The sequence below is a fragment of the Anguilla rostrata genome, chromosome 16 (assembly GCF_018555375.3).
Source record: "Anguilla rostrata isolate EN2019 chromosome 16, ASM1855537v3, whole genome shotgun sequence".
NCBI lineage: Eukaryota > Metazoa > Chordata > Actinopteri > Anguilliformes > Anguillidae > Anguilla > Anguilla rostrata.
Genome location: NC_057948.1, coordinates 51,269 through 195,447, shown reverse-complemented (window position 1 = coordinate 195,447; position 144,179 = coordinate 51,269). Strand labels below are relative to the sequence as shown.

The 144,179-nt window shown below is 42.0% G+C and overlaps 1 protein-coding gene and 3 long non-coding RNA genes across 7 annotated transcripts; 2 read left to right on the top strand and 2 right to left on the bottom strand.

Moving 5' to 3' along the window:
• Nucleotides 1-29,339: 29,339 nt before the first annotated feature.
• On the bottom strand, nucleotides 29,340-82,684 carry LOC135242424 (protein kinase C and casein kinase II substrate protein 3-like). Of its 4 annotated transcripts, none has more exons than XM_064313507.1 (12): nucleotides 82,624-82,684; nucleotides 81,608-81,700; nucleotides 78,151-78,307; nucleotides 77,152-77,447; nucleotides 74,706-74,861; nucleotides 62,602-62,730; nucleotides 59,509-59,555; nucleotides 48,134-48,254; nucleotides 31,326-31,441; nucleotides 30,473-30,490; nucleotides 30,186-30,343; nucleotides 29,340-29,967 (listed from the first exon to the last, which is right to left on the bottom strand). In XM_064313507.1, the coding sequence occupies exons 2-12, from the start codon at nucleotides 81,659-81,661 to the stop codon at nucleotides 29,852-29,854; spliced, it is 1,368 nt and encodes a 455-aa protein (XP_064169577.1). In that variant the 5' UTR covers nucleotides 81,662-81,700; nucleotides 82,624-82,684; the 3' UTR covers nucleotides 29,340-29,851. The 4 variants fall into 4 exon arrangements, with proteins under 4 accessions (XP_064169577.1, XP_064169578.1, XP_064169579.1 ...); XM_064313508.1 differs by having other exon boundaries at nucleotides 81,608-81,696; nucleotides 82,624-82,663; XM_064313509.1 differs by having other exon boundaries at nucleotides 77,152-77,387; nucleotides 82,596-82,652.
• Nucleotides 82,685-98,648: 15,964 nt separating this feature from the next.
• On the bottom strand, nucleotides 98,649-100,377 carry LOC135242470 (uncharacterized). Its single transcript, XR_010326361.1, has 3 exons — nucleotides 99,663-100,377; nucleotides 99,490-99,551; nucleotides 98,649-99,289 (listed from the first exon to the last, which is right to left on the bottom strand). It is a non-coding gene; the product is annotated as an uncharacterized LOC135242470 (long non-coding RNA).
• A 17,463-nt stretch (nucleotides 100,378-117,840) lies between these two features.
• On the top strand, nucleotides 117,841-118,131 carry LOC135242473 (uncharacterized). Its single transcript, XR_010326364.1, has 2 exons — nucleotides 117,841-117,973; nucleotides 118,024-118,131. It is a non-coding gene; the product is annotated as an uncharacterized LOC135242473 (long non-coding RNA).
• Nucleotides 118,132-129,567: 11,436 nt separating this feature from the next.
• LOC135242460 (uncharacterized) lies at nucleotides 129,568-133,450 on the top strand. The gene is made up of 3 exons (XR_010326352.1): nucleotides 129,568-129,921; nucleotides 130,028-130,130; nucleotides 130,448-133,450. It is a non-coding gene; the product is annotated as an uncharacterized LOC135242460 (long non-coding RNA).
• The last annotated feature ends 10,729 nt before the right edge of the window (nucleotides 133,451-144,179 follow it).

The following is a 144,179-nucleotide window of genomic DNA, read 5'->3' as shown; positions in this document are numbered from 1 at the left end:
GGTTGCCTGGGCGGGTAAGGTATCACCACCCCGTCCCCTCACCACTGGAGTTCCCCAGGGCTCAGTCCTTGGTCCCCTTCTCTTCTCCATGTACACCAGATCCCTTGGCCCTGTAATATCTGCCCATGGCTTGTCCTATCATTCCTATGCCGACGACACGCAACTCTTTCTCTCCTTCTCCCCATCGGACACACAGGTCCCCGCCCGCATCTCCGCTTGCCTGAGGGACATACAGAGCTGGATGGACAATCACCACCTGAAGCTCAACCCGGGAAAGACGGAGCTAATCTTTATTCCTGCTCTATCCTCTCCCCTCCTCGACTTTTCCATTTCCTTAGGGGACACCGTAGTGACATCATCACCCTGCGCCAAGAATCTCGGAGTGATGATGGACAACAGGCTGTCCCTCTCCAACAACATTGCAGCAGTAACCCGGGCATGCAGATTTTTCCTATACAATATCCGCAGAATCCGCCCCTTTCTCACCACCTACTCAACCCAGCTCCTGGTCCAAGCAATGGTTCTATCCCGCCTGGACTACTGCAACTCTCTTCTGGCTGGACTACCGGCATCTGCCACCAGACCCCTGCAGCTCATCCAGAATGCTGCGGCTCGTCTGGTCTTCAACCTCCCCAGACACTCCCACGTAACTCCCCTGCTCACTACCCTCCACTGGCTGCCTGTTATAGCTCGCATCAAATTCAAAACATTGGTTCTAGCATACCAGGCAGTCAAGGGATCAGCCCCAGCATACCTTCACAAGATTTTCAAACCCTACATGCCAGCCAGATCCCTCCGTTCTGCTACCTCAGGACGCCTAGCACCTCCCCCTCTTCGCACCTGCACTTCCAGAACACGTCTCCTGTCTGTTCTGGTCCCACGATGGTGGAATGACCTCCCTGTGGAGGTCAGAACAGCTGAGACTGTGAACAATTTCACGACGACTGAAGACCCACCTCTTCAGGCTGCACCTCTCTCCATCCCTCCCTTCCCCCCTGTAAATGACTAAACTTAGGGTTGTAACTAGGCAGCTGTTTCATAGGTTAGTTAGTTGATGCGCCTGTCTTAACGACTACTTGTACTTTTATTTATTTTTATTTTTCCATAGATTGCGTTGTTGCCGTTCTCATTGTTAGTGTTAATCAGTTTAACCATCAGGGTCCAAGTTGAACTATGCGGTTGTTCCCTGTACTTGGACCGGTACTTCTCTCTAGGGGTTTCGTCATACTTGTTCCTGGTTATGGTTATACACTTTGTTGTACGTCGCTCTGGATAAGAGCGTCTGCCAAATGCCTGTAATGTAATGTAATGTTTGGCCTATTCTGGAGGATATGGTCTAGTTTGTAGTTCCTACTGCTCCTTTTCACACGTTGGCTGTTTTGTAAAGAAGTCACCTCGTCTAAGAAGGATTGCTGTTGGATGTAGGACACGAGTGATTCTTCAGCCTCGGCAAGATCCTCCACCGACAATTGTTGTCCAGCAAGGTCTGATTTAACAGATGTGTGCAGGGAGTGACTTATATATGACCACTCAGTCTCAAAAAGGACATCTCTACGCGTAAAACCAATGGTAAGGTTATGTAGCCTATTCAATATTTAGTCCCAGATATTGACATTCTCCCAGAGAATGAAATGGTATCATTTTTTTAAAAAAAACTTTGTCCCGTTTATTCCGTTATTCAGTGAGCAGCATTTTCACTGCTGTATATCTTAAGGCTATTGTCAGGTTTATCTTGTTGCTATGACGGAATACGATTTTTGATTGGCATTTTTATTTATATTAGCTTCTCCACTGACCTAGCTTACAGAAGAGGACGTGAAGAGACTGTATGCGGAGTCAAAAAACTGATGTGAAACGTAACATGAAACCAGTCAGTGAATACGTCATTAAGCCTGCCCACACGAACGGTTCTCCTGCACTGAGCACGGTTGTCTAACCATGCTGAAAATATTGTGCTGGGTACGGTTTGTAATCGTTCCGCACCAAACCATTTCCAGGTGGAAACACCATTGGAATGGTTCCTCTCCATGCTCAGAACCGTTCGGCCCTGCAGTGGAAAAGGGGCTTAGGAGCGGTCAGTAAATCAACGCGCATTCTCGTTTTCAATGTCACGATTTGGTCTTTTATTGAACAACGAACAGAAAATAAATAAATAAGTTCAACTTCAAACAAAAGGATTCGTACTCTGTATAACACATGATTCGTAGTTGTGCGGTTGAAAATTGTTTGCCCTTCCACTCCTGTGAACACCTGTTCACCTGTCCTAAATCTAAGGGCACACCACGCCTACAGATCACGTCACCTTATCAGACATCAGGTCATCAAAATGATCACAATAATAGCAACAATAAACAAAACAACAAAAGCTCAACACAGGACATTCCAACACATGATCAGTGTAATTCACAACAGAAAATGCATAATTTCTCAACATAATTATGAATCAATAAAGCAAATCTGAAAATTGGCTTCAAGAACACCCTATTTTAAAGGATTCCAGATTCGTATCAGACGCACGTTAGCTATGCTATTTCATTCGTAACGAATGTTTCCCCAAAGACGAATAGATGACCAGTGGATGACACAATATCATCTTGTGCTGAACTCACGGTTGCAGATAATGTTAATGTTGTACAAAATTACTGAAAAGCGTACCGATGTTGATTCTACCGAGCGTTTTAATTGCTAAATGGTGTAAATAATTAGTGGGCTGGTGCTGACTATGTTCATGACAAAATGGCTGCCATGAAAGTAAGAAACGCCATTTTATGTTCACCTTTGTATGGTTTTCTTTCACATAAAAAAACGGATGCTGCTGGTTAATTAATAGGTATAAGCAGGGGTTAAATTGGGATTTGGGAGGTGGGTGGACCCTGAGATCCAGTGGGAGGTGGGTGAAAAAAGGTACAAACCAATGAATGTCTCACCTCAAAATAGTTGTATCTTTAATGTATTGTGCACATAATTGTAATTAAGGAAAGAAAAGTTTTAATCAGTTTAATCAGTTTTAATAACTAAGCAGTGGCGGAATCTTCCCCTGATTTTACTTGAGTATCAATACAATTAATCCACAAAATAGGCTACTCAATACTATCATATATAGCCAGCTCTCCCCAAATAGGCAGTTTTAGCAAGTAGCCTAGACCTTATAGCCTACATTTATTTTAATTTGCAGTACGTGCACATTTTTGATCAACATAGGGAGATGCTAATATTTAAGGGGCAACCCAGACAGGAATTGAGGTCACAGAAACAGGAAGGGACTACACTGTACATTTCCCGATATTCAAAATAAATAATTAAATAAATGAATACAATAAATAAAAATATAGCTGCAAGCAGCAATGCGGGGCCCTACGAACATGTCCAAATCGGGTAAATATTAGGCGAAGGAGAAAAGAGTCCAAGAGGCATAGATTTAAGGATTTTGGACAGTCTACATACATGTTCGTGAGATGATCTAACTTCCGGTTCATGAGAAACATTACTTTGAAACATGAATGTGAATTAGCATAAAGTGCTAACTTTGTCACGCCACAAATCACACAATTTTTAACGAAAGACTTGTCCTTATCACCCTTGATGGAGAGAATACCCAAGAGTACACATGTGCGATGGTGACAGAATCAGGTAAAGCGTTCATGAGAAGATGAGTTTTAAAGCATTATATTAGCTTTAGCTTGCCGCCAAAATTTCAAATGCCTGTAACCTCCTTGTTTTTTGAGATATCTGCAACTGTGCCGACATTGTACAACATGGTAGTGTCCTCTTCATGCCCAGTCTGTTTCAAGTCCCTAGATTATGGTTGTAAAAAGTGATAAGCATTTGAAATTTGTGGCCAAATTTTGTTTTTTTAAATTTTGCTTCTCCGCCATCTTGGAATGGATCGCTTAGCTGTTAACACCCTATAGGGAGACATGCACCATACACGTACATGGGCAATTTCGGATCAATCGGACTTATGGTTTATTAGAAGAAACTTTTTATAGGTTTTGCCAAATTTTCAATCTGTAGAAAAATCCATCATGGCGGACTTTATGGGTTCTTGAGGCATATTTGTTCCACGTAAATGTCGTCATCTGCCCATGTCCGCGAGGGTCCGCGCGTAGCCCAAAATTTGTGACCGTGTGGATTGTATGCATAGCAAGTGCGCCGACTGCGCATGCTCCAGATAACAAAAATTTATTGATGCTTGTTTTGAAGAGTGTTGTGCGAGGAGATCCGCTGTTACCCACATTTATATTGTCTATATGGGCATTCATAAAATTATTCTTTCACCACTCAAAAATTGTATTCCTTCATAGCAACAAGATAAACCGGACAATAGCCCTAAGATATGCCAATACGCCAGTGAAAACGCTGCTGAATGAATAACAAAATAAACATGACAAAGTTTTTAAAAAATGATAGCATGTCATTCTACAGTCAATACCTGGGACTAAGTATTGAATAAATATACAACCTTCCCATTGGTTTTACGCGTAGAGATGGCCCTTTTGAGACTGAGTGGTCATATATTGTCTTGGACAATCCATTTGTGAAATACAGTCGCATTTGTGATGCCTGGGTACCTCCAAAAATAGCTGTGCGTAACACCACACCTGTTATTTACGGCATTGTCGGCCCTTTTTAGTACGGTCTGGCTTGATTAGCAATTCATTTATTCAGTAGGTGAGAGTATAAGCTTTTTAACGATGTATATCATGTCTAATTTTGCTTTTGGAATAACGTTTTATAGGTCAGCGTAACCGAAAATGTTCTTATCATCGCATTCACTTACGCATTTCATTCTGAGGTAATGGAACTAGAATGGAGTGTAGATCGGAAAATGTGCATGCGTGGAACACCAGACTGATGCGGACCCTCAATTGTAGTATGAATGGAACCGGGTGCGCGTCCGCTCGACTGGTACGAGTCCACAGCTGTCTGTGGACGCGGAACGCAGAAAGTATGGAGCAGCCATAAGGTTAGGAGGGTCACAGACTGGCCTGGTGCCAAACCAAATCTGACAATCACTCCATGAACAAAATGAGGTGCCGTTTACCCCCCACAGAAACGGGCATAAATGGCAGGCAACCCACAAAACAAAAACAATGAGGAAAAAAAGAAAAGGAAAAAATACAGAAAACCCAGAGCAAGTTAATTCTCCACATACATTACGCTATGTGTATCACACCTGGACTACAACAGAGACGGACTGTGGAGCAACACCAAAACATGGCGTAAAATGTGCTATGGCTCCAATGAACGTATGAACTGGTCTCACTACCCTACCATACCTAGAGCGAACAGTGTTCTCAGTGACCTGAGGTGTAATATCAGTGCAAGGAAGGGCATGGGACAAGGGAACGAGAGACGATGTGGGAAGGGGAGCAACAGCAGTGGACATCCACTGCCGGGGAGGGAGCGCGATCAACGGGTAAGTCATCAACATTCCCCATCTCTGCCCTGCAGGACTGGTCACAGACCCATGAAGCAGTGCATTCGCATTCACCCGCATTCAATCAATCACAGAGTGCTCAGCCGTACTATCCGGTTCTGACACTGCCACCTCAAAATCAGGTGCGGTGGCATAGAGGGGTCATGGGTCAGTGCCCTGGAGAAGATCATCCTCAGCAAGCAGCTTGTTGTCAAGAGGGAGGAAGTTGACTGAGAGTAACAGATTTCTGTAGACAGTCCACACATGACCATCACAGTCTCTGATTCTGTATGTGTGGAACTGAGGCTGGGAAGCAATGACAGTGTAAACAGCCGGTTCCCACTTGTCAGCTAACTTGTATTTCCCTCTTCCACCCTTATTTGCAACAAGAACCCGGTCGCCAACAGAAAGAGGTAAACCCTTAACTTTCTTGTTATATTGATCCGACTGATGTTTCTGTTCGACAGACGAGTGCTTTTGAGCCAGCAGCATAGCAGATTGGAGAGCGGTCGCCAGGGACTTCATGTATGCATCGTAGTCACAGACCGACTCATCACGCAGGACATTCTTAAACAACAGATCAACAGGAAGGCGTGGGACTCTCCCAAACATCAAGTAGAAAGGGGCGCAACAAGTCGTTTTGTGCTGCGTGCAGTTGTAGGTAAAGTTCATCGTCTGGATCATCTGAGGCCATTTGTGCTTCGACCTTGGCGGCAGGGAGCGCAACATGCTACCAAAAGTGCAGCTGACTCTTTCCGTGCTGCCGTTGCCCATAGGGTGCAAAGGGGAGGGTTGAGACTTCTCGACTCCTGCCAATTTCAAGAGTTCTGTGATCAGCTCACTTTGGAAGTTAGCCCCCTGGTCAGAATGGATGTGCTGCGGGAAACTATACACGCAGAAAAAGTTGTCCCGCAGCTTCTTGGCCACTTTTCTTGCAGTTTGGTCTTGACAGGGGAAAGCGTGTGCTAGCTTTGTAAAATGGTCAGTGATCACACGGACATCCACAGATTTGTTGTGATTGTCCTCGGCGGACCAGAAGTCAGTGCACACCAGTTCCAATGGAGCTGAGGTTATGACACTCTCCAGGGGGGCTCTGGCAGCTGGCTCCGGAGTCTTACTGAGGACACACCTGGGACAGTAACTGACACAATTCCACACTTCTTTCTTCATATCGTGCCAGAGAAAGCACTGGCGAACAAGGGATAATGTACCCTGGTGACCAGCCAGGTCGTGAACGCCAGTCAAAGCCTGTGATTTCAGGGAGTCCGGCAGAACAAACTGGAACCTCTTGTGCTTAGTTACTGGGTCCCTCGCGACCCTGTAAAGAATCATATTCAGCACTGTGAGTCTCTCCTATTGTCTCAGAATCTGCAGAATTTGGCTCTCCTTATCCCACTCACGCCTAGAAGGCCACCGCTTCCTTTCAACAAAGTGTAGAACTATATAGATGGTTGGATTCTGTTTCTGGTGGCTCTGCAATTCCACCAATGAGAGTGAGGAGAACATGTCCTGGCTCAGAGGAGCTAACTGGCTAAGGTCACTAGCCAAAGAAGCAGCCCTCTGAGCCGGGCCTGAGGCCCAGTTGCCACAATCTTTGACCGTCTGTGTGTGTGTGTGTGTATGTGCGCATGCGTGTAATTCCTTGTATGAGAGAGACAGAACAGGTACAGTAATCAAAACTAAGTACTAAAATGACACACCTCTGCAGACTACAATAGAACACCAGAGAAAAGAATGTGAGAGGACATCTAGCATACAAAAGGTATTGAGAAAAATAGGCAGTGAAATAATCGAAAAAACTCCTGCACACATACTGACCTCCAGAGGCCTCACCTACACACACTGAGCCCCAGAGGGAACACTTACACATACACTGACCTCGAGAGGGCCCTCCTGCACTCCTGCACACACACTTACGTCCAAAGGGAAAGTCTGCATGCACACTGACCTCCAGAGGGCAAACCTACACAGACTGGCCTCCAGAGGGTACACATGGACACACACTGACCACCAGAGGGCCCTCCTGCACTCCTGCACACACACTGAGTTCCAGAGGGAACGTCTGCACTCCTGCACACACTGACCTCCAGAGGGCACACCTATACACATGCTGACCTCCAGAGGACACACCTACACACACTGACCTCCAAAAAACAGTCCTGCACACACACTGACCTCTAGAAGGCACACCTACACACACACTGACCTCCAAATTGTACTGCTGTGCAGACACTGACCTCCAGAGGGCACACCTACACACACTGACCTCCAGAGGGCACACCTACACACACACTGACCTCCAGAGGGCACACCTACACACACTGACCTCCAGAGGGCACACCTACACACACTGACCTCCTGAGGGCACACCTACACACACACTGACCTCCAGAGGGCACACCTACACACACTGACCTTCAGAGGGCACACCTACACACACTGACCTTCAGAGGGCACACCTACACACACTGACCTCCAGAGGGCACATCTGCACACACACTGACCTCCAGAGGGCACATCTGCACACACACTGACCTCCAGAGGGCACACCTACACACACTGACCTCCAGAGGGCACATCTGCACACACACTGACCTCCAGAGGGCACATCTGCACACACACTGACCTCCAGAGGGCACACTTTCACACACACTGACCTCCAGAGGGCACATCTGCACACACACTGACCTCCAGAGGGCACATCTGCACACACACTGACCTCCAGAGGGCACACTTTCACACACACTGACCTCCAGAGGGCACACCTACACACCCTGACCTCCAGAGGGCCCACCTACACACCCTGACCTCCAGAGGGCACACCTACACACACACTGACCTCCATAGGGTACATCTGATCGATTGAGGAAGTACTATGCGCGGTACATTTTTATCGGTTAGTGCTGTCAGATTGTGCTTGCTACTTTACATGAACCTTGTGCAGCGATCAATAAAGGGTATCAGCACAGTAACAATTACTGCTTGTCACGTGTACCACCACTGTAATGAACAAAAGAAAGGCTACAAACTACCTTCACTATGAGAAATGTGTTGTCGAGCTGACGTGCATACACTGCTGGCGACATTCTAAAGCTCCATTTTGCCCTCCATACTATATAGGTAGCTAGCTATGGCACGACCTCCTCACCTTTGTAACGTTATTTGTTTTCCTCCATGTGTCCATATATCTGTATCGGCAGTTGTAGCTGTGTGTTCTTAGCTCCCTCTGATGCGTGCAGGATAGCATCCATATGCGCTAACTAGTTTAACTAAAGTATCTGTACATGCTAACTAGGCAAAATGCAAACATGTTAGGGTGGCTAAAGTAACGTTAGGCGATAAAGCTGTGCTTAAAAATGTCGTGCCGTACCACCTGAACGGCAGAACATTTTTAAGCACAGCTTTATCACCTAACGTTACTTTAGCTAACCCTAACATGTTCACGTTTTGCCTACTCTGACCATAGACCGTATAAAAATATGAACAAATTGCTTCATGACGTCACCCACTGATTTGCTCAGTGTTGCCAACTAATTTTCAGGGGAAGTTGCAACAGGCAGTTCGATTTGTTGCTAAAAGTTGCTAAATGACATTGTGATGTCATTGCGTGATGACGTAGAATACACAATGACCTTACTCAAATTTACTGGCCATCTCGGCAAAAAATATGATTCAAAATTTGTTAGTTTAGATTTGTTTGTTTAATATCACATATGTTTATTTGTAAAAGTAATAAACAAAAATAAAATGAAATTAAGTTTGTCTTGTTGAACGCATGCTACTTTTCAAATTGATTCTATTTCGATGTTACAATACATTGTATAGAAAAATATATATTACAGTTGATCACATTGAAAGATCAGTTGATCACGTTGAAAGATCTTTAATTCATACATGAAACAATATCAGACATATGACGAAAGAAGAAAACAAAAAACAAATATAGCTGCAAGCAGCAATGCGGGGCCCTACGAACATGTCCAAGCCAGGTGAATACTTGGCGAAGGAGAAAAGAGTCCTAGCTGCATAGATTTCAGGATTTTGGACAATCTACATACCTGTGCATGAGACGATCCAACTTCCGGTTCATGAGAAACATTACTTCGAAATATGAATGTGCATTAGCATGAAGTGCTAACTTTGTCACGCCACAAATCACGCAATTTTTAACTTGTCCTTATCCCCCATGATGGAGAGAATACCCAAGAGTGCACATGTGCGATGGTGAGGGAATCAGGTAAAGTGTTCCTGAGAAGATGAGTTTTAAACTTTAGATTAACATTAGCTTCCTGCCAAAATTTCAAATGCCTGTAATTTCCTTGTTTTTTTAGATATCTGGAACTGCACCGACGAGGTGCAACATGGTAGTGCCCTCTTCATGCCCAGTCCGTTTCAAGTCGACAGATTATTGTTGTAAAAAGTTATTAGCCTGTTTTTATTTTAAGACCAGTTTCTCAGCCTTCTTGGAATGGATCTCTTAGTTGTTAACACCCTATAGGGAGACATGTACCATACATGTACATGGGCAATTTCAGAGCAATCGGACTTACGGTTTATTAGAAGAAACTTTATAGGTTTTGCCAAATTTTCAATCTGCAGAACAATCCATCACTGTGGACTTTATGGGCTCATAATTGCTCCTCATGAGGAATGACACAAGTACGCCTGGTTTCATAAACTTTCATCAAACGGGGTGGAAATACCAGCATTTTGAAATTTGCGTTTTGAATCGGTTACTATAGCGCCACCTATGGACGAACCATGGTCATTCTTTCTGGCATAGTTACTCATGGTCTCCAGTTTCGACCTGGTAATTTATATCATTTTTGGTCAAGGACTTTTTGAGTTATTTGACCAAGTCCAGGAAAAGAATAATAATAATAATAATAATAATAATACCAACAAAAACAATAGGGTTCCAACTTTGTAAGACCCCTAATAAGGACAACATCAAACTGTACAAGGGAAATGTAGATTAAGCATTATCTAATTCATTAATTTTTTTACAGAGTATTTTTCCGATTATCTCAGAGGTCTTAATAGCTTTCTTGTTAGTTGTTATCTTAGAAACAGAGTCAAAGAGATATTGTAGTTCCACATAAAACAGACGGAGGAACGCATGCTACTGCTGCTGCAGTCAGCCAACAACGATTGCTGCTGCTGCCTGTGCCTGGCTATTGAGCTGAGCCGTCACTACTGCTGACGTCACTCACAATGCATTTTTGCAGCCAGGCAGACAGACCGTGAGTGTGTCACAAAGAAAATTGTTATGGTGTCATTTAGAGGGAAAATGTGTGCATTTTAGCATTTGAGTCACTTTTCAAAAGTTGCTAAAAGTTACAAATAAATTTTAAAAGTAGCTGAGTTTGTTGCTAGGTGCTTTTTGAAAAAAAGCTGCCAGGGTAGTCTGAAAAGTTGCTAGATCTAGCAACAAAATTGCTAAATTGGCATCACTAGATTTGCTATGGTTAGTGCTCACTGGCTCATGAAGCCCAAACTTGGGCTGTGTCACGACAAATGTCATCCCCCCTACAAATTTCATCCCCCTATTCTCTTCTGGGGTTACGTTTCCGGTTACATTCCCTTAATGCGTCAGTCAGCGGCTGCATCCGAATAGTCAAAAAAATTACGTCATGAGATCAAGGAAAGACGTGAAGGAGAATTCATAAGGATTTAAGAAAAGACAATTGCGGTGCTAAGAGAATCCAACTGCACTCACACTAGGCTGCATAATTATGTGACGGTGGATGTTATTAACGTGGGTCTGCCATGGCGAAACTACAATGTTCCGAAGATGGACTAAAAGCGCATCTTAGATACTTCGCCCTGTGCATTCTTACTGTGTTGTTTCATGCAGGCTATATAAACATGGACAACCTGGTGAAAAATATTACTTAATTACCAAGGTTGGAATTGAAATAAAAAAAGGAATAAGCTATAGGCTACCAGTCACAAAAGTAAAACAAAATGGTTGTCACATTGAGAATCGTTGTTCACGCTCATATTTATCGACATGAATCCCAATTAGTGTGATTGTATGAAAATAACTGTTAGATTTATCGGTCATGTCGATCGTTTGTTTTTGTGAGCGGCCAAATGGTTTAAATGTTGCTGCCGCAAGGAATTGTGGGACGGCATTATCTCCTTTCCTTTCGTAAAGCATGCTCCAGTGTACCCTATGCTAAAGGGGATAAGAAAATAAGCATTGAAGCACCTTTCCTTAGCATTTAGAGAATTTGACCAGCTCTTATCATGGCTGCCACTTAAAATACTTCCGGGTCATTTCACTCAGTTAGGAACTGTGGGGGAAGAAAACAGGCCCCGGCCTGGGCCAGAAACGCTGGGGTCGCTCTCTTCCACACTGTTGAATACTTTTTCAAAGTATGCACAATTCACAGAGTCTGATGTAACTGGGTTTATTGTTAGTGAATCAAAGATTACATACAAGAACCCAGGCTGACCTGCGCAGTTCAATACAAACAATAGTCATTCACAAAGTGAAGACAACACATCCAATCATTCCCCAAAACACTCTAAAATCCCCGGGGGCTAAACACTTCTTTTCATCCATGTTTGCTAGCCCCTCCTGTTGTGGAGCTTAAACTTGGTACTTCCCACTTATTTTCTTTGTTTCTCAGGTCTTATTCTTGACACCATTATCTCCCAATTCTCAGACACCATTATTTCAGAGCCCCCTCCTTCCTTTATTTTACAAAATAGGTACTCCCTTCTCCCATCTAAATCTCCCTCCCCTTTCTGTTGTAAAACAAGTATTCAGCTCCCCACCTTCCTGCTGGATTTGATCTCTTACAACACATTTGTGTGAAAGGCCTAGTTTGCATAGCAGAAGCTGTGTTTACATTACGTATAGGTTTTTACTGCATGTGTTTGGTATGTAGTGCTCACTGCTACAGATCATTAATATTTTGGCCAAGGTTCGGCCTTTGTTAGCTCTACACGCACTTCCTTTGTTAGTCGTATAATCCATCATGGTGGTGGTGGCTGGTGCCCTTAAATACATTTTTTTCCCCACATACATTGGGCTGGTGCTCTTGAATACATTTCTTTCCCACAGAACCTTCCTAAGCAAAAAAGACTATTCAGACGCAACCAGCGTCAGCTTGACTACCTTGCATGTGTGGTTTCCAAGCGTTCTCTGCTGGTTGCTAACGACAGAGAGCGATCGCTAGCTAGCTGGCTAGTTAGGAAGAGAAGCTTTTATAAAAATCTAAGAGAAACTCTTCCAGCTAGCTAGCTAGTGATCTGTCTCGCTGGCTATGTATTTATTTCTCTTGCTAGCTAGCTAGCGATCTATGAATCTTGCTAGAGAGAGATATTTTTTAAATATTAATTATTGTACTCACTGTTTCACCTAATTTACACATGCCATTACACAAGGTAAGATACAGAAATACCACACAAATACACACACATTTGTATTCTGTTCATATGTTTATTGTACTCGTTTTCCAATATGTATTTACATATATAGGTCATGCTAATAAAGCTTATTTGAATTTGAATCTTCGGACAGAGATATCTGACCAATCAGCACAATGTAATGGCACAGCGTAACCCCGGAAGTGGATAGGGGGGATGAAATTTGTTATGACAGCTGCGTCCAAATAGCCTTTTTTGGGTAGCACTTTACATTACAGCTCGGTAATAACTTGGTAATAGTAGGGTAATAGTTTGATAATAAATAATAATATTTAAGTAATACCATGTAATTACCAAAGTAATAATCAGGTAATAGTTTGGTATTAACAATGGGTATATCAGGGTAATATTAGACTTAAATTTATGTAACAGGATAATAAGGGGCCAAAAACAAAGGGTAACAATGGGGAAACACATTTAAAGATGGCAACGTGGCAAAACTATTTAGTAATAGTATAGTAATATTTTGGTAACAACATGGTAACCTGTTAGCAATAAAATGGTTATATCAGTGCAATATTTGGATTCAAAAATGGTAATATGGTGACATTAATGGGGTAATAACCTGATAATAATGAGGTAATATAGGTTGATGTTTTCACAATATATGCTACTATCAGTGTAATACCTTCACAATCACATGAAAATTCTTAGAAGCCAAAATTGGTAATTACCATATTATAATGCTGAAATTCATCCTCCCTTATGTTCAAAAAACTCTTTTGTTTCAAGATAATACTGTACAAATTATATGTTTAATGCTGTGACTTGTTACCTGGAAAGACTTGTGGTAGTTTCTGTGTAATAACCATGAATCAGGGCTGCTAGATGCTAAACTACATGTTTCTATTTAATTTCATGATGATATTAGATTAAACCAAACATCAAGAGGCATAATGATTACCTAGAAACACTTGTGGTAGTTTCTGTGTAATAACCATGAATCAGGGCTCCAAAATGCTAAACTACCTGTTTCTACTACATTCATTTCCTAAAATTGAAAACCAAGGGCCAGAGAAACATATATGGTAATTGTAAATTTAATAACCATGAAACAAGCATGGGTGTTATGGCTATTTTCCTGTACACTGACACCACTAGGAAATGGTACTTCATAAAATTGTCCACTGCATCTTCATCGAAGCATCTGCATCATTAGAATGTGAGGTCAGATTGTTCAAACAGCAAGCTGCTAAATGTGAACAATGTACACTACTCCCTGATGGCTAACAATATTTTTAAAAATGGCAAACTAAAAGATTATTTTTTGAAAAGATAAAGCAGGAGCAGGTGAGAGCTTTTGGGGGAGCATGCATGGCGTGAGAGGTCGGAAGGGGTAAGGGCTCCTGACGGCGTGTCAAACAATGGTCTAAAACTCATTAAAAAGTTCAAATTTATCAACTTATTTCTCTACATCCTAAAGTGAGAACAGCTATAGGTTGACTAGGTGAGATTATCTGGAGATAACGAACTTGTGTAACGGTGTGCAGTTACTTGACAAGGTGGGGTCTAAATTATTTTTTTTCAGGAGGGGCTGGGCCACTGCATGCTTGAAGTAGGTTGGAACGATACCTGTGGCTAAAGAGCTGTTGATTATAGATAGGATGCTGGGACCGGCTATGTCAAAGACCTCCTTCAGGAGAGCAGTGGGGACAATATCAAGGGAGCAGGTTGCAGAATTCATGGAAGAAACAATCTCTGTAAGGGAGGGTAGCGTAATGGGTTGGAACCAGTTCAATTCAGATGAACGGGCCAGAGAGACAGCTAGGTCACGGGTGGAGGGGGAAATGTTCATTTTGATGTCCTCAACTTTGCTAATGAAAAACTAAAAAAATTCTTCGCACTTAATTGGAGGCACATCTAAGCTGGTACTGGGGGCGGGACGGATGACAGAGTTAATGGTACTGAATAGGACTTTGGGATTATGAGAGTTATTAGAGATGAGGTCAGAAAAGTATTCTGTTCTTGCAGTCTTAACTACTTCCTGATATTTGAGAAGATTGTTCCTCAAAATGTCAAAGGAAATTTGAAGTTTATCACGCTTCCACTTCCGCTCTGCTTTTCTGCACTCCCTCCTTAGGGCTCTGGTGGTGTCATTAAGCCAAGGGAAACCTTTAGGCATGGGCTTTTTCAATTTAAGGGGGGCAACAGAATCCAGAATAGAAAAACAGGTGGTGTTAAATAAGGAAATAAGTTCCTCAGTGTCAGGAGGTCTGCCTGAGTTTCCGTTGTGTTCCTGTTTATTTTTATTTTTTATTTTATTCTTTTTATCCGTTTATTTTATTTTTTGTGTGTATGCTTTTTGTGTGTGTGTGTGAGTGCATGGGGTGTGCCTTGGTTTTTTTAGGTTCCTGGTTCCCGCAGACAGGCAGGACTGGGGGCGGAGCCTTGGTTTTTTTAGGTTCCTGGTTCCCGCCCCCAGTCCTGCCTGTCTGCCTCATTATTCTATCAAGCCTCGGCCGCCGTCTCCACCTGCAACTCCTCATCCACTCAGTTTCTGTTGCTATATATTTCTGTTAGCCCCATTAGCCTGTGCCAGATCGTGCCTCTGTTTTTTCTCAGTTGCCGTTCGAGCCTTAAACTCTGTAGCTCTGTGTTTCCCGGTTTTCAAATTTTGCCTGTTTGTCCGACTACGTCTTTAGCCTGCCTGCTCTGTTGCTTAGATTCTGATTTTTTTAACGGATTTTCGACCTGTGCCTGTATAGCGACTACGAGACTGTTGTTGTTCCTGTACCCTAATATAATCACCAAGAATCAGGATTCTATCAAAGTTAGGCATGGTATTTGAAAGAAAGTCAGCAAATTGTGGAATAAAGTCTTTATGTATTCCTGGCGGACGATACACAAGAGCAATTAAAAGGGGTTTGAGCAGGCCTACTTTAATTAATTGCACCTCGAAGCTGGAGAAATGATCAGAGTTTAAAAGGCGGAAATTAAAATGTTTCTTAAACACAACTGCTAGATCCCCACCGCGTCCGGAAGGTCTAGGCGTGCTCAAAAAGTTACAGTCATTAGGACAGAGTTCGACAAGTGGAGCAAACTCACCAGCGTTAAGCCAGGTTTCCGTCACCAGCAAGAAATCCAAATCATGGGCGGTGAAAAAATCATTAAGAATAAAAGTTTTATTGGATAGGGATCTCGCGTTTATCAGAGCCGGTTTGACTGGGGCAGCACCTGATTCATAATCCGACAACGGCATCCATGTCAGAGGGCGGAGATTCTGGACAACTACCCCACCGCGATTCGCAGATAGTCTAGCGGGGTACCTAGTTTTTTTTCTGCCAGTGATTCTGACAGGGATGTCCGCAGGTGTGGGAGTGGGCGGCTTAGACCTAGTAAAAACAGAGAGATGAGTGCGAACAGATAGGGGATTGAATGACAGGAGGCACCTGTGGGGGGAGCTCTCATGGGAAGGAGTATGCTGATGTTGTACCATAGAGGAAGAGGGAGGATCTGGGGCATGTGTGTGGGACATAAACAGTCAGTCGCATGGCAAAGACTGCACCACATGCCACATGTTCGCCGATAGCATTTGGCTACCCCGCTTGTTGGGATGGATCCCGTCTCTTTGGAAAAGAGAGGAACGATCCCAGAACAAATTAAAGTAATCAATAAAGCCCATGTTGTGAGTCCTGTTGGCAGACTGGAGCCAAATGTGAAGGCTAAGGATTCTACTAAAGCGGCCCGCTCCGCGACCGAGAGTGGGGATGGGGCCTGATATAAAAACAGACTTTCCACAGGTCTTTAAAACGTTAAAAAGGAGGTTAAAATAGTTTTTGGTGCGCTCAGACTCCTGATGGGTGGTGTCATTTGTCCCCACATAAACTATTATTTTTTTAATAGAGGACGGGAATGAGGGCAGTAGATCCTGGAGCGTATCCAGGATATCAGGGACCGTGGCTCCAGGGAGGCAGTGCGTGATTGCGTTTGAGAAGCAAATGTTCCTGGTTATGGAATCTCCAATAATTAAGTGGGGGGGAAGAGTGGACAAGGAGATGGTGCGAGTGGGCTTCCCGAACAGGACAGCGGACGCTTAGCCACCTCCGTCCGTGCCGAGCCCGGTGAGCTAGGGCAGAGGGTCCACGCAGGCAGACGGGCGTGAGGAGAAAATATTTCTTTCTCGTGGTGGAGTGACAAACCGCGGGTGACTGGTGGGGACGACGCAGCGGTGACAGGAGGCGCCATAGCCAGAGAGGGATCTGGGTCGGGCAGAGCCGGGACCGACCGGCAGACCGAGGGGCGACGTGAAAACCGCGACCAGGGATTCACAGCAGCAGCTAAATACGAGCTGCTCGGACTCCGTGCTGGCACGGCCGGCATCGCAGGTGGAGACGACGGGACGACCACAGCGGAAACACCCGTCTCATCCAGAACAAGAAATGTGTTGCTCAGCTGGACGAAGTTTGGTGGAGGGAAAATGGAGGAGCGCTTGCAACCACATTTTGACCCACGGGCTACAGTCCAGGGATCAAATGCTTGCGGCGTGGAACACGCCATTGACTTGGGCCTTGCACCTAGATGCAGCCAGGACTCTGTTTGGGATGGGGCAGTGCATGGGCCAGGGTCCAGTGTAGTGGACCTAATCCTCCGGTGGTCGTGGAAGCAGCAGCCGCCACCCAGGAGTCAAGCAGCTGTTTGTTGTCCCATATTTGATGGAGGACAGATACTCTACCCTCGAGCTCAGCGATCTTTTGGCTCAGCTTGGAACAGTTCGCACATTCCGGAGGAGAGGTAAGTGTTGGAATGGCCGATATGCTTCTTCCCGGCAGAAAAGAGTGTTTTATCTGATGCAATCCGGTCTCTGCGCTTGTCTCTCTCATCGCTCTTGAGCCTGAAACCCGATCCACAGGTTTATGGCAGTCCGCAAATTTGGGAGTCCGTAAAAAGTATGAAAAAGGACTAAAATGGTTAAAAAGACTGATAAAATAAAATGGAATAAAATGCTAATAAAATAGTCAAATAGAATAGATAAAATAGATAAAACTGCAGAAGCTTACTGAGACACGACTGCGCTCTCTGACACGTCTATACCTCTGACACGTCTGCGCTCTCTGAAGCTACATATTTCAGACTATTTCTATTACCCCACCACAATTCTTCATTTATATATATCTCGCATCAAATTTAAGACCTTGGTGCTTGCATACCAGGCAGCTAAGGGGTCAGCACCAGGGTACATTCAGAGGATCATCAGACCCTACACACCAGCCAGACCTCTCCGTTCTGCCACCTCTGGACGCTTGGCACCTCCCCCTCTTCGTGTCTGCACTTCCCGCTCCCGTCTGCTGTCTGTCCTGGCCCTTCGCTGGTGGAATGACCTCCCCGTGATGGTCAGAACAGCAGAGAATCTCACCACTTTCAAACGCAGACTGAAGACTCATCTCTTCAGGCTGCACCTCTCCCCACCCCTCCCTAGCCTATAGTTCAGCTCACTGTACCTAGCTAGGATAATTTGATTATGTTAGTGTATCTGGCAGGATTGTTTTTGTATGATTAGGTGTGATTCCAGTGCTAGTTTGTACTTGGTAGGATTCTACTCTACAGGGTTGGAGTCCTGATCGATGTGGTCACTTCTGGCACTACGATCCTTACTTCACTCTAGTGTTTCTTTTGCGCCTCTACATCATGAACCTATGCACTTGTTGTACGTCGCTCTGGATAAGAGCGTCTGCTAAATGCCTATAATGTAATGTAATATGTTCTAATAAAGCTCACAGATTAAGGAGAAAATTATTGCATTACTCCAGAGGGAAGCCTTAACCTTCCAAATCTGGAGCTTTATCACAATGCTGCTCAAATGTTTTATATTGACCATATAATTAACAATACAAATGAGGAACCGTGGATAGATATTGAAAATCATCAGTTACAGCCTAATAGTTTACTTCTAGTTCTTTTTTCCAAGCAAAAAATTAAAACAGAAATTTTGTAATTACTAGTACATTAAATGCTTGGAAAAAAAATACTGGGTCAAGACAGTAATCCCCAAACATATACAAATTTGGAATAACCCATCAATAACTATTCTAAACGCTCAGCTACACTGGGAGGCGTGGATAAACTGAAATCGGATATTATATATCATAACTCAGTACTTTAATTTCAGAACTAAAGAATAAATATAAACTAAAAGACATAGAATTTTAATATTGCAGAAAAATGAATAGCAGAAAACTTGACCTCAGAATAGAGTTAAACTGGACAGAATCAAAAAAGGATAAAAAGAGCGATTATTAGGTCGAAATACCTTAGCAAGCTGAGGGCAATGAAGAATTCTACAAACACATATATAGACAATGAATAAGATCTGGCAGGGAGATGCAAAAGAAATGGAAGAATGTTACAACTACACATAAAATTACCACTAATGAATTACGTCAATCACTATAAATTAATACAAATATATACTACAGTAAGACAAAATTTATAAGTTCGTACAGCTCCTCTGAAAATGTTAAATGTAAGCACGCAGTGACTCACCTACATGCCTTTTGGTATTGTGAGAAAATTTAAAAGAGGGAGAAACGAAAGATGTAAGTAATTGGTAACTGTAATTCTTAAAGTTGATTCAGCAATGATAAAATCTCTACATTCAAACATGGGTTTAAAAAAATAAGGTACCCAGCTGGATGGCAAATTCTCTTTTTGTCATTAGTTTATAAGAGTTTAATATTGCAAAACTGGAAAAATAAAGAAGCACCTACACTGCAATGGAAAACATTAATGAAATATTACTTGAGTAATGAAAGGACAATGTCGGAGGACAGTAACAAAGAGAAACAATTTCACAAGATATGGAGCTCAATTTACGAAGCTCTGTAGATTGAATGGAGCCGTAAAATCACCCAGCATCTATAGATTTTAAGGAACCCTGTGTTTCGTCTTTATTGTGTTTCATTTTGTTCTGTTTTGTTGTGTGTGTGTGTGGGAGTAATAAGGGTGTATATGTTTGTGTGGGTGGGGATACCTGTGATGACAACCGTATTTGATTGTATGGTACTTCTGGAGGAGCAATTCAAACAGGGTCAAACCATGTAACTTGATTTCTTCAAGAAATTATGATTATGTAACGTAAATTATTGTTTGTATTTGTAGACACCTCACAGCTAGACCAATGGGGGTTTGTAGGTGGAGGGGAAGGCACAGCGTGTTTCCCTTGGCTGGTGTGAGTCAAAATCAGAGATGTTATTTATTTTTCCTCTGTTCGTAAGAGCAGGGCACAATTATACTGCACTGGATCCATATCCCACTTAAGACTGGCCTGAAACGGACCAGTAACATTCTTGTTACTCTCCGATTGCACACAGGGATATGTTGTCAGCAGAGATATATCTGATCTGTCGCCGGACTGTTAATATTCCAATGGGAGCATCAGAATACTCACAAATGAGCAGAACAACACATCGTAAGCCGCGTTTCCACTACTTTACCAGGAACTAAAAGGTTCCTTCAGCCAATGGTTGTCTGCGTTTCCACCGGGGTCTAAAGTACCGCGAAGATTAGGCAAATTAGCCCACTGACGTTGTCGTCGGTCCATCTGTCATATGATTTCTTCTGTAACCCCATACTACCACCGAAGTAGCCTACATTATTTTCTAATAACCGGGACAGCCCGGAGGGGTTTATTCCACTTATATACAACGGGTTACCAACAATGACTATATATGGTTACTTTTGTATTTATTGATTTTCATATATCCTCTCAAACACATTTATTAACAGCAGAAAACATGCACACGTTGTAAACAATTTGCTGTTTTATTACTTTCTCGTCGTCAATTCCATATAGGCTAATCGCAAAATGACAAGAATAGAACGAAAACTCGGACTTGCGTGAAAATGTAAATTAGTAGTGGTACAGCCACCGTTTGCTTTCCTTCGAAGTTACTGCTAGCCGAGCAGCGAAGTGTGCCCTCCAGATGCGAACCATGCACCATAAATGAGTCCATAGTCTTCCTGGTCTTTTCGTGGAATTGAAAAATGGCAGTAAAATTGAGTAAAATTACGGCAGTCTGAAAAAGCTAAAGCGAAGATTACTAGAATTAACCTGTTATTTTACCCGGATAAAAAGTGCGGAAGGTGATTTCCAGTTTGCTTGTACTGTATCACCAATGTTAATTATGCAGAACTACCGCATACCTCACATAACTGTATCAAACGTTTTGAGTCAATTACAACGGGCTAACAAAGAAAATCCGGAAGAAAATATTCAGCAACCGAATTAATCCGTTTGAATGTTTTGGTAGCCTACGTAATATGCTGTCCCAGCACGAATGCTTAGCATTTTATAAAACGAATACTAAAGCAAGAAAAGAACAGAAGAGCACACGTTATAATTCCAAGACGTTGACAGGTTATAACCAAAAGTAGGCTACTGCGCCGCATAACATACAAGTTTGTTTTGAAGTTATTATGAAAATAAATTGGTTTGCCGCTGCATATTTTCAAACATGGCGGGTAATGGCGGGTAATGGCGGAAAATAAATACAACACAAATGCTACGAGTACTCGACCAATCAGAAATGTTCAACGCTGCAAGCTCCACCCAAAAGGTTCCTGTACTTTCGGAAAGTACTACCCCCCGAGCAGGAACGTTTTGGGGGGTAAAACAAAGCCCCCAGAACTAAATTTAGACCCTAGTTCCTGCGGTGGAAACGCACTGAGTTCCTCAAAAGGTTCCTAGTTCCGGGGTATAGTTCCTGCGGTGGAAACGCGGCTTATGTTAAAGATTTTCCCAGGTGTCCAGTCTTTCAGTCTGCCTTACAATTGCAAGCACAAGTCATTGCTTACAAGTACAAAATACTTTGTTTCAGTTTCAACTTGCAATGTACAAACCATAAGTTGCAAGCACAAGTCATTGCTTACAAATACAAAATACATTTGGCATTAATTTGAGCCCATAAAATTTGCCAATAATCAACCAAAACCGCTGTGACTAATAAAAGCGGTATTCATTCTATGAACTTGGAGGGTCTCGCAGGTGTATTTTGGACACGCAGCTTTGTAAATGCCCGGGGCGAATAACAGGGACGATTACGCTCCACGGTGACCTGCAATCGGCTGCAGGTGGGTGCGTCATCCGTTTTAAAAACAGTTCGTTACGTGTTTAGCTATGGCGTATTTCAGAATTCCTGACACAGAAATAATTAACCAGTCCTTCTAAAACGAACTTTGTGGAATTGGAAACAATTTACACGTGGGACACGTCCTCCGATTAGATCGCGTGGGCACCGGCCTGTGGCAGATGGCAGGGAGAGGTGAGGGGAGTGGTAATTGAGGGCAGATATGTTGCAGCCCGCTGGCTCCACCCCCGAGCCTTATATGGACTTCCTGCCCCAATGAGGCAAGCCTGGGCTTCATTAAGCCATTAAGTACATGGGGATAAAAGGGGACGCGGTTTGCACAAACAGCACAAAGTACCGAGAGGGAAATGCGTGTTGCGGAGAGTGAGAGAGAGCTGAGAAATATCTGTGTGATTACCTGTTGTGACCTGGACTGTTTGACTAACCCCGCTGTGTACCGAACTGTTTTGACTGAGGACCTGGTTTTTTGGATTACCCCTGGAATACGGAGAAAGGACAACGAGAACGGATTGTGGACTGTGAATTGTTTGCTGAATTTCCCCCTTTCCCTCCGTTTGTAAAATTCCCTAATAAATCCCCCAATTGCACTCTAGTTGTGTTTCGTGTGCGTGTTTAGTTATTGAATTGGTGACGTGGAAACCCCACACCGGTGAGCCTGCCACAGTATTAATAAGGTAGTGGTGCGTGGTTCAACACAGCCCTGTTCGGGACATGCAGTCGGCTTGCATGTCGCCAGTAAAGATGTTTAATACGCCAAATTTGTCAATAATCAATCATAACCGCTGTGACTAATAAAAATGACATTCATTCTATGAACTACGGTGCCGTCTTTAAAAACACTTCATTTTGTTACCAATCGCTAGCCTAATCATTGCATTAGAAGTCAGTATCCAAGACAGCAGCGCAGGTGGTCCCTGCAGCATACTATCACCTGTGCGATTAAAGGGATAGGTTTTTTAGATCCAGGTCCACTGAGTTTCTCACCACAATTACGTCATCATTTGGGGTACATAAAGGGCTCAAGCCTCTGAACTCGAGTACGCCTAGCTCACATTCTATTAGCCATTAGCTTTGTCAGCCAAATAATATTGATTTAAATGGGAGCTGAGAATCACCACCAGACAGCTATTTAACAAAGATACTACCAATAAAACAAAATTAAACACTTCATGTTTATTCGCTTGCATAAATACATATCTTGTAATCAAAACGTGCCAATATGTTTTTCGACTGCCGTCTTATCATGAATAATCAGTTGCCCCCGACTGCTGATTCAGGATCAGTTTTGCTTTTTTATTGGACAATGGTTACAATTGGTGTAGGGAAATAAGATCCTCGATCTGCACCCAATGGCAGCTTGGCGTTGTTCATGAAGGCGCACCCAAATTCTCCCATGTTACTCCTCTGCTGAGGTCACTCCACTCGCTACTGGTCGCTGCCAGGATCAGGTTCAAAGTCCTGATCCTCGCCTGCACAGCAGCCGACAGGACAGCCCCTGTCCACTTACAGGACACGATTCGATTCTATACGCCTGCTCGACCACTCCGCTCTGCAGCAGCAGGGTGCCTTACGCCCCCTCCCACCCATCTAAAGGGATCACAGAGCTTCTCCACCCTAGCTCCCCAGTGGTGGAACGAACTCCCTGTCCCTCTTTGAACCTCTCCCTCACTACCCATCTTCCGCTGCGGTCTGAAGACGCATTTCTTCAGACTATACCTGGACTAACTGCCACCACTCTGTAAATCCCCCCTTTCATGGCACTCATCTTACATGTACCCCCAATTATGTCGAACATTGAAAATTTTCAATAGGCAACATCTTTTGTGTTAGGCTTGTATTATCAATGATGTAAGTACATTGAGCACATTCAACATTAGTGTAAGCCATAAAGTTACCTGATTCTAGCTGTATATGGTGTGCAAAATGTTTTATTTCCCTGTGTGTGCTCCTAATATTCGTTCGCTGAGGAAGTAGGCATATATACATATATAGCACACAAAACTAGGTAAACTCCGATTTCGAAGACATGGGACCTTTAATATTACCCACATGGCAATGCTGGAATTACAGTGTTCTGACTATAGTGCATGTGGCCTGACAGTGCATACATTCTCTCAGTACATCCTGCAGCCAGAGCTTTGAACGCGTTAGGCACCAAAAAAAATGTTTTTAAACAAATTATATTCTATTTAAAGTCACTCAGTTTCAAAAATAACATATATAACCAAAATATTTTGAACAGTAATATTTACATATCGACAAAAAAGTCTTATCTGTGTTCAGTAGATATTGACAGAGAGAGAATCAGTGCTGTTGTCCTCCTCTTCTGACTTGGTCCAGAAAACAGTATCAGCTGAGTCTATCAGCAAACATATGCCTTAGCCATGCTCAGAAGTTCTCAAGAATAAGAATATTTTCCAAGAAGTTACAAAAATCATCAATAACTTAGCCAGAAGCAGTGTCTTTTACTGCTGCCTCAGAATGAATGCGTGAGGGGAGCAATGATGGCGACAACTTTCGGGTATGCTGGACTATAAAACGCTATTCCAAAAGTAAAATTAGACATATATTGTTAGAAAGCTTATATGGTCACCTACTGGATAAATTAATTCTCAATCAAGCCAGGTTGTACTAAAAAGGGCGAGAATACCGTAAACAAAATGTATGGTATCTATTTGTGAAAGTGGTTTACGATTTAAGGGGTGCCCATGAACATACTAAAATTTTTCCTCAATATATGTTTCCAGTTTCTACCCTTCAGCAGTTGCTGGGGCTGGAGAGACAACTCCAGCAGGATTATGATCTTAAGAAAGTCCTGGTAAGGATTATATTATATTGAGATGAACACATCATTCTATGCAAAGTAGTCTGGAAAACTAAGGGGCGATTATGTGGATGCATGTGAAAGTGTCCACCTTCTTTTCTTTATTTAGGTGGATACACAACTCTCTCCAAGGTGAAGCAACAGTCAAGAAAAGTATTTGGAGGATCATGAGAAGCCTTCTTAGTAATGGCCTTGCTAAACAGATTAATTGGAGAGACATCAATGAAAAAGCAGCATTCAAAGATCATACACTCAATGATATTGTCAATAGTGAGTGGCAAATGTTAAAATAAATAAATAAAATAAAAATGAAGATATATTTTTTTCATACTTATAGTGTGGATGAATCCGTCCTTTCTTTTGTGGAAAATGACAAAGACGACTTGTTTTGAGTGTGTATATTTATGTCTAGTTTTCTTAGTTTACAAGCTGCCCAACATATAGCTTGGGTATGTTGTCAAATATGTAACCTCCCATTTTTCCTTAGTTCCCTTAGAGTAAGATGTATTGTTGTTCCTTATCTTTGGAAGAACTATACGTCTCTCTAGACAGTTGAATAAACTGTATTCTTCAAAGAACTACACAGATCCACAGACAGTGTATTTCTCTCCATGATATGTATTAAATATGTATTAAACATGTATTAAAGCACTGGTTCCCAAATTTACCCTCTTTGGGTAACCAAAGATGGTAAGTAATCCCTCTAAACATAAAGAGCACCCAATTAAGAAAAATTTACAACTTGTTATAATTCTGGAATTGCACTTGTGGCTGGAACGAAAACCAGCATGTACAGGGGTACTCCAAGACCAAGTTTGGGAACCACTGTATTAAAGCTTCTCAACCTTGATTGAAGTCTCCATGTAGAGCTGAGTTATTCCTCGACATATAGTAATTGCTTACAAGTTTATGTATATTTCTGCCTTAAGGTGTTCTCCATGGAAAGCACCTCAGCTCACCTCCAGCACTGGGAACAGTGGGTAAAGCGATGACCCGCAGCAGCTTGCTGGTGACAGGGAGGGGGGCGTAGAGCAGGCATCACAGACCAGTGTAGAGCACGACATCACAGACCAGTGCAGAGCAGGCATCACAGACCAGTGCAGAGCAGGCATCACAGACCAGTGTAGAGCACGCCATCACAGACCAGTGTAGAGCACGGCATCACAGACCAGTGCAGAGCAGGCATCACAGACCAGTGTATAGCACGACATCACAGACCAGTGCAGAGCAGGCATCACAGACCAGTGTAGAGCAGGCATCACAGACCAGTGTAGAGTACGGCATCGCAGACCAGTGTAGAGCACGGCATCGCAGACCAGTGCAGAGTAGGCATCACAGACCAGTGCAGAGCAGGCATCACAAACCAGTGTAGAGCACGACATCACAGACCAGTGCAGAGCAGGCATCACAGACCAGTGTAGAGCACGACATCACAGACCAGTGTAGAGCACGGCATCACAGACCAGTGCAGAGTAGGCATCACAGACCAGTGCAGAGCAGGCATCACAGACCAGTGCAGAGCCATGCAGAGCAGGTATCACAGACCAGTGCAGAGTAGGCATCACAGACCAATGCAGAGCAGGCATCACAGACCAGTGCAGAGCAGGCATCACAGACCAGTGCAGAGTAGGCATCACAGACCAGTGCAGAGCAGGCATCACAGACTGACTAGTGCAGAGCAGGAATCACAGACCAGTGCAGAGTAGGCATCACAGACTAGTGCAGAGCAGGAATCACAGACCAGTGCAGAGTAGGCATCACAGACTAGTGCAGAGGGATATTTCACCCACTTAATTCTGTTGTTTCTAGTCTCTATCACAGGTGAAACTGATCCTTCCAGGTTTGTTTGGTTGTTCTTTTAGATATGGTTGTAATGATCTTTTAGATGTGGCTGTAATTTTTAGTTTGGGTGTGTGTTCATTTAGATATGGCTTTTTGTAAAGAATTTTGCTTATACTTGATTTTTGACACTGCCCAAGCAGCTGTATTATTTACAAGACTATTACAAAAATGCAGAGGCTGCACCACATTTTGTTCTAAATCCAAGTTCTGTGCAGAAGTCTCATCTCTAAACTAACACAATGGCGCTTTCTTTTCAGCATTGAATATTTATATTCATGCCATATTTTCAGGATGCATTCAGTATTTTCACCCATTTCTGGGATACCACCTCCACATCCTTTGTATTCTCCGTTCATACAATGTCAAATCATCCATCCATCCATTATCTATACCTGCTTATCCTGAGCAGGGTCGCGGGGGGTGCTGGAGCCTATCCCAGCGTGCATTGGACGAGAGGTAGAAATACACCCTGGACAGGCCACCAATCTATCGCAGGACACACACACCATTCACTCAGACACTCATTCCTATGGGCAATTCAGAGTCTCCAATTAGCCTACCTGCATGTCTTCGGACTGTGGGAGGAAACCGGAGTACTCAGAGGAAACCCACACGGACACAGGGAGAACTTGCAAACTGCACACAGAAAGGCCCCAAGCCGAGATTCAAACCCACAATCTTCTTGTTGTGATGCAACAGTGTTACCCACCACGCCGCCCCAATGTCGGACCGGTCTTTGAGAAATAAAATGGTGATTATCATGTTCTAATATTTGGAATAGCGCTTTGTTGCCGTTCTTGGGTAGGCTGTTTTTTTAATGAGAATGTTAATGTGGATAAAGATATAAAGGGGATAAAGGGGAATATTTCATGATGTTTTTTTTCTTTTCATGCCTGTAAAAAAAAAAGGCAAGTTGTGGTGCTTTGTTGCTCAATTTTAACCTGAGTTATGAGCTGTTTGGCTATCCTATTTCATGCCTGAGATATGAAAATAAGTATTGAGTTGTGGCCCAAATAATGCTTGAGACATGGTCTCATTAATGGTAAATGGTAAATGGACTGCATTTATATAGCGCTCTTATCCAAACAACTTTAAAATGGATGCCTCTGATTCAGATATTCACGCACACTCACACACCAACGATGAAAGGCTGCCATGCAAGGTATCAATCAGCTCATTGGGAGCAATTAGGGGTTAGGTGTCTTGCTCAGGGACACTTCAACACGCCCAGGGCGGGGGATCGAACCGACAACCCTCCGACTCCCAGACAACTACGCTTACCTCCTGGCTGGCTTCCTTTTACATTACACACTGTACATTACCAAACTATTCTGCCATTCCTCTACCCCAAGGTCACTGAGGTCCTCCAACCAGTGGCTTATGGCTGCTCCATGGTACCAGTTAAAAGCTCAAGGGTGACCATGCTCCGCGGGCTTTGCTCCAAGACTGTGGAACAGCTTAACACTCAACACGAGGGCTACCCCTTCAATCTCTCTTTTTAAATCAAGACTTAAGACACAAATCTATGCCCCAGCATTTTCAAATGTTTAAGGCTTTTCATTTTTTGTCCTGTGTATTTGTGTTTGCATATATTTATATATTTCACATGCACATATTTTTTACAGCACTAAAGCTTCAAAAGCACTTCGTATCTTGCACTTTTTCTATCTTGATATGCCCCATAGATCCCATTGTGCAGCTAGTGACATGGATTAAAAAAAACCTCTACATAAACTAAAACTATTTAAACTAAACCATTAATAAGACCATGTCTCAAGCATAAGTTAGTCCAGACCACAGCCACAACTAAAAAACTTTTCAGTGAAGCAGGCATGTAAAATACTGTCAGAAGCGACAGGAATGATGGAAAATACGATGAAAATGAGACCCAGGTTGAAAAAAACTGAATTATCCTTTAAGATTTTAAAAGTCCTATGCCCGAACGACCTTTGCTAGTTTAAAATGGAAACAAGCAAGTCAAACATACGTATTCAGTTTTAGATTGAGTGAAAGAGCTCAGTTGTGAAAATGTTCATGAAGATGTTGGAATTACTCTTTTGCACCAACTGTAACCTCTGTCTGGAGGACACACAGAAGGGAGTGTATTAAAACCTCACTTTGGTGAGAGGAAATGGACAAAGTGTGTGCAATAGGGAGAAGCTAGTTCCTGGTCTTTTTAGAAGGCGTCAGAAAGCAAGAACAGCTGCAATTTGGCTACTATGGGGTTAGTCAGGTCAATCTCATGTTCCAACAAACCCCTGAATAAACCAAACCCGCCAAAGTAGAGAAACTGCAGTGTGCTGACCTGGATTTGAAAGCATTTTAATAACTTGGCAAGATTCCCTTTACACAGGTATTACACCCCCCCCCCCCCCAATGTTCACCACAAAATTTAATATACAGATTGAGTTTTACTCTTTGTAATAGATGGGGACTGGATGGGTTCTGGGTGACACCCTCCCCCTAAACACACATATACCACACACACACACACATACACTTGACAACCAATTTGAACAGATACACAAATCAAAACAATTCAAAGTTTTCTCTCATAGCATGTCTGCAGTTCAAATTAATATTCCACCGCAACAAAATCACCTCTCCTCTAGGATATCAAACTATTTTATCCACTCTAACTCTTGAGTTCCATTTCTGATGACAGTTGTTTTTTGTAAAAACACAAATTAAAAGATGACAGTTCAATGTTATCTTGAACGAAAAAGGAATGTAAGAGAATATTTCTGTTTATTCCAAGACATTTCAGAAAAAGGTTGAATATCCTTGTTGTCATTGGAGGGACTGTATGGGCATGGCAGGTAACTTATACACAGAATAATACAAAAACCATTTTTTTTTACCAGTATGATTTGTAAATAATTATTATTAAAGACAATGAGCATTGAAGTTCAAGCTTCCAAGAAGGGCAAAGAGACAGGGCGAGCATGTAGACATCAGCCGTATCCAGGCTGTATCATATTGTGTCTGTTGATCTGTGCAGGTTGTGGCCAACATGATGTCACAGGGTCTATCTTCTGCCACCTAATGGTGGGTGGAGGAAGGGCATGTCATACTGTTAGGCTGGCAGTTTATCCGGTAATGACTCAGGATTAAAGCCTGGCTCGGGTTCCCATTACCCTCACACATCTGAACCATGCACTCACATCAGGGGCACAGCAGAACAACAATCTGATTGATGAGCCACTCCAGTGTTATTGGCTAAACTGCTCAGGAGCCAGCCCATCAGGATCCAACGACCTCCACGTAATTAGCAGGGTAGAGTCCGATCTGCCCATCGTCCAGCTGACCCTTGCACCAGCCCTGCTCGTCCTCCTCCCCGAGCTTCATCAGCAGGTCACCTGCGGAGTGGGTGGGTGGGTGGGGGGGCATGGGGTTAAAAAGGCTCACTGATCTGTGCATAAAGAAGTGTGCCATTAATGTGCAGGTGAGTAAATGAGTGGCATTAATGTGCAGGTGAGTAAATGAGTGGCATTAACGTGCAGGTGAGTAAATGAGTGGCATTAACGTGCAGGTGAGTAAATTAATGGCATTAATCTGCATTAGGAGAATCTCACACCTGCTTTGAAACTCAGCTCATCCTCCTCCTCTCCCTCGTAATCATACAACGCCTTAACAGGGACTCCTGTTATCTTTTCGTCCTCTTCAATCCCATTTGCTGTGATGTAATTCTTGCCACTCTCATCTGACCAGTCAGAGGCATTATCCTTGCCATCTCTATTTGTGAAGGGAGAGTGAGACAGCAAGCAAGAATAGTCCATTACATTGTGTTATAAAAAAATTGAGCAGACAAATCAATTTCCTTGTTATTAACACACAATATGTCAAAAACATGTATACACTCACTTGTCACTGATGTGCTTTCTGTAGAAATAAAATAAAAAAATAAAAAGTTTTGTACAAAGAGGATTCTAAGAACTCATTGGCTAAGAACTACTACTGATTGCTGCTGGCCACTTCAGCTGTTTCAAACATGAATACTTAACATTTGTATGGATGTTCAGTATTCATGTGTGTGTGGGATAGCTGAGGATTTAGGCAGTTTAAAGATGGCACAAATGAAACTTCATGAGTTCTAGGTTATCTGGTATCTGTTAAGGCATTGTTCCAGTGTGCAGATGGACCCCATGGTCTGGTATCTGTTAAGGCTCTCTTCCAGTCTGTGGATGTGTCCCATGGTCTGGTATCTGTTAAGGCTCTGTTCCAGTCCGTGGATGGGTCCCGTGGTCTGATATCTGTTAAGACTCTGTTCCATTGTGTAGATTGGCCCCATGGTCTGGTATCTGTTAAGGCTCTGTTCCAGTCTGTGGATGGGTCCCATGGTCTGATATCTGTTAAGACTCTGTTCCAGTGTGTAGATGGGCCCCCTGGTCTGATATCTGAGCATCTTGAATCTTGCAGATTCAAGGTTAGAACTTCAAAACTTAATTGTCTTTCAAAGGATGCATTTGCACAAAGAAACACTCCCACAATTCTGACGGCTGCTATTATAAAGCATCTTCTTACGGATAGCCGAAATCCACCCATGTTAAGCAACTTAAGACTAATCTTTAAATTTTCCTTTTTGCACAACATTATGGAAAACGTAGTTTTCAGACAATTGAATGAATATGTCGGCAGAAACAGTCTGGAGCAGTTTTGGCCAGGCTTGTGCAGGTTTTTAATGAGGGGGTTTGGGTGGATGCATGATCACTGTTACCTTGGAGACTCCGGGGGCATTTCAGGGGCCTCATCTCCTGCGGAGAAAGAGACATCCTCCACCTGACTGTCCGTCTCCTTGGGGCTGATAGAGCATGTGTCCTCTGGAGACCACGCCTAGTGCACACACGCACAAGTACACACATGCACGCGCACACACACGCACACATGCAAGCACACGGACGTGCACACATACACAAACACACACACGCACGCGCACGCACACGCACACATGCAAGCACACAGACGTGCACACATACACAAACACACACATGCACGCGCACGCACACGCACACATGCAAGCACACAGACGTGCACACATACACAAACACACACATGCACGCGCACGCACACGCACACATGCAAGCACACGGACGTGCACACATACACAAACACACACATGCACGCGCACGCACACGCATACATGCAAGCACACGGACGTGCACACATACACAAACACACACATGCAAGCACGCACGCACGCACGCACGCACGCACCCGCACGCACACATGCACACACACGTACGCACACACAGACGCACACACATACACACGCACACACGCAAACACACACACGCACACACACATGCAGATGCACACACACACACACACGCACACACACAGACACAAAAGAAACACACAAATGCATGAAGAACATCATCACTAAAAGAAATGAAACCCTGAATCAACTGAAACATAAGTTCAGTTCATAATTTTATTGAATCCTCACAAACATATTTGATTTTCATGGTCTCTTTGCAAGCATAAGATATTCCCACAGAATCAGATAATTTCTTGGCTGACACACCAGGGTCAATTACACATCTAAAGGATTAAAGGTACTGATGTTTGCATTACAACATTATTCTGATGATTGGCAATGGCTTGCACATGTTTCAGATTGAAAATCATTTCTCTAATCAGCATATCATCATTGCCATGCGTGCGTTGGGTCCAAGTGGTATTAACCAGGTACCTGGTGTATCTTGACTGTTGAATTATTACAGTCAGTCAAAAGTCACCAGTATTAATTATAGCAAGTCATGTGTGGATTATGTCGTCTTTTGCTATAATTATCAAATTCATTTAATGGATGACACCGAAGTTGGCTTTCGATTCGCAGTTCTTGATTCAAAATTTCCGGTCCACCTGAAGCTGGGGATGATTTTCAAGCCTGATTTGCCAGTGATTTTAGATCAGGTAGAGTATAAGTCATTCATTCAAATCTAGACCTGCCATTAAAAGTATTGATATCAAAATTGCTCCAAGTTACATGAAACAATATTGGCTATCTTGGCTTACACAAATTAAACAAGCTGTATTCCAAAGCAGTGCTATCCAGTGTTTCCTAAATTGTTTCCAGTAACATGGCCTTATATGTTTTCATAGGACCTACAATGAGGTTTACTTTGAGCTACTGTTCCTTATTACATATTGATTAGTGTCAGGCTCATGTTTGTACAGGTTGTAGCCTACTTGAACCTTAAAGCTATTTTGCAGCTTTAAATGGGTTGGCCATGTGTAAGATCTGTGATTGGCTATGGGACTATTCGACAGAGTGCTGCAAAATACAGCAGTTATGACAGAGCCATTTCTTCAATAGTCAACGTCGACATTAATGATGGAGAAGCAGATAAGCGGTCCCAATTGTCTTCACGCCTCCTTGTTTTCTCCTTTCCTTCACTCGTCTCCTCCTTTCTTTTCCTCCACATACTTTCAGGTAGGAGACGAGTGGTAGCGGGGGAGTGGAGGAGAAAAATGTTAACAGTATGCACCCCTATATGAGCAACCACGAGCGACAGAAAGAAGGCCGACTCAATTATAGCTTAATTCCAGTATGCTGAATGTAATAGTGGTTTTAAAACTGAATTTTAATTTTAATTTTAGACCCTTGCAAAAGTCCTTATTGTTGCCAGCTTCATACTGCCAGTAAGATTGTAAAATAAAATGTCTTCTTAATTATAAGGTAGAGTGCTGCCAAAGTGATTGACTATAAACTCCAGATAACGCAAAACAAGGTGCTCTTGAAGGGAGCGTGCTTATACAGATTTGCAGGGGAAGTAGCCAAAAAAAAATTCAGCTTACTTGAAACTTCAGGCACTCTTGCGCGGAGGAATTGGTATTTTTTAAAGAAGCCTTTATTGTTGCGGCATATCCAGGAACGGGAGAAATACCACCGACCAGTTTCGACCACGCAGGGCCTACATCAGGGCACCCTGAAGTTTCAAGTAAGCTGAATTTTTTTTTTATTTTGGCTACTTTCCCTGCAAATCTAAAATTTCTTCTTACCATGAAGAATGGCCAACTTGTTTACAGATGTGACTTAAGAAAATTTATCTCTGTTTCCATCGCAGCACTTTCGACACAAGCAATATCGCAAGCAAAGTCCTAAAATGTCACCTTACAATGAAGTGTCTGACCAGCAAGTGTAGAAATGTGTTACCATGGCAACACAATATATTTTGAGAAATACCATCTCTGGAGAAAAGAATATATGATGTCACTGCATTTAGATCCAACCTACCAAGCATAAATACACATAAATACACTAAATACACCAAAAAAAAAAAAAAAAACTGGAGGCTTCACGTGTACTTTAAATATAGACCCACTTGTTTGACTTTGACAACTTTGAGATGAAACTGGCTCACTTTTAGTAAATAAAACTCAAAAGTAACTTAAACATCCAGAGGGAACTTGGGGCTTCCTACTAGTTCAGTATTTTAGCATGCGGCCTACTTGAGTATACTTGCACTAAAAGTTGCAAAGAAGTTCAAGTATAAACTTAAGTATTTTTCCTACATTGCCAATGTGTACTAATTATCAGCTTGTAATTTACCTAAATTTATTTGGCAGGCACAAACACAGGTTGGTATATTCTCATACAATAACAAAACAATAGAGATTAGCTGAGAGAGTTGATTGAGTCCTAGTTTCTCGGAACAGGCGACGTCATTGCCTGGGCCATCCAGACCAAGCATCGAGATGCCTGTGCTATCATTTACTGCGGACATGGCGATTCAGGGTCTGGATTTAGGTTAACAATGTCCACAGTTGTCGCAATATTGTTTAGTTGCTAACGCAACGTCATATCAGTGTCTCGTCTCAGCTCCCACTCCTGCTAATTTTTAGCTCAGGTGAAATTCTATAACTGTTTGTTATTATAGCTGAAATATTATTTATAAGCGTTATTTTTATTGTGGAGGATAATCTTACCGTTGGGCCGCCACAGGAAAATACACATGGTAGCTGGGCTATGGGAAACACTGGCCGCTGATCATCATCTGGTATAAGAAAAAAAATATTAGCATTTTATTTATGTCTATTCCTGATATCGAGAATTGAATTTTAACTAGTTAAAACCAGAATTCTTGATATCAACAACTGAATTTTAACTATTTAAAATTAAAATATTCAATTTTAACTAGTCAAAATACAATTATTGATATCAAGAATTCAGATTTTAACGTTAAAATTCAATTCCTGATATCAAAAATGAAAGGTCCCTTTGAAATAAATGGGGAAAACGCTTGAATTATAACTAGTTAAAATTCAATTACTGATATCAAGAATTCCAATTATAACTAGTTCAAATGTAATTCCTGATATCAGAAATGATTATTTTAACTAGCTAAAATAGAATCAAATTAAGAATCTGAATCATAACTAGTTAAAAAATTTTTTTTTTGCCATTTTCTCCCCCATTTTAGTCGTTATACCAATTCCCCGTGTGTATCACACAGTCCTGGTCGATGTGCAAGGATACTCTGTCAGTCTGGGGAGAATGTAGAATACCACATGCCTCCTCCAATACATGTGGAGTTGCCAGATGCTTCTTTTCACCTGACAGCGAGGAGTTTCACTGGGAAACTCCAAGTCAGAAGTACCACTGCCGGGCAATGAACCCGGGTCGCTGCGGTGGTAGGCGAGTGTTTATACCTCTACACTACCCAGACGGCCCTGAATGCATTTTCAATGGTTTCTCAATCTTTGCCTGTGCAGTCAGTTTCAATAACCCGAAACACAGAGGAAACTCTTTTTTGGTATGTGCAATATATCACTCTGCGCTATGATGGCATTATTACCAGATTGAGCAGGTGATTTACAATTTTTTTAAAGCATAGTAGGTTTGATCTAAATGCAGTCACAGAATATAGGGTTTTTTTCTAAAGATGGTATTTCTCAATATAATTGTGCCACTTGGTAACACATTTCTACACTAGCGGGTCAGGCATTCTTCACGATAAAAAGATACTTTAGTTTAGTTTTAACGTAACAAAAGCATAATCTACAATGGTTATTTTTAACAAAACATGCACTTCAAGATCATTTCACATACAATATTTAACTTACTTTGCTGTGAATGTTCTCTATGTGTCAGTGCAGAGAATGAAGAGTACATGTGTCCATAATTTTACATGGTGATGAAATGTGTCCAAATTGTGATGCAAATAAAAAATCATTTATAGCCTAATTGAGGAGAACTGGCTATATCGGATGGTATTGAGCATTGCGTGAGTCTTTCGGATGAGACGTTAAACCGAGGTCCTGACTCACTGTGGTCATTAAAGATCCCATGACACTATTCGCAAAGAATAGGGGGTTCCCCGGTGTCCTGGCTAAAATCCAAGCTCTGGCTCTGACAAAAACTTGCCACCTAATCATCCCCTGACTTAATTGGCTAAAAAATGTTCTCTCTCTTCAGTGGAGCAGCTCAGTGGCCAACAATAGAGGACTGTGGTTGTACTGGGCAGCTCCAAGGTGTGAATGTGTATGAGTATGAAGCAGGGCGTTCCTGCAAAAGAGCATCCGTGCTCAGTGAACCTACCCTGGTTAAATAAATAAATAAATAAATAAATAAATAAATAAATAAATAAATAAAGTATAATGCGTTTATATAATGTGCTAATTTAATAACGTCAATGTTGAAGATGCACTTTTATTTATTTATTTACTTTTGCTTGAGTTTTAAATTGCAATTGCAAAATACCATTGGGGGTGAGAAAATAACTACAGGCTCATGCATCATATGCTACAGGGTTAAACAGAACACTGCGACAAGTCTACTTATTTTAACATTTTATTATAAACTTTTGAACTAATGCGATCAAAATCTGTGAAATTACGCTACAAAGAGCGTACACTCAGCTCATTAACTAACCATAACCCTATAGGGATGGTCATTATTTTTGTATAAAATATTAAAACAAATATATAAAATCTTCATCTAAACCCCTATTTGTAATAAAGACATTCCAGATAAAAGACAGAAACAAAAATGATATATTTTCATAGTGTATTTCACAAAAGTGGTTTGTTGAAATAACAAAAATACGTGAACCCCTTCAGTCAATAGCTTGTGGCACCTCCATTATCTTAGATAACTTGGAGTAATCGTCTCCTACTAATCAGTCTCTGACATCTGTTTTGAGGGATTTTTTTGTGCCCGGCTTTAGCTCCTTGACTGATGGCATGATGTTCTGTTCAAGAATCTCCTGGTCTGCCTCAGAACTCATGATTCCCTTAATGATGTGGAGTCATCCAGGTCCAGAGGAGAAAAAGCAACCCCAGAGTTTTGACGTTCTCACCACCATGCTTGACTTGGGATAAGGTAGGAGGTGCCAAAAACCTCAATTTTGGACCCATCTGTCCAGAGAATGGACTTCCAGAAACCTTCAGGTTTGTCCAGGTGGTCTCTGGTAAAGTTAAGATTTTGTTCTTTTTTTGACAGCTGAGGCTTCTTCCTAGCAACTCTCACACGAATGCCATTCTGATTCAGTGTTCTTTTTGTTGAAGCATGTCAGTTACCTGCTGCTGCAAGGGAGGTCTGCAAATCTGTAGATGTTATGTTTCGGTTGGCTTTGACCTGATCAATATTTTTCAAGGATGTCCAAGTTGCTCTCATGGTAAATGTTCTACATTTGTAAATTATTTGCCTCACAGTGGACTGATGGAGCTCAAATCTTTTAGAGATGATTTTATGGCCTTCCCCAGACTGATGTGCTCTCTCTACCCTCTTCCTGATCCTGACCTTCCTCTCGGAATGGTGTGTTTTGCATCCAGCCGAATGGGTAAGACCAAACTGACCAGGTTTATTATCTCTGTTTATCCCAGTTCCACCAAAACTCTGTCCTAAAGATCTCTCCTTTGACTGGATAATTTGGCACCCAGGTTTACCCTGATTCTACATATCTACTTGATTTAACCTGTGCAACTTGGGGTTCACTTAGTTGTACACTTGCAAGTTGCACCAATTCCTTTTTAATTTTGTTTTTCTTCTAAATGCATGATTTAATCTAAACCAACATATGGGATTGGTAAATATAAACCTATTATGCCAGAAAAAAGACTCTGATTGCGTACTGTACATTTAGGCAATGTTCTAATTCTGATGGAAGAAAATGTGAACAAATTCCAACAAATTTCTCTTATCTATGAGATTTGTTTTAATTGTTTCTGAAACAAAAGAGATAGCCCAACTCTGCACCTCCTACAGAAGAATGTTTTGTGAGAAACATCTGATTAGTATATCCTTATCCTGGTCTTCCATTGCAGCCATAGACTGTGGAAAAATTTGCAGCAAACTCAAACTCAATTTTTCACAACTCCACACATTTCATGTTACCATATATTTCCTGTGTCTCACCTCCTCAGAACAGACAAACCAGATGACACAAGACACCATATCGGGGGTCGGAGACCCGGCATGCATTTCCCATTACTTTAAGTTTGAATGCAATCTTTAGGTAGGACAGTCCTTGTCATAAATTAGTTTTACCCCCCTTCCCTTCTCTCTTTAACCGTAACCCGGCATCACCCAATCAGGCCAAACATTCTGAAACCATGCTGGGTACGGTATTTAAGATGACCACAGGAAAAAGTAGTGTGTTGCGTTTGGTTTCGGAGCCTGGAAGAAGAATTTTCCTCTTTTTATTTTGGTGGTGGTCCCTTGGTTGCATGTGTATTTAGCTGGTTTCCATTCATCCTGTGGCACTTATACTGGAACTGGGTGATACTCTGGTAAGGCCTGGCTTATCCGTCTCTCTCTCTTTTCTGGTATTTCTAGATTAATTGTTTAATGTTTTGTATTATGTCTTCTGTTGTGTAATTTAGAAGTAGTGTGCCTGCATTCGATAAAGAATGTATGTTTTCAATTCATTAATATAATTGACTGCTTCTTACTGAATTCAGTTATTAATCTTAAAACCTGGTATAGAGCTTGTTTTGACTTGTTGGTTGATTTGACCAGTGCACTGTAGACTAAATTAAATCACATAAAATATATTTTACTGTCATGGGTCTGGGGTGCAATGGCCTTGTGCTGCGTCTGGGAATTTCTTAATTTGTTTCAGTTGTTTGATTCCCTATTATTTTCACCTGGGGAGGTGCCTTTATAAGCGCTGACAGAACAGCAATCAGCGCTTCTGTGTTAAACCCCTTTTTCACTATCAGGTAAGGTATAGGTGCTCGGTGGACTCTGTACAGAATTGTGTTTGTGGGTGATTTTGTGTCCTCTTTTAAAGGCGTTCAGTCTCTTAGCGCAGTGTGCGCATTCTGACGCCGTAGGGTATTTATACTTTTATTTTGAACTTGTGTGAGCTGTTTGGTATTGGGACGTTGTCCCTGGTATTGTATTTTGTTTGTCTCTTTCTGAGCTGCGTCTCAGGTATTTTTTCTACTCAGTTGTCCTTTTCTTTTTTAAGACCAGTTTTGGGTTTGGTACCAGAGCATCGCCTCTGTACCACTGTACCCTTGCTTTTTGGCCCTGGTGTGTACACACGGCTGGACAAGGCTGTCCTTCGGAGTCGTTTTTTACTCAGTGTTTTCTTTTGGTTCATGATCCTGTGTGTGCGGGAGTTGCTCTCCCAAGGATCTTATTTTGTGTTTTAGTTTCTGGTGTTCCCTTTCCTTTGTCCTTCGGGACTTTGTGGTTAACGCTTCCTGTAGCGTTAGCTTTTCGTTCCCCTGTATTAGTCGCTTCTGGTTCTCCGACACCCCCCTCCATTATATTTACAGGTAGGTTAAGTGAGGGGTTCTAGCCCGCAGTATCACTTGAGTTCAGTATTCAGAGTGCTGAACATCTTAACAAGTAGGGGTGTGCAGAGACATCATTATCTGTATCTGTTCAACCAACAAAATTATGTGTATCTGTTACATTACATTACAGGCATTTGGCAGACGCTCTTATCCAGAGCGACGTACAACAAAGTATCTGTATCTGTATTCGGATAGAACACCAGAAGTGGGTGTGGTTTATACCGGGCAAATAAATTTATAAATCGGGCAAATGTTGTATTTTCTAACCAAATATTTATTGGCAATGCAATTGTTGTGCCTTCAAAGCATCAAATTGATTTAATATTGGCATATAATTAATTATGAAATATATTTCCACATCCTCATACTGTAGGCCTACTTTTCATCTCTCTTTTCTCTCAGTTTTATGAACTGTCTGAACCCCACCACCACCCCCCCTTTAACTGGGGGACATTGAACAATCAGAAACTGAAAAAAAGTTTTATAAATCAAAAGATTCTGCTTTGCATTGGAAATAGAAACTATTTACTGTAAAGATATATAGAAAAATATCTTCAATAAAAATTTTTTGCCTGTTTTATTTTAATTTTATTTTTCCCTACTGAACTAAATTTGGATAGACTGCAAACCACCTGAACCCCACCACCACCCCCGCCCCTAAACTAGCTGGGGGACACTGACCAGTCAGTTTGAACTAGGAAAATGAAGCTTTATAAATCAAAACAGTCTTTTAAACATTTTCTCACTGAGCTCTTTTTGTAAGGCTATACCTCCCTAACATGGGTCAATGAATAATCAGTTAGCCAAGACCTATGGCTGATACATACAGCATACATCTTAAACGGATGAATATCAACTGAAATACAAGGTAAAACATTTTTTTCTTCAATATTTCGGCTGGGTTTTTTTTTTAATGGAGAAAATCACTTTTCAATAAGGTGTAGTAAATGAAATGACGAGATAGTGAAATCAAAGTCCTATGTTGCAAACAGAATGGGCATTATCTTTTAATTAGCGGTCATCTAAATGAATCCGATCTCTTTAGCTAGCTAACTTTGTGCACATAGCTGCTGCAGTAGGCTAATAATGGTAGGCCTATAATATAGCCTACTGCAGCTGCTATGTGCCGGAGTTCAAGATTCCAGATACTGCTAGCAGCCGTGCGCAACTGGTGCCCGTGTAACGTTAGATAGAGGCTATGAGAACTTGACATGGAGCTGACTTTTTTTTTCCCCAAATCCGAATAATAACGAGCAAGAAGAAATATCCGTTTCCATCGCATTATTTGTGCTTTCCCATATACCGTATTCGGATTCGGATACATCCCTGTTTTACAAGGGCGCTGACTGTTGGAACAGCTGGATTCAGAAAATAAACATTCTTAATTAATCCTTGCTTGTCCGACACAGCGCACACCGAATGCTAGGCCAACTAATCACGACGAGCTCCAGGAAGAAGACCCTTTCCGACGACCGACCGGGGGGGGGGTAGAACAACATTGCGATCACCGGAGGACAGACAAGGTACGGACAGTAAGACTGGTTCCTTCTTAGGAGCAATTTCAATAAAACTGAAGGTACCATGAGCAAAATCTTGGGACCACACAGACACTGCATCGTTCAGGAAGGAGGCACAAATTAACTCCCAGGGCGGAGTGTAGCACAGTGGGTAAGGAACTGGGCTGGTAACCGAAAGGTCGCAGGTTCGATTCCCGGGTAGGACACTGCCGTTGTGCCCTTGAGCAAGGTACTTAACCGAAATTGCTTCAGTATATATCCAGCTGTATAAATGGATACAATGTAAAAATGCTATGTAAAAGTTGTGTAAGTCGCTCTGGATAAGAGCGTCTGCTAAATGCCTGTAATGTAATGTAAAAGGTTAAACTGAACCCCAAGACAACAACAAGGGAACTGGTGAAGGAGTTGGAGGCACCAGGCACCAAAGTATCCAGTGTTCGAATTACGGGCGGAATTGAGGGGGTCAGACCCCCCTAATTAAGACTTGGACCCCCCAAGAGAGGTAAAAACAACAGGTTGGGGGTGTTGAAAGATTTATATATTTTTCTTACCTGTAATCGTAAATATTACAATATATTTCCCATCAGTGGTGTCACCAGGGTTGGTGTCTAGTGACGCCAGGAGGAATGGGCAGAAATTCCGGCAAAGTGTTGTGAGAAGCTTGTGGAAGGCTACCCCAAGTGATTTATTCAAGTTGAGCAATTTAAAGGCAATGCCACCAAACACTAAGTGTATGTAAGCTTTTGACCCACCGAAAATCTGATATAGTACATAAAAGCTGAAATAAATCTGTCTCTTAGTTATTTTGAAATGACCTCTTATGGAAATATAGTAGATACCCTAATTGACTTAACACAGGAAATGTATGGTAACTTGTATTGTGTGGAGTTGTGAAAAATTGAGTTTGAATGTCTTTAGCCTAGGCGTATGTAAACTTTTGGCCTCAACCGTAACTGATAGTCTGGGAAGAGTGTCTTGTTCACCAATTTACATGTGTAAAAAATATTTCACTAACGTTAGCTATCACAAACTATTAAGTAGATGGCCAACTTCAGACTAGCTAGTGAGCTTAGCAAAGCCATCCCTTCATTAGCTTTCTAACAAACTGAATGGAAAGTGCTTTATTTTGCGTTATTGGTAACCTCTGCAACAATGAAAAAGATTCTGTTGTACTTGAATTCTTGGAGCTGACATTTTTAATGTAGCTGTGCAAGTCTGTAATCTGGTAACAATACAAAATCTTTTCAAAACCTGTTGCCTTCTGCTTCCGGTTGAACCTTTATTGGATAAAATGCATGATTGTTTTGCGCATATGTACGTACAAATCACTGGTACATTAGTTCACTTACAGTGCCTTCGGAAAGTATTCAGACCCCTCCACTTTTTCCACATTTTGTTACGTTACAGTCTTATTCTAAAATTGATTAAATTCATTTTTATTCTCATCGATCTACACACAATACCCCATAATGACAAAGTGAAAACAGGTTTTTAGAAATTCTTGCTAATTTATTAAAAATAAAAAAAATAAAATATCACATTTACATAAGTAATCAGGCCTTTTGCTATGACACTCAAAATTAAGCTCAGGTGCATCCTGTTTCCAATGATCATACCTGAGATGCTTCTACCACTTGATTTGAGTCTACCTGTGGCCACCCTGACAGAGCTCCAGAGTTCCTCTGGAAATGGGAGAAGGTTCCAAAGGCCAACCATCTCTGCAGCACTCCGCCAATCAGGCCTTTATGGTAGAGTTGCCAGACAGAAGCCACTCCTCAGTAAAAGGCACATGACAGCCTGCTTGGAGCTTGACAAAAGGCACCTAAAGGAATCTCAGACCATGAGAAACAAGATTCTCTGGTCTGATGAAATCAAGATTCAACCCTTTGGCCATAGTGCCAAGCATCACGCCTGGAGGAAACCAGGCACCACTATCACCTGGCCAATACCAGCCCTATGGTGAAGCATGGTGGTGGCAGCATCATGCTGTGGGGATGTTTTTCAGTAGCAGGAACTGGGAGACTAGTCAGGATTGAGGGAAAGATGAATGGAGCAAAGTACAGAGAGATCCTTGATGAAAACCTGTGCCAGAGCACTCAGGACCTCAGACTGGGGCGAAGGTTCACCTTCTAACAGGACAACGACCCTAAGCACACAGCCAAGACAACGCAGGAGTGGCTTTGGGAAAAGTCTGTGAATGTCCTTGAGTGGCCCAGCTAGAGCCCGGACTTGAACCTGATTGAACATCTCTGGAGAGACCTGAAAATAGCTGTGCAGCAACACTCCCCATCAAACCTGACAGAGCTTGATAGGATCTGCAGAAGGGAATGGGAGAAATATCCCAAATACAGGTGTGTCAAGCTTGTAGCGTCATACCCAAGAAGACTTGAGGCTGTAATCACTGACAAGGGTGCCTCAACAAAGTACTGAGTAAAGGGTCTGAATACTTATGTAAATGTGATATTATAGTTTTAAATTTTTAATAAATTAGCAAAAATTTCTAACATGTTTTCACTTTGTTATTATGGGGTATTGTGAGTAGATTGAGAATAAAAATGAATTTAATCCATTTTATAATAAGGCTCTAACATAACAAAATGTGTAAAAAGTGAAGGGGTCTGAATACTTTCCAAAGCCACTGTAGTAGCCTGTGTGTAGCTGTATTAGCTATGAAGGTATAATATCTAGTGCCAGATAGTGAAGCGTGATTCATCACTCCAGAGAAAGCATTTCCACTGCTACAGAGTCCAATGGTGGTGTGCTTTACAGCATGCCAGCCAACAGATAGCATTATGCATTGGAATCTTAGGCTTTTGTTAAACCCATTTCATGAAGCTCCTGACAAGCAGTTGCTAACGTTGCTTCCAGAAGCAGTCTGGAACTCAGCAATGACTATTGCAACTGAAGACAGGCGATTTTTGCGTGCTTTCAGCCCTCTGCGGTCCCATTCTGTGAGCTTGTGTGGCCTACCGTTTCACAGCTGAGCTGTTGCTCCTAGACGTTTCCACTAGACAATAACAGCACTTACAGTTGACCAGGCGAGGTCTAACAGGGCAGAAATTTGACAAGCTGAATTGCTGGATAGTGGCATCCTAAGACAGCGCTGTGTTGAAAGTCACAGAGCTCTTCAGTATGACCCATTCCACTGCAATGTTTGTCTATGGAGATTGCATGGCTGTATGCTTGCTTTCATGCACCTGTTAGCAATGGGTTTGGCTGAAGAAGCCAAACTAATTAGAAGGGGCGGTCACATACTTTTGGACATGTAGTATAGCTAACAAGATTGTGTTGCTGGCTAGCTAGCTGCTAACCTGTGAGTCCTAATCCCATCCTACCCAGACCCCACTGGGACACCAAAGGTGGTAAGTAGCACCCGTTACCCGCGAATCCAGTTCATTATAACCCTAAATATAAAGAATACATTATTTTCAGAAAAAAATATCTCTACAATTTCCATACGCAAGAAAAAGTCAGTAGAGCAATTTGCATGTCGATACAATGTGCATACACAATTATTTCAGTGTTACCCTTACCTGAAGCTATAATTCATTGCAAAGTCATGGCCTATGATGTCTATGAGATGCTAGATACAGCCCATAGTGTGGGCAACTCTGAAGCCATACAAGTCCTCCTAGCTGGGTGGGAGTTTGATCCCCACTATGGCACCACTTCAGCTATGATTTGCTCTCTTTGCTTTATACCCGTCTGAATAAAGCAAAAACACCAGAAATGCCAAAGCAGCGAACCAGTTTTTCCACACATGACAAACTTATTTTAAAAGGTACATTTTACAAAACATTTGGATAATAATTATGCAATAGTAGTTTGATTATTACCAGGGGTTAAATTGGGATTTGGGAGGTGGGTGGACCCTGAGATCCGGTGGGAGGTGGGTGAAAAAAGGTACAAACCAATGATTGTCTCAGCCCAAAATAGTTGTATCTTTAATGTATTGTGCACATAATTGTAATTAAGGAAAACAATGTTTTAAAAAGAATGTATACTATTGATGCAAGCTTTTACATAAAATATTTCAAGTTTATTGAGCGTCATTAATGCTGAGAATTTTTTTTACCCACAAAAATAATCGGTCATCCTCCTCTTTTGCCCTCCCTTTCTTCCTCCTTTATCCATCTTTCTGGTGAGGTGCAAAACCTTCCACAAAATAAGCTATACTCACTACTATCATATATAGCCAGCTCTCCCAAAATAGGCAGTTTTAGCGAGCCTAGACCTTATAGCCTACATTTATTTTCATTTGCAGTATGACGGAGTGTAGCACAGTGGGTAAGGAACTGGGCTTGTAACCGAAAGGTCGCAGGTTCGATTCCCGGGTAAGGACACTGCCGTTGTACCCTTGAGCAAGGTACTTAATCTGCATTGCTTCAGTATACATACAGCTGTACAAATGGATGCTGAATAAATGCTATGTAAAAGTTGTGTAAGTCGCTCTGGATAAGAGCGTCTGCTAAATGCCTGTAATGTAATGTAATGAAATTGTGCACATTTTTAATCAATATTATTTGCAGATACATACAGTTCTTTCTCACTCCTATTCATGGCAAATATCTGCAATGCGTAGATTGCAAACAAAATTTAAGTGCAGGTTTTGTTTTTGCTGGTTATTCTGAAAGTTAACACAGTAGATAAAAAAACGTGTATCTTTTTTATTAAGTGTAGACTACTTTGTCATTTAAAACAAATTTTTAACCGACAAATTGAATTTATAATTTAATCCCCCTAACACGGTATGAAGACGCTGTGTGTTAGGCTACTTGCTATTTGATTAGCCCGATCATTGGCCCACTTGACAATGAAAACAGGTTGAGATCAATGATTAGTTTAAAGGAAAGTTTTGCACCCCACAATTTTCAGCTCACCAGTCGCAGCTGAATAAAACGTTATGTATGTAGGAAATATTCAGTCCTAGCTCTGCTGACCAGCAATCAGCTGATTTGGCTCAGACAATCAAAGTTGCCATTAATAATAGCCGACGTTCGTGGGGGCTGTTTATTCAACTCTCTTTAAAGTAATAATCTCAAAGATTTTAATTAAAATAAATGTCTGTTAAGTCACTATCTATCGCTGAATTAGGTAACACAATGGTGATTCAGCCTATTATTATACTAATTTATATTATTATAATAATAATAATTTATGATTAAAGAACTGTGTGTCTGTGGCAACATTCCCGGGGGAAAAAATCACAAGCGGCACACAGTTAGTGACGTGCTTTCCATCACCCATCAGTGGTTGGTCCGCCAGAGAGGGTAGGCGGAGCTTAACGCAACAGGCTTGCTCTTCAACTCACTTGTGTTTTGAGCGGCGTACTGTTTTTTTCCGGTGTCTGTTAGCGTTACAATAACAGAGAAAGTTATGAAACCCTAAAAAGTTTTTCTGTAACATGAGAGGTCATATTTATTTGTTAATGTAGATTTCTTATTTGTAACGTTACTAAATTACATAGCTGTTTGCACAGCTAACGCTACCTACTGGACGTGTCAAGAAAGGCAACATTAGACAACGTTGTGCACAGTAGCCATCTCTCATATCAGGTAACGTTGTGTTAGCTAGCTAGCTAATGTAATTACCATAATCTAATGTCAGCTAACAATTTGAAAAAATGCTAGCTAACGCTGCCAACCGGTACCGACCTTGCAAACAGTTTCTCGAATGCAACGCTACTTTGTTGCAACTTTGCAATGTAGATAAATAAAGGTCAGTTCTGATCAATGATTCGCAACGAGACTGGATGAAACTTGCAAAATTCCAAGACGTCTGATTGTAAACTTTCTAAAACTGCACTTGGCGATTTGACAAGGTGGATCTTTTGAGACCCCAGGGCAGACAATGGCTTCAGACCATAGACCGTATAAAAGCTTCAGACGCTCTGCAACTAACCAGTTCACACCGCTGCAATTTTCTCTGCAACATCTTAAAACCGTTTCGTCTCGTTGCGAATCATTGACCTGAACTGGCCTTAACGTTACCGTTATTTACATTGCCATTAATATATTTATATAATTTATAATGATCGGAATAAAGCCGTCTTTAGATGGAGCATTAACCTCGGGGTATAGGTGGAGCAGAGCCGGGTCTGATTTCTGTGTAAAGATGTCAAGCCGCAGAAAACTAAATAAAAATATATGGCAGTGTGGATTAGCGTTGTTATTATCTTATTACGCTTCCTTATATGTTCCTTCAGCCTTGATGTCCTTTTTTTGATGAAATCTGTTTTGTTTTTGTTTTATTCTTCTTGTTCTGATTGATAATTTAACACCCAGCTCCGCTTTATTCTCGAACAGTTTAGCTAGCAAAACCAGAAACACCGGGGGTAACATTTTGCAAGGCAGTTGATATATCACACAACAATCATTCGCAAGAAAGACAATGTTTATTGTGCACGAGATACACAATTGCACAAGCCACAGTGAATCCTGTGGATTCTCCTCTGCAGTGTAAAGATACCAGTTATTTCAGTGTTACCCTTGCCTTCATACCAAGCAAAAGGTGGATAAAGAACGTCAGTGGAAATTGATCATCACTAATTCTACCCCAGGTCTGCTACAGCATTTTAACCCGGCTTGGCAGTGTAAATACAGCTTAAGTTAGCCTAATGTTAGACAATGAATAAGTATGTATATAACGTTACTTTTAACAACCATTTTTTATTCAGTCGATAGTAAGTTTTACAGTTACCGTGGCCAACGTGCCAAAAACACACCTGCAATTACCGCTTCTCGCCATTGGTACCGCCAAAGAGAACGAAACTGAGATATTCTTGTAACTTTAAAATGTTGCATAGATATAATTACATGTTAATGAAATTACCTACCGCGTCCGCTTCAAAACAATCAAGACAATCAACGATATTTTACTTCCTGTGCCTGTCTATATAAACTACTGTTCCTCATGAGTTTTTTTTTTTTCATCGGATTTTTGATTGGTTGAGGGAGTAACTGGCTAGACGGAACACATGGACTGTAGCACACGAAAAATGGACTGGATTGTCATAGTTATTGGTAAAACTGCCGGTCAAAATTATTTATTTATTTACCAAAGGTGGGTGGACACCGTCCACCCACGTCCACCCCCCATTTAACCCGATTATTACCACAGTAAACATAAGTAATTAAAGTAAAATTTGACTAATATAATGTTGATGTTTTTGCAATAAACCCTGAAGGCCCTCATCTTAATAATTTGTACATTTTTCTACAGAAGTACTTGAGTATGATTTGTACTTTGGTATTACCTCAAACTGCGGCCAGTTCATATGCATGCCGGGCCCGTGAGTGTTCCTCCACCACCTCAGGTCCTCTACATCGCTGGCTGCTGCGATGGCCTGGCTCAACTCACGGAAAATGGACGTGACACTGTAAGAAGGCGGAGCTCTTGGTTACCAATCAATCATGATCAGGCTGGCCATGTTCACTGTACTGCAGTATTGAATACTCTCCAGGGATTCCGTTTCCCACCCATCTAATAAAGGGGTCCCCAAGTTTTTTTGTCTCTGTGCCCCAAAAATGACCATACTATGGGTAAGGATACAGCTCAATATAGGGGTCAGTATGTGACACATTTATTTACAACTTTCTACAGCTGACCAGGGCCTCTAAAACACAAGTAGTAGGACGGAGTGTGGCACAGTGGGTAAGGAACTGGGCTTGTAACCGAAAGGTCGCAGGTTCGATTCCAGGGTAAGGACACTGTCGTTGTACCCTTGAGCAAGGTACTTAACCTGCATTGCTTCAGCATATATATCCAGCTGTATAAATGGATACAATGTAAAATGCTATGTAAAAAGTTGTGTAAGTCGCTCTGGATAAGAGCGTCTGCTAAATGCCTGTAATGTAATGTAATGTAATGTAACAACCAAATTGAACTGTGTCTGCATCATGATGTGATTATACCCTGCTATAGCCCTCTGGCATACTAGCACACTGAACTGTGTCTAAACCATGATGTGATTATACCCTGCTATAGCCCTCTAACACACAAGCAAATTGAACTGTCTGCATCATGATGTGATTATACCCTGCTATAGCCCTCTGGCATACTAGCACATTGAACTGTGTCTAAACCATGATGTGATTATACCCTGCTATAGCCCTCTAACACACAAGCACATTGAACTGTGTCTAAATCATGATGTGCTTATACTCTGCTATAGCCCTCTAACACACAAGCACATTGAACTGTGTATAACTAATGGTCTGCTTATACTCTGCTATAGCCCTCTAACACACAAGCACATTGAACTGTGTCTAAATCATGATGTGATTACATTACGTTACATTACAGGCATTTAGCAGACGCTCTTATCCAGAGCGACTTACACAACTTTTTTTTTTTTCTTTGTTGGGTTGGGAATTGAGTGGGAATTAGGTAGGTGTTTTTTCTTATTACTGTCACTGTTAATAGTTTCACTTGTGTATATATATATATAGATAAGGGCCTGTACCACCCTTGTATGTTTTTGTTCAGTTTATCGTAGTGTAGTTAGTTAGGTTCAGAAGATTTTCAGGTTTCAGTCAGTTAGTTTCTTTCATTTCTAGAATTGTTAGTATATTTTTGTTTTTGGTTATTTTCTTTTGCTTGGTACCGCCCAGTGTTTCCCCTCCTGTTTGTGTTCTCTGTATATAAAAATAATTGTGTAAATAAATTAAGGACTAAAATGCAGACATTGTGTTTTCCCTGTTAATTAAATTTAATCAATAATAGTCAATCCCTTTGTTACACCCCTGTACCCCTAGACCATCTTGGGGACGTAACATGTTTATAAACTAATACCAATACCATTTCACAGGTGGACTAAACTCACTAAGGGCTCACCAAATAGTGATTTTGGTATAGCTATATTAAGCCATTACTGTGTTGTGTATACTCCCTAAAATAATTACATTAAAAATAAATTTTTTTTTTTGCACCAACATAACTCAATTTAAATCCAACAGATCCTGAAGCAGCACCACTCTTTATGTAGATCATCTTGAGACATGCATGATTTTTATAATTTAATGGTTGTAGACTTAACTAAAATTTTAATGCAAAATTTTGACAATGAATTGTCCATAGACTTAACATGGGGAGACACAAAGCTAACTTATCCCGCGTTCACACAGCGAGCAACTCAGCTGACCAGTTGCCGGAAGTCCACTCATTCTCTATGTAGCTGAGCGACGTCCAGCAACTCAAGCAACTGGGAAACTGAGCAACCAAAATTGCCCGAAAAGCGTTGAACTTTTCGTGGGCATTGCCCGTCAACAGCCAATCAGATTTTCGGGCTTCCTATTTCTCCAACCCATATGATACAATTTTGTGAATTATTGTTCCACTCAGCGAGAAAAAATGTAAGAACAACTTATCAGGGTTTCCGCCAGTGTATTGCAAGCCTGGCGGCCCGCCGGGCCTAAGTTGACCCCCCGCTGGGCCTAAGCATCAGGGAATTTTATTTTATTTTATTTTAATTTTTAATGTATTTTTAATGTGTTTTTTAAAATTACAGTTACAGTGGGGCGGCTCGGTTGGAAAGCTCCCCAGCGACATCTGTTGGTTAAAACGTGAACGCACTATAGGAAAACAGCAGGCCTGAGACATAGACGTATGTCTGTGGTCTGAGATCAGTGTTTTTTACCCTCATTGTGCGTAGAGTGACATTCAACACTTGACGCTTCCAGCTATCACAAGCTAACGTTACCTAGCAAGCCACCATTTCTTATTTAGTAGGCTAACTAACCTTGTTACAAACTGCGTTATCGCTTCATCTCGTCGGTAAGTACATTCTTTTTATATTAACTTAAGCAGTGTGTAGGTAACGTTAAACTAATAGCATGAATTTAACGTTCGATACATTGTAACATTACATTACATGACTAATCGCCATAGAAATAACGACTTCACTTGTTTATTAATAACGTTAGCTTGATGACATTTGTGCACGACAACGTGGTCATTCAGCTAACTTAGCTAGCTAGCCAAACAGTCAGTAACACAGATATAGGTATTTTGCTGTTGTTGAAATGTGCCCAGCATTCCAATGTTGTACATTCAGTAGCCAATAAGTAGGCAGTGTTGTGCATATCCCACTCTTACAGCTTGTTTCCAGCCCAAACCACTGCAAAGTGAGCAAACTTTTTTCTTTTTTGTCAGTGACATTTCCTTCTGACATCTACGACAGCAATCGCAACCACAACATTTATTTAGCCTTTTTTGTATAGCTATTTCCATGGATAAAATCGAATTTATTATTGTTATTTATTGGTAAAACATTTACTTCATATCCAGGGAGATAGCCAACTACTTGCATGTTACATGACATGTGTAGCCATTTAGTAATATGATCGCATTTCAGGCTAGAAAATAACCCGTTAATCCAGAGAAATTGCTGAGTTGTCTTAGAATCGTTATGGCAACAGAGTGTATCAAGGCTGGCTTCCCGGATCAAATTTGTTGTGACAGCTGCCGTCGAAAACAAGCACCTGGGAGTGGCTGCCTGCGTGCGTGCCTCCCCCAAGGCGTTACGTCATTGTTTTGCAATGGGCAGCTGTTGTAAAAACATGCTGGCTTCAATAAGCGATATCAATAAACTCTTTTGTAGAGTGCAAAAACTTTCATATTATTTATTTTAATTTATTTTGTTGTCGTTGAAATTTGCCCAGCATTCCAAGGCTGTAAGTATCAGTAGCCAATCAGGACTTTTTTCAAGTTTTTTGTAGAGTGCAAAAACTTTGATATTATTTATTTTATTTTATTTTATTTTATTTTATTTTAATTTAATTTAATTTAATTTAATTTTGTTGTTGTTGAAAACACAGCATTCCAAGACTGTACATTGTTGTCAGATTCTTTGTAAGCTGTAAATATGCTATGCTGTAAATAGTTGTCGATTTTTTAAAAATGTGTGTTGAATAAATGACTTATTTATAACAACATTCACATTACGTAGTCATATTTTCAAATCTCCAGTCAGCTTTTAGCACTGACTTAATGTAGGGCTATCTGTGATATAGCTTTTTTAAATTCTCAATTCCGCGATTCCGTCCGTGATTCTGTTATCACAGTAACTATAGGGCCCTACCTTAATACTGCCACAGTCTGTCGCTGGTCAACGCCGGGCCCCCGTTAAAAAAGACACTCGGCCACCGGGCCGCCGGCCCCCGTCGAAAGATACTTGCCACCGGGCCTAACAACTTTTCTGGGGGAAACCCTGACTTATCATTATGGTACCATCACACCCGGTGTTATACATTTTTATAAGAGTACAGGAACAAGCGTATAAAAAATGACACTTGAGCAGCAGTTTCAACTTGGTTCCTACCTAGCTAGTGAGATGGATAGAGATGTCGCTAGCTGGGTGGCTAACTAGTGAGAGAGATAGAGCGATATATGGCTAGTGAGATAGCAGTAACAAATCATATTTATCAGTGTCCTGACATAACTATAGAAACAAAAGGAGATGATATGTGGCTATATGGCAAATATATGTCTTTGATGATGCTATTATTTCAATGATAATGTATGTGGCTGCACAAGACCACTAAGAGGATACAACAGCCTAATATACTTGAGCAACTCATCAACAGAGTTGCTTGCTGTCTGAACATAGGGTCAGGCTAGCTTCTCCAAGTTTGAATAATTCCATCTTTCTAAAGTTATAAAAGAAGGAACTGCGGGAAACCATTATGTCTAGCGCACATGCAGCAGATAGACACACCAACAGTAGCCAAGTACCCCTCGCTGCAGCCTGTGGGAAGGGCTGGGATCAGGTATTCGGAGTCAGGGGGGCAGGAAGATCAGGGGGGCAATGATGGAAGGATCTCTACCTCACTCACACTGGGTGTCTGTTAGATGCTTTCCATTCTTTGCCAGCTTTGTTTGACAAGAGGCGATCTTAAGGTTGAAGTAACATCAAATTTGTCTTTTTCATTTATTTTATATAATTTAACACACGTGCTGGCTAGCATGCCTTCAATGTGAAATCATTAACCAATAGTTGTTACGGTTTGAAATGTGGAAGATTTTATTAGGGACACAATGTGATTGGGGACGTTTTTATTTTAAGATATTCCCAAAAATGCCTATAGAAATGACTTGTTAGACCATCCGAACCCGGATATTCGTCTAAGGATAAGCATTTCATGGCTTTTTCCACTTCATCCATACTGATGTCTGCATCACATACACTTTTGAAACTCTCATCCACTTTAGGTATCCATTAGTGTCAGCATCTATGCATGAATAAGAGGAAGAGTACAGTTTACTGTAGAATTGGAAGATTTCCTTAGAAATCAGGGTCCGTACATTCTTGATAATCGATTAGCAGTGGCTTTACAGCATTCCGCTGTAAAGTCTCTTTTTTTCCAATCTACAAAAATATGCTGAGCTCCTTTCACCCTCTTCTATCCACTTCGCCCTTGATCTTATATATGCTCCTTTGGCTTTAGTAATGTAAATGTTGTCTAGCGAGGATTGCAGGAGAATAAGTTTTTGTTTGTTATTCTCACTTAATGAAGATTTATTACAGATACAGTGTATTTCTTTAATGATTTCCATTTCTTCTTTTTTACTAGCCCTACTTAATAATTTGCTATTTGATATGGAAATCTGACGTACCGTATATTTTAAATACTCCCATTTATCTCTATAAGTTGTAAAATTTCTTAATAATTTCTTGACAAAAGGGTTCACTTTTTAGGAGGTTTGAGTTAAATTTCCAGTATCCTTTTTTCCTTAGACACGTGTTTGTAGGTTTAAGAATAAGTTTAACCATACAGTGATCTGTTAGAGGTGCTACAGAAATTGTAGAGTTTGACTCCAGTCTAGGCCTGTTTTCTGACACTAACCAAAAATCTATTCTGGATTTGACTGAACCATCAGGTTTAAACCATGTGAAAATTTGGGTACCAGGATTTTCAGTGCGCCATGCATCTTTCAATTTGAACAAACCACAAAAATCAAGCAATACAGGATTGTAATGGTGTCCCTGATATTTTGAAGGAGTTCTATAAAGCCATTCATCCATCACCATCCTTTATAGCCTTTGTAATTTCACTAATCATAGTTTTGTTTTGGTTATGCTTGTTATATCCATATATATTTCCTAGGATCAGAAAGTTATCATTTACTTCAGAGACACAAATTATCCAGTGACCAAAAGTATCCCTGTTAGTGGTTAAAATCTTCCCAGGGAAATTGTTTAAAAGTACAGCAATGCCTGCTGACCTATTTGTACCGTGACTAAAAAGTATTTTGTCTCCCCACTGGTTTGGCCAGAATTTTTCATCCATATCATTAGAATGAGTTTCTTGAAGAAAACATTGTGCTTCTTCATTTTTACAAAACAGGAAGGTTGATTTTCTTTTTATAGAATCTCTTAGACCCCTAGTATTATGTGAAATATAAAAGAACGTAGGATTAAAGGAAGACATATACAAAAAGGAGTATAAATTTAAAGTAAAAATTTAAGGATGCTAGTTTTTTGGAGCTAAACACCGTTGCAAAGCCCCTATCTAGCACTATTGAATACAATAAAATTTTACTACAAAACAAACATTATTGTCCTCATATTATAAAAAGTATCTAAAGTGAACATATATTTTTATATCTTAGTATCACCTTGTTCTACCTGTTAGATGTGTGAAAAACAGGATCTCGGGAAAGCTGACTTTTAAAGTGCAAATCTTTGTGTGAAACGAGGTAAGTAGTTGAATGATCTAATGTAAAGTTAGCGCAAATAGAAATTTTATCTGTTTCCCTCTTTGTTGAGCATCAAACTGAGATCCCTTTAAAGTACAACAAAAATTATTTTAACTACAACACAGAATAACAACCTTAGGAAATTGTTACGGTTTCAAAAGAGAACATCTAAGATGTGAGTATTAACACAGAACCTCTGAGGTAGGACTCTCAAACGTCTGAGTGCGCGAAATAAATGACACGTTGTTACCTTTAACATATCTAATCCGGAGTAACCCTGTTTCCATTGATGTAGCCCACATGTCCTCTGTAGTACACATTCTTTCCTGCCGCCCTGGCTTGCTCCATCCTCGGCCAGAGCCTCTCTGTCGGCTTTGCAGAAGTCTTGCTTGAAGTGAATCCCCAAGACTTTGCAGATCTTGGAGGTTTTGGACAGCTTCCAGATGGCATCCTGATGGTATCTCATAGTGAACTGCATGATGATCTGACGGTGTCTCCCCTCCTCTCTCCTTCCGAGGCGGTGAACAGTAGCAACCACTGTTTCCATCGATGTAGCCCACTGCGGTGCTATTTTGGACAGGATATCTATGACAATGTCTCGGATGTGTTCGTCGTCTTTTTCTTTCAGACCATGTATTTTGAGGTTCCAGCATCTCTTGTACTGCCGCAACTCCATTACTTTCAGCTGGTCACCAAAGTTGTCTATTTTTGAGGTTAGCTTTTCTATAACGAGAGTCGCATTTGGGACTACAATCGGTTCCTGTGAGGTTTTTATCTTTGAAGGTGGGGCCGTAATCTTTGTTGGAGTAACAGAAGTTTTTCTCTTCATACAGCTGTTGGTTGTAATATCAATGTGCTAGCAGTCGTGATCACTCGTGTTTGCTTGGCCTGAGGCTGCACCTAGCCTAGCTTCAGTCTTTCTGCTTGGCATGTTAGGTTAAAAGTAGCCTACTTCTAGGTTCAAATTTGTCCTTTGAGGTGGTCCAATCACTTAATCAAACGTTCACTTTACAGTTTACATTTTTTTTAAATAACTTGTAAACTGTAAAGTTTGAAGTTTTCATGTAAATTTCGGGGCATTTGAGCATAATTCACCGTTTTACGAATTATGCAGTGTCGGGAAAAATACAGCATTTTGTTTAAGTTGCGTTGAATTCCGAAAATTCTGAATCGCGAAAAACTGGAGGGACCTCTTATTTACTATTATCAGCTTTAAGACAAGCAACAAGCTCGGAATTATCTCATCGCGACCCATTAAATCCAATGGCACAGACGTTCCTTCATAATTTCAAACTGCTTTCCTAATGGCTATTTTGTGTCCTGCGACTTGGGTTACAACAGTGAATACCAGATTCCTAGACGTAGGCTACTGATAGTGACCACGTTGCAAGACAGGACACTTAAATTGTATGCTATCCTTCTCCCACTACATTTCTAAGCTGCAGTCTAAGGTCAAGGCCAAACTCCTTTCCTTTATAGAAATCATTTCGCTTTTACCTCTGCTGCCAAACTCACCCTCATACAAATGACTATTGTCCCCATATTCGATTACAGCAACATAATATACAGGTCTGCATGCAAAGGTACACTTTGCAAGCTTGATACTCTTTACCATTCTGCTATCCAGTTTGCCACAAATGCCCCCTTCAAAACACACCACTGCACCCTTTACTCTCAGGTCAACTGGCCCTCCCTTCACACCCATCGTAACATTCACTGGCTTACTCTCATTTACAAGACCCTTCTCTGTCTATCACCTCCCTACCTGTGTCACCTGCTGCACCCTAAGTTTGTCACACACAACACCCGGTCCTCACTCCATATCCAATTAAAAATACCTCCCTCAGTCTTGCATCATTTCAATCCGCTGCTGTCTGCGACTGGAATGCTCTCCGAAAAACGTAAAACTGGGTACATTTATTACCATTTCTGCCTTCAAACATGCATCTCAGACATTTTCACTGATTCCTGCAACTGTTTTTCTGCCATGTAATATCCCCATAACACTCTGTTTTTTTTTTCTTCTCCCCATGTCTCATTTGTTGACTGTTGTTTGCTTGCCTGTGTTTTCATGTGCCTATGTTTAGTTTGTTATTATTGATGTATTTTGTGCTTTTAACATGCTTTTATCTTCTAGCCCACCTCCTCTTTCCTTAAGTGGCTTTTGCCGCTTGCCAGGCCGACATTGTGCAATAAGAATTTGTTCTTAATGACTTGCCTGGTGAAATAAAGGTGAAATAAAAAAATAAAATATCAGACCCAGGGCAGACATTACAAGGGATGGGATTAACTAGTTAAACCATCATTTCTTGTGTAAAAAATGTATTGACTTTATATTTCCTCTGAGAAAATTGGTCTCTTTTCAGGCTTTCCCCATTGACTTAACATTGGGTGGGCAGGGTTTCTTTTTGCAACCAGGCGATACAGTTCACTCTCTAGCCACTGGGGAGAAAGGATTCATTAAAAGAGGCGAGTTGTTGGCGCTTGGTTTGCACTCCCTGCACTAAATAAAAACAGTAACTGGCTGATCTACTGCACTCTGGTACGGTCAGGCAAGGAATGGACTCCCCTTTGTCAGATCATTGGCCGATATTGTCATTTTTAGGGGGCGTGGCTTAGAATGCCTACTTTTTACTGCATTTCTGCCCATATGGCCTGTAATTTATTTAAAAAAGAACAGTTTTTCAAACCATCCTCTCTCTGAGCCCAGAATTGTGAATCCATTAAAAACAATTTCCCTCCCTTAAGATTCAAACCTTCCCTCAAAGAGCCTTTCATACTCTTCAGAGTAGTGATCACCATATAAATGTTTGCTCTGTGAAGAATTAACACTGATATCAAAAGTGTTAAAGATAGCATTCCCAAGATGGTCATTATTGCATTTGTACACTGTACAAGGAATAAATAAATGTTAATTTTATATTTAGTTAGTGTAGAACAAGACTTAAATATTTTATACCTAGTAATTTGCATGGTATTTAAATGGCAGCATATGAATTAAGCAGATAAAAGATATATTGGACCAGTGCAATATAATACATTCCTGTGTACACATTACATTAAAATTTGTTCCTTTAAAAAGTTCTTTGTGGGTGACTATCATTGAGTGACTGTGCACAGTACTTATTCATGGCTTAATTTTGTTCAATCGGTAAATTTTGTCAATCGTTAAATTTGTTTTAATCTGTAAATTACATTTGGGAAAATATGAATAATTATGTATATTTAGGCCCATATATCTACATACTGCATATATACTTATTAAGAGACAATTTTATCCAGAGTATATGAATACATATATTTTCCATTAAATGTAGTCCCCTGTTCAATCCCACCAGTACCTTTGTGTTTTTAAGTGCAATGCTCTACCAACTTAGCCATAGGACTACTATTATGATGGTTATAACGTAATGATGCCATTACAATATGCTCTGGCGTGATGAGTTGAAAATTAGATTCATATCTGTAAGAGATCATAGCCATACTTACTCCAAACTCTATAATTTACACTCTAATGCAGGATCTATCAATTAATCACACTAGTTTAAAAATGACGTGCTATGTACCAGTAAAGTTTGTGGATAAGCTCAGCTGAAACACTGATACAAGACATGGGCATGTTGAAAGCATGCTTTATAAAAGTGCAACATCTGTTAGTATATTGCCTCTGGCTTTAATATCCAAAATAGCCAATACACTGTACAGAGCACTACTCTAAGAGTATGAAAGCTCTTAGGCTCTTTGAGAGAAGGTTTGAATCTGAAGCTATCTGCCCAGCGGTGAGTACATTGAAGTACAGTCGACATGAAGTGCAGATGCCAAAGGTCTGTGCTGATACACCTTGATGGAGAGCAGGCTGATGTTAGCATTAGGGTTGGTCAATTTAATATCCTGCCTTTTGAGGCTTTCAGTGAATACAAACATTTCACTTAAAATGTAGGTTTTTTGTGATTAATAAATATTATATATTTATATTTGATGCCAAGGAGTCCCAGGGTCTAAGTTATGAGAACCCATGAGTACTCGGTCTATCTAATGTTCAGAAACCTGAAAAGAATAGAAACTGATTTTATGATGATGAGATATTTTCTCCATCTAATTGAAACCACATGTATGCAAGATCATGACCAGTCAAGCAAAGTAGGTTCAGTAGCAAGATAAATTTGTGCAGATTTATCTCAGTCTCAGGCTTGTGGTACTATATGGGTAAAAGCAGCCTGGTCGGACTCACAGTGCCATAATAGGAGCTACTTGTTTTGGTTTGTAGCATCATAAGGTTGTGAGCAGCCTGGTCAGGCTCATAGTGCTGTAAGGTTATGAGCAGCCTAGTCAGGCTCATAGTGCTGTAAGGTTATGAACAGCCTGGTCAGGCTCATAATACTACATGACTATGAGCAGCCTGATCAGGCTCATACTGCAGGAAGGTTATGAGCAGCCTGGTCAGGCTCATACTGCAGGAAGGCTATAAGCAGCCTGGTCAGGCTCATAGTGCTGTAAGGTTATGAGCAGCCTGGTCAGGCTCATGGTGCTGTAAGTTTATGAGCAGCCTGGTCAGGCTCATGGTGCTGTAAGTTTATGAGCAGCCTGGTCAGGCTCATAGTACTGTAAGGTTATGAACAGTCTGGTCAGGCTCAGAGTACTGTACGGTTATGAGCAGCCTGGTCAGGCTCATAATACTGTAAGGTTATGGGCAGCCTGGTCAGGCTCACAATACTCTAAGGTTATGAACAGCCTGGTTAGGCTCATGGTTTTGTAAGGTTATGAGCAGCCTGGTCAGGCTCATGGTGCTGTAAGTTTATGAGCAGCCTGATCAGGCTCATAGTGCTGGTAATGTTTCAACACTGAGAGTGAGAAGTGAGGCTAGGGGTGAAATGAAAATAAAAAGCAAGGCTCTTCCACTTCCATGTTTGGGAGGGGGGTGGGGAGGTGTACCTGTCATTGCTGGGCAGGTCCATGTGTTTGTGGATGTCCTGCAACACCTAGAAGAAGAATACATAAGAACATAAGAATGCATAATAATGAAAACAGGCCATTAAGCCCATATATAACATGCAGCTAAGCCAATATAGGTTCCTCATTTACCTACAGACTACAGAGCATCTAGCACTATGTCAATGCCTGGACCTGAACACTGCAAGGGTCCCTGGCTCTATTATATGACCTAGCAAATCTGGTCTCAACACTAAGGGCAAAACCTTTCTACCTTGTGCCCCTTGTTCTGCTAAGAGAATAGCCTGAGAAAACTCTTTTCTAGACCACTTTGTCATCCCTTTTATGAATTTAAAAACCTGGATCAAAGCCCCCATAGTTTCCTTTTGCTAAGCCTGAATAGACTGCATGTATCAGGTCTTCGCCACTTTTACACTTCATAGCAGAGCTTGTGCGTGAAGAATGGAGTGTGAGTGAAGAGTGTGAGCGAGGAGAGGAGCATGAGTGAGGAGCGGAGTGTGAGCAAGGAGCAGAGTGTGAGCAAGGAGCGGAGTGTGGGCGAGGAGCAGAGTGTGAGCGAGGAGCAGAGTGTGAGCGAGGAGTGGAGCGTGATCGAGGAGCGGAGCGTGATCGAGGCGAGGAGTGGAGTGTGTGAGCTGAGTGTGTGAGCTGAGCGTGATCGAGGAGCGGAGTGTGTGAGCGGAGCGAGGAGCTGAGCGTGATCGAGGAGCGGAGTGTGTGAGCGGAGCGAGGAGCAGAGTGTGAGCGAGGAGTGGAGTGTGCGAGCACAGCGTGAGCGAGGAGCGGAGTGTGTGAGCGGAGCGAGGAGCAGTGTGTGTGAGCAGAGCGAGGAGCGGAGTGTGTGAGCGGAGTGTGTGAGCGGAGCGAGGAGCGGAGTGTGTGAGCGGAGTGTGTGAGCGGAGCGAGGAGCGGAGTGTGTGAGCGGAGTGTGAGCAAGGAGCGGAGTGTGTGAGCGGAGCGAGGAGCAGAGCGAGGAGCAGAGTGTGAGTGAGGAGCGGAGTGTGTGAGCTGAGCGAGGAGCGGAGTGTGTGAGCAGAGCGAGGAGCGGAGCGTGAGCGAGGAGCGGAGTGTGTGAGCTGAGCGAGGAGCGGAGTGTGTGAGCAGAGCGAGGAGCGGAGTGTGTGAGCTGAGCGAGGAGCGGAGCGTGTGAGCTGAGCGAGGAGCGGAGCGTGGCGGGCGGAGTGTGAGCTGGCAGGAGCGGAGTGAGCAGAGCGGAGCGGAGTGTGAGCTGAGCGGAGCGGTGAGGAGCGAGGAGCGGTGTGGTGAGCGGAGCGAGCGTGAGCGGAGCGGAGTGTGTGAGCAGAGGGAGGAGCGAGTGTGTGAGCAAGAGCGGGAGCGGAGCGTGTGAGCTGAGCGAGGCAGCGGAGCGAGTGTGAGCAGAGCGAGGCGCAGCGTGGCGGAGCGGAGTGTGTGAGCAGAGCGAGGAGCGGAGCGGAGTGTGTGAGCAGAGCGAGGAGCGGAGCGGAGTGTGTGAGCAGAGCGAGGAGCGCAGTGTGAGCGAGGAGCGGAGTGTGTGAGCTGAGCGAGGAGCGGAGCGGAGTGTGTGAGCAGAGCGAGGAGCGCAGCGTGAGCGAGGAGCGGAGTGTGTGAGCAGAGCGAGGAGCGCAGCGTGAGCGAGGAGCGGAGTGTGTGAGCAGAGCGAGGAGCGCAGCGTGAGCGAGGAGCGGAGTGTGTGAGCAGAGCGAGGAGCGCAGCGTGTGAGCAGAGCGAGGAGCGCAGCGTGAGCGAGGAGCGGAGTGTGTGAGCAGAGCGAGGAGCGCAGCGTGAGCGAGGAGCGGAGTGTGTGAGCAGAGCGAGAGGAGTGTGACGGGAGCGAGTGTGTGCCATCCAGCGTTGAGCAGCGGGCGCAGCGTGGCAGAAGCGAGTGTCGAGCATATGCCGGCCAGCGTAGGCGGCGGGGTGGTGAGAGGAGAGTGATGTGAGAGACTGTATTCTCTCTCTCGCTTCATCGCAGCTTGTCAAAGCAGACAGATCCTCCCAGTAGGCCTTTCTTCCTCTTACCAACTCTACCTCAGAAAATTAGCCAAATTTGCTAAGCGGTTTGTTAAAAATTTTCACGAAGAGACTGACAAATAGGTGCACTATAAAAGCATGTTCAAAAGAGAAAGGAGAGAGAATATGATCCCGTACTTAGCTTACAATTTCCATGTCTAGTTCACAATTCCTCATATATTTAATGTATTAGGCAGCCTCAAATCTCATCAAAGTGAGCATTCTTCAAAGTCAATTCAAATACTCTACTGTAAATCTTACTTTAATTTTAACTGTAGCCCAACTGTAGTGTTACTGATTGTCTTTGTCAAGGCTATCTATCATTTCACACACACAGTACACTACTTCAGAATCAATATAGAAATAGTTTTTAAAAATGAAGTATCGTGTAGTTCTGGCAGGCCACGAGAGTCAAGCGCTCCGGCTGAATCAGCTGATGGCTCAGCTGAGTGATGTTCGCCTATCACAGTACATTCACTTAACAGGGCGGTCTACTTAAACAGCCTCCCTCTACTCATTCGGCTGCTCCTCCTGCATGCAAGCTGCTGCACCTTGCTTTGTAAATCCCCTCCACCACCCAAGCACCATCACTTAGAGTGTCAAGAATTTGCATTTCTCCATTCCTGTGTGTTAAGAATTTGTATTGCTCCATCCCTATGTGTTAAGAACTTGCTTTGCTCCATCCCTATGTGTTAAGAACTTGCTTTGCTGCTGGATCTGTTGTGTGTACCCCTCTAAGGGGGTTTACCTGCTGGCCTCCTGGCCTTATCCACACGGGCTGCGTGGTTGGCGGGAAAGCTCCAGAACAGAGCCATACCGCCAAACATAACTGTATTGCCTCATTGTCAATAAAGATCTACTTTGATGACAGTGGTCCTGACAGAAAGAAGAAAAACAGAGTTTGAGCAATACTTTTCTTTCTCGGCGTGTTGAGCGATTTTGGTGCGGAGCTGGGAAAAGGACATGGAGCGGGGGAGCACACTTATGAGCACGGAGCGGCATTTCCTCCAACTCCGCTCACATGCTCTGTTTCATAACAGGAACCAGCGCAGCTCTTTCCTTTGTACGTTCTCCTATTTGTACCTCCTTAAAGAAGCACAGTCGCTTCTTTTCAGCATCTTGCGTAATCTCGAACACCTGCTCCATATCCTCCATATAACGCGGGTTGCAGCGGTTCAGCTCCTCCAGGGCTTTCTCATAGCGAGCCTTTGCCTGAGGGAACACGACAGCCACCACTCAACCAGACATATCACTCAGTTCACTGTGTTACATCTGTATATGTGATGTGAAGAACATAGGAATACGTAATGAGGAGAACAGGCCATTCAGGCCATCTAGAACATAAGAACATGAGAATACATAATGAAGAAAACATCATTCAGCCCATCTAGAACATAAGAATTCCTACACAATAATTAAATTCCCCACAGACTAGAGAGCATCCAGCACTGCATTGAACACTCCGATGGTCTCTGCCTCTACTACAGTTGAGGCCAAAAGTTTACATACACCAAGGCTAAGGATAGTCACACTCAGTTTATCACAACTCTGCACATTTCATGTTGCCATACTTTTCTTTTGGCAAGTCAATTAGGGCATCTACTTTGTTCTCATCAGAGGTAATTTTAAAATAATCGATTAGAGACAGATTTATTTCAGCTTTAATTCACTATATCAGAATTCCAGAGGGTCAAAAGTTTACATACACTTTGTTAGTATTTGGTGCCATTACCTTTTAATTGCTTAACTTGAATCAAACGCTTGGGGTAGCCTTCCACAAGCTTCTCACAATACTTTGCCAAAATGTTTGCCCATTCCTCCTGACAGAACCGGTGTAACTCAGTCAGGAAATTGGGGCTCCTTTCTCAGACACGCTTTTTCAGTTCAGTTCACAAATTTTCTATAGGATTCAGGTCAGGGCTTTGTGATGGACACTCCAATACTTTCACTTTGTTGTCTTAAAGCCATTTTGTTACAACTTTGGAGGTATGCTTAGGATCATTGTCCTGCTGGAAAACCCAAATGCGACCAAGTTTTAGCTTTCTAGCTGATGTCTTGAGGTGTTGCTTCAGTATTACTAGATAATCCTCCTTCCTCATGATGCCATCTATTTTCTGAAGTGCACCAGTCCCTTTTCCTGCAAATCACCCCCACAACACGATGTTGCCACACCCATGCTTCACAGTTGGGATGGTGTTCTTCGGATGAAAAGCCTCACCCTTTTTCCTTCATACATAGTACTGATCATTATAGCCAAACAGTTACATTTTTCTTTAATCTAACCAGAGAACACTGTCTCGATCTTCTTCCTGGTGATCATCTGCAAACTTCATTCTGGCTTTTTTTTTTTTACTTTCTATTTATTTATTTTTCAACACATCAATAATAACTATACAACAATAACAAAAAACAGGAACAAAAAAATTAATAAATAAAAAGAAGAAAAAGGAAAGGTGGGGCCTGGACTCACTTTATAACCTTTGATTCATTCTTTTCAGATCAGCTCAGAAGATGATCCATCTTTTTTCCTGTATACATTCCATTTTCTCCAGCGTTGTTCATGAGACTGTGCTTTAGTCTTTAGATAGCGAGTCAGTTTTTCCATGGAGCATATTTCCTCAACAATGTCCAGCTATTGTCCTGGTTTTGGAGGGTCACATTTCAACCAGCTCCTTGTGATGGCCTTTTTACATGCAAGTATCAGGATTTTGAAGAGATAGATGTCCTTCTTTTGAATTATGTCACCGGGAATCAATCCCAGGTACAAAATGCGGGGGTCCCTGGGGATCTTGTAACATAAAATCTCCTCAAGAATTTGAATAACTCTGTCCCAGAGTGTTTGTATTTTTATACATGACCAGAAAACATGAGTGATTGGCATTCAATTGCCCACACGGTCTCCAGCATTGCTGCTGGATATCCAATTGTTTATTTTTAATGTGTGGTGTAGTAAAGAAGCAAATTAAATTCTTCCATACAAATTCCCTCCATCTTTTAGGGCTAGTGGACATGTGCTGCGTTCTACACATGTAATGCCGATCACTCTCAGACAGTGTAATGTTCAGTTCTAGTTCCCATTTCAGTTTTATGTATAGTGAATTTCTTCCATTTCGTTTTTGTAAACTACAATCTTCGAGGGGGTTTGTTTGTATGCACCTGTGAACACTTTAATCACTTCATTACCTTCTGCTGAATTTTTTTAAAATTTCTGTGTCATAGAAATGTCTGAGTTGTAGATATCTGAACAGGTCCCCATTTTCTAAATTAAATTCTCTTTTTGAGTTTTTCGAAAGTTTTAAAAGTTTTTCCCTCTATGAGTGTACATATAGCTGTTATTCCTTTTTCTCTCCACCTTACGAATGTATTATCCATCTCTCCAACTCCAAACCTGGGGGTCTGAGAAGGCCAAATCAGAAGTTTTCTGTCTCCTTCCAATTTGTATTCTTTGACAACCTCGTTCCATATTTTCAGTGATTCTTCTAGAATGGAAGTTTCACCCTTTTGGTTGGTATATTCCTTTCCACCTAGCCTGGCCTGAGGTTGAATCTGACCCAGATTTAACTCAATGTGTTTCCATCTAGCTTGATACTCTGAGGAGCACCAATAGATAATGTATCCCATTTGGGCAGGGTAATAGTATTCTCTGAGATTTGGCAGCGCTAGCCTCCTTTTCCCTTGTCCAACTGAAGAGTCTTAAATTTTACCTTTGGCCTAGCTCCTGCCCAGATAAACCAGGATATCTGTTTTTCCCATGTAGTAAACAGAGTCTGGTATTCTGACTGGTAGAGACAAAAAAAGGTATAGCAACCTTGGCAGCACGTTCATTTTCACCACCTCAATTCTTGAACTGAGGTCCAGTACAAATGTTGATCATTTTGTTAAATCTTTCTGTATTTGATTATTCATTATGTTATAGTTTATTTCATATATTTTGTTCAAATCCTGAGTGATTCGTACTCCTAGATATTTTATTGATTTTGCTTTCCACTTCAATTTATATTTCTGCCTGATTTTCTTACTTGGTGTTTAATTAAGAGAGAGTACCTGTGTTTACATGATGTTCAATCTATAGCCCGACATCAGACTGTAATCATCCAGTATTGTCATGAGTTTAGGAAGGGTAGAGATTGGGCTGTGGAGAAAGGCAATAACGTCATCAGCAAAAAGTCCTATTTTATGTTACTCTTTTGCTATGTTGATTCCTTTCATCTTTGTTTTGTCTGATAGCTTGGACCAAAGGCTCTATGAATATTGCAAATAGGGCAGGGCTAAGGCAGCAGTCTTAGCTAGTGCCTCTAAACAGCTTAAAGCTGCCTGTCAGATGGTCATTAATCTTTATTCTGGCGGTTGGGTCTCTATATAGAGATTGTATGCACCTAATGAATTGGTTATTAAAACCCAGCCCCTCTAGTACTCTATACAGAAAAGGCCAGCTCACTTGTTCAAACGCCTTTTTTCCATTGAGACTGACCAGAGCGGCACTTAGATGTTGTCTATTAGCCTGTTCTATAATGTGCAGGGTTTGTCTGATGTTATCCTGTGTTTGTCAGCCTTTTATGAACCCTGTCTGATGTTCATTTATTAAGTCGGGTAAAAAGTGTTCAATTCTTTTTGAGATTATAGATGTAAGCAATTTATAATCTACATTCAATAAGGAAATTGGACGAAAAGATTGACAGCATTCTTTATTTTTACCTTCTTTTTCACTGATATTACTGCCTCTCTCCATGATGGTGGAGCCACAGCTTTGTCGAGTGTCCAATTTAAGGATTCTAGTAATACAGGGACGAGTTCTTCTTTAAAGGTTTTATACCATCAGGGTTCATACACTTTTTCACCAATGATTTTCAATGACTTTTCCATGACTTCTCCACAACCTTTAACTGAATTTCCATGACCAAAACAAATAACTTTATCTCAGTGGGACGATTTAGAATTATTTATTGTAACAGCTCCAATTACCCTGGACCCTCCATGTAATGTAAGTTTTACATGTCACCCACATGAGGCATCCACCCGCCCTGCCGACTCTCTCCATTGACCAGAACATCCTGGAAGTCTGTGACACTGTCAAGGTCCTGGGGGTCACCATCCAGAGTAATTTGCATTGGGACAGTCAGGTGGACCACATGCTGACCTCAGCGAACAGGAAGCTTTTTGCTCTGCGTCGCCTGAAGAAATTTGGTGTCCAAGACCCAGAACTGGTTTCCATCTACACAGGCTACTTACGCCCAGTGCTGGAGTATGCAGTCCCTGTCTGGCACAGTTCCCTGACTACAGACCAGGCTAAAAGGCTGGAAAGCACGCAGAAACGGGCTTGTAAAATCATACTTGGCCAGAGGTACTCAGGGTACCCAGAGGCTCTCTGCACTCTCGGATTGTGCACTCTATCAGAGAGATGCACTCAACTGTGTCTTGGCTTTGCCAGAAAGCTGCTAAAGTCCAACTTCAGTGACTGGCTACCCCCCCTCAGGGAGGAGCTCACAGGTCGTCAGACAAGGAACTCAAACAAACTGGCCATCCCAAGATGTCGAACTGAGAGATACAGGAGATCACGAATCCCCTATATGTGCAGACTCCTAAATGACAGCGGATTTTAAATTTTAATTTTGGATACGAGATTAGATCTTAACTTAGATAATTGCAATATTTAAAATCTTTTGTCTACTTAGTATTGATGTTTTATTGTAACAGCAAAATAATTCAGTGTTTTTAATGACAACTGTCTTTATGAACCTGTAATCATGCTGAAAGGTCAATAAATAAATAAATAACATTAAGTAAAATTAGGTCTGCATCTGAAACATATGGTGCCTCTCTAAAACAAATACAGTTTTTCTCGATTGCTAACACACTAAAACTGGTTCTTTTAGCAAAAACTCCCAAATTATTACTTCAGTTCTCAGAGGACCAACACATCTCTCAAAACTATAAACACTTTTCACTTGTTTTAACACATGCTGCAAATTGTTGAACTTTTTCTGCAAATCTCTACAAACAAATGCTCTCATGAATCACTGGTTACACACTGTGCTCATGCAAAAAACACTAGTAGTCAAAACAGTTAACTCAAGTCATCACAAATCACATCCTAAACTCAGGTAACACACCTTTCTCTAGGTGCAAACACTTGGCAGCAAAATTGTTTACACACCGGTCACAATCTCTGGATCAATAAATAGGGCCACAGTTTGTGTCTGTGTGCTTTTGAACAATGGATCCTCAAAATGGACAAGCTGTCCAAAGATCAGGAAGACAAAGGAGACGAAGAGGCAGGAGACAATTTGTCCCAGACGAAATACGTGCCACCTTGATTGACCATGTGCTGGTACATGGTATGATGATGAGGGAAGCTGGACAGAGAGTTCAGCCAAACTTGAATCATTTCACAGGGGCATCCATTGTCCATACTTTCAGACAAGAAAACAGGTACTATAATTTACTGTAATGTTACATATTGTATCTGCTGTACTACTGTGAGAGGATATGCTATGTAATGTTGAAGTGTATTTACAGACTATATGTTCTTTAGATTTTATTGCTATTTTTGTTTATAGTGCTGCATATACATTATTTTTTTGCATATGCATTATTTTTATGAATGCTACTCTCCTTTGAAAATACTACTTTTTTTGTTCCTTCAACTGTGTTGTGGTTACTGTACAGTACTTTTCACTCAGCATCACTTTTCAGTACTACAAATAAAATATTTGGAAATTTGCACACTCCCTCATTTGTTAGGAGTGTAGCATTACAAAGATCAAAATCTGAAAACCATAAAATAAGTAGAATAACCAGGAGAAAATAACTCCTGACGCACTGCTATAAAAGGTTTTTGCATTAGTGCTTTGAATTTATCTCACTGGTGTGTTATGGGTAATCTACATTGTCTGTGTTTTCGATGGCTTGTGTGTGCCATTTGAAGGCAAAGTTTAATTTTGATGGAAGAGTATATGTTTTGAGAAGATAATTTGAGTTTGGCATGGATGTTTGAGGTTTGTGCTGATTGATGTGTAGTTTTGGGATTGTGTTAATAGTTCTGAGAAAAAGGGGAATTGTTTCATTAAATGTGTCTTAGCAATACAAAAAAAACTAAACACCAGACTTAGATACAGGTCTCAAACAGGGATCGAAATTGCTCCCGAAATTTAATCTGTGCGACCTCAAAATATAATTGGGAGCATTTGTGCGAGTGCAAATAATTGTTCTGGTGCGACCTTTTTTTTTTCTTTTTTTTTCCAGTCGAACATCTCTTTCTCTGTACATTCGCTAGTTAGTACACTCAGCATGTCCCTTGTGAGCTGAGGGTGACCCTTCTAACCAATCGCGAGCTTGACATTCTTACCTTTAATGCTGATTTAAAATTGGTTAATATTAGCCTTCAATCACTCCCTTTCGCTGCACTCCACTGTCACGCGACACAGAGAGCTAACGCGTTAACTAATGTTACCTGAAGACAAAAGTGTATGTTCAATTTATTGGCGTTATCGAAAGCTGAAAAGTTGAAGCGGACGTTTTGTGTAGCGACCCAGCTAATTTCTCCGATGCAGTTTACTGGCGGTTGATTTAATTAGCGGTATTAATGTGACGCGCTTTGTCGTTTGAATGCATAACACGCAATTCCTTGAAGAGTCGACACATTTTATGCGTGACAGTTTAACTGTTACTTGTAAACCGTACTGTTATATTGTCGTTTTTTATCAATAAAAAATCTATTGCGTATATTGTTGGTGCTCCTTACAATTCGGTGGGTGTTCCTAAGTTTTGAAGTTGGGAGCACCAGTGCTACCAAGTAAAAAAGTTAATTTCGAGCCCTGATATATTATTGAAGCTGCACTTCCCTGGCATATTGTCGGCACAGTAGGGACTACGTTTACTAACTGCTTCTTCAGCAGAGGCGTGCCTGTAAACAGACTGAGCCGGACCAAATTAACTTCTCACACCACCAAAATACCGCGAAGGTTACTGGTCAATTTACGTTTTATTACTATACACACTATGATGCAACTTTAGCTATATTTCCATTACTTTTCCAAAACCTTTCAAAAATATATTATTTTCCATAACTTTTCAAGGGCCTGGAAATTGCATTTTAAATTTCAATGACTTTTCCAGGTTTTTCATGACCGTACGAACCCTGTACCATTCATTCGGAAAACTGTTGCTCCCTGGGCTTTTACTTGTTTTCAGTTTACTAATCACTATGTACAGTTCTTTTTTTGTGATGGGGCAGTTAATTCATCGTTTTGTATTTTACCTATGGAAGGAAGGTCTAACGATGACAGGTATTGTGTTATCTAATCTTCATCGACAGTCTCAGGCCATGGGTTTAATAGTAATCTTTATGAATTTATGATTTTATGAATTTCTTCCGGTTCGTAGGTTATTTTATTAGTTAATAGGTCTCTAATATTGTGTATTGAATTAATAATTTGTTGTGTCCTGAGGCATCTTGTTAAAATTTTTGTTGCTTTTGGATCAGATTCATAAAAGGTTTGTTTTGTGAATCTCAATTTATTTTCTAATTCATCGTCCAGGATACTTTCTATTTGTTTTTTGAGTTTTTATCTGATTACTCAATCCTTTGTTCTCATGTTTTTTTGTTGTTTCTCTAGTTTTCTCAATGCTTTCTCTAATTTATCATATTTTGTCCTCTTTATCTTATTTAAGTATGCCATTCTTGAAATGAGTCTCCCTCACATTATTGCTTTTACCGTGTCCCATACAATGGTTGGGTCTACTTGATCATTTTTGTTATCGTTTTTACAGTCATTCGTTTCTTTCTTAATTTCCTTTACAACAGTTTCATTGTTTAGAGTACTGATATTTATTCTCCATAGCGTGCTCTTCGGTCTGTTATTCAAGTGGTTAAGTAAATTACACTGTGATCTGATGCATCAGCTGTTGAGCACTTGAGCACTCTTTCACCCTCTGTCTATCTGTAATGTTCATTAAGAAATCGTCTAATCTAGAGTGCACCTTATGAGTAGCTGAATAGTGAGTAAAGTCTTTTTCTAGTGCATGAAGGTTCCTCCACACATCATACATAACCATATCTTTAATTAACATATTGAGGTCTTTTGACCTATGGGATTTATATATTTTTGTACTTGTCGTATTAATAGAGTAGTTTAGAATAATGTTCCAGTCTCCCGCCCAGACCAAAATTCCCTCACTTTCAGAAATGATTGTGTCAAAGAGAAATTTTAAAGATTTTCTATCACTCTCCGGGGGGGGGCGTATATATTAGCAAGAGTGGCCAGAGCCTTATCTATCCTCCCTTTGATAAATATCTTCCCTCTTTATCTCCCTTTCAACTGATTAAGGAAAAGGGAGATAAAGAGGGAAGATATATATTTTTTATGATTTTATCAACTGTGAAGCATGGGGGTGGCAGCTATTATTTTTAAATGACCTAATTGACTTAACACAGGAAATGTATGGCAACATGAAATGTGTGGAGTTGTGAAAAATTGAGTTTGAATGTCTTTAGCCTATGTGTATGTAAACTCTTGGCCTCAACTGTATATGACCTGGCAAGCCGTGCATTCACGTCAAGGTCATATGAGCAACTTTTTTAAAAAACAACTTTGACTGTGAATCATGCCTTTTTGCTTTAGAAATAGAGGCAGATCATGGGAACCTAAATGCAATAAATCCATAACATATTTAAAACATGAAATTTAAAATTGACCCAAAAAGACAAAAATTAAAACTTCGCAACATTTGTCATTGGGTTTTAGGCACTGAGCTTTTCACCTTGAACTTTGAAGGGGAGCTTCTAAACCATCCATTACGAAGCTGATAATTCTGAGTTAAATACTTTTTTTGCAAAGGTATTTGCATTAAAACAGACTGGAAATATAATCTTTCATTCACAGTTCAGACCAGATCTGTTCTGACATGAACAGCAATTGGCACTTGGGCACTCTTTAGCCTTTTCTCTGTAGTCTCTCAGCTATAGCTCAATTCTGCACTCCCCAAAGGCTTCAGAAACAACTGTGGTAGGTACAGGGTGAACTGTCTGCCTCCCTCACTAACAGCACAATTGGCAGAGCCTGTCGCCAGACATCAGAAGCAAGAGAGCAGCAGCTCCACCGATGGGCAGGAATGCAGAAATCTGACAGGCTTCATCCTGCCCCAGCCCTGGGTCTGTCTGGCCCTCCCTGTCGCTGTGGCTGGAAACCCTATACCCTGCGCCATGCCGCGCCCCGCCTCCATCCCACCGAACACGCACCCATTCAGAAAAAACTATCCTACAGACTAACCGGAACACAGGGAATACTGGTGGAGTGAAACACGTCCTGTGTGAAAATAACAAAATACTCGCATGAGTGGTATTGCCATAGAGCAGGATGTACAAATTGAGACTTTTCTACATTGATTCAAGGGATTACAGCTTTTTAAATCTGAATTGATTGAAACTTTTTCAATAAAAACTTTGCAACTTCTTGTTCGGCAATAATTCTTCCTGTTTAAATACCAGGAAATCCAGTATTGCAGTTTTACCTGTTTAACAACTCCTTCCTTCTGCAGGCCTGTGCAGAAATGCACCACCTCCTCTCATGTTTCAACAGCCACACAATGAACTTCACACAAACCACACTCGAAACCAATTTTGCAGTTTATGAAAATTAAAAATGACAACCAGGCTGCCCTTCAACATGCAAGCACTGTGTATGATATTTGTTCATATTTAGTGGTATTGGATCACGCAGTGGTATTTAGTCAGGAGGGGTGCGTTTGGCCATGCAGTAGTGTTTAGTCATGGGGAGTGTGTTTTGCCATGCAGTAGTGTTTAGTCATGAGGATTGTGTTTGGCCATGCAGTAGTGTTTAGTCATGAGGATTGTGTTTGGCTGTGTAGTGGTGTTTAGTCATGAGGAGTGCGTTTGGCCATGCAGTAGTGTTTAGTCATGAGGATTGTGTTTGGCTGTGTAGTAGTGTTTAGTCATGGGGAGTGTGTTTGGCTGTGTAGCGGTGTTAAGTCATGGGGAGTGTGTTTGGCTGTGTAGTAGTGTTTAGTCAGGAGGAGTGTGTTTGGCCATGCAGTAGTGTTTAGTCATGAGGAGTGTGTTTGGCCATGTAGTGGTGTTTAGTCATGGGGAATGTGTTTGGCCATGCAGTAGTGTTTAGTCATGAGGAGTGTGTTTGGCCATGTAGTGGTGTTTAGTCATGAGGAGTGTGTTTGGCTGTGTAGCGGTGTTTAGTCATGGGGAGTGTGTTTGGCTGTGTAGTAGTGTTTAGTCATGGGGAGTGTGTTTGGCCATGCAGTAGTGTTTAGTCATGAGGATTGTGTTTGGCCATGCAGTAGTGTTTAGTCATGAGGATTGTGTTTGGCTGTGTAGTGGTGTTTAGTCAGGAGGAGTATGTTTGGCCATGTAGTGGTGTTTAGTCATGAGGAGTGCGTTTGGCCGTGCAGTAGTGTTTAGTCATGAGGATTGTGTTTGGCCGTGTAGTAGTGTTTAGTCAGGAGGAGTGTGTTTGGCCATGCAGTAGTGTTTAGTCATGAGGAGTGTGTTTGGCCATGTAGTGGTGTTTAGTCATGGGGAGTGTGTTTGGTTGTGTAGTGGTGTTTAGTCATGAGGAGTGTGTTTGGCCATGTAGTGGTGTTTAGTCATGGGGAGTGTGTTTGGCCATGCAGTAGTGTTTAGTCATGAGGACTGTGTTTGGCCATGTAGTGGTGTTTAGTCATGAGGAGTGTGTTTGGCTGTGTAGTAGTGTTTAGTCATTGGGAGTGTGTTTGGCCATGCAGTAGTGTTTAGTCATGAGGAGTGTGTTTGGCTGTGTAGTGGTGTTTAGTCATGGGGAGTGTGTTTGGCCATGCAGTAGTGTTTAGTCAGGAGGAGTGTGTTTGGCCATGCAGTAGTGTTTAGTCATGAGGACTGTGTTCGGCCATGTAGCGGTGTTTAGTCATGGGGAGTGTGTTTGGCCATGCAGTAGTGTTTAGTCATGGGGAGTGTGTTTGGCCATGCAGTAGTGTTTAGTCATGGGGAGTGTGTTTGGCCATGCAGTAGTGTTTAGTCATGGAGTGTGTTGGCATGCAGTATTTTAGTCTGGGTGTGTTTGGCCATGTAGCGGTGTTTAGTCATGGGGAGTGTGTTTGGCTGTGTAGCGGTGTTAAGTCATGGGAAGTGTGTTTGGCTGTGTAGTAGTGTTTAGTCATGGGGAGTGTGTTTGGCCATGCAGTAGTGTTTAGTCATGAGGAGTGTGTTTGGCTGTGTAGTAGTGTTTAGTCAGGAGGAGTGTGTTTGGCCATGCAGTAGTGTTTAGTCATGAGGAGTGTGTTTGGCCATGTAGTGGTGTTTAGTCATGGGGAGTGTGTTTGGTTGTGTAGTGGTGTTTAGTCAGGAGGAGTGTGTTTGGCCATGCAGTAGTGTTTAGTCATGAGGATTGTGTTTGGCCATGTAGCGGTGTTTAGTCATGGGGAGTGTGTTTGGCTGTGTAGCGGTGTTAAGTCATGGGACGTGTGTTTGGCTGTGTAGTAGTGTTTAGTCATGGGGAGTGTGTTTGGCCATGCAGTAGTGTTTAGTCATGAGGAGTGTGTTTGGCTGTGTAGTAGTGTTTAGTCAGGAGGAGTGTGTTTGGCCATGCAGTAGTGTTTAGTCATGAGGAGTGTGTTTGGCCATGTAGTGGTGTTTAGTCATGGGGAGTGTGTTTGGCTGTGTAGTAGTGTTTAGTCATGGGGAGTGTGTTTGGCCATGCAGTAGTGTTTAGTCATGAGGAGTGTGTTTGGCTGTGTAGTAGTGTTTAGTCAGGAGGAGTGTGTTTGGCCATGCAGTAGTGTTTAGTCATGAGGAGTGTGTTTGGCCATGTAGTGGTGTTTAGTCATGGGGAGTGTGTTTGGTTGTGTAGTGGTGTTTAGTCATGAGGAGTGTGTTTGGCCATGTAGTGGTGTTTAGTCATGGGGAGTGTGTTTGGCCATGCAGTAGTGTTTAGTCATGAGGAGTGTGTTTGGCCATGTAGTGGTGTTTAGTCATGGGGAGTGTGTTTGGCCATGTAGGGGTGTTTAGTCATGGGGAGTGTGTTTGGCCATGTAGTAGTGTTTAGTCATGGGGAGTGTGTTTGGCTGTGTAGTGGTGTTTCATCAGGAGGAGTGGGTTTGGCAATGCAGTGGTGTTTAGTCAGGAAGAGTGGGTTTGGCAAAGTGGTCCTGTTTTTTCATGAGGATTATTCTGTACCAGGTACCTTTTCAGCCTCGATGTTGCACTTTTCCACACGGACCTGCAGTTTGCGGACCTCATCCTGAGACTTAGTTGTGTCGGCTTTGGCGATGGTCTCACGGTCCACAGCGGCCTGCTCTGCTTTTCGTGCTTGGTGGTACCTCGTCCTAGAGGACTCCACCTTGGTCAGATGACACAGGAAGTCAGGAAACAGGAAATAGATCTTTCTATCATGTGATCTTCGGTGGGATGACAAATCAGACCACTATTATTTGCTAATGCAACTCCAGTGCTCTTCAAAATCAAATTTAATATCAACAAATATACTATAAATATTTGCTCTTTCGGAGATGAATCATTTAGTAAGAAAAATAAAATGTGTGATTTGCAGGGTCCCAGCAGGAAACCTGAGCTGAGGTAGAATTCAGTAAGGGGTAGCCATTAAAATGATGTGTATACATTGCTGGAATGGTCCCAACATAACATGACATTGCACAATAACGAGAACAGGCCATACAGCCCAACAATGCCTACCATTTTTCTAACTAAATTCTACCTAGTGCTATGATTACAAACAGACTAGATGGTATCTAACACCATATCATGCCTAGTCTTGAAAATCTCCCTGGGCGTGTCGAAGTGTCCTTGAGCAAGACACCTAACCCCTAACCCCTAACTGCTCTGGCGAATGAGAGGCATCAATTGTAAAGCGCTTTGGATAAAAGCGCTATATAAATGCAGTCCATTTACCATTTACCATGTGAAAACATTTTCAAAATCATCAACAACTGGCCTTGCTGATGCTCAGGTTGAATACAAAATGAAATGGGCATGCTGAGGCTGAGGCTGAATACAGAATGAAATGTGCATGCTGAGGCTGAGGTTGAATGCAGAACTAAATGGGCATGCTGAGGCTGAGATTGAATACAGAATGAAATGGGCATGCTGAGGCTGAGATTGAATACAGAACTAAATGGGCATGCTGAGGCTGAGGTTGAATACAGAACTAAATGGGCATGCTGAGGCTGAGGTTGAATACAGAACTAAATGAGCATGCTGAGGCTGAGGTTGAATACAGAATGAAATGGGCATGCTGAGGCTGAGGTTGAATACAGAATTAAATGGGCATGCTGAGGCTGAGGTTGAATGCAGAATTAAATGGGCATGCTGAGGCTGAGGTTGAATGCAGAATTAAATGGGCATGCTGAGGTTGAGGTTGAATACAGAACTAAATGAGCATGCTGAGGCTGAGGTTGAATACAGAATTAAATGGGCATGCTGAGGCTGAATACAGAATGAAATGGGCATGCTGAGGCTGAGGTTGAATACAGAATTAAATGAGCATGCTGAGGCTGAGGTTGAATACAGAACTAAATGAGCATGCTGAGGCTGAGGTTGAATACAGAACTAAATGGGCATGCTGAGGCTGAGGTTGAATACAGAATTAAATGGGCATGCTGAGGCTGATACAGAATGAAATGGCATGCTGAGGTTGAATACAGAACTAAATGGCATGCTGAGCTGAGGCTGAATACGAACTAAGGCATGCTGAGGCTGAGGTTGAATACAAATTAATGGGCAGCTGAGCTGAGGTTGAATGCAGAATAAATGGGCATGCTGAGGCTGAGTTGAATGCAGAATAAGGGCATGCTGAGGCTGAATACAGAATTAAATGGGCATGCTGAGGTTGAGGTTGAATACAGAACTAAATGAGCATGCTGAGGCTGAGGTTGAATACAGAATTAAATGGGCATGCTGAGGCTGAATACAGAATGAAATGGGCATGCTGAGGCTGAGGTTGAATACAGAATTAAATGAGCATGCTGAGGCTGAGGTTGAATACAGAACTAAATGGGCATGCTGAGGCTGAGGTTGAATGCAGAATTAAATGGGCATGCTGAGGCTGAATACAGAATGAAATGGGCATGCTGAGGTTGAATACAGAACTAAATGGGCATGCTGAGGCTGAGGCTGAATACAGAACTAAATGGGCATGCTGAGGCTGAGGCTGAATACAGAACTAAATGGGCATGCTGAGGCTGAGGTTGAATACAGAACTAAATGGGCATGCTGAGGCTGAATACAGAATGAAATGGGCATGCTGAGGTTGAATACAGAACTAAATGGGCATGCTGAGGCTGAGGCTGAATACAGAACTAAATGGGCATGCTGAGGCTGAGGTTGAATACAGAACTAAATGGGCATGCTGAGGCTGAATACAGAATGAAATGGGCATGCTGAGGTTGAATACAGAACTAAATGGGCATGCTGAGGCTGAGGCTGAATACAGAACTAAATGGGCATGCTGAGGTTGAGGCTGAATACAGAACTAAATGGGCATGCTGAGGCTGAGGTTGAATACAGAACTAAATGGGCATGCTGAGGCTGAATACAGAATGAAATGGGCATGCTGATGCTGAGGTTGAATACAGAAAGAAATGGACATGGGTTGAAGCAGCAGGGAGACTCACGTCTTTCAGCTTCTTGGCCCAGTGTTTCTGGGCTTTGTGGAAGCCCTCCTCTGCCTGCTTGGTCTCCCTGAAGCCGCCCATGATCTGCTTGTGGAAGGCCTCTTTCTGCCAGTGCAGGATCCTCTGGCTCTCCTCCACCGCCAGCTGCTCCCTCATCTGCATGTGCACCTCACTCAACCGGTCTGCCGCGTTCATGAAGGACTGCCAGGCCTTTTCCAGCGTTCCATACTGCGCCCCTGCAAAACATATACACACACGCAGACACACAGACACATACACACATACACCCATACACACTCACCCACACACACACGCAGACACACAGACACATACACACACACGCAGACACACAGACACATACACACATACACCCACACACACTCACCCACACACACACACGCAGATACACAGACACATACACACACACACCCACACACACACACACACACAGACACATACATCCACACAAACACACACACGCAGATACACAGACACATACACACACACACACACAAATACACACACACACACACATACACTCCCATTAAAATATAACTCCCAAACAGATCTACTCCACTGGACATGTAAAAATATAACTCCCAAACAGGTTTACCCCACTAGTATACGAAGATGGAGAGGCACTAAGCAGGAAATATCTCAGTGGGCTGGAGCCACACCTACACGTACTGGAACCTTCCCATCACAGGTGTTGAAGTGTGACTCATTGAAACCAACCGGTGAGTGAAAGAGATGTGTGTGTGTGTGTGTGTGTGTGTGTGTGCATGTGTTGCATGTGTGTGCATGCGTGTGAGTCTGTGTGTTGAGCGTGTGTGCCTGCAAGTGTGTGTGCAAGTGTGTGCGAGTGTCTGTGTGCATGCATGTTTGTACAAGCAAGAATGTGTGTGTGTTTGTGAGTGTGTGAGTGCACATGCGTGTGTGTGTGTCTGTGTGTGTGAGCATGTCCATGTGTATGTGTGTGCATCCGTGTGTGTGGCATACCTTTCTCCACAATGCCCCTCCATCTCCGAGCCCAGTCAGCCAGCTGCAGAGAGTAGCTCTTCTCAATCTTGGCTCGCTCCTGGAAACAGCCAGCCAGCTCGCTGCACAGCTTGTGCCCATCATCCACGCGCTTCACCGTCCTCTTGTAATTCCCTGGCTGAATCAAGTCAGAAGAATTTTGCTTTGAGGCACACAGGCATTCCATAGATATTTCAGAACCAAGAAGACAACAGTTTAGAATACACCATCGGAAAGGAAAAACTACAGACTAGTGAGCTTAAGACCATGTAGCATCAACATCAGTTTGTTTAAACTGGTAAAGTGGATAAAATCACTATCATGCAGCAGTGTTTTGAAATACCTATGGGACAGGTAGTGGGATATCGAACGTTGTGTTGGCAGCAGACATGAATAGACAGAGTGTTTGCACCACACCCGGACGACTGATTGACAGAGCAGGATTTGATGGGGGAGTGGCTGAGCGTAGTAGGATAAAATGCCTGCTGCCCAAGCTCTGCGCAGAAATGCTCTGCCAGCAAGACAAAGTTTCAGCCAGGCTGACGCCGCCTGGATTGCACTGGCGCTGCTGCTGCCAGCCTTCTACTAAACCTGCGTTCCCACTCACAGCACTAACTCACAGTACTACCTCACAGCACTACCTTACAGCACTAACTCACAGTACTACCTCACAGCACTAACTCATAGCACTACCTCACATCACTAACTCACAGTACTACCTCATAGCACAAACTCACAGCACTACCTCACAGCACTTCCACACAACACTTCCTCACATCACTATGGCACAGCACATCCTCATAGCACTACCTCACAGGACTAATTCACAGCACTCTCACAGCACTACCTCACAACACTACCTAACAGTGCTACCGCACAGCACTACCCGACAGTGCTACCTCACAGAGCTAACTCACAGCACTACCTCCCATCACTAACTCACAGCACTTCCACACAACACTTCCTCACATCACTATGGCATAGCACATAACTTTCTCACAACACTACCTCACAACACAGCACAGCACTTCCTCACAGCACTTTCTCACAGCACTACCGCACAGCACAGAATTTTCTCACAGCACTACCGCACAGCATAGCACTTTCTCACAGCACTACCTCACAGCACAGCACATCCTCACAGCACTACCTCACAGTGCTACTTCACAGCACAGCATTATCTCACAGCACTACCTCACAGTGCTACCTCACAGCACAGAATGTCCTCACAGCACTACCTCACAGTGCTACCTCACAGCACTACTGCATAGCACTACCTCACAGTGCTACCTCACAGCACTACTGCATAGCACTACCTCACAGTGCTACTTCACAGGACAGAATTTCCTCACAGCACTACCTCACAGTGCTACCTCACAGCACAGAATGTCCTCACAGCACTACCTCACAGTGCTACCTCACAGCACTACTGCATAGCACTACCTCACAGTGCTACCTCACAGCACTACCTCACAGTGCTACCTCACAGCACAGAATTTCCTCACAGCACTACCTCACAGTGCTACCTCACAGCACTACTGCATATCACTACCTCACAGTGCTACCTCACAGCACAAAATTTCCTCACAGTGCTACCTCACAGCACTACTGCATAGCACTACCTCACAGTGCTACTTCACAGCACAGAATTTCCTCACAGCACTACCTCAGTGCTACCTCACAGCACAGAATGTCCTCACAGCACTACCTCACAGCGCTACTGCATAGCACTACCTCACAGTGCTACTTCACAGCACAGAATTTCCTCACAGCACTACCTCACAGTGCTACCTCACAGCACAGCACTACCTCACAGTGCTACCTCACAGCACAGAATTTCCTCACAGCACTACCTCACAGCACTACTGCATAGCACTACCTCACAGTGCTACCTCACAGCACTACTGCATAGCACTACCTCACAGCCCAGAATTTCCTCACTACACTACCTCACAGCACAGAATTTCCTCACAGCACTCTCACAACACAGCACTATCTCACAGCCCTTCCTCACAGCTCTACATCACAGCACAACCTGACAGCACTATCTTACAGTGCTACCTCACAGCACTACCTCACAGTGCTACCTAACAGCACAGCACTAACAGCACTACATCACAGCTCTAACTCACAGCACTACTTCACAGCATTACCTCAGAGCACAGTACTTCCTCACAGCACTACTGCACAGCACCACCTCACAGCACTACCTCACAGCACCACCTCACAGCACTACCTCACAGCACATCACTACCTCACAGCACATCCTCATAGCACTACCTCACAGCACATCCTCATAGCACTACCTCACAGCACAGCACTACCTCACAGCACAGCACCACCTCACAGCACTACCTCACAGCACCACCACACAGCACTACCTCACAGCACATCCTCATAGCACTACCTCACAGCACAGCACCACCTCACAGCACTACCTCACAGCACAGCACCACCTCACAGCACAGCACTACCTCACAGTGCTACTTCACAGCACAGAATTTCCTCACAGCACTACCTCAGTGCTACCTCACAGCACAGAATGTCCTCACAGCACTACCTCACAGCGCTACTGCATAGCACTACCTCACAGTGCTACTTCACAGCACAGAATTTCCTCACAGCACTACCTCACAGTGCTACCTCACAGCACTACTGCATAGCACTACCTCACAGTGCTACCTCACAGCACAGAATTTCCTCACAGCACTACCTCACAGCACTACTGCATAGCACTACCTCACAGTGCTACCTCACAGCACTACTGCATAGCACTACCTCACAGCCCAGAATTTCCTCACTACACTACCTCACAGCACAGAATTTCCTCACAGCACTCTCACAACACAGCACTATCTCACAGCCCTTCCTCACAGCTCTACATCACAGCACAACCTGACAGCACTATCTTACAGTGCTACCTCACAGCACTACCTCACAGCACTACCTCACAGTGCTACCTAACAGCACAGCACTAACAGCACTACATCACAGCTCTAACTCACAGCACTACTTCACAGCATTACCTCAGAGCACAGTACTTCCTCACAGCACTACTGCACAGCACCACCTCACAGCACTACCTCACAGCACCACCTCACAGCACTACCTCACAGCACATCACTACCTCACAGCACATCCTCATGCACTACCTCACAGCACATCCTCATAGCACTACCTCACAGCACAGCACTACCTCACAGCACAGCACCACCTCACAGCACTACCTCACAGCACCACCACACAGCACTACCTCACAGCACATCCTCATAGCACTACCTCACAGCACAGCACCACCTCACAGCACTACCTCACAGCACAGCACCACCTCACAGCACAGCACCACCTCACAGCACTACCTCACAGCACATCACTACCTCACAGCACTTCCTCACAGCGTTACCTCACAGCACAAAAGCCACCGGGGTCAGATCCTTACCTCCCAAAAACTTCCCCTGGGCTGTAGATCCATCAGGTCTCCGTTAGAGGACATGGTGGAGACTCCTTTTCAGCACAGAATGTTGGTGGCTGTTTGGGAAATTGAAATGGGTAAAAGTAACAGTCTTACTGACAATCAGCAGATTCACAAGAGTGTTGGACCATAACATTCACAACAAAATAAACTAATGCCACAAAAACACACTATTCCTTCTTGGTTATACTCCAGTAAGATACCAGTCATTTACAAGAGAGCACAGGCAAACCAAATACAACATTTTTACGACCACTTTGGAGTGCTAAGTACTATGCGAAACAATGCTTTAAAACATCATGCAGCTATTGAGCAAACATCATCTTTCTCAGCCTGCATAACAAACTGAACAGGTTTATAAAGGAATTCCCAATGTTTCTGCAAATGATTATTCATGCACTAATAACTCATGAGCTAAACTAGGTATAGAATCAGCAAACAGCGAAAAAGATTATGAGCTAAACTGGGTATAGAATCAGCAAACAGCGAATATGATTATGAGGTAAACTAGGTAAAGTATCAGCAAACAGCGAATACGATTATGAGCTAACCTATCAGCAGACAGTGAATATGATTGAGCTAAACTAGGTACAGTATAAGCAAACAGCGAATATGATTATGAGCTAAACGAGGTACAGTATCAGCAAATAGTGAATATGATTATGAGCTAAACTAGGTACAGAATCAGCAAACAGCGAACATGATTATGAGCTAAACTAGGTAAAGTATCAGCAAACAGCGAATATGATTATGACCTGAACTAGAGTACAGAATCAGAAAACAGCAAAAATGATTATGACCTAACCCAGGGAACAGAATCAGCAAACAGCAAAAATGATTATTAGCTAAACTAGGTACAGTATCAGTAAACAGCGAATATGATTATGAGCTAAACTAGGTACAGAATAAGTAAACAGCGAAGATCATTATGAGCTAAACAAGGTACAGTATTTAGCAAACTGCGAGTGCACACCTGGTCTCACCTCGGGCTCTCTGCCTGTTTGACTGAATACACACAGGAGGGAGAGGCGCTTTACCCTGCCTGGGAGGGTCAATATAAACAGGGCTGTTAAGGTAATATGTTTGATCACATTGCGCATACATACAAAACGCATGCAGATTTAAAGCACGATATTAACACAAAATTTACACTTAATTTCAGCTTTCTTGTGTTGTCATGGCTTGCAATCACTCAGATTCACCTCTACATGAGTTTAGCTGTCACAACTTTCAGATTTTCCCTCATTTACACAATTCTCAGTTTGAGTAAGACATTCATTCTTTCCCTCTTGTACTGTATTCAAACTGTTTGCTGTCCTTTCCAACTGCACAAGGAAGCAATGGTTGGATAACATATAAGAGTCATTAAAATAATACATCAATCACACACTTCTCTCTGCTGAAGGAAGAGGTGCTGAACATCGATCACACACTTCTCTCTGCTGAAGGAAGAGGTACTGACCAATCACACACTTCTCTCTGCTGAAGGAAGAGGTACTGACCAATCACACACTTCTCTCTGCTGAAGGAAGAGGTGCTGAACATTGGGAACACCTACAGAACCAATGGCACTCTTTTGTCCATTGTACACATGACAAAGGAAGTATGTGACAGAAAACCAATTTCCCACAGTGATGCTACAATCAGGAGAATCTACCAGAATCTTGTTGACAAAGCAAATGCCCTACTCCAGCATGGGAGGGTACAGTAATATGACCCCTGGATTGCCCCTGGCTGAACAAAAACTATCTATCACTTTAGCTGTTAAGAGGAGGTGACAATATGAATACATGTAAAGTAAGGAAGCATAAAATTCCGGGATCAGGAATGTCACAATTCCAGATCGACTAAAGGAAAAAGCAAAGACCACCTACTGAAAAACAACTTGGTGGCTCTTGGACTTCAATTTTACTTTTGTTCCTTCAATTATATGTTTATCTTTAAACATTTATCTATAAAAAACAAGATACAAAGTCATGGTTCGCAAAAGCAGTGAGAAGTCAGTGTGTTTTCTTTGAGACGTGTGAAACTGGAACCCAGCCATATTGCGCAGTAGAGCTGCTTACAGACCACGCCTTTCACACAGAATTCCAGAACAGGGGGGCAGGGTGTGGACTCCTGATACTGAACTGCTTTGACTCAGAGGGAATCCCTGAAGAAAGTAGCAAACTGATCAACCTGGAACACAATGCAGCAAAAAATCCAAATTTCTCAAACAAACCAAGCAGCTGAACTGAGAACAAATTATCCAAGCTACTGAACAAGGAATGGTATAACAGTTCAGTCTTTCATACAGGTGGAGAATGTTATACAACATTCTGGAGTGTAAACAACATCAGCCAGAGAGCATTCAAACACACTCCACAGCACACCTAGGAGAGCAGAGAGCGTTCATATAAACACACTCCATAGCTCACCTAGGAGAGCAGAGAGCATTCATATAAACACACTCCATAGCTCACTTCGGCGAGCAGAGAGTGTTCATATAAACACACTCCATAGCACACCTAGGACAGCAGAGAGTGTTCATATAAACACCCTCCATAGCACACCTAGGAGAGCAGTAAGCGTTAATAGAAAGACACTCCATAGCACAAATAGGAGAGCAGAAAACATTCTAAGAAACACACTCCATAGCACACATAGGAGAGCAGAGAGTGTTCATATCAACACACTCCATAGCACGCCTAGGAGAGCAGAGAGTGTTCATATAAACACATACAATGCTGTGTGGGACAGATGGGAATAGTAGGCTACTATTCTTCATTAATTCCAGGTGGGCAATGCATCAAACATATGAGACTCCAACAAGATAAGATAAAGAAGATATACTTTATTAAACCCCGTGGGGAAATTTGTCCTCTGCATTTTTACATTACATTACATTACATTCATTTGGCAGACGCTTTTATCCAAAGCGACGTACAAAAAGTGCATTTTCATGATCGTAGACAACTGCTGAACACGGGTTCAGTAAGGTACAATTACTTATTTTGTACAGCTATTTCTAACCGAGAACAATGAACACTATCCTGGTCTAACATCTGCAAAGCCAAACTAGGCAGAAGAATAACCTACAGTATTAGGACAAATACAATTTACCAAGAAGTGCAGGGATGGGGCAACATGTAACAAGTGACAGGAAAAAGGGTTTTTATTTTTTTTATTTTTAATATATACAGCGTGGTGGTGGTTATTCTAGGTATAGTCTGAAGAGATGAGTCTTCAGGCCACGGCGGACGATGGATAGTGAGGGGGAGGTTCGGAGAGGGACGGGGAGTTCGTTCCACCACTGGGGAGCTAGGGTGGAGAAGCTCTGTGATCCCTTTGGGCGGGTGGGAGGGGTTACAAGACGCCCTGCTGCCGCAGAGCGGAGTGGTCCAGCAGGCACATAGAATTGAGACATGTCCTGCAAGTAGAAGGGGGCTGTCCTGTTTGACCCATCCTAGTTACTTAGGAGCATTGGGCAGCCACAGTGCAGCACCCAGGGATCAACTCCAGTTCTGAGGCCAGTGCCTTGGTCAAGGGCAACTGCAGGAGTGCACATAACATGCATGTCTTTGAGTGCTGCAAAGGCAGCAGCATCGAAAGGATCAGAATGTAAACCCTGCACCAGTATTTTCTGTACATAGAAGAGTACCCATGAGCAGGGCTGGACTGGTCCTGCCATTTTTGGCTCAGACCGGCCCACCGCAATCGATCGGACACCGCCCATCAGAACAACATCCTCAAAGACCGTTCAATATGTATATGATGCATATCTAACCATTTGCCAAACCCCCTACAGAGCGGAGTGTTATGATAAGTCAAGTATAGTCCAGTATACCATTGCAAGTGGAGCAGTGTACGCACTCGCTCTTGATCCTGGTGATCAGAGGTGGCTGTGGAGTAAACAATACCCATACTCAATAAGTAATTATTAAAGAAAAACTCTGCTAGATATTGTATGAATAATTCAAATGATTTAATACAATTTTTGTAAAAAAAACAAAAAAAAAAAACACATTCACTGTACATTGATTGCCATTCAAAGGCAAAGAATAAAGGTCTTAAATAAAACAAATACAATACAGACTCTCTACAGTAGACAACGTAGAATGGAACATGCTAAATGCTAAGGCAGCTTCGCTTTCACTCGGTTTCGTTTTCTTTAACGCAAATGCATCAGAATAGTCGTCATTTAGAAATGAGATCGCATTGATGTATGATCATGATTTTTTTTACAACGAATCGTGCAGCCCTATTCCATACATTTATTTATTATTTCCTTGCAAACTTAGCTACTTCTCCTGCCTCCTCATTCGTAGACTACCTTGCTCGTGCTGACTAGTCTCGACATGCACCTCTCTCTCGCTCCTCCGCTCACACCTCTGATAGTGTAGTAGTGATGTCCCGAGTGTTTCCGTTTTTGCCATAAGAATTTGAGAATACAAGGTGTTATTGTTCATTCTGTTAAAATATTCAAAGAAAAGAAAAAGCCCAAAAGCATATTTGATCGACTTGTTTATGACAAACGGTTGTGACTGGCCCACCATATCTCAGGACGAGAGAAATCCGTTTAATAGCCTGAGTAACCAGACTGATCTGCACAGCGAAATTAAATGTGTTTTAGGCAATGTATTATCAGAGGCAGAAGAACCACAGTACAATATTTTTAGCTCATCAAGGAAAACAAAAGAGAGCTAAGCTAACGACAGTGCATAGTTAGCAATGGTGTCTCCCCAACATTGATAATGATAACGCTAGCTTGCGGCCAAACAATGCTAACGTCATTAATAGCTTATAGTTTTGCTTGACAGTGACAGACTAACCACATGCTGCTGCTTACCACATCAGCTTCACTATCCTGCTCATTTTGTGACTGTCCCTCGTCTGCCCTTTCGGGTTCATCCTGCTCAGAACTCACTATCAACGCTGTCTAGCTGTCTGCCTCATCTTGGACCGTCACATCTCTGATTTTAAACACCTGTTGCTGGTGCTGACTGCCTGCAGCAGGTACTGCAGGAGCCCCCACAGTCATTCCAGCAAACATTTTTTATTTTATTTTGACACATTTTGAGGCATCCTCCTCCAGCTTTCTTTTTTTTTTCTCCCGCAATTTCTCAGCACCACTTTTACGCTTTCCTTTCTCCATCGCACACCGCACGGACTACGAGGCTGAGGTGATGTCGACTCGAGTCTGAAGGGCAGAAACGGACAGCGAGGGGTGGGGCCTAGACATGTGATTGGGCCAGCCCAGTGTCAGTATAGAAAACTAACCAATGGGCCACTGATCAGAGGGGGCGTGGGGCCTAGGCATTCGATTGGGCCAGCCCAGTGTCAGCATAGAAAACGAACCAATGGGCCACTGAAATTGGGCCAGGTCAGTGTCAGTATGAACCAAAGGCCCACTGGCCCAAAAGTAGGTTGGCCCACCGGGCATTTGCCCGGTAGAATATAGGCCCAGTCCATGCCTGCCCATGAGGTAGTCTGGACGAATGCATGTACTTTCTAGGGCAAAAGGGAGCCTCAGCGGCAGCTTCTCTATTGGTTAATCGAACTGTCTGTCTCAATGTGCCGGTTTTCCCTCCCCCCCCCCCACCCCGTCACTCCCTCTGTTCTGTGTGTGCTGGAATCTAAGTCTCACCTGAAACACACCAGCGAATCGCTATCGAGCTAGCCCAAGTTATCTGCTAAAAACAGAATTCGAACAAATTCGAAGAAGCGATGTACTCGCTTGCTTGCCTACAGGATTTGGCAAAAGTTAAATTTTTCAAGCGTGGCCTATGGTATGCAGTCTGCTATCACATAAATACCCAGAAAAATTGGCAGAAGAAGCAATGGTTTTGAGTGTTTGCCCGTTAAAATCAATACAATCATTTTCCCCAAATAGTGGTGAACTGACAATGATGGTTCATTTTGTTAAATTCTGTGTGTGTGATTTCAACGTGTGTTGTGTTATCCAGCAAATAAACCTTAAAACTCTTAATTTGCTTTGTGAAACTGAAAATTTAGCAGTGTTTATCCCAAAATCGGGATTATAGTAGCTTTGTCACATGCGTGAAGCATGGCCCAGGTAGACATTTACGGAATGTACACGACTGACAAGCCGTCAAACACGTTTGACAGATTGAATATTTACCGTTTATGGTTAGCTAGCTAGTCAAATGGCTTGGTAGCCGAAGTTGCGAACTGTTTTAACATAGGAGACTGGACTACCAGATATAGCAAATAAGCGTTAGCTGATTACGCTTTCTGCCAACTAATTATTTGGTTAAGCAGGCTAAAGGAAATAGTAAAAATGACTTGGCTACCAAAAAAACTTCAGAGGAGGATTATTTTATGGTAGTCTAGTGTAGCTGTAAATAGCACACGCCATAATGCAATCACTACGAAATGGGATGCCTGCATTTTCTGACTTTGCACAGGTGGACCGTGGACGATGAGTCGGAGCCGCAATGTCAAGGCCAAGAGGCGCCACCTCCCACCCCAGTGACCATAGACTGTAGCCCTTACTGTAGCTGAGTCCTCCGTAGTAATCAGGAAGTGACGCAAACTGAACCTCAGTGGTCCACAACAAATATTATAAATATATAATTATATTATGCCCAAATGACACAATAAATCATGAAATCGACCCATGGACAGTCATAAGACGAATAACATACACATATTGTGACTATTTGTTCTTGTGAGAAAAAATTACTGACTTTGTATTTTGTCCGCATTTGTACTGTAGACTTACATGGAAACCGGATATTGAAACACCTATACTGTTGCCAACTGCAGTGGCGCTAGTGAGCAACGTCTCTCAACAAGACCAGGAAGTGAGCTTCAAAAACGAAGTCTGGTTTTGGCCGCTTGGTCCACACTTTCACCAAATAGGATCCTATTCATTCAATCTCAGTTTTTAATTGGATCAGTTAAAACACTTCTCTTATGTAAATTGTTACTTAACTACTGTTGCAATATACTACAATATGCACATATTCTTCATTGAATGCAGTTGCTGATGTAAAGGCCAAATACTGATTACCGATCACTATCACTACTACAGTAAATGGTCTTTGGGGACACACTAAGAAGAATAAAAGGGAAATTGATCTGATATGATATATAAATATCTAGACCGTTTACCATTAATTGCATGCTGCATCAGTAGGGAGGGGCAGAAGCAGCCCATAGATCAGACAGGGAATGCTAGCGAGCTATTGTTAGTTAGCCATCACTCTAATGACTGTAACAAACTGCATGTACACAAGTACCGCCAACCGACAATCGTGATGCGACGTTGCGCAGTTCAACCACAAAAGTTTTCTAAATGAAACTCAAGAACTGAAGCTAAACTCATTTAATTTGTGATAATTGGAGATTGTTGAAAAGCAGGTGATGGGGTAGCCTACGTGTTTCTTTTGATGAGGATTTTGTCTTATTTTGCTTAGCCCTCTTCAATTATAGTTTTATGTTCTGACTCTTTGGGTGCTTGCGCATCACTCTTTCCATGCCATGCAAGTTCAGCTTTCTGAATTCTTTAATTTAAAGTTCTCCCTTACTTTGGAAGATTTGGGTCACATACAAGTTTCCACCAGTAGAGATGCCATCTCCGTCTCTGCCATCTTTCAAACACATTTCCATTCTCTCAAGTAAGTAACGTAGTGACTGCACGGTCAACATGCAAGACCTGTATTCTATCCAGACCAGAACTATTCAATTTATTACGCTCTAAATTTCACACAGCTATACAATTTGGAGCACAGCACTACTAACCTTTTTTAGAGTAGATACAACTAATCGATTAATGAATTTGTTGCCAACAAAATTTTATTGCCGGTTTTGTCAACGTCATCGATTAGTTGTTGGAGCCCTAATTCCATATCACCCACAAAGTAGTGATACAGCGAAACCACAAATAACAGTTTGAAAACATCTCTAAGGTAAAAGTGACCCAATTCCAATTTGTTGCTCACATGTGGCACAGATGTATTATGAACGTGTAAGCAGGAAAAAAAGCACATGGAATCAGATATTTTCAGATCCGTTTCAGGCCTCAATCATATGTGGAAATAAATCTGATATGAATCAGATATCTGCCAATGCGACTGTCATCTAAGCGGACAGATCGGATATTCCCGGGCATTGCGATTCGCACGTCATTGAAAATGCGACGATCTTTTACTTTTACGCATTGTAACGTTACTTTCACATGCACAACTGGCTACTCTCCGCTGAAATAAAACGGTGAAAGTGAAATTGAGGACGAAGACTCAAGCCTGTGGACACCTGCTGAGGTTACAGTCTTTTAAGCCTTTGGGGCGAAGAGTCGGTGCAGGCCAAAATAAATGTTTTGTACCGAAACAAATCCATTTATGAAGAAAATTCAGCCGCGATGGGAGAGTGAGGTTTTAAACGCTCGTTTTTAAACGCTACGATTTCATAATGTTGTAGTAGACATTGTTCTTCAGAAAATATTATGTCCTTTTTACAAATAGGTATTTCAGTCGTTCAAGGTATTGTACATCCTTTCACACAAAATTGTTAATAGAACAAGACAGCTAGAATGATAGAGGTGCACAGTGCAGTAATCCATAAACAAAAGTAATAAAGTAAATCATAAATAAATTGTTCACGATGTATAGAAATGAATTGTGTCTTTCTACAGGTGCATCTAAAACACGTAGGAAGTGGAAAAACTAAATGGAATCCACAGTGGAGGTGTTTGGCCAGAAGATTAAAGAATCCCTCTCCCAGACAGATGACACCGAGTTTCAGCTTAAATTACAATCAGCCCAGCACGCCCAACATGCAAGACCTGTATTCTATCCAGACCAGAACTATTCAATTTATTACGCTCTAAATTTCACACAGCTATACAATTTGGAGCACAGCACTACTAAGCTTTTTTTAGAGTAGATACAACTAATCAATGAATGAATTTGTTGCCAACAAAATTTTATTGCCGGTTTTGTCAACGTCATCGATTAGTTGTTGGAGCCCTAATTCCATATCACCCACAAAGTAGTGATACAGCGAAACCACAAATAACAGTTTGAAAACATCTCTAAGGTAAAAGTGACCCAATTCCAATTTGTTGCTCACATGTGGCACAGATGTATTATGAACGTGTAAGCAGGAAAAAAAGCACATGGAATCAGATATTTTCAGATCCGTTTCAGGCCTCAATCATATGTGGAAATAAATCTGATATGAATCAGATATCTGCCAATGCGACTGTCATCTAAGCGGACAGATCGGATATTCCCGGGCATTGCGATTCGCACGTCATTGAAAATGCGACGATCTTATACTTTTACGCATTGTAACGTTACTTTCACATGCACAACTGGCTACTCTCCGCTGAAATAAAACGGTGAAAGTGAAATGGAGGACGAAGACTCAAGCCTGTGGACACCTGCTGAGGTTACAGTCTTTTAAGCCTTTGGGGCGTAGAGTCGGTGCAGGCCAAAATAAATGTTTTGTACCGAAACAAATCCATTTATGAAGAAAATTCAGCCGCGATGGGAGAGTGAAGTTTTAAACGCTCGTTTAAGCTACGATTTCATAATGTTGTAGTAGTCATTGTTCTTCAGAAAATATTATGTCCTTTTTACAAATAGTTATTTCAGTCGTTCAAGGTATTGTACATCCTTTCACACAAAATTGTTAATAGAACAAGACAGCTAGAATGATAGAGGTGCACAGTGCAGTAATCCATAAACAAAATAATAAAGTAAATCATAAATAAATTGTTCACGATGTATAGAAATTAATTGTGTCTTTCTACAGGTGCATCTAAAACACGTAGGAAGTGGAAAAACTAAATGGAATCCACAGTGGAGGTGTTTGGCCAGAAGATTAAAGAATCCCTCTCCCAGACAGATGACACCGAGTTTCAGCTTAAATTACAATCAGCCCAGCACGCCCATGAGTTAAGGATGATGACCCTGTTTACACAGTTCCTTGCAGGAAGACAATCTCACCAACTTGAGATGCCACCCCTTCACCTGGGCCATACCACCCAGTCAAGCTCATACCTGGATCATGTCCACCCTCCTCGGTTTGGTCAAGATTATGCCCGCCCTGCTTCCTTTCACCAGGATCATGCCCGCCCTCCACCCTTTCACCAGGATCACACACTCCGCATTTCAAATGATGCCCACCCTCTTCCTCCCTTTTACCAGGATTATGCTTCTGCTGGTCCCTCTCACCATTCACACCCTCCATTCTTTCAAGAGGATCAGACACACCTCCTTCCTCCCTTTTGCCATGATACCCAACCTTCACCCTCTCACCAGGCCCACATCCACTCTCAGCCAATCATTCCTGCCCAGCCGAAGCCAAGCAGCCCCCATCTGCCATTTGAGGATGACTATTATACTGAAAACAAGATGATAGGTATAATTCTCCCCACTGCCCCCATTTTTTTGCCTGCCTAATTCAATATTGTTCAGGATTAATATTCAGGCAATAGTTTATATAGGCTACATTCAAGGTGAGCTCTGTTTTCTCATGTTAACATTGTAATGTTGTACACCTTGTAGGTAAGGGTGGGCGATATGACCTCTATCACCTTCCTTTTTTAAAATTAATATTCAGGCAATTTAAAGTTCAGAATAGCCTATTTTTTACATTACGTGGGAACACTGGAAGATGTTAGTGGCCTACATGCATTTGAGTTTTCTCCTGTTAACTAGAGGAGTTATGTTAGTGAAAAGTCTCAGAGGCAGTCAGATTCCGAGAGCCATAGGCTATTACGCGAAGTTTCCCTTCTTGCCTCTGGTACAGAACGGCACCTAGACCTTTGTTTGAGGCGTCTGTGTGGACGATAAACGGCTGTGAGAAGTCTGGGAACCCGAGTACTGGTGGCTCAACCAAACAGTCTATTAACCGCTCTAGTATGTGTTGATGTTTGTCAGTCCACACAATCGGTTTGTGTGAGGGCACTCCTTTGTTCTTTCCTTTCACATTGCGGGTGTTTGCCCTGTTTTGTCCCTCTTTGTCATCTTCTGTTGTCCCTTTCAGCAAGAGGTAAAGTGGTCCAGCAATGCGGGCAAAATCCTTGATGTATTGTCGGTAGTAGCTTAATAGGCCCATGATTGCTCTTAGCTGTCCTACTGTGATTGGTCTCTTTTCCTTCAAAGCCCTAACAGCGATGGTGTCAGCTGGATCTATTTTGCTCCTGTCAGCTGAGACGATTCTTCCTAGATAGCGGACCTCGCGTTTGAATATCTCGCACTTGCTGGGTTTTAGCTTGATCCCATACTTCCTTAGCTGCTGAAGCACTTTCCTCACATGGTTTACATGACTCTCAAAGGATTGACTGTAGACTAGGGTGTCATCCAAGTAAGGGATGCAGATGTTGTCTCGCAAGTCCTCCAAACACTCCTCCATACAGCGTTGAAAGGCTGCAGGGGCGTTAATCAGTCCGAAGGGAATCCTTATCCACTCGTACAGGCCCCACGGAGTCACAAATGCAGTCAGGGGTCTGCTGTCCTCGTCCATAAAGCCCTGGTGATAGGCTTTGCCCTGGTCCAACAATGAGAACCAGGAGTTGCCTTCAAGACTATCAAGAATATCCTGCACTCAAGGAATCGGCTGGCGATCAGGGTGAGTTTTTTTGTTTAGCTCCCGGTAGTCTATGCAAAGGCGAAGACTGCCATCTTTTTTCCTTACACAGACGACAGGTGAGGCATAAGGTGAGTTGGATTTCTTTACCCATCCCTGCGCGTTAAGATTGTGCAAATAGTCTTTCATCTCTTTGTATAGTGGCTTCGGCACTGACAAGTAAGTACGCGCTACAGGATCCATATCCTTTAGTGATATCCTCAGTTTCAGTTTCTCTATACTTCCTATGTCATCGTCGGACTTGGAGAAAGAAGTGCACTCCTCTCGGAGCATATTCTGCACGACTACTCTTTCAGGTTCACTGAGGTGACTCAGATTGATCGGTGGATCCCATGCATTATCAGTCGCTTGATCACTTTCCACCTTGACGTGACTCACTGACATTGGAGGGGGTTGATTGAGTTCCTCTAGGCCAGTAACTGGATACACAGCTTGCACTTGGTTGAGGGTGCCCACCACAGTTCTCCCTGACAAGACAATGTCATGATCAGTGGCATTCTGTACATCAAGGACAATGAAAGGTGTAATGCCACTTCTCAACATTACGAGTGTCTCCCAAATTCCAGCCCTTCAGCCCACTGGGGGTTGATGTCAGGCTCGAAGAGAAGTGTGGTGTCTTCCTTCAGGGGTCGTGTCCGTACCTTGCATTCAATTTGAACAGAGGTGTGCTTGGGTATGTTAACTTTCTCTTTTGCGGTCTTCACAACATATTCCTGTGATTGTTCTGCACTCACTAGCTCAATAAAGGCTGGAACACTGTTTTTCTCTAGACAAGGGAAAGCTGTTTTCAGGGTCTGGTGTAGTTGTTCCTTACTCATGGCATCCGAATGCTCTGTAGCACTGGCCTTTAGTATTTGTTCTATGACGTTATAGCCTATTATGGGCTGTGAAAGATGTCTGCCTTTCATTACTAGTATGGGAACAACAAGTTCTTTGGTATTGGCTCCCTCTGCTGCTAGTCCGAAAGTAACCTCAATCCAACCTCTATAAGGCATGCTCTGTCCATTGGCGGCTGTTATTTGCAGATTGTCAGGTGCATCGATTAACTCAGAAATATCCCTCAATTTCTCATGTGGCACATGTTCCCTCTTCCACTGTTCATCAATAATACAAACTTGGGAGCCCGTATCCCACAATGCTTGAGTCTTAAGGCCTTGTATGAAGCACTCAACGAGACACCGTTTTCCTACCAGATCAACCAGGTGAGGCTGCTTGTCCTTTTTATTAGTGCGGGTGGCATCTACTTTTGAATGAGTGCGCTGGTTGCATTTCTTTCTATGCTCAGACCAATGTTCCTCTTGACAGGTCTTTGAACAGTATGTGTGTCTCTTTTGCAGGATGCACATATTTTTAGTTTAAAGTCTTTCGTGGAGACACTACAGTATGAGCAGCACTGTTGGGACATGTCAGTATGACCGGTTACTCCCTGTCCCTTGGGGGTAACCGTATTTCGTTTAAAGGACTATCTACATCCTGTTTTGTACCTCTCACTCTGCAACCTGCAAAAAAGTGTTCGCCACTACCACATCTATAGCAATGGGTGCAATATTCACGTCCATTCTGCTGACAGCCAATACATTTTCGGGGCTGTGCACGGGTTGTAGCAGGATATTGGCGCTGTGGTGCAAACCTTTGTTGGTATTGAGCTGTATCTCCTCTCTGCCCTAGTCCTGGGGGAGGCCAGTAGTTTTGTGGAGGATGCTGGAACTGGGGAGCAGACATGCATTCCTGCACAACAGGTGGGGACGGATACTGTGTCTGCACTTGGTTAGGCAATCTGATAGACTCTCTGATTTGCGCAACTTCGGCACTGAGATTTTTCAATAACGCCATGTCGGAGCGCATTTCTTTAAGTTCATTCAGTATATCAGGCTGAATTTTACTTGCGTGTTCATGATTTGGGGCTTTTCCCTTTTTTTCATCAGGTACATCGTTAGACTGAGCAGAGTGCACAGTGGCAGGCCGTTGTTGCATGAGCAGTTTCTTTTTGTGTTGTCTCTCTGCTTCGTTTGCACAAGCGATGTTCAGTTTCTCGAGAAGTAGTTCATCACTACTTCTTGTTTGCTGCAGATATGGTTGGAGGTCACTTCTAATGCTATCATTTTGCAGGCCTGTCAGAACAGTGTGGAGAAACATGCTCTGCACGAGGACAGGATCGTATGTTAGACTGGACTCAGCTTCCTGTGAAGCAAACAAGATCTTTTGCCTCAAATCTAGGGCACGAATCAGGAATTTTTGTGGTGTTTCCTTACTATTTTGGACCTCCGAGGTGAGTTGTTTGTACAATTCAGTTGCACCTTTTTCTTGATAGTGGGACCGGAGAATCCTCCTCAACGTAGGTAAGGTCAGGTTTGTTTTTCCTTCCAGGTAGCTGGGTAGTTGTAAACCTGGTGCTATGGCCCTTATTACTGCGTCAACTATTTCTATTTCAGGGAAACCCTTACTGATGCCTTGCTCAATTTGGTGTGCTAGACTGGAGAAGGTAAGTTTATCTTTCTGCCCTGGCTCACCAATCTGACCTGATATTTTGAACTCTCTGTTCCACCGCAATGAAAGGTGTGGTTGGGGGATCTCATGAACTGGGACATGATTTTGGTTAGTACTATTCCCTTCACTACTCATCGACTCTTGGGCTGTACTCCGTTTCTGCCGTAGTGATAACTCCAGTGCTAGCCGTAGTCTCTAACTCTTTTTGCAACCTCTCCTGTTCAGAGGGCTGGACCACTTGCTTCTGTGAACCATTAGTCTGGCCTAGGTCTGTGGCTACGTTCTCTATTGTGCTATTTTCAGCTGCCTGTTGAAATTCACCTATTTTATCTTTCAGTATTAGTAGCTCTGCCATGCCTTGATCTTCAAGTTCTCCTAACTCTTCTCTCTCTAAATGCTTTGCAATGTGAGAGATAAGAAGAGAGCGGCTTTTGCTAGATACATTTTCCTGTGTTGACCACTCAGTACCTAGGAAATCACAAACACACTTTAACAAGAACATCTTTTGTCAATGTGTACAATGTTCCCATGACTTCCAGTTTAAAGTCCTCTAACTCTGACGAATCCATTTCAGTGTCTGACCGGTGGACAGTATCAGTGTGGTGCAGAACCTTCTCCTTGCTGAGTAGACCTCAACGCTTTCCTGGCACCAGGGGTTGACCTTAGATTGCAAGCATGTCCCTCTGCACTGTCGTTGAACCGCCACACGCTGTCATCCACTCTAGCCGTAGACGTAAGGGCTGGATGCTGGTTAGGGAAGTCTATCGTCTGGGAGAGCCGACCCTCGTCACATCCAATCCCAGCGGTGCCTCCAAAATGTTGTACCCCTGAAAAAGGGGAGAAGGATCACAATTGCAACTTAAGCAGTGTTTCCTCATCAGTGGCTTTATCTGGAATCTTTTCAACAATAAACATTTACATTTGCCAATAAATGAAAGTTCCACAGAACATGTAGGCTACGCCATGTCACAATCTACCTTCCATTTAGCGTTCCTTTCTTTCACAAGTGCATACAAGCAATGACTCAATAACAACCGTTATCTTTTAAATTATACTGTTACTGGTAGATAGCATCACTATAGTTAAAATAATTCTCCACTACCAATTTCAATTTGGCACCTGTTTTAAATTGAGTCATCTAACAAAGTCTGCTACTTTACATTTGATTTCAGTTTCATTCAATTAATTCTCTAATTTACTCTTTGATTTAATTCCTTCACACTTTTCCTTTCATATGACCTTAATTACACGATACACATTTATCTACAATGTCTTTAGTGACAAAACAAATAAAAGAAACAATTCAGTTACATACAATGGCTTAAGAACAAATATCCGCAAATATGTTAACGGCAGGTTATTACAGTGAAACAGCACTAGTACCTAAATAGAAAGAGATACCATTTACGTGGACCGAGCTAGCTAGACAGCATGCACATTCCACGTGAACCTATTGGGACATTAAAATGGCTGCCGCGGCCTAGCAAGCTAGCATGTATAGCTACCATGTGTTCTCCACAAATACACTTGGTAAAACGCGGCATTTAGTAATAAACTTCAAACAAAGGCAGCAAAATGAACATGTAACCCGCACGTTATTACAGCAAATAGGCATTACCACCGAAAAACTAAAAAGGAATACCATTCGGAAAGTAGCTGCATTACAGAGACATCATGGACATTTCACGTGTCTACTGTGATCGTACATAAAATGGCTGTAGCGGCTAAATAAGCTAGCACATTTTCTCGGTTTATACACTCGGTAAAACTAGTAAAACTTCACCAACATCAACTCCATTAGTGCTTTTTCGCGGTCAGGAATGTCTAACGTTCATGTTTTCACTCCATTAACAGTGTATAATTAATATACCTGAAAAAGGGGAGAAGGATCACAATTGCAACTTAAGCAGTGTTTCCTCATCAGTGGCTTTATCTGGAATGAGGAAAAAAAAGACCGCGATCCTCCTCTAGTGTATGGACGAAGGCATAAGCAATCGATCCGAAATTATTTTTAGAAGGCTTTCTTATAGATTACCGACAAAACAATTAAATTGACATAAGTTACGTTTTTGGTTTTAACTTTTCTTAAACCAGCAATGAGTATTAAGTAGTTTATCATGAATTCTCACAGTTTTACCCAATTTTCATTAATTTCTACCAGGTACTCTTGTATAAAAGAACGATCTCAACAGTTCGAAAGAATGCCCAAACCTTACTCAACATACAACACATATGTACAATATATATGTAAACGTATTTAAATGTTTACACAATGCTTTGTGACATTTCCATACCTGAAAAGGGGGAAAATCAATAAAGAAGCCTGGCTACGATGTTCACTCTCCGGCATTGTTACCGAGAATGAAGCAACGTAGCGACAGTTCCCCCATCTGGCCGTCTGCAGGCATAACTAATCACTAAAGTGTCATGTCCAAAACTAAACAAATCAACTATTGATGAATGGACTGTTTCAGTAGGTAAATAGTCTTTAGACGTTCTAAACCTCTTTCAACCTTTTACAGGACTTTTTAATCCCTCCAACAGGTAAGTACTATTTATAGATATTTCTATTTTAACTGCAATGCATTTTTTCATGAATTCTCTTTTAAATGTCCACCAATAAACTCAATGAATAAAATCTCTTTTTCTACGCATTTCTGTCCAATTGATGAACTCCATGAATTCAGTTTACCACATTAGCCTAGTCTTCTTGTCAGAAATTTTTACAACAGTCTTGAATCAAACCCAGGACACTGCAGGCACAAAGCATGCACCCTAGTGTTGTGTTTGTCGTGCTTCTTGTGTTGCTTTTCAGTTGTTGTTTTTTTTGTATTCATCATGGGTTCAAGATCTATTCCATTCAAGTCATTGAATACATTTTAAATAAATAAATAATCAGCATGAAGAATGTGGACTTGACTTTATTATTATACAATTAAGGCACTTTCAGTTCACTGTACACCACAATGCAAAAAAAAGTGAGTAACGTTGCTGTACTCAGCAAAAGTCCTATATACTGTGTCTAAATTAAATGCTTCAAATATAAAACTATGAATTGGCATTTACGTTTGCTAACGTCATTACATTTTTAACCTACAGTAGCCTATATACGATTACTTGTGCCACCATAGTTCAGTGCTGTTCAGCAAAATGTTGGGTCAGTGCCTCCCTGATTCTTAATGGTTGGGTGTCTACAACACCCAACGGGTCAACGGCCTCTGCTGGTATGTCAGGAGGTCCAGCTGCATTGGGATCCTCACTGTATGGCTCCTTGTGTTTTTCACATATATTATGCAGAGTGCAGCATGCAGAGATGATTGTAGGGACCAATGATATGTCTACATCGAGACGTTTTGCCAGGCAACTCCATCGACCCTTTAATCGACCAAATGCACGCTCCACTGACATTCTAGCCCCGCTTAATCTCTGGTTGAAGTAATGCTGGTCTTCGGTCAGATTCCCAGTGTCAGGGTAACCCTTCATCAGCCATGACCGAAGTGGGTAAGCTGGATCCCCCAGCAGCATGATGGACACTTGTGTGCCTGTGATCTCCTCTGTGCTCTGAGGTCATGAACATATCAGAAAACATATAATTACAGCTCTCATACTGAAGAGAAATATGTGAGCATGGCACGACTATGCAAATCCAGATTAAGGTTTTCAGTTATATAATTTCATGTCAATATCAATGATCCATACTGTATTTGTATATCACGTCATTGACCCGTGTACATAGTGAATGTAAAAGAAAAATAACTCACGTTTCTGAAGAACCCTAGAGTTGTAGACACTTCCGGGCCATCCTATGTTGATGTTTGTGAAACTACAGAAAAAAAACATTGAACATTTTCACTTGAAGTACACATTTGGAGAGCGAGTGCGAGTTACTACAATGTTTTTCTCATTAGGCATATCAGAGTATATCTGTCCTTACCAAAATCTGTGGTCCACAACTGCTTGCAAGATAACAGAATGCCACCCCTTTCGATTAAAGTAGTTAGTATGGTTTTCAGGTTGAGCGATGACTGGTATATGGCTTCTATCGATTGCTCGTTCAGTGTACGCTGTATCTGGAGAACGGCGCACAACTGATGAAGTAAACAAAATTGTTTTATGTCAAATCTGAGGCAAAAAAAAAATGCTGGTGGGAGTGGATGCAAGGAATTGCGTGTTATGCATTCAAATGACAAAGCGCTTCTTGTCACATTAATACCGCTAATTAAATCAACCGGCAGTAAACTGCATCGGAGTAAACCAGTCGCTGCACAAAACACTGCACAAAAAATTTATTGCCAGTCATTTTGGTGTCACCCCCCTATGATGGTGTCACCCGGTGCGGTCCACACCCCCCTAGTGACACCTCTGAATAAGTGTTCTCTCCTTCAACATGTCCATGTGCTTAAAAAGTGTTACTTAAGTGCTTAGTTTGCATTCAAAATTTAAACATTTGCTTTTTCAGTATAGACCAAACATTGCCTAATTGAAATCCCCCAAAATAAAAGGTCACTACAATGGTTTGATTTTTATCATTTATTTACAGATGAACTCCCGCTGAGGCAACCACCCTCTGAGGCGGAACCTGGCACCTCAATGCTTTGTAAAATAATGAAAATTATAATTATAATAAAAAAATATTATAAATGATAAAAATATTGTAATTTAAATCCTATAATATTATACAACTGTAGAATTGAAGAAAAAGAAATAACCAATTATTTTGCACAACCTTACAGCACTCTTTTTTTTTGTTTTCAAGATAAAAAATACATTCTCTAATTCCTTTTTTGCTCATGAATTTACTTTAAAGAAAGTAGCCACTGTTTAGGCACCATGTTACGACCCGGTCTAGATCAGACCGTAACAGGAAAAATTATAAGGGAATTCAGTGCGGAATGGGTAATGGAAATGAAAATTGCAAACCAACAAGCAACTCAATTCGCCCTACATTCTCCCAAATCAGTAGTGGGGTTCATACATTAACTAGGACTGGGTGACATACAGGCCACTGAAAATGCTTCTGGGGAAAAAGCATCACTGATAGCTATTGGGTGTTGATAAGACAGTCAATCATGCCTTGTAGCTTCCACGTGATTGACAAAAACACATCACATGGAAGCTGTACAATCTTGCTGCTGATTGTTTTTTTATCAACAACTAAAAGATACCAGGGGAGATGTGTTTTTGATGTTTGGATGTTTGGCACAGAGAACAGCCAGAAAACACCAATATGTTGGGATGTTAGGACGGAGTGTGGCACAGTGGGTAAGGAACTGCGCTTGTAACCGAAAGGTCGCAGGTTCGATTCCCGGGTAAGGGTACACTGCCGTTGTACCCTTGAGCAAGGTACTTAACCTGCATTGCTTCAGTATATGTCCAGCTGTATAAATGGATACAATGTAAAGTGCTATGTAAAAAGTTGTGTACGTCGCTCTGGATAAGAGCGTCTGCTAAATGCCTGTAATGTAATGTAATGTTGGAAGTCTCAGGCACAGCTGGACATTGGCTACTCTGTTTCTTCCGCCTACATGTTTCACAATAGACCAATTGTTGTCTGAATTCAATAAAAAATTGTTTTTATATTCAGCTGAAAATTATTTTTATACACAGCAACAGCTGGATAAGATCAGCAATCACGAAAATGAATTTGTCATTCTGTTTCATTTGCTGAAACAAAAAGGCAAAACTTTTTCCCTTTTCAGGCATTTCTGCGTCACCTGAATCCAGGCACAACAATCCATTACTTCTTTCTGGGCCACTGACAAAAAAGTGTCCATCTTTGATCAGATAGCACTTTATGTGTGGATAAGGAGGACTACCAATACACTCTGAGTTCCTCTTCTCTAATCCACCCAGGCTCAGAGTCAATGACATCATCCTGAGAGTCTACCACATTCCAATACCCTGTCAGGTTCAAACATGTGGGATGCACTCGTAACACAGTTATTATACTGTCTTTCCTGGTCTATGTGACACTCACATTACACAAAGTGGCTCTACCACCTATAATGCAACAATAATGGCAAGATGTGTAACACAGTCCATAGGACAGCTGAGTCTCAGTCATACCGTACGTCCAGGGAAGGAGCACTAGCTGGCGGTGGGCTGCATATGCATACATACTGTAAGTGCAAGCAAGCAAGCAAAATAACAGTAATGCTATAGACCGTAGGCAGGTGTAGGTAAAATACAGACCATGCACAATTTGGGTAACTACCTGTTCAATGATGTGGCTGGTCAGCCCGCATTCCTTAAATCTGTTATATTTCCTATAACGCTACTGACTCTATTTTACAGAATCAAATGTCACATGGTGCATAGACACAGTCAATGCCGAAACATGAGGGTGCACTGGCTGTGGCTACCGAATGTTGGCATTTTTGTGACCAGAGGCGAGGAGCGCACAGCTCAAAGCACATGGCCCAGGTGGAAAATGGCCTGGATTAGGCCTAATATACCATAGGAGGCTGGACTTATTAACAGCCAATGAAATAACCTCTTTTCTCACCATTTAAAAGCCGTGTGCTTTGTGCAGGGTGTACTGACAATTTTTGTAGTCTACAGTACCACTGCAATGGAAAACGAGGATAAGCATGTACTAATCAGATGTTTCGCACAAGACATTCTTTTGCGGGAGGTGCAGAGTTGCGCTCTCACTTTTTAAAAAAAACTGGGTTCCAACGAATCTCATAAACAAGAGGAATACAATGACATGACTTGCTTAAACTGACAGACTATTTGCTTGCATAAATTGCATGCATTGCATCTCTCTGGTTATTATTTTTTCTCTGGGAATAGCACCCACATATGAACTTTATTTTAGGCTACCTAACCATGTACCCTTCAGCCAAAACAATAACATGACTTACATTACAGGCATTTAGCAGACGCTCTTATCCAGAGCGACTTACACAACTTTTACATTGTATCCATTTTATACAGCTGGATATATACTGAAGCAATTTCGGTTAAGTACCTTGCTCAAGGGTACAACGGTAGTGCCCTACCCGGGAATCGAACCTGCGACCTTTCGGTTACAAGCCCAGTTCCTTACCCACTGTGCTACACTCCGTCCAGACTTGTTGTTTATTGATTGCTTTGAGCACTACTAAATGATGTTAAATTAGTCTGGGAGGAGATTACTAATGCAGTTAATCCATGTAGCTTGCATATACAGTACCAGCACAAATTTTGGAAAAACTGTGCAGACTAGTCCTCTTAATACTTATTTCATCATTTTGCCCCATAGGCTTCCATCCCCCCCATGGCATTTGCTCAGCTGTAGTCTGTTACCTTCGTTGCACTCTCTCTGTCTTTCTATCTGTCAAAAAATGTGGATGGCGGGCGGACTGTCCCACGGTCTTTTCAAAAATAATTAATGCCCCAATAAGGCACCTGTGGCAGATGGCAGGGAGAGGTGAGGGGAGTGGTAATTGAGGGCAGATATGTAGCAGCCCGCTGGCTCCACCCCCGAGCCTTATATGGACTTCCTGCCCCAACGAGGCAAGCCTGGGCTTCATTAAGCCATTAAGTGCAGGGGGATAAAAGGGGAAGCGGGTTGCACAAACAGTGCAAAGTACCGTGAGGGAAACACGTGTTGCGGAGAGTGAGAGAAAGCTAAATATCTGTGTGATTATCTGTTGTGACCTGGACTGTTTGACAAACCCCGCTGTGTACCGAACTGTTTTGTCTGAGGACCTGATTTTTTGGATTACCCCTGGAATACGGAGAAAGGACAAAGAGAACGGATTGTGGACTGTGAATTGGTTACTGAATTTCCCCTTTTCCCTCCTTGTTCCCCTTTCCCTAATAAATCCCCCAATTGCACTCTAGTTCTGTTTCGTGTGCGTGTTTAGTTATTGAATCGGTGACGTGGAAACCCCACACCCGTGAGCCTGCCACAGCACCTACAAGGCTACTTGGCATTATACAAATTCTGAAGCAAATCCTAGGTACATGTGTGTTTATGTCTCTTCTTACAAATTAACAATGTGGCAAATCTTGAAAGAGTGCAGCCATTTCAGTATTTTATTTGCATTAAACTCACACTGCCTCTGGCCATTAAGAGTTCTTGATGAAAATTTTGATGGGAAAAGTATTTCACTGCCAAATCAGAGAGACATGAGCTGGATAAGAAAACTTTTACAAGAGTGCAATTCATGTCTTTAAAGAAATGAAATAAACTGATTGTAAAAACCACAAAAAACATAAATAACATAATTTAATTAAGTGTGGTGAGCTGTGAAGAACATGAAAATAAAAATACAAAAAAATGTATATAAAAAACAATTCCACTGACAAACTCATAAATAAGATAAGTAACAGGTAAACAAAATAGAATCTTCGAGGACTTTTAATTGAACATGTACATGTTTCTCTCACTAAAGAAAAATGAAAAACTATACCATTTCCAAACCAAATAAAATAAAACTGCAACCTGCATGAAAAACACAGTTATCAGTGAGAGAGAGGCCCAGTGGTGCAGGCTTAGAAAAAGAAGCAGTGAGATAAAGGCACTGTGGTGTAGCCTTAGAAAAAAGAATAGTGAGAGAAAGGCCCTGTGATGCAGGCTTAGCAAAAGGAGCTGTGAGAGGGAGACCCTGTGGTGCAGGCTTAGCAAAAAGAGCTGTGGTGAAGCCTTAGATAATGGAGCAGTGAGAGAGAGGCCCTGTGGTGTAGCCCTAGAAAATGGAGCAGTGAGAGAAAGACCCTGTGGTGTAGCCTTAGAAAATGGAGCAGTGAGAGAGAGGCCCTGTGGTGTAGCCTTAGAAAATGGAGCAGTGAGAGAAAGACCCTGTGGTGCAGAAGGCTTAGCAAAAGGAGCTGTGAGAGAGGCCCTGTGATGCAGGCTTAGCAAAGGGAGCTATGAGAGAGAGGCCCTGTGGTACAGCCTTAGATAATGGAGCAGTGAGAGAGAGGCCCTGTGGTGCAGGCTTAGATAATGGAGCAGTGAGAGAAAGACCCTGTGGTGCAGAAGGCTTAGCAAAAGGAGCTGTGAGAGAGATGCCCTGTGGTGAAGCAGTTTTAGCTATAGTACCTGTGATAGAGGCCCTTTGGAGAAGCCTTAGCTGAAAGGGCTGTGAGAGAGAGGCCCTGTGGTACAGCCTTAAGGCTGCTTCATACTTTCTGTGTCCGCGGACAGCTGCAGACTTGTACCGGTCGCACAGACGCGCACCCGGTTCCATTCATGCTAAAATTGAGGGTCCGAGTCGGTCTGGCTTTCCACGCATGCGCATTTCCCGATCTACACTCCATTCCAGCTCCATTACCACAGAGTGAATGCGTAAGTGAATGCAATGATAAGAAAATTTTCGGTTACGCTGACCGATAAAACACTATTCCAAAAGCAAAATTAGACATGCTATACATCGTTAAAAAGCTTATACTCTCACCTACTGAATAAATGAATTGCCAATCAAGCCAGACCGTACTAAAAAGGGCGACAACGCCGTAAATAATAGGTGTGGTATTACGCACAGCTATTTTTGAAGGTACCCAGGTATCACAAATGTGTGTGTATTTCACAAACGGATTGTCCAAGACAATATATGACCGTCAGTCTCAAAAGGGACATCTCTACACGTAAAACCAATGGGAAGGTTGTATATTTATTCAATATTTAGTCCCAGATATTGACTGTAGAATGACATGGTATCATTTTTTATCGTTTATTTCGTTATTCAGTCAGCAGCGTTTTCACTGCTGTATTGGCATATTTAAGGGCTATTGTTGGGTTTATCATGTTGCCTGTGACGGAATACGATTAACGGAATAAGAATATTTTTATGAATGCCCAGATAGACAATATAAATGTGGGTAATGGTGGATCTCCTTGCACAACTCTCTTCAAAACAAGCATCCATTAAAATTTGTTATTTGGAGCATGCGCAGCCGTCGCGCTTGCTATGTGCACTGTCCGCTACAAATTTTGGGCTGCACGCAGACGTCCGCATAGGGGTCCACGCGGACCTTCCGGACATTCCGGCCCTGTGGTTCTGCAGCCTTAACTAAAGGGGCTGTGAGAGAGACTCTGTGGTTCTATAGCCTTAACTAAAGGGGCTGTGAGAGAGACTCTGTGGTTCTGGAGCCTTAACTAAAGGGGCTGTGAGAGAGAGAGGCCATTTTAGCTAAAGGAGCTGTGAGAAAGATGCTCTATGATGCAGCCCTAGCTATAGGATATATGAGAGACAGGCCCTGTGGTGCAGTCCTAGCTAAAGGATCTGTGACAGAGACGTGTTAGGATTAGTTAGGGTTTAGTTTGTAATGAAATAATGAGAGATCCCATATAACACAGGTTAAACTAAACTATATGTCCTGGATCAAAAACTCCTTGACCAAAAGTATGTAAAATGTAAGTGTGGATAAGCAGAACTACTAAAGATTTATGAAGTAAAAAGTAAGCAGTGTAACCCAGTGTCTCCACATTTATCAAAAAGGTTTAGTGGTCCAAAAACATATCCAAAATTTCAGTGTGTAATTAATGTGTAATCATTAACTCTCGTCTAAGTCTACAGTATGTAATGTTTTCTTGTATGGGGATTACAACAATATTCATTTGTCCACCAGGTTTTGGCGATGTTCCAGCTTTCACATCATATCCGGTGCATGAAACACAAACACTGCTGAACTTCTGACTGAACTATCAATGAATGCTTATGTTACAGTATGAAATATCTTCATTATACAATACCACTAATCTATTCAAAGGCACTCAATTTTAAAAATAATGCATATCAAGGAAATATTTTGAGCAGTAATACTTACATAGCGATGATGAAATAGTGCTTGTTAAATGAACAACCAATGTGACAATGTTGGTTGCAGGTGCAATGGATGTCTGAGTTGAGCAATCTAGGCACTCTGGCATGCAGACCACTAGGGGGCTTGTGCAAAGGGGTTAAATATAAATATGTTAGCTTTCAGACTATTGCGAATACATCTAGCCTACACTCCGTTATTCTTCTACCACACACATAATAAATACTTAGAAAATGTATTTATTTACTTCTGTATGTATATTGGCTAGCGAGGGGTAGTTAGACCATTCTGAATATGTATAGCTACACTCAGTAAGTCCTGTCTGTCACACACAGGAGTACATGAATACACAATATGTGTTTTACTCCTGTGTATGTGCTAGTTCGTGAGAAGGACAGCTAACTAGACTATTGTGAATAGCCTACACCCAGTCATTCCCCTGTCACACACAGGAGTATATAAATTCTGTGCATGTATTTAGTTGTACGATGCTAGCTATCTCTTGCTTGCTACCAATCTATTTATTTCCCTAGCTAGCTAGCTACTGATCCAAAAAATGAGAGAGAAATAGAGCTTGCTGTCACTAGCGTGTACTTTATTCCCTATTAATTTAAATTACGTAATGTAATTATCGATCTGCGTCGTATGAGCTTAAGCCGGTTATAATACCTCCTTTAAATGCATAATCCCTAATCATGATACATGTGGAAATGTTTAGCTATTGAATCCTTCCTATTCACAGATATCTCATGTATCACATCACACATAAATTCGGTGGCATTGTATTGATTGCATTGGCATTTTCACTATAGGCCTATTTCACATTTCCGGGTATGTAAACCGGATGTAGGGGTCTCTCATTTCCGGTTAGCTTAACCACCACCAAAAACAATGGCAGCGACGAAGAGCAACCAGTTTTGTAGCGTTCCTCTGTGTACCTGTTAGGATGCGTGGGGGGGTTGGACCCAAACGCAGAGGTCAAACAATACAAAAACTCCAAAATGGAAGAACAAAAAAGACTTTACTTGAAAGGGGGAACACAAGGGAACAGAAAGCCTCGCAGGGCGACCTTAAACAAACAAGGAAAACTTCAACGCAGGAACAAAAAATGCAAAAATCCAAAACATCAGAACACCAAGGCATAGGCAAGAACACGTGGCTTACAAACGAACAATCAGACATAACCACAAGGATCCAGCACCTGAGTCAAGGGAGGGGGAAACTTAAATAGAACAGACACTGAGGAGACACAGGAGGGCACCATGAACAATCAGGCCACAGAGAGGGAAGGGAAAACGAGACAAGCCGCAACCAATAATAGAACAATTGAAAACAATCATACAATTAACACAGGGGGAGCAGGACACAAAACAGAAGTGCCGCCATCTGGCGGCCCAACAGGGAAAACGCAGACAGGAACACAGTACCAATTCAAAGAAAAAACTGCCTTATTTGTCATTTCAACAGCTTTCCAACCGACGTACTCCAAAAAAAGAAATGGATTCATGCGATTAGCAGAGATGAGGGAGAAGATTTCACCGTTAGGAGGTACAGCACTTACGTGTGGACTGCACTTTGAAGAGAGTGACATGCATGTTCATATTGAGTCTAGCCGCAAGTACCTTACTGTGCAGTCAGTCCCTTAGAGATTTTCTTGGAACAACTGGGGTAAAACTAAAAATCGAGAGTCAGCCACATCGAGGAGAAGAGGTGTTGCTGGCTTTGGAGAGGAGATGGAAGATGAAGCAGAGCTTAGTGATGCCACAATTGCAACCACGGATCACGACTACGACTGCCGTCCTCCCGGTTGAGTGCCACGATAACGTTAGCAAGCTAGCTAGCTTTGATGGGTTGATGATTGTTTTTATACGGTATATAGTTGGTGTGTACAAATAGCTGTAGTTGTGTGGAAAATCAGACTGTAAAAGCTTGCTTTTGAATGTGTTATAATGTTGCAAACTAACTTAAACTAACTCATTATGATAGCTAGCTAGTTAGCTACTGCTTTGTGAATGAGATTACACTCGATATTAAACGTTTCTCCTCACATACAGTCAGGACCAAAAGTATGAGTCCACTACCAACTCCTTTGTTTTTTATCATTCATTGAGAACTAATGCAGTTTCAGTCATGTGGTATTTGTTACTCAAGAATGTCATGAAAACAGTTAGCTAGCTATATTTTATGTTATGATTAGCAAATTACGTTTAACGTAGCTACGTTAGCCAGCTAGCTTGTTAGCAAGCACATATTTGGATATTCAATGTTGAAACCATAGAAGCATGTTTAGTTTAGTTGTTAATTGTAATTACAAAATGTATTGACGGGCATCGCGACAAGTCTACTTAAGATATATCAGCAAGGCTTCATCATGTAAGCACAAGAGTCAGTTCAGCAGAGAGGAAATGGAGAGAACCATTGCCAGACTCCGTATTCTGGTTGAACGGGCAATTAGGAGGGTAAAAGAGTACTACATCTGGGATTCACCAATTCCTCTAACCCTGGCAGGCACTGTAAACCAAATATGGTCCAACTGTTGTGTCATGGTGAATTACCAGGGTCCTCTCGACCTTGAGTGAGTAGAAAGTTACAAAAGGCTCACTACCTCTCCAGCCAATAACACCGAGCTCACCTCTCCAGCCAATAACACTGGGCTCACCTCTGCTCTCCAGCCAATAACACCGGGCTCACCTATCGAGCCAATACCACCGGGCTCACCTGACCAGCCAATTACACCAGGCTCTCCTCTCCAGCCAATAACACTGGGCTCACCTCTGCTCTCCAGCCATTAACACCGGGCTTACCTCTCCAGCCAATAACACCAGGCTCTCCTCTCCAGCCAATAACGCTGGGCTCACCTCTCCTCTCCAGCCAATAATACCAGGCTCACCTCTCCAGCCAATAACACCGGGCTCACCTCTGCTCTCCAGCCATTAACACCAGGCTCACCTCTCCAGCCAATAACACCAGGCTCTCCTCTCCAGCCAATAACGCCGGGCTCACCTCTCCTCTCCAGCCAATAATACCAGGCTTACCTCTCCAGCCAATAACACCGGGCTCACCTCTGCTCTCCAGCCATTAACACCAGGCTCACCTCTCCTCTCCAGCCATTAACACCGGGCTCACCTCTGCTCTCCAGCCATTAACACCGGGCTTACCTCTCCAGCCAATAACACCAGGCTCTCCTCTCCAGCCAATAACACCAGGCTCACCTCTCCTCTCCAGCCAATAACACCAGGCTCTCCTCTCCATGCCAATAACACCGGGCTCACCTCTCCTCTCCAGCCAATAACAGCGGGCTCACCTCTACAGCCAATAACACCGGGCTCACCTCTCCTCTCCAGCCAATAACACCGGGCTCACCTCTCCAGCCAATAACACCAGGCTCACCTCTCCAGCCAATAACAGCAGGCTCACCTCTCCTCTCCAGCCAATAACACCAGGCTCACCACTCCAGCCAATAACACCGGGCTCACCTCTCCTCTCCATGCCAGTAAGACCAGGCTCACCTCTCCTCTCCAGCCAATAACACCAGGCTCAACTCTCTAGCCAATAACACCAGGCTTACCTCTCCAGCCAATAACACCAGGCTCACCTCTGCTCTCCAGCCATTAACACCGGGCTCACCTCTCCTCTCCAGCCAATAACACCAGGCTCACCTCTCCTCTCCAGCCAATAACACCGGGCTCACCTCTCCAGCCAATAACACCAGGCTCACCTCTCCTCTCCAGCCAAAAACACCGGGCTCACCTCTCCAGCCAATAATACCAGGCTCACCTCTGCTCTACAGCCAATACCACTGGGCTCACCTCTCCAGCCAATAACACCAGGCTCTCCTCTCCAGCCAATAACACTGGGTTCACCTCTCCTCTCCAGCCAATAACACCGAGCTCACCTCTCCAGCCAATAACACCGGGCTCACCTCTGCTCTCCAGCCATTAACACCGGGCTTACCTCTCCAGCCAATAACACCAGGCTCTCCTCTCCAGCCAATAACACCGGGCTCACCTCTCCTCTCCAGCCAATAACACCAGGCTCACCTCTCCTCTCCAGCCAATAACACCAGGCTCTCCTCTCCATGCCAATAACACCAGGCTCACCTCTCCTCTCCAGCCAATAACATCGGGCTCACCTCTCCTCTCCAGCCAGTAACACCGGGCTCACCTCTCCAGCTGATAACAATAGGCTCCCCTCTCCTCTCCTGGGTATGTAATTTTAAATAAAAACTTTTTATTACAAAAATTAATAAATAATCAGGTATATGTGTGGTTTAAAAAAAAATTGATAAAAGTTTGCTCCCACTTTTTAGGGATGGTTTGCCACCTGTAAAAGCAGCAGAAGCCTACACTGAAGAAAGGTCTCTCTAAGAGGGCTGAAGGACAGCATCACATGCCAGGCATCTCTTGAAACTGGTACATTCCAAATTTAACAGAAGATATGGAATTAGTTTATGCAGTATATTCAGATTAATTTCTAATCACTGTCTCATTTACAGGCATCTCAGTTGAGACAGTGTATAAAATGTAAATAAAAACAGAATGCAATGATTTGTAAATTCTCTTTCATATATATTTAATTGAAAACAGTACAAAGAAAAGATATTTAATGTTTTAATGAATCAACTTTTTTCTTCTTTTTTTTTGTAAATATACGCTCTTTCTAAATTTGATGCCTGCAACACGTCCCAAAAAATTTGGGACAGGGGCATATTTACCACTGTGTTACATCACCTTTCATTTGAACAACACTCAGTAATATTTTGGGACTGAGGACACTAATTGTTGTAGTTAATTGTAGTTAATGCCCACTGTTAATTTAAAACTGTCTCATATGTTTTACTTCCCCTCTAGGAGAACTTTAATGAAAGTTCCAAAGTAAAAGGCATCAGCCTTGGCCTTGATGTCTTTGATGAGCTCATCATCCCTCCACACTCTCTCCACAGTGAAGTCACTGTATATAAGCTGGCCCTGGACTTGCCAGTAATACAGGTGGCTTTTCCTGAGCTTTGCTTGACCCTCCAGACAGTGCAATGTGCTTTGCCTCTGCAATACTTCCAATATCAGGGCTCTTGACTTCCACCAGGCCATAGGGAGGATCCTCAGTTGGATCCACTACTTTGCCATCAGGACTGGCTCCAAGATGAGGAGCAACAGGGTGGATGATCAGACCACATGGATACACATTCACATTAAAAGTCTCGGCATACCGGCGAAGAACTTCTGGCTCCAGTTGTTGTCCCCTCTTCATTGCCTTGGTCTGATTGATATCCTTGATTATCCTTACAGAGAGTGACTTTGCTGTGGACTCTGACCTCACATAAGCAGCTTCATAAAACTTGCCAGTAAGACGAAGGCGCCGCATGCTTACCCAGAGAGGGCATTTGGACTGATCCTGGGTTCCTTCCTCGATGATCACAGAAAGCTCAGGTGACACCGCATGTGCAGGAACTCTGCTAAGCTTCCAGGCACAAAGTGATATTGTGGGAGTGTGTGGTGTGGAACAGGCAATGGAGGAAATATCTGGGCAACTGGGTGTTTAATTACATCTTTGGGCAACACAGGAGGGCACTGGTAGGACAGTATTGAGCCTTTGGGGACATTCCAAATTTTGATGGCACAAGACTGATTTCAGATATACCATAAACAATTTTTGCTATAAATGTTTGAGGTCTAAGGCATCTCAACGATGCTGCACCAGCAAGAACATCTTGATCCAGGAATGGTCCTAAATAAATGTGCATTGATTAGTGATAGATAAATATTGAGATAAAAATTACCTCCATATGCTCTGTACAGTGTGGATTACACACCGTTCCCACCAGATGCTTCAGGCTGGCGCACCTTAAGCTCATCAGCTGGGTCTGGATTGATGCCCTGACAAACCAAATTTCTGGAAAAATTCGTAATTTTGTCTTTGAGATGGCATACAAAATTACGGCATGAGCTCCTAGTCAGCTATCTAGTGTCATTCATTCTACAGAACTGGTTATGAAGCCATTTATTTTTATTTTTACCTGGGTACGGGGCCAGTGCCAAGTCTGAGGCATGCAAGTGCAGCTGGAACATTTTTGATTCCCAGTGTGCAGTAGTGTTGTGTTGTTCACGAACAATTCGTTCAAAAGAACTAATCTTTTGGGTGAACAAACTGAACTGAATAGCTTCCTGAAGCGATTCATTCGTGAATGTGAACTGGTCGTTCACTAGAAACGATTGACTATCGTTCGCAGACTATCAGTTCAGTGAATCATTCACTGAATGTACTAGGGATGTGATGGTACACTGAACTGACGTACGCCCAAATCGTTCGCGAACGACACAATACTAGTTTGTTCCTCTTGCTGTAGCTAATGCAAGGAGCGAGGAGTCTCTGGGGAGGAGAGTGGGTACAGTATGGAATAATACATAATAGATGGATAATAATCGAACACCACTGTCAAGTGTGCTGTTTATTTTCAATGAAATAACAATACTTTTTTTTATAACATGTCTCAAAGTAGGCTAGCCAAGGCTACTATTTTATCAACTACATTTTATGAGAAAACGATCTATCTACTTAGCCAACGTATATCAGCACTTTCTCTTTCAAGCAGCCGTTAGAACAAGTCACAGTAAATAAATCAGCATGTAGGACTAAAACAATCCATTTTGGGAAATTTAGTAAAATGAAATGACCATATCAAACACATTTTTTCAAACTATTTAAAATAGGGAAAGAAAGTGTTTGGTTCTTTGGGCATTAAATATTCTGTGGGAAAGTGCTCTGTCCTTGGTCAAGATTTCTATTAAAGGCTTCGGTTTTTTAAATAATTGAAATCTTTTGTGTGGTTCATACAATATATTTCCACAGGACATTTACAGCATATTAAGCCCTACAAGTCTTAACAGACAGGGTTCCCTTTAAATATAAAGATGTCAGCCGAGCTGTAATCGATCAGCTTCACTTCAAACGTTCCAGCAACAGTAAAAATTTATTTTATGGGTCATTGCTATTGGTTGTGATAGCTACATCATATGGTCTCATTGAATTGTGATCAATAAAGGCAAACATCACATACATGCTTTGTGTAAGTTTGATCACCACTGCATTTAAAGGAGTACCATGGTGGTTGAACGTGACACTTCCCAGTTGTCTTCAGGCAACAACAAAACAAATGTGAATAATTTTTTTATTCTTCAGTCATTTCAATGTACTTTAAAACGTATTTTTCTAAGCCTAAATTTCCTACTATAAAAATTCACCCAAACCGTCTGGGCGTGGTAATGAGAATTGTCAGTTAGCTATGATTGACAGACCGTGCCCCATTACCATAGCTATCCCCATGATACGCGCTCGATTTGGGAGACTGAATTTTCACAAGCTAGCTAGCTTAGTAGTATATCAAGTATCGATAGATAGCTAAGGTAAGGACGCTGACTTATATCCAGTTATAATTTTTGTTATCTAGCTAGCCAAGTTAAGCTAAAAGCACAACTATAACGTCCTCATAAAAGCAAACTAGCAAGCTAACGTTATCGATAACATTGCCTTATGAAAGCAAACCTCCTAGCTAGCTAACATTAGCTAGATAGCTAAATTAATATAACCAGAAATAATCTAAAGGCACTCTAATTTAAGTGAACCTAACGTTAGTCAAATATTTGCATTGTCTGAACAGCAGGACGGTGTGTCCTGTCAGATTTCTTTAAGGGGCGTGGAAATAGGAGTGGTTACTGTATTCGTGACGTAGAAAAATGACAACTTTCTCAACCGGTTGAAAATAGGACGATGAATTTAAAACGCATATTTCTCCAAAAATACATAACGGACATATTTAATACTTTGCTCATTGTTTTCTTCAATGCCTTTTGTGCAAATAGCAGATAAAACCGAGAAAGTGTGAAATTCACCATGGTACTCCTTTAAGTTAAAATAGTTAAACTATGATTTCAGTGAGAAATATGTTATTGTGCTTTCTTTAAAAAAAAAAATTCTCCCTAAAGTTTAGCAATAAACAGAAAGCATCGTTATTTTCATCCAGCACTCAAACATTTGCTTAGATTTTTATTAATTATTCAGTTTGGAATTGCAACAGTAGCCACTTAGCACACCAAGAACTTGACAACATTAGCTGGCCTAGTTAGTAACACATCTGATTAAGAACCTATTGCTTGCTAGCTTGCCGATAGCCATCCTATTAGCAGTTGTCAGAAAACACTTGGGCTTCATGGTAGTTGACTGCTGGTACATTGACAGGAGTGCTATGAAGCATTTAGGTTTTTAAACAAAGGTGTACGTAACTATGTAGTGGCTAATATTGAAATCACCAGCTAAATAATGAAGAAAGACTTAGTTAAGCAAACCTTTGAGTGCTGGACCAAAATAACAATGCTTCCTTCCTTCTGTCATCATATAAAGGGACAGCCTGAGGGCAGTTCATCAACCCTGCTAATACTGACATAAGCTAGGAATATGCATGTATTTACACCTGAATATTTATTATATTACCCAGTAAATGACACAACTAGTGAGTGACAGCCAATCTCTTTCACTAGCTAGGTAGACAAATAGATGGGCGTGAGATGGAGATCTATGTAGCTCTCTTGCTAGCTAGGTAGCAATCTATCTTGCTAGCAAGCAAGACATAGCATCAGCATTTACTTACTACTGTGTGTGACAGAGGAATAGCTGAGTGTAGGGTGAACATATTTCCAATAGTCTAGTTAAGATTTTCATATTTTAAATCAAGTTCAAAGCAAAACACAAGCACCTGCTCCTCCATGGTTACGGTTTCCTAGGACATTATGACACCGTGACATTGACCCGGAAGAACAGATGTGCTGTTATTTATATATATTTGTTTGCAAGATCACACAAACGTTTTGCGAGGGAACACAAAGGTATTTTCTTTTTTCTTTTCACCCATGTTCCTTTTGGGGCTCTGAACATATCTACTCACAATTATCAGTTATAGCAACGAAGTGCCTACATTTAAAAATGTGCTGGCAGGAAGCCATTGAATTTGCAGTTAGGCATGGCTTTTAACGAAACAGCTAATAAATCCAAAGAGTTGGATCAGCTTGCCGCAGGGTTGTGCGGCAAAAACGGCAGTTTTTGCCGCAAAAAAAAATGCACTACCCCCAGTCTTTTGAATGGGGGTAGTGCATTTAGGCTGCGGCAGTGGTTGACCACATGGGGTGCCGAAAAAAACGCATCAGCCTGCGTCAAGAAAGTTGAACCAGAATGAACTTTTGCCAGAACGCAACCCGACGTCACGCTGCAGTGGCCAATCACGTAAGTACTTTAAATAACCATGTAGCAGTCCCAGAGACTGTAAAAAATATGGACAAAGCTACTGTGACGTCACCCATTGCCTCTCCGTGGGTCTGTAAAACACGTTTTGAAGCCAGAGACTGTAAAAAATATGGACAAAGCTACTGTGACGTCACCCATTGATTCTACGTTTTGAAGCTCAATGGCGGGCGCGGCCATTTTCTCGATTTGGAGCCAAGAACATCGACGACACTGATGGTCAATAAATCAGAGATGTGTACTGGTGATTTTTGACTAGGCTGATTTTCATATAACTGTCTGGTAGACCTGCTGTTAACCCAGCAAGTTATCATCGTAGGTTTTCGCCACAAGTCAGTTAATGAGCTAATAACTGTTACTCCATTTGTGGTGTTCACTCGCTGGGTGACGCTAGCTGACCGATCATTCGCAAGTCGCTTTTAAACGAATAAAAATTAACACTGTCAGCGGTGATTAACAAATCTACCAAGTATTTTAATAACTGATCTGCAGGCGTGTAACTATGGCAAAGCACTTTGTAGAGCAAGTTTTCCACCTGGTGCATGAAGACAAAAATAATGTACATTGAATTTCTAATTATTTGGGGGTTTTTTTCCCTGTAGATCATCAATGGAGAAATGCAAACGTCCTAACTGTGAGTCTGTCTGTAACCACCGTCTACAGCAAAGTGCAAATTATTTTTTAATGTGAAAGAAAACCATTCTGTACCCAGTGACGAATGCAGATCTGAAAAAATGAGCAGGCAGAAAACTCCCGAAATTGATTAACGTTGCTATTGGTGTCAACTTGTTTTTAATTATTGTGCTTGATTTAAAAATACAAATCAACGCAATCAAATAGAGCCAGTTCTCCTCAATTAGTTAAGACGAGAGCATTTTTTTAATTATAAACCTATTACGTTTTGTTTTCTCACTCGGAAAATATTCACGACAAAGTTCTTGAATACGCAGATTTGTCATTTGAATGAGCACAAGTTAGATAGCCTTTTGAGTTTATAATTTTGTTTCGAATTTATTTGATTGGCATAGCATGGCAAAGGACACAGTGTTTATCCTGTCTATACAATACATTAGTCAGATTGTGAGCAGACTTGTTTAATCAAGGAAAATGTCTGAAAACCAAGACCAATAATCAGTTTAAGGGGAAGTTTTCTGCCTCTTTGATTTTCAGCTCAGCAGCCACCACTGCTGTGCCTTCAGTTAAACTAGTCAGTTAAGTGATGTATATAATAGAACACACTGTGCCACACCACTGTAAAAACTGTGGATGTCTTTAAAATCTTACATCCAGACTATATATATGTGTATTTATCAGTGTTCGTTTTGAATGAGAAGTATTTCATTGTTTTCCACAGCAAAGAATGTGTGGATTGTGGGAGACAGCTACATCCGGCGTGGGGAGGAGAGAGCACGGAAGACTGTGGGGACCAGCCTGGGTCTGGACATCATTGTCCATTGGTTTGGCTGGGGAGGCCTGAGGTGGGAGAGCCTTCTCCCTTTCATTCACCAGTCCCTGAGAGGAAGAGCAGTCCCGGATGTCCTGCTCATTCACTGTGGCGGGAACGACCTTGGCAAGATCAAGAGCCTGGATCTCGTCACAGGAATGAAGCGGGACCTGCAAGACCTTCCTGTCTGGGATCACTCAGCGACGTCGGTGGAGGACTGCCAATCCGGGGAAGAACAACAAAGCAAGGAAGTGGGTGAACAATGTCATGGCTGCATTTGTTCAGGATTTAGGAGGCATTTTTGTCCCACATCCTCACATAACATTTGAAAATGATGACCTATTTCTCAAGGATGGAGTTTATTTCACACCTAGGGGAAATGATATTTTTTTAAATAATATAATACATTCCCTTAAAGACTGAATCCAAGGGAGGAGAAGCTGCTGTCCTGAGTTTTCACCGCTCATTTCTGGCAGTTTCTTCAATCCTGGGTTTAGCTTTTAACGGAACAATTTTTTAAAAAATGAAATAGGTCATGTTTTTAAGGTTTATGTGATGAATTTTATAAATTAATTAATTAATTACTTTTATTGGTAATTTGTAGCCATGACATTGTTCATCCAACTCCCCCTGCTCATCCCTGTCCCTTATCTTCCCTTTCCCCCCCACGTCTTGTCCTCTCCTGCCATGCCAACCCATGGCCTTTCTTGCTCCCTTCTCCTAAGCCGGATGTAGCTGTCTGATCTGTAAATAGTATTGTTTTCTTAGTTTTGCTTTTCTTCTGCGTACACTTTATAGTGGACTGGAGTTGCACCAGTTAAACCATGGCAATGACGAATTTCTTTTAACCCCAAGTACTACTACTGGAAACAAAATGACAGGGAAACATTTCAATTAATAAACTGTTTTAATGAAATATTTGACTTGTTTTTTTGATTGAAGGGTCACTATTTGCCCCATACAGTCGGTATAATGTGAATTTGTTCATTTTTTTATGTAAAGACTAAATGATCCCAAGCAAACCATTCAAATTGATGAATCATGAATAAGGGCAACTGGTACGACAACAAAATTTGTGCCAAACATTCAACTTTAGGGTTATGAAAAAGTTCTAAGATAAAGAGCTTTTTTGCATAATATATCTGTACAGGATGTTGGGAAAAATGTTTAATTGGACTAGCATAATGCTGTGTAAGAGGACTGACATAAGACATTACAAAGTTCAGCTGCCTGTCTCAGTTTAAAGCCCACTCACCACGTCAAGGTGCAGGCTGAGAGTGGGAACACAAGACAAGACGCACATTTACTACAAGGCAAACTCAGACAAGACGCACATTAAAAATGACAAGGGTCACAAAGGATAAAAATTTTGTACATGTTCATGCAGGCTCAGTGGTACACTGTCACTCAGGGGTTTCCATAGGCAGACTTGCACAGTACACACTTATGCCCCGTTTATGCGGGCTCTAAGTGATACCTGCAAAACTGTCACTCAGGGGTTTCCATAGGCAGACTTCCACAGTACACACTTATGCCCCGTTTATGCGGGCTCTAAGTGATACCTGCAAAACTGTCACTCAGGGGTTTCCATAGGCAGACTTGCACAGTACACACTTATGCCCCGTTTATGCGTGCTCTAAGTGATACCTGCAACACTGTCACTCAGGGGTTTCCATAGGCAGACTTCCACAGTACACACTTATGCCCCGTTTATGCGTGCTCTAAGTGATACCTGCAACACTGTCACTCAGGGGTTTCCATAGGCAGACTTCCACAGTACACACTTATGCCCCGTTTATGCGGGCTCTAAGTGCTGTAAATGTTCTTGTGGTGCTTGGCAGTATCTAGCTTTGTGGCAGAAATGAGCCAGAAGACCTTAGTTTCCGTATACTTTTTATTTATTTTCAGCAGTGAGAGGGTGCACACACACATATAAAAGCTGATTAAAAATGTACAATTAAAGAAATAAGACAATAAATTATGTGACTTACACAATACATAAATATTTACAACATGGAAAAGTATTACACGCACACACACACACAATATAAATTAAGACATGACATGCTCACTACTTGCCCCCAGTTTTTCTGAGCAGCCTCTGAAAACATCTCTCAGTGGCTTGGCACACCACAACCATGCCTGGTGATGGCGTCTGCAGGCCACCTCTGTTCTTCAAAGCCACAAAGGGATGTACTGTCACCGATGTCAATGCCTGTGCAGGTAACCTTCTCCCTCATTTTTTTCACAACAAAGCCTGCGATGTAGTTGATTGCCACGTCTTTGTATTCTGAGAGGTGGTCAACATCTGGAAGGTCAGGGATGGTGTCATCTCCAGGCACAACCATTTCTACCAGCTCCACTTCCATCCTGCATGCAATGTTGACTGTTGCAGGTGTTGAATCAAGGATGTCAGTGTTGTCTCGGAGGAGGCAGTTGCCTGTGCCCGTCTTCACTTGGTGCCTCACAAGTAGGCGCTTGTAAGCTGCTTGAAACTGTCTTGCATTGGGGTTGTTGTTGTACCCGCCACGTGCATGAACAGCAGAAAAGAAGAGCTCCAAGTGATCCTGACTCAGTTTGTATGTTAGAAGGTACCTGCATGGTGCATTAGGACTTTCAACAAGGTCTTTGTATATACCGAGTGCACTTCTTCCATTTGCTATGAACCCAAAGATTGAGGTCTTCTTTGATGTTGCATGCACGTGCACAAGCTGTTTCCCATTGTTGACCTTGAGCCCACGAAGACATGACTCTGCTCGTTGCAGGATGGCCTCTGCACGGTCTTTTGTAGATGGCTTCATGGGTGCTTTGAGCCCTTTCCCAAGTGGGTTGCGGCTGTTGAGAACATCAAAAGCACCATCGATTGTGCGCAAGAACTGTACTGTAGCCGCACCCGTGTTCAGCAGTTGTCTACGATCATGAAAACGCACTTTTGTACGTCGCTTTGGATAAAAGCGTCTGCCAAATGAATGTAATGTAATGTAATGTAATGCACATCCTCTGAACTGAGGATACTTCAGTTCTTGCTCGCAGTACTCCAGGGCATCTGCTACACTGCTGCTGAAAAGCTGAGCAGCCAGATGGACCTTCATTTTTTGTTTTCACCACTGGATGTGTGCCATTCGCAACTTGTTACCAAGCCTTAGACCTTCCTTCTCCTGAAGTGTGTTGAGGTCTTCAATGTACTGCCACTTGATCAGTTTCCCATCTTCAGTTTCAAAAACCCCAGCCGTTGCTAAAGCATTTCGTAGAAGCTTTAGCATGTGACATGGGTCCAGGAGCACATGAACCTTGAGACTTGGGTCTTCCGGATGGGGGAAGTAAGGTTTCATGTCTGAGATGCTAAGGTTAGCACCAAGCTCCCTTAGCATTGCGATATTCTGTGAAGGTCCATCACATGTCAGTGAGACCACCCGTACACCAATGGTATGAAGTCTGCAAAGGCTCTCCCTGATGATGTTAGCCTTCTCTTGTCCGGTCATGCTAGCGATAAGAAAGTAAGCAAAGGGGATTTTCCAGGACTCATTGATGGAAACGACCATGAGGACTAATGCCTGTGTGGCTACTGTGTTGTCAGTTTCACCAATGCCAAAGTCCACATAACCATGGATCTGGTCTGAGCCGAAATCCATTTGCTGATGTATATACATCTCATCCATCATCAGAGCACAGACCGTTTCCTTACCCTCTTTCTTCTTTTCTGCGACATGGTTCTTCAGCGCAGTAAAGGAAGCCACAGTAAAGCAAGGATCAGATGAGATGCTGCTGTACCAGTTCCGTATTGTCTGAGTATGAGGCAGAGCAAAGTTGAACTTCTCTCTGACATACTCATACGCCTTCGGGGAGTAAAAGTGCACAGTCATCGCAAACTGGCATAGTTCTTCTGAGAAAACTGCTGACCTCTTCTTGTTTTGTATCCTGATCAGAATTTCTCTTGGCACTTCACTAAAGGACACCAGTACAGCAGCACACTCAGTTGAAATGAGCATTTTTTTCTGCAGCTCTACACAGATGTCTTTCAAAAAGGACACTTTTCTCTTCAGTCGCCTGGTCTTTTGCGAGTGTATCCTCAACTTCTTTCGACATCTTTGTAGCCTCTGCTCTACTGCTTCTGCTTTCCGCTTGAGGGTTTTTGGAGACCCCACAACAGCGTAACAGTGATCATCAAAACAGCTGGATGTTAAGGCTGAGTGGTCATGATCCTGTAACACCATTGGATCTTTCTTTTCAGTAATCTCCCTTCTGAATACACCACCTGAAGCACCACTGACCTCCCTACCAACATCTACATGCACATCAGCTGCCACAGAAATGTTGTCATCATTGGAATCATAGATGACACAATCCTCCATGATGACAACACTGTTGTGATCAGCTGCTAATATACCCCCGTTGGATTGTGACACCTTGTCATCACATGAAAAATACTTAACAGAAGGAACTGTAGAGCTACTTGCCTCTGCATTAACACTCACCTTACAGCGCTGTTTCCTTGGTTCTGCAGGCCGTCTCAGCAATCTAGCCGGGTAATCAAAAATGGTTGGCACTGCAGAGATGGTCAAGCAATGCTTTCCCTTGAAGGGGGATAAGGAACCACTGTTAATCACTAGCCACTGAATATTCACAATGAGAACTGTATAACTATAAAAAAAAAAAAAAAAAATTTTGTTCAGACTATCTTGTTTTCCTTATTGTATGCACTAGTAAGCTTTTATCTACTGTTGTTTAATGACTTAAGCGATTTGATCTGAGTTGTATTGTTGTAAGTCGCTCTGATAAGAGCGCACAAATACCTATAATGTAATGTATAACTGTAATCTCTTACCTATTTCATGTGTATATTACCTAGGATTAAAACAATAAAAGTAGCCTTCTACATTTTGGCATTGCCACTACTGGTTCATGTGCAGTCTTTTTTTTCAGAAATGTGTTTTCTTGATCAACATTAGTATGTGCACAGTCTGCACACACACACACACACAAAAAAAACTGGCTATACAGATTATTAAAGAAGAAAAAAATCAATGTCAATAAGTGCCTTTCCTAACCTTGGAGTCCCGGAAAACACATTGCTCCTCAAAGTGGTCGCTGCACAGACGAGATGCCGGGGTGGGTCTCCAGTTATCCCTTCGGATGTTGGCTAACCACAGCTGCAGTCTGGCCTCATCACCTAAAGGAAAACTATGAAACAATAGACGGAGTAAAATAGACTGCAATTTTTTATAATCTATGGTTGCAATACAGCCTGATGTAAACGGTAAATGGACGGCATTTATATAGCGCTTTTATCCAAAGCGCTTTACAATTGATGCCTCTCATTCACCAGAGCAGTTAGGGGTTAGGTGTCTTGCTCAGGGACACTTCGACACGCCCAGCGCTGGGATCGAACCGGCAACATTTAAAGCAATGTACACTCCTATTCATTGCTAGACGTAAATAATTCCCTCACGACTACATTAGTAGCACTCATAGAGACAATTGTAGAAGTGCCTTAAAACAGTGGTTCTCAAACTCCCCCCGTGTAAATGCATTAATCTCAGTCCTTCATTTGATTTTTAAAAATGTTAAATAGGTAAAGACCCGCACACTCGCTTGATGCTAAAAAAAATATAACGGTAGCCTATTTATTTAGCCATAAGCACGGTTAACGTTTCAACCCCATCGGTATTCACTATTATACTGTAGGCCTATATATATATATATATATAGATATATATATATATATAGCATTCATAATAGGCTACTACGATGATATTTTCAGGAGCATAAAGCGAATGTGCGAGTCTTTTCTTTACCTATTTGATGTTTCTATGATCCAGCACCGGGAGTTTATTGGGGTGCGTTTATTTTTTTTCCTACACTGTGATAAATGTTGCATGTTTTAATATAATCAGTATATATCAGTATTGCACAACCTGAACATGGAAATTGTATTCTTGACAACATGCATAGCTGTTTCTGGCAGAATGTAGCCTACCGAAGAGGGTAAGCGATCCCTCTTTTTCACCGTGTGTACATGTTATCCAAGCATAAACCTTAAGACGTATTGCCCCAGTCTGGCTAAATTGTGAACTCCTGCAGTTTATCCCACAATGTCAGCAAATAAATCGGTATAATAGTTAGATTGTCACATACATGAAACATGGCACAGGTAGACATTTACGGAATGTACACGACTGACAAGCCGTCAAGCACGTTTGACAGGTTGTATATTTGCCGGCTAAGGTTAGCTATTTAGCTAGCTTGCAAGCCAAATAGCTTGGAAGCCGAAGTTGCTAACTGTTTTAACATGCTAGACTTGTGCTAGCTGATTACGCTTTCTGTCAATTAATGATTTGGTTAGACAAAGTATGTTAAGGATATAGTTAAATGACTTAGCTACCGAAAAAACTTCAGAAAAGGATTCTTTGAAGCTCGATTAGTACAATTGTAAGCAACACACGCCATAATGACACTGATATGAAACTGATATGAAATGGGACGTTTGCATTCGCCGACTTCACAGTCTCTGCTTCACACAGACAAGAGGTTGACGATCAGTCGGAGTGGCAATGTCAAGGTCATGAGAAGCCACCTCCCACCCAGAGACCCAGTGACCACAGATTGTAGCCCCTGCCGTAGCTCAGTCCTCCGCAGTAATCCGGAAGTGACGCAAGCTGTACCTCATTGGTCCAGAACAAATATTGGCCCTGTGCCCAAATTACGCAATAAATCATAAAATCGACCCATGGACAGTCATAAGACGAATAAAATACACCTATTATGACTATTTGTTCTTGTGAGAAAAAATTATTGGCTTTGTATTTTTATCGCATTTGTACCGTAGACTTGCATGGAAACCGGATATGAAAACACCTATACTGGAGCCATCCGTAGTGGCACTAGTGAGCAACCAGGAACTACAACACCAGGAAATGAGCTTCAAAAACGAAGTCTGGTTTTGGCCGCTTTTGTCTGGTTTTGGCCGTTTGAAGCTCAATAGGCCTATTTCACATTTCCGGGTATGTAAACCGGATGTAGGGGTCTCTCATTTCCGGTTACCTTAACCACCACCGAAAACAATGGCAGCGATGAAGAGCAAGCAGTTTTGTAGCGTTCCTCTGTGTAACAATTCGAAGAGAAAACAACCTTATTTATCACTCCACAGCTTTCCAACCGATGTACTCCAAAAAAATAACATGCGATTAAACAGCCAGATGCCCAGAGATTTCCACCATTGCCTGTTCCACAATAACGTGGATACATGCAATTAGGAGAGACAAGGGAGAAAATTTTGCAGTTAGGAGGTACAGCACATACGTGTGTGGACTGCACTTTGAGGAGAGTGACATGCACGTTCATGTTGAGTCCGGCCGCAAGTACCTCACTGCGCAGGCAGTGCCTTCCCGATTTTCGTGGAACAATTGGGGTAAAACAAAAAAGCCACATCGAAGAGAAGAGGCAATGTTGGCTTTGGAGAGGAGATGGGAGGTGTAGCAGAGCTCAGTGATGCCGCAATTACAACTACGGGTCACGACTACGACTGCCGTCCTCCCCCGGGTGAGTGTCACGCTAATAACGTTAGCAAGCTAGCTAGCTTTTATGGGTTGATGATTGTTTTGTAAGAGGGAAATCAAACTGGGACCCAGAAAAGGCTGGCATTTGCACGAACCTGCAGGCTGAGACTCATCACTGGACTTCAAAGAACCCAGAGCCGTGTGCTAAAACAATAAGTTACTCGGACTTCCTCGGGATGAGCAAGCCGTTGGGTCTCAGGAATGTTGCCATCTGGACACTACCAAGATAAGGGGAACTGATCTCTTTGTCTGTGGTTGTGGGGGTGTGTGTTTGGGGTCAATAAGACAATCACCAGGCTCTCTGGAATGTTACCACCTGGAGACAACTAAGATAAGGGGAACTAGTCTCATTAGCCGCGTTTCCACCGCAGGAACTATACCCCGGAACTAGGAACCTTTTGAGGAACTCGGTGCGTTTCCACCGCAGGAACTAGGGTCTAAATTTAGTTCCTGGGGCTTTATTTTACCCCCCAAAACGTTCCTGCTCGGGGGGTAGTACTTTCCGAAAGTACAGGAACCTTTTGGGTGGAGCTTGCAGCGCTGAACATTTCTGATTGGTCGAGTACTCGAAGCATTTTTTTGTGTTTTCTGTTTTCAGGCGCCATGTTTAAAAATATGCAGGCGCAAACCGATTAATTTTCATAATAACTTCAAATCAAACTTGTATGTTATGCGGCGCAGTAGCCTACTTTTGGTTATAGCCTGCCAACGTCTTGGAATTATAACGTGTGCTCTTCTGCCCTTTTCTTGCTTTAGTATTCGTTTTATAAAATGCTAAGCATTCGTGCTGGGACAGCATATTACGTACTAAAACATTCAAACGGATTAATTCGGTTGCTGAATATTTTCTTCCGGATTTTCTTTGTTAGCCCGTTGTAATTGACTCAAAACATTTGATACAGTTATGTGAGGTATGCGGTAGTTCTGCGTAATCAACATTGGTGATACAGTACAAGCAAACTGGAAATCACCTTCCGCACTTTTTGTCAGGGTAAAATAACAGGTTAATTCTAATAATCATCCCTTTAGCTTTTTCATACTGCCGTAATTTTACTCAATTTTACTGCCATTTTTCAATACCACGAAAAGACCAGGAAGACTATGGACTAATTTATGGTGCATGGTTCGCATTTGGAGGGCACACTTCGCTGCTCGGCTAGCAGTAACTTCGAAGGAAAGCAAACGGTGGCTGTACCACTACTAATTTACATTTTCACGCAAGTCCGAGTTTTCGTTCTATTTTTGTCATTTTGCGATTAGCCTATATGGAATTGACGACGAGAAAGTAATCAAACAGCAAATTGTTTACAACGTGTGCATGTTTTCTGCTGTTGTTGCCAGTTATACATATAAATGTGAATGCATTCTGTCGCTTCGGATGTCAAGACATGAAAGCGAATGTTCGCATAAAAACATAAAGAATGTGTTTGAGAGGATATATGAAAATCAATAAATACAAAAGTAACCATATATAGTCATTGTTGGTAACCCGTTGTATATAAGTAGAATAAACCCCTCCGGTTTATTCCTGTCCCGGTTATTAGAAAATAATGTAGGCTACTTCGGTGGTAGTATGGGGTTACAGAAGAAATGAGAGATGGACCGACGACAACGTCGCTTTTTCATACGTCAGTGGGCTAATTTGCCTAATCTTCGCGTAACTTTAGACCCCGGTGGAAACGCAGACAACCATTGGCTGAAGGAACATTTTAGTTCCTGGTAAAGTAGTTCCTGGGACTGAAAGTTCCGGGTAATTTTGGTGGAAACGCGGCTTTTGTCTGTGGTTGTGGGTGTGGGTGTTTTGGGATCATAAAGGGTGAAATGACCGGCCACATGGTGGGGCAACTGCGCGGGACAGTACCACAGTGCTCTTATGTGGGCCCCTCTGACATTACACTTTGTATTTCTTTTCTGGATCTGGACTATAAACCATCTGTATATCTTATTTACAAACCCCGGAAAACCTTACAAACCATGCACATGTTTTCATTGTATTATTGTATTATGCCTTATATAAAAATAACATGGATTGCATGTACAATGGTTAAACAAAAGGGTATTTTCATGACAACTGCACCATAATATTACATCCACTTGGCATGTTTGGTATGTACATGTTCAACATAATTAAGCCATTGGATGAAATATGTTTCATACCAAATAGAATTTGAAAAAACATAGTTTCAGTAACTCCGGAAAAAACTAACACAATGGAATGTCCTCTCTAGTAATCATCTCCTTTTCCCGATTTCCCCACTGATTGTTTTAACAGCAGCCCCCAAATGGTGGGGGCCGAAATTCGAGATTTATGATTCGGCCAGGTTAATTTATGGTAATGCCGCCTAGATCAAACGCGGGATTTGGCCTAAAAGGAAGGGAGACAATCCTGTCGAGGAAGATCGCAATCGACTTCCCACACTGCGCATACTCGATGTTCTGTGTGTAGCTAAACAGGCTGGGTAAGAACTCTTTTACTCTGTATTTATGTTTTTTAAACCTTATAATTGATTTTTGAATTTGAAGATAACAACCTACCTGCCTGTTAAATAAATTCCTCTGATTTTAACTTACGTGGTCTTCATAACTCTAATCCATTTTATCTTCTTTTCAGCCGAAATTCCGTTTAAATACTCAGGGGGACAATTATGACTAGGACCTACTGATCAGGGGTCTAGTACAGCAAACGTCTTTAGTGGGGTTTTCAAGTTAGATAGGCGACCACAATCTGCCCGCTAAGGGATTGGTGGTATCGGTTCTGGTGTTGTTTGGCATAAGAGGACCCATGGGCGTTGTACGCCGGTTCTCTCCAAATTCGCCTTAAGGAGCCCGATAGATACGCACCGTCCTGGGCTCATAACTATCGATGCACTATCCATGTAAGCCAGGCATGGAGGCCATGTATTATTTTGGTCAGCCTCCTACCCTCTGGATTCTTCACCGAACTGAGATTTAACAATAATGCTAAACCCGGGAGCATATACTGAGGAATGATGGCACAAGATAGAGTCGAGTGTAACCACTCCCAAGTTCCACGTATAGTTAACCCCAAATTTTAAATTATCATATAAAATGGAGTCAGATTAACACGAGAGTAAAACATAGTAACTGTTACGCTTTCTTGCTGTGGTCACGGATATATCTGTTGTGTTGTTCCGCGTATTTGTGAATATTCTGATGCTCCCATTGGAATATTGACAGTCCGGCGATAGAGCGGATATATCTCTGATGACAGCATAGTCCCGTTTACGAACGGAGAGTAACCAGAATGCTACTGATCCGTTTCAGGCCAGCTTTAAGCGGGATATGAAGCAGCGCCTTCATATCTAACCTGTGGCAACGGAACCAGTGCATTCTTAATTATAATTGTGCCCTGTTCTTACGAACAGAGGAAAATAACTAACATCTCCGTTTTGACTCACACCAGCCAAAGGAAAACACGTGGTGCCTTCCCCTCCAGCTACAAACCCTCATTGGTCTAGCTGTGAGGTGTTTACAGTTTTTATAGGGTATGTGGTTAGTGTGTATAAATAACCGTAGTTGTGTTGAAAATTAGTAAAAGCTTGCTAGGTAGCATGCTTGTGTTTTAATGTTGCAAACTAACTTCAACTAACTCATTACGGTAGCTAGCTAGTTAGCTACTGCTTTGAGAATGAGATTACACTGGATATTAAACTTTTCTTCTCACATGCAGTCAGGTTCAGAAGTCTGAGTCCACTACCAACTCCTTTGGTTTTTATCATTCATTAAGAACTAATGCAGTTTCAGTCATGTGGTATTTGTTACTCAAGAATGTCTTAAAATCAGTTAGCTAACTATATTTTGTGTTATGATGAGCAAATTACGTTTAACGTAGCTACGTTAGCCAGATAGCTTGTTAGTAAGCACATATTTGGACATTCAGTGTTGAAACTGCAGATGCACGTTTAGTTTAGTTGTTCATTGTAATTACAAAATGTATAGACGGGCATCGCGACAAGCCTACTTAAGATATATCAGCTGATTTAAAAATGTGTGGGTAGCTTTTATCAACGATGAAAACGAACAGCTCGGTAGTGAACTCAGACTTATGGACCCCACTGTACAGCGGTAAATTGCAAGCACGGTTAAGATAATGTTGATTGCTACTGTTTGCCTCGGTAAACATAATGTGTCTGAAATTGATGTCAGGGATATTTACATTTTTCAGATACACTGTGAAATTAGACTTAATCAGAAAATGCCATCAAATGTACAGGGAACTGAGTAAAACGTGACTGTCATTTGCTCAAGTATCCCCTGCCCCAAACTTTATTTTTGCTAAATTGGCAGGTGATTGAGTTTTTATAAGTTGCTTATTTTTCATTAGGTGCACTTGATAAGGCATTGGAGAGGATCAGGGAGTTGGAGAAGATGGTTTCACGCCTCACCCTCTCTGGGCCCCTCCTGGAGAGATGGTGTATTTCTGATGAAGACTTCAGGTACTTCACCAGGTTCCCATCAAAGCGCACATTTAATGTGTTTTGGGATTCCATTCAGCCATCTGCAGCACAGATAGTATATTGGTCCAAAGCGAGGAGAGTTGGCATTACCAACATGGAGAGGGAAGGAATTCATCCTAGCCCCACACGTAAGCTATACCTTATTGATGAATTTTTCATGTACCGCTTACGTGTAGCAACTGGCCTTTTGGAGAGGGTTTTGGCAGAGGTATTTGCGGTGAGCACATCAACAGTGAGCCGTGTTATCATCACATGGTCCAATTACCTGTACCTCATTTTGGGATCAATAACACCTGGCTCACCTCTCCTCTCCAGCCAATAACACCTGGCTCACCACCTCTCCTCTCCAGCCAATAAGACTTGGCTCACCTCTCCTCTCCAGCCAATAACACCTGGCTCACCACCTCTCCAGCCAATAACACCTGGCTCACCACCTCTCCTCTCCAGCCAATAACACCTGGCTCACCACCTCTCCAGCCAATAACACCTGGCTCACCACCTCTCCAGCTAATAACACCTGGCTCACCTCTCCTCTCCAGCCAATAACACCTGGCTCACCACCTCTCCTCTCCAGCCAATAACACCTGGCTCACCACCTCTCCTCTCCAGCCAATAACACCTGGCTCACCACCTCTCCAGCCAATAACACCTGGCTCACCTCTCCTCTCCTGGGTATGTAATTTTAAATAAAAACATTAATAAATGCAGAAATAAATGAATAATCATTAATAAATGTTTGGATTAAAAAAAATTGATTAAAGTTTGCTTCACTTTTTAGGGAGGTTTTGCCAACTGTAAAGGCAGCATAAGCCTACACTGAAGAAAGGTCTCTCTAAGAGGGCTCAAGGACAGCATCACATGCCAGGCATTTCTTGAAACTGGTACGTTCCAATTTTAACAAGATATGGAATTAGCTTATGCAGTATATTCAAATTAATTTCTAATCACTTTCTTATTTACAGTTGGGACAGTGTATAAAATGTAAATAAAAATAGAATGCAATGATTTCTAAATTTTCTTTTATATATATTTAATTGAAAAAAGTATTAAGAAAAGATGCCTGCTACATGTCCCAGAAAATTTGGGACAGGGGCATGTTTACCACTGTGTTATACATCATCTTTCCTTTAATTAACACTCAGTAATCTTTTGGGAACTGTTAATTTAAAAGTATAATACGTTTTTACTTCCCCTCTAGGAGAACTTTAATGAGCGTGCCAAAGTAAAAGGCATCAGCCTTGGCCTTGATGACTTCAATAAGCTCATCATCCCTCCACACTCTCTCCACAGTGAAATCAGTTTTTGTATCTGTGACAAAATCACACCAGGCAAGGCCAGTAATTCCAAGCTGGCCCTGGACTTGCCAGTAATGCTGGTGGCTTTTCCGAAGCTTTGTCTGACCCCCAGACAGTGCAATGTGCTTTGCCTCAATATCCGGGCACTTGACTTCCACCAGGCCATAGGGAGGATCCTCAGTTGGGTCCACTACTTTGCCATCAGGCCTGGCTCCAAGATGAGGAGCAACAGGGTGGATGATCAGACCACATCGATAGACATTCACATTAAAGGTATCAGCATACCGGCGAAGAACTTCTGGCTCCAGTTGTTGTCCCCTCTTCATTGCCTTGGTCTGATGGATACCCTTGATTATCCTTACTGCGAGTGACTTTGATGTGGACTCGGACCTCACGTGAGCAGCTTCATAAAACTTGCTGGCAGTAAGACGAAGGCGCCGCATGCTTACCCAGAGAGGGCATTTGGATTGATCCTGGGTTCCTTCCTCGATGATGACAGAAAGCTCGGGTGACACCTCCAGACTTTGCATGTGCAGGAGCTCTGCTAAGCTTCCAGGCACAAAGTGAAATTGCGGGAGTGTGTGGTGTGGAACAGGCAATGGTGGAAATCTCTGGGCATCTGGCTGTTTAATTACATCTTTGGGCAACACAGGGGGGCACTGGTAGGACAGTATTGAGCCTTTGGGGACATCTCCAAATTTTGATGGCACAAGACTCATTTCAGATATGCCATCAACAATTTTCGCTATAAGAGGCTGAGGTCTAAGGCAACTCAACGATGCTGCACCAGCAAGAACATATTGATCCGGTAACAGTCCTAAATAAAAAAAAATGTAAAAACATGTTTTTTTCTGTAAATGTGCATTAATTAGTGATATATAAATATTTTTGGATAAAAATTACCTCCATATGCTCTGTACAGTGTGGATTGCACACCGTTCCCACCAGATGCTTTAGGCTTGCGCACCTTAAGCTCATCTACTGGCTCAGGATTGATGCCCTGACAAACCAAATTTTTGGAAAGATTTGTAATTTTATCTCTGAGATGGCATACAAAATTACTGTATGAGCTCCAAGTTAGCTATCTAGTGTCATTCATTCTAAAGAACTTGTTATGAAGCCATTTGTTTTCTATTTTTACCTGGGTACGGGGCCGGTGCCAAGTCTGAGGCTTGCTTCTGCATGCAAGGGCAGCTGGAACATTTTTGATTCCCAGTGTGCAGAAATGGGCAGTCTGATACAGTAAGGTAACCAAATTGTTGCACAGGCACCTCCCAGCAGCACAAGAGCATGCATAGGCTGTCATCTCTGTCGGTAGCTTGGTAGTTTCGAGTGTGATCTGAGGGCACTGATATCAAAATTAGCTTAGCTCACCACATTAAAATAAAGAATGCTATGGTTATGACAGTTTTCCATAGGCCAGTAGTGTCAGGCATATGGCATACATTCCTGTATGGAATTCTGTTCCCGTTCCTGTCGGGGGCATGTGAAAATGGCGGCGCGACCGATGCTTGTGCCGGCCTGTCCTAGTACTAATACAGTGCCTTTACTTTTCTTATTTATTATAACTCAATTGCTGCTGACTGTTTTTTTACACTGAGTGTGCCTTCTAGTTTATATTTTTTTATCTACATTATTATTCTAGGCATATTGTCTATTTTTGCACTGTTTTGGACTGGAAGGAACAACATTTCATTTTTATGTATGCAAGTACACAAAAATGACAAATAAAGGAATCTTGAATTTATGCTGGTAGTCAGTAGTTTGTGTGACATTTATCTTCTATAAACCTCAAGCTGATGTGGCTCCTCACGTTTCCTCAAGGATCTGTAACACCTTGCCCTCACTATCACCTTCCCTGCAATGATGTTGGAGACTATAGACACATTTGTCCCCAAACACACACACACATACATACACGCACACATGCATACACGCACACACATAAACACACGAACAACACCATTACACAGGCGATTTGACAAGCGATATAAATCCTTATTAAGTACAGCGCAAACGTCACAAAATTAACGTTAATACAAAACTTAGTTCGGAGATGTTTGACTTCGTATAGCATAAGTAATTTTGTGGAGCCTAACACATTGTACTTACATAGCTTTGCCTCCCCTGCTGACCGTTACTGTTAACAGAATCGCTTTTCCTCACGGTTGTCAGGCTCCCTATTCATTCATTTTCGGGACCTCAGCGAACTTACAACCGAGAGGAACAGATGCTGTTAACGAACAGCAGATGTTGTTCACGGTACGAAAACAAAATGGAGTCGCCTCGAGAAAATAACTTATGTTATATCAAAGTGAAATATCTCTTTGATCGGCTAACTTGCTGTGGGTTAGCAAGGTAGCTATTTAGCTTTCTGGCGAACCAGAGCTAACGGTTATACTTACCTTCATAACTGAATATAAACTTCTCAAAAAATAATTTGTAGCCCTTGTCCATTTTAGACCTCTTTATGTTCACTGGCAATGTGTCCACAATGTGGCTAACATCCGACATAGTGAACTTAGGCAGAGCGATTATGGACTGTGAGAACACACGTCGCTGTTTAGGCTCCATTTTTCGCTGTCAGAAATAGACTTGGCGTCCGTAGCAACGGTAACCGGAAACAAAGTATCCCTACATCCGGTTTTGGTCGCCATCTTGTGAAATAGGCCTATGGCGGGCGCGGCCATGTTCTCGATTTGGAGCCAAAACCATAGAGTTAAGCGGTCAAGCGATTTTTACAATATGATTGACAGTCCGGTGCGGAAAAGCCCATCAACCTGAACGAACGATCGCAGAACGAACTTGAGGCTAGCTGACTGTCTGCCGTTATGTTTTAAAATATATGATCAAATGTTTACGGAGTTTAATTTTCATCCGTGACTGTACTGTGTCATGTAATCACGTTATATGTATGACATTAATAATACAATTATGTTCAGTTATCTTCAATTTATGTTTCTCGGCAAAACGAATATGCTCAGCTAGCATATCAGCTTGCCAGTGAGCTAGGTAAGCTATCCATGGTTAGCTCACGCATTAGCAATATTAACTACAGGGGAAGAACATCGACTGCACTGATGGTCAATCAATCAGAGATGTGTAGACTACTGGTGATTTGACTAGGCTAATTTTCATATAACTGTCTGGTAGACCTGCTGTTAAGCAAGCAAGTTATCGTCGTAGGTTTTCGCCACAGTCAGTTAATGAGCCATTAACTGCTACTACTCCATCGCCGTTTGTGGTGTTTACTTGCTGGGTGACGCTAGCTGACCGATCTTTCGCAAGTCACTTTTTACCGATTGAAAAATTAACACTGTCAGCGGTGATTAACAAATCTACCTAAGTATTTTAATAACTGATCTACAGGCGTGTAAATATGACAACGCACTTTGAAGAGCAAGTTTTCCACCTGTTGCATAAAGACAAAAATAATGTACATTGAATTTCTAATTATTATTATTTTCTTGCTAGCTTCTAGCTTTGTCACATTCGTGCAGCATAGCCCAGGTAGACATTTACGGAATGTACACGACTGACAAGCCGTCAAACACGTTTGACAGATGGAATATTTGCCGGTTAGGGTTAGCTAGCTAGTCAAATGGCTTGGTAGCCAAAGTTGCGAACTGTTTTAGCATAGGCTACTGGACTACCACATATAGCAAATAAGCGTTAGCTGATTACGCTTTCTGCCAACTAATTATTTGGTTAAGTGGGCTAAAGGAAATAGTAAAAATGACTTGGCTACCGCAAAACTTCAGAGGAGGGTTATTTTATGGTCGTCTAATGCAGCTGTAAATAGCACACGCTATAATGAAACGCTACAAAACGGGATGCCTGCATTTTCTGACTTCGCTCAGGTGGACCGTGGTCGGAGCCACAATGTCAAGGCCAAGAGACGCCACCTCCCACCCCAATGACCACAGATTGTAGCCCCTACTGTAGCTCAGTCCTCCGTAGTAATCCGGAAGTGACGCAAGCTGTACCTCATTGGTCCAGCACAAATATTGGCACTGTGCCCAAATGACGCAATAAATCATGAAATCGACCCATGGACAGTCATAAGATGAATAAAATACACCTATTATGACTATTTGTTCTTGTGAGAAAAAATTATTGACTTTGTATTTTGATCGCATTTGTAGCCTACCGTAGACTTACATGGAAACCGGATATGAAAACACCTATACTGGAGCCATCCGTAGTGGCGCTAGTGAGCAACCAGGAACTACAACACCAGGAAATGAGCTTCAAAAACGGTTTTGGCCGCTTGAGCAGTCTGCTGTTTACCAAGCAACTGTCAGATGAATTACTGAAGCGATTCATTTCCTAAGATTTGATTTTATTATCGTGATTCATCGTGATTTGACAGTACCGGGTAATGGGACAAGTACTGAAACAATAATTATTCTACTAGCGGAATAAAGCTGTACAAAAGATTAGTTATTTAGCAGTTCTTGCATGCTAGTTTATTGTACCTAGCACTATGGAGTTCATGGAGCAAACAATGATACTCTACCAGTTGTGTCCTTGCTTGGTTTATTTAGTGTACCCAGCTTCGAAACCTGGCAGTCTACGCTGCAAAATAACAATAGCAAGAAGCGGTTTGCGCTTGTGTCCTTTTTTTTTTTTTGAGTTAGCGGACATGAAAAGGGGGGGGGGGCGTTAAAGTTCAAAACACAATGTCACACAAATGGGCCATGCAGTGACACGTCCACACCGCCACACAACCCTGCAGCAAGGTGCTGCATTGCCTGATTTGGTGTGAATGCAGCCTTAATCCATAGAGTGCTAACCACATGCTCAATGTGCGATGTCGGCAGTTCGAATCCAACCGCCGACCTTTGTCGCACGTCTCTCCCTCTCTCTCCTCCTAACCCCGGAATTCCACCAGACGCGCCGCAGCGCATTTCAGAAGCGTCCCAGAAGTGGCTCTCCACTCCGCTAAAAATATGCGCCTCGTCTATTTTTAATGGAAGCCGCTTTTGGGACGCTTCAAGTAGGAGAAGAAATGGGTAGTCAGCGCCACAACGACACCCCGATTGTATATAAATTTTAACAACTGAAACACAAACCTTTGATCCATGTTGTTCACAATTAGACTTAACTGTATTAACTTTGTCTGTAAGCTACAGCACAACAAAGTAGGGAATAACAAAAAAAGAAACCATTTAACTACGTAGCCTACTTACCCATGGTAGAAGCACAAAATTCAAGGAAAAATGACCAAATCAGGAAGTAAACAAAATCAAGCAGACAAAATGCTCTGCTTCTGAAATGCTCCTGGTGGGGTTTGAAGCCGTGCAAAAAATGGAACAAAACCACGTCGCAGCCGGAAAGCGAAGCAGCCACTTCGGATGGGATGGTAATTCTTCCTGTCTCTCTACACTGTTCTATCAAAATAAAAGGAAAAACCCAAAAAAACATATTTAAAAAAAACTGATTGGCCTGTTTTCAGCACAATCCTAAGGGCAGCCACAAATAATTGGCCCAAATAACCCTCAAAACTGCTACCTGACTGATATTCTCAGTATTAATATATCTGTGTATGATTTGGTCACCGCCACCTTGAATTAGCATCCATTTTCAGTTTTGATTGTTTCATATGTCCTTTCACTGATATTTACATGGTTGATTCACATACAAATTGGCATATAGATGGACAGTACCCCCAAACCCATACTCCTCAAATTTGGTGCCTGGTGTGGTAGCCAACACCACAGGAACAGACTGAGGAAAAGGATGACACGACAACAGCAGGGGCCTCATTTATAAAAACGTTCTTAGATTTATACTTGAACTTAGTCTCAAGATAATTTCTGACAGTGTGCTTACGTTCGATTCATAAAAGATACTGAGCATAAAAAACCTTGCTTACGCAGGTTCTATGAAAGGCCATTTGTAACTTACGCACCTGTGATCTATAAATCTCAAATTAACTTAAAATTGATGGCACCTGAACGTGCCTTACAATCAGCGATTTCCCCTTATATAATGCTAGCACAAATGAGGGTTTAGTCTGGAATAACCATGGACCAAAAGAGAAAAGCAAACTTTTTGCATTGTCATGTGCAAAAAAGTCATTCCAGTCTCTGAAAACTCTCTCCCTTCTAAAAGCACGATTTCCAATGTCTTCAAATTAGATAAAAGTAACCATGCGTTATTACGTAAGAACAGCCATGGTTACTTTTTTCTAACTTGACACACTATTTAAACTAACCCAACTTGGAAAAAGTTGGGACGGTATGGAAAATGCAAATAAAAAAAGAAAGCAGTGATTTCTAAATTTACTTTGATTTGTATTTCAGACAGTATGAACACAAGAATTTTCATGTTTTGTCTGGTCAACTTCATTTCATTTGTAAATATACATCCATTCCTGCCATTCAGGCCTGCAACACATTCCAAAAAAAGTTGGGATGGAGGCAATTTAGGGCTAGTAATGAGGTAAAATAATTAAATAATGATGTGATTTGAAACAGATGATGTCAATAGGTAATTGTAATCATGATTTGGTACAAAAGCAGCATCCAGGAAAGGCCTAGTCCTTTAGGAGCAAAGATGGGCAGAGGATCGCCAGTTTGCCAACAAATGCGTGAAACAATTATTGAAATGTTTTAAAACAATGTTCCTCAAAGAAAGATAAGAAAGGATTTGGATATTTCACCCTCTGCAGTGCATAACATTATTAAAAGAATCAAGGAATCTGGAGGAATTTCAGTTCATAAAGGGCAAGGGCGCAAGCCTAAGCTGACTGACTGTGCTCTCCGATCCCTCAGACGGTACTGCATCAGGAACCGGCATTCATCTATAAGCGATATAGCCACATGGGCTCAGGATTACTTTGGCAAACCTTTGTCAAGTACTACAATACGTAATTACATCCACAAATGCCAGTTAAAACTCTACTGTGCCAAAAGGAAGCCTTATGTTAACCATGTCCAGAAGTGCCATCGACTTCATTTTGAAACGCAAAATGCGACGACGAAGACCCCGTACTGTTGAACACCTGAAGACTTGTTTGCAGGAAGAATGGGACAAAATTACACCTGAAACGCTTCAACACTTGGTGTCTTCAGCCCCTAAACGTTTTTTAAGTGTTGTGAAAAGGAATGGCAACATTACAAAGTGGTAAATGCTTTACTGTCCCAACTTTTTTTGAAATATGTTGCAAGAATGCAAATTGAAATAAGTGTTTATTTTGAAAAAACAATAAAATTCATAAGGTAAAACATCAAATAATGTGCTGTTGTATTGTTTTCAATGTAATACAGATGTAATACATTTACAAATCACTGTTTTCAGTTTTAATTTTAATTTAACATACCGTCAACTTTTTCTGATTTGAGTTTGTAGAACATCGCATCCTGTTTTTAATTCAAAACACCTTGCATCTGGCAATTAATTCCTCACACCTTTAATTGATAATTCCTATCAGATTGTTCATAAAGCTAATGCAAAGTTCACCACAGGCTTGGACGCATATGCATCCCGAACTGCAATACCCCTACATAACCAGCAGGAAAATCACTTATGTCAAGTCTAGATTTTGCGCAGAGATAAGATCATTTCCACTTCAAAGTAAGGTTTTATAAATAACTACTTATACGTGGTTTTCTGCGTAAGCCATACATAAGATTAAAATTGCCGTTCTATAAATGAAGCCCCAGGTTCAATGTCAAAAGTGACATTTACTGATCAATGAGCACACAGGGAGAGCATTGCACGGGCCGTCCAAGAGAACACTAGAGAACTATCTGATAGAGCTATCTTTTATTGGCAAGAATCAGAATCCCCACATGTTGGGCACATCCCATAGAATGTGTCCACCAGTTACTTCTCACCACTGTGACCGTCAAACACAGCTCTCCGCTCATTACCTTAACTGGCCTTGAAGTCATTGTGTCTGTCTGCACAACTAGTCACAGGATAGAGAGAAAAGAATCATAGCAAAGATGAGATCATGTTTCCTCTGGCCACCTGACCAGGGGTTCCAGTCAGTCTAAGGCTACCCGATGAGTAGAATACACAGGGAATACATAAGACATTTATGTACCAGCTTACCACTCCGGACCTCTACAAAGTATTCCCTTAGTTGACATCGGGCCTACCTACCTCCTCCTACGAATACTGCTGCAGCTGCGGCTGTGAGTCCCCCACTTTTAATATCGGAAGGCTTAACCATTCCCTCAGTATGAGAGCGAGCCCCTGTTGTGCTACATCAGTGCCGACTGGCCACACGTTGGCGCTTTATTTTATTTTATACAAATAAAATAAATCCTGTTTCATTTGACTTAGGGACCAGAAACTGATGTCACCAGATCTGTCTTTACATACAGAATACATTTTCTCATGAATTTACCTCCATTTTGAATAAATAAAAAAACACTTAAATTGAAGCTGCAAGTGGCGTTGGGAGGGGTACAAGCATTGGCACTATCGTGTCCCCTATGAAGCGATTTTAAAATGGCTTTGTACTCATGATCATATACCTTCACCCAACATATCTACTGAATATCATGGTGATAGTATAAAATATTGATGACTTATGGCCAATTATGTGCTAAGAGACGCTGTCGGATGACTTAGTTGCGTCGCCATGGATGTCTTCTGGCTGCTTCCCGTAAAGGCCTTTACTATGTCGTTACTTAGATGGCCCAGCGTGTATGTAGAGCTGCAGCACTTCCATGCCGCAAAAAAAAAGGCGTCACACTAGTGTTGTCATGATACCAAAATTTTGACTTTGATATCGATACCAGGTTTCAGTATTACAATAATCGATACTGAAACGATACTGATTCAATACTCGGTACCTAACGATACTGAAATTACCTCAATAGATCAGAAACGTAATCCCCACAAGGGTTGACCTCATTTTCGAATTCACAGTTTATTAAAAACCTGGTTTATTAACAACCTTTAAGTTGAAGCCTGTTCAACATATTATTATGCATAGGCCTATAGTGTTACAACACAAAACAATAGAAAAATATTTTTTTTATATATTTCAAAAATTAAACAGTTGTAAACTAAATAATCTTTAAACAGGTCTTTCACTTTTAAATAGATCCAAAAACAGCATATTTTAATAACAATACAGCATCTTCCTATAAAATATTTCCAAATTAGAACACCTGTTGCTACTGAAGTGAACTGAGTCGAAGCTTACGCTGTATCAACGAGTGAGTGCAAAAGCGCAGGTCACCTCATTTGGCAACCTTAGTTGCTACTGCCATCTAGCGAATATTCTGACAAATTACATTTTTCATCCTCTCAATCAGTAATGCGGGAGACACATTTCCCTGGTTTTTACATTTGACACAAAACTACCGAACGTCGGAAAATTCTATTACCGAACCGTTTCGTCTTTTTTTTTAGTACCGAAAAAGTGCTGAAGTTTCGGAAAACCACGCAAAACTACGTCAGTTTAGCAGAGAATGCACATTTCAGAGCGCCTCAGGGACAGGTAGAATAATAATACATATTTCAAATAATAAATACGACATTGAAAAAAAACGAAACAAAAAACGAAATACCAAGTCGCCATGGCATATTAATCTAATCATATTAATCTAAAGTTATAAGAGTGAAACTGGTTAATGTAACGTAAACTTCGGCAAGAAGTTACTATTATTCATTTGTCGGTTTCACTGTTAGTATAACAAGCTAGCTAACTAAGCTACCTTGATAGTGTATCTTAGTATGGATAATTAGCCACGTTAGCTAACTCAGCAAACGTCAGCTAAGCCCGGAAAAGAAGACAACGCACGGTGAACAGATAAACCATATAGCGGTTTGAGCTCCCGGCAACACTTAGACTTCCTCTGGCTACGCTGGAAACTTGCGTTGGAACGAACTCCAAGGATCATCTTCCTCTTCACCCACGCATGGAATATTCGCGAATGCGCCACCATTCTACTGAACTGTGAGTCAGTGCATTCTTTGTCTTTGGCTCGCAAGAGTGAAGCTGACGCTTTTCGGATATTTTCAAATCAGGCCTGCAACGGGGATTTTGAGTACTCATTTTTTAATGTTGTAAAGTGCCGGTTGTATCTAAAATGTAATTGAGCTCGTAAGTGAATACGTGTCATTGTGATTGGATTTGATAATCCGAGTGTAAAAGTCATTTGGACTAAAGAAATGGTATTTACTTGAATGTGAATTGATTTGTATTGAGCTACAGATATAACAAACCTTTAAGTGCACCTTTTAAAAACAAGTGTTTGTGATACATAATACCGCATTGAGACCTTTTATTTTATTTGAGCAACAAGTAAATATTTCAATTACTTGTCTTCTTGTTTGTTTAATTACTAAGTGAATTATTCATAAGTTAAAAAGTATTCAGTTCATGGAAATAAGCCTACTAGGGAACTCAAACTAACATAAAAGTGAATTACATTAGGGTAAACAAACCTAGGGCCCTGCCCTCAACAGCTATGGGGGTTAAAGGGGCTACAATAGCAATATGACATTTTATCTGTTCAGAGACGGAGACAGTAAATCAATGACAAAGTCCTATCCGCTTCTGATTTGCTCCAGAAAACAATGTCAGATCAGCAAATATATGGCTTAGCTATGCCCCAAAGTCCTCAATAATAATAGTAATCTCCAAGAAATTACGAAAATCGTTGACAACGTTTCGTTAGGTGCAGTGTCTTTTAATGCTAACCCAGATGCAGTGAATGCCATGTTAAAAAAAATTTCCGTTACACTGACCAATAAAAACACTATTCCAAAAGCAAAATCAGACATGTTATACATCGTTAGAAAGCTTATACTCTCACCTACAAGCCAGGCTGTACTAAAAAGGGTGACAATGCCCTAAACAACAGGTGTGGTATTATGCACAGCTATTTTTGAAGGTGCCCAGGCATCACAGATGCGCGTATATTTCACAAACAGATTGTTCAAGACAATATATGACCACTCAGCCTCAAACGGGACACCTCTACACGTAAAACCAACGCTAAGGTTGCATATTTATTCAATGTTTAGTCCCAGATATTGACTGTAAAATGACATTGTATAATTTAAAAACTTCTCGTTTATTTTGTTATTCAGTGAGCAGCATTTTCACTGCTGTATTGGCATATTTTAGGGCTAATTTCGCGTTTATCTCGTTGCTACGGAATATTAGCAATATCGGGGGACGACATAGCTCAGGAGGTAAGACCGATTGTCTGGCAGTCGGAGGGTTGCCGGCTCAAACCCCGCCCTGGGCGTGTCAAAGTGTACTTGAGCAAGACACCTAACCCCTAACTGCTCTGGCGAATGAGAGGCATCAATTGTAAAGCGCTTTGGATAAAAGCGCTATATAAATGCAGTCCATTTACCATTTACCATTACGTTACAAGCATTTGGTAGACGCTCATATCCAGAGCGATGTACATCAAAGTGTATAACCATAACCAGGAACGAGTGTGTCGAAAACCCTAGAGAGAAATACCGTTCCAAGTGCAGGGAACAACCGCTATTTCAACTTGGACCCTGTAGGTTAAACTGATTAACACTAACACAAACAAGAACAGTAACAACGCAGTCTATGCAAAAATACAAGCAGTAGATAAGACGAGTGCATTAAGTCACCTACAAAACAGCTACCTAGTTACAACCCTAAGCTTACAGTCAATTTAGAGATTAAATTGAGAATATGATTTGTCTCAGCATAATGACGGATTCAAAGACTAAACAAACTCACCCGATATTGTCTTCAAATGGATCCATGCCAAAGAAAAGTAATGATTCATCCTCTCAAAAAGCTTTTACTAACAAACTTTTAGTAGCAAGAAAAACGAAATGTCAACTCACCATCCCTGTTACCTGCACACTGCGTTCAGAGTACCGTAGGCCTATTATTTATTTAGACATTAGCAGACTACAGCATTAGTTGCATCTTTTATGTTCAATATTAGTAATTGCAGTGAGAAACTGCAGCTGTAGACACAAGATAGCTTGTTATGGTAGCAACGGAACAAAGTGGACTATATATGTATTACCCTCATTGTTTTATTATATCAGCGTGTTTTCACACGTTTGCATTGAAACTCAAAACCTATCAATAAAATGGTTTGGCTATTTCTCAGCATAATGACAGATTCAAAGACTAAACAAACTCACCCGATACTGTCTTCAAATGGATCCATGCCAAAGAAAAGTAATTATTCATCCTCTCAAAAAGCTTTTACTAACAAACTTTTAGTAGCCTATCATGCACTGTGGCTGGCACTGTCTTCCATTACTTCCCCGACGTTGAGACCCTCCCCTCACTGCTAGAAACGAGACCCTATGGTGTCGGAGTACTTGCGTCGCCATGGATGTCTTCCAGCCGCTTGCCGTAAAGTTTACTAGATGTCGTAACACTTTAGATGTGGAGCTACAGCTCTTCCGCACCCCAACCAATAAAAAATGGCAGGCAAACAATATGGCGGACATAGGTGGTCCCAATGGCAAAGTTGTAGAGCACGTTCAGATGCATAGGTCAATTAAGTTTTGTGTTGATCTAACTTATGGTGTGGGAGTTATGGCCTTTTGCACATGACCCTTTGTTATAGTGCCACCATCTGGCCGACATAGGTGATTTGTAGGGCCTGAGTAGTGGGGGACCATAGGAACCCACCTACCAAATTAGGTTGCTCTAGGACTTATGGTTGCTGAGCCTCAGACACTTTTAGTGGAGAAAAATAAGAATAATAATAATAATAATTCTAATGATACAATAGGGTTCCACCAGCTTCGCTGCTTGGACCCCTAATAATAATAATAATAATAATCCTAACAGATACAGTAGGGTTCCACCAGCTTCGCTGCTTGGACCCCTAATGATATCTCCTAGGCAGTTTGACTGATATGTACATGCAATGCACAACTTGAAATGTAGCATGTACTAGTTAATATCTTTAAAAAGTATATAAACAAAGTTGGCACACTTCAAAATGTGCTCCGAGTAATCTAATGAATTTGCATATGGGTGTGGCTTTTTACCAAGAAGCTAATAAATCGCAGACAGACACAAAAGTGAAGAAACTTGGTAAGCCTATTTATAGCGCCATAGTGAGAACAGCTGTAAATTATTGGCCTGATTAAACCACAAGGTGGTGCTGTGGAGCTCAACTAATTTTAAAAACTGAGAAATTCAAAAAGACCTTTGAAACCCAGCAGTAAGTAGCAGTAGTAACCCGGGCATGCAGATTTTTCCTATACAACATCCGCAGAATCCGCCCCTTTCTCACCACCTACTCAACCCAGCTCCTGGTCCAAGCAATGGTTCTATCCCGCCTGGACTACTGCAACTCTCTTCTGGCTGGACTACCAGCATCTGCCACCAGACCCCTGCAGCTCATTCAGAATGCTGCGGCTCGTCTGGTCTTCAACCTCCCCAGACACTCCCACGTAACTCCCCTGCTCACTACCCTCCACTGGCTGCCTGTTATAGCTCGCATCAAATTCAAAACATTGGTCCTAGCATACCAGGCAGTCAAGGGATCAGCCCCAGCATACCTTCACAAGATATTCAAACCCTACATGCCAGCCAGATCCCTCCGTTCTGCTACCTCAGGGCGCCTAGCACCTCCCCCTCTTCGCACCTGCACTTCCAGAACACGTCTCCTGTCTGTTCTGGCCCCACGATGGTGG

What these genes read in the sequence shown, in the direction of transcription:
- LOC135242424 (XM_064313507.1), bottom strand. Translation starts at nt 81,661, where the DNA reads ATGTCCTCTAACGGAGACCTGATGGATCTACAGCCCAGGGGAAGTTTT. An exon ending in CCAGGGGAAGTTTTTGGGAG is followed by an intron (nt 78,308 to 81,607) that starts GTAAGGATCTGA and finishes GACTTGATTCAG; the next exon opens with CCAGGGAATTACAAGAGGAC. An exon ending in GAGGGGCATTGTGGAGAAAG is followed by an intron (nt 77,448 to 78,150) that starts GTATGCCACACA and finishes TGTGTGGGTGAG; the next exon opens with TGTGTATGGGTGTATGTGTG.